At 49.7% G+C, this 128,238-nt stretch overlaps 2 protein-coding genes and 1 long non-coding RNA gene across 9 annotated transcripts in view; 2 read left to right on the forward strand and 1 right to left on the reverse strand.

Moving 5' to 3' along the window:
- Positions 1-23,261, forward strand: part of prex2 (phosphatidylinositol-3,4,5-trisphosphate-dependent Rac exchange factor 2) — a 66,900-nt gene extending 43,639 nt beyond the window's left edge. Inside the window, exons 26-40 of one of the 2 annotated variants that reach the window (XM_072699564.1) lie at positions 1,038-1,217; positions 1,947-2,041; positions 3,374-3,456; positions 4,078-4,168; positions 5,229-5,357; positions 5,670-5,711; positions 6,384-6,592; positions 7,276-7,378; positions 7,612-7,755; positions 8,096-8,210; positions 14,925-14,991; positions 15,092-15,282; positions 17,591-17,693; positions 22,031-22,098; positions 23,082-23,261. In XM_072699564.1, coding sequence (XP_072555665.1) covers positions 1,038-1,217; positions 1,947-2,041; positions 3,374-3,456; positions 4,078-4,168; positions 5,229-5,357; positions 5,670-5,711; positions 6,384-6,592; positions 7,276-7,378; positions 7,612-7,755; positions 8,096-8,210; positions 14,925-14,991; positions 15,092-15,282; positions 17,591-17,693; positions 22,031-22,098; positions 23,082-23,127 — 1,666 coding nt within the window. In that variant the 3' untranslated portion in view covers positions 23,128-23,261. Of the gene's footprint in view, positions 1-1,037; positions 1,218-1,946; positions 2,042-3,373; positions 3,457-4,077; positions 4,169-5,228; positions 5,358-5,669; positions 5,712-6,383; positions 6,593-7,275; positions 7,379-7,611; positions 7,756-8,095; positions 8,211-14,924; positions 14,992-15,091; positions 15,283-17,590; positions 17,694-22,030; positions 22,099-23,081 lie in introns of those variants that run through there. The other variant, XM_072699565.1, reaches the window with a different exon arrangement.
- Positions 23,262-26,571: 3,310 nt separating this feature from the next.
- c15h8orf34 (chromosome 15 C8orf34 homolog) lies at positions 26,572-87,217 on the forward strand. Of its 6 annotated transcripts, none has more exons than XR_011982765.1 (16): positions 26,572-26,938; positions 38,050-38,197; positions 38,418-38,549; positions 39,382-39,510; positions 39,637-39,665; positions 40,792-40,961; positions 48,040-48,206; positions 61,223-61,358; positions 62,400-62,479; positions 62,812-62,885; positions 75,775-75,901; positions 79,795-80,138; positions 82,317-82,413; positions 84,880-84,930; positions 85,885-86,794; positions 86,826-87,217. XR_011982765.1 is itself a non-coding variant. In XM_023794374.2 (15 exons), exons 1-15 carry the CDS (start codon positions 26,870-26,872, stop codon positions 85,890-85,892), a joined length of 1,761 nt encoding a protein of 586 aa, XP_023650142.2. In that variant the 5' UTR covers positions 26,572-26,869; the 3' UTR covers positions 85,893-87,217. The 6 variants fall into 6 exon arrangements, 3 of the variants coding, with proteins under 3 accessions (XP_023650142.2, XP_023650143.2, XP_023650144.2); XR_011982766.1 differs by having other exon boundaries at positions 85,885-86,504; positions 86,549-87,217; XR_011982767.1 differs by having other exon boundaries at positions 85,885-86,151; positions 86,196-87,217.
- Positions 87,218-110,778: 23,561 nt separating this feature from the next.
- LOC140578572 (uncharacterized) lies at positions 110,779-115,701 on the reverse strand. Its single transcript, XR_011982839.1, has 2 exons — positions 115,400-115,701; positions 110,779-111,753 (listed from the first exon to the last, which is right to left on the reverse strand). It is a non-coding gene; the product is annotated as an uncharacterized lncRNA (long non-coding RNA).
- Between the last annotated feature and the right edge of the window lie 12,537 nt (positions 115,702-128,238).

A 128,238-nucleotide genomic window follows, 5' to 3' on the forward strand; every position in this document is an offset into this window, starting at 1 on the left:
CGCTCATGGAGGGGGCAGGAAACGCCGTAATGTAAAGGACGGGGACGCAGAGCAAACTGAAAGAGAGAGGGATTGGGGTTTCACTTAGCGCTAAGCAGGCATGATTCAGTCCATCATGCAACTGTTAGGCCCTTGGCCTGTGATCCTGAGCTTCAACAGATCGTTACGTGGGAGTCGGAAGCACTGACCTGCTCTGCCGGTGTGGCTGTTTAGGGATGTTTTGGGAGTCTGGTCTCAGACACCCACTCACACATAATTGTAACAGCTGCGAAATCCTGCATGTTATTTATACATAATTAAGGTTTTTTTTTTGTTTTTTTTTTAAACGAATACTTGTCATCACACCATAATGAGTATAACCCCCGGTGTTTAGAAAACGGCATGTGCATCATTGTAGAGGAATTTCCCAGGTAAATGCTGTGGTTCTGAGCAGCTGGCTTGCGGTTCTGTTCTTGGGGTCCAGTCCCATTCCGCGGCAGATCTGCTACCGTCCACATGCACCGTCGGCCCCTGGCGGCTGATGTGGGGCCCGTGTGCCGTCTCCATGGCGATGGAATGCCACTGGCATTGTTCGTGCCCTCGAGAGCGGCTCAAAGAGGCCCCTGTGCAGAGGCGCCACAGCCTGAATTTGAGTAGGGGTTGGGGGTCGCGTGAATGGGGGCCGCGGCCTCCTCCCCTCCACCCCCCCACCCCCCCACCCCCACATCACATGTGAACTGCAGATCACGTTGTTTACTTTACAAAAGCCTTGACTTGGGCTGAGGCCAACTCTCTATACACCCCCACTCCAAAACGACACCGCAGTGATGGGAATTGGAGGGGGGCGGTTCAGAGAGACTGTGTTACTGTAGCCACACACCAAAGATCTACTCACACACACATCAGTGTGTACGTTTTCAAAAAAAGTGCGTTTATATCTGCTTGGGTTCTACAAAAAAATGTGTTTAATGGGTGGCCTGTCTGTGCTGGGATCAAGATAACGGAACGTCGACCTAAATGCTTCACATCTGCTTTTTCTTATCAAACCCCGCCTCCAGTCTTCTGTCCTCCATCACACAACCCCCCTCGCCTGACGGGACAGCCCCACCGGGTGACGTTTCCGGGGACAATGAGGGCGAGAAGGGCGAGCGAAACGGCAAGAAGGTGTGCTTCAATGTGGCCGGGGAGGAGCAGGAGGACTCGGGTCACGACACCATCAGCAACAGGGACTCCTACAGGTGACTGCCGGCATTGCAGCCTCCTTCACTGCACCCTTTCATTGACACCGGCGGTTTTCAGCTTTAGTCTATGGCGGGCACAGACCCTGTGTGTCTGCGCAGACAGAATGCAGCCTTGGATTTGATGCCCTTCCTTGGACAGCAGTGCTCCTCAGCTCAGAGGGTGTGCGCAGGCTCTCTGCCACATGCCTGAATGCATTAATACTGTGGTTCAGCCCTCCCTCCGTGCAGCGGGGAGGTCAGCAGCTGGAGGAAGAGCAGATACTGCAGCCAGAAGCGGCTGGTTTTAAACTCGGAAAGAAGCCAGCAACAGATAACATAAGAGAAACTTTCCATTTTTCTCTCTTTGGGATTAGGGCAGTGATTCTTTCCCCATGTTCTGCCCACGCAGTATTTCAATCTGTGATAATTACCGCTGAGATAAAATTACTCCTGCGGTAACTACCCCTAAAATAACTCACTCCTAAGACAGTTACTTCTTGGAGGTTACTCCTATGGTACTTACACCTGAGATGAGGTTACTCCTGTGGTAGGCCTACTTACACCTGAGGTGAGGTCACTCCTGTGGTAGTTACTCCTGAGATGAGGTCACTCCTATGGTAGGCCTACTTACACCTGAGGTGAGGTCACTCCTGTGGTAGTTATTCCTGAGATGAGGTCACCCCTGTGCTACTTACTCCTGTGATGAGGTCCCAAGCTGCTGTCTAACACGTGTCCCCCTCCCCACAGTGACTGTAACAGTAACAGGAACTCCATCGCCTCCTTCACCAGCATCTGCAGCAGCCACTGCAGCTCCTACGTCCACAGCGACGAGATGGACTCAGGTAAAAAAAAAAAAACAACAACACTCATTAAGAGCCAGCTTTTCCTCACCCTAAACATTCACACATGTGACATACCAACCTCGGACAGTAGATGGCGTCATTGTTAAGGAGCTTGATTCACAAAGTAAAACAGCAGACTGAATGCTGCTATACCAGTTCTCATTCAGAGAAGCAGAAAATAATGAGAAGGCACAACAGTAACGGTATGGAAAACTTAGTAAGCTATAGGATAAGCAATTATTGATGGATGGATGGAGGGATGGTGGGATGGATTGATGGATGGATATATGCAGTATAAATGTCTCAGCCTTCCTAAATGACGCAGCTGCAGTCTACCACACTGCATGCTTGCTCTTACTGAGTTCTTATAGCCTATTCCCGGCTATAACCAGTTCCAGGCCTTTTCCCAATCTGGGACTGGTTTCACACATTTCCACCACAAAGAAAAATTATCTGAAAAAAATGGCTCCAGCGGCGCAACACAGAATAGCTGGTCCCAGAATTTGGAACTGTAACGTCAGCGGAAGGGGGGCGTCCAAATCTTCCACATTCCTGGAAAACCCTGATTCATAACCAATATAGTTTATTCTAATATCAGCAGTGCTGGCAGTGAACTTGCCAGCTTATTAGCGGAATAACGTTACGTCTTTTTTTATTCTGTAGAAAATGAAAGATCAATCTGCGGGCCATATGTAATAATAAATGATAAACAAGTCACAAGTCGAATAAATTAAATATTGTGCTGTTCAATTGGCAAAGAGATCATAAGACAGACAGCAAATTTCTATTGTTAGCAGGGCACTTTTATTGCGAGATCCTTAAAAGGACAGCAGTAAAACAGCGAGCAAGAATAAACTCCCTTACACACACAGACGGGTGAAATACAGCCTTTAAGGAGACAAAAGTGGATACAGACAATAGAGACACAGAGTCAGACTCGGCAAACTATGGGACTTATGTCTCCTTAAAGGCTCTTTTTTTTTTGGTTCGGCAGCTTATAAAACCTTATCAAAACGAATCCAAAAAAACAGAATTCATATGAATCTTTACTTCACTCTCGGTTCTGCCTACGTAATGTTTTTATTCAGTGTTTTTTGGAACTGGTGGAAACGCTCCAGGTTTTCAAAAGGCACCAAGCCTTATCCAGCACCAGCACCAGCCCCGGCTCCGTGTTGGTGGAAACACTGTATTAGAGGACTTCAGCACTCTGGCGGTGTCATCGTCGGGGCCATGTGCTGTGTCGGTGCTTCAGCCTGTTAGGCCGCTCCCACTTCCCCGGCCTCAGTAGGCCTGCACACTGTGACTAACTTCCTGCTACTTCTCCCTCATTAGGGGATGAGATGCCTGTCAGCATGTGGATTTCCCACGACAAGCAGAAGAAGCTGCATAGCTTCCTGGAGCATCTCTGCAATCAGGTGGGGACGGGGGGGGGTTAGCTCAGGGCTGCAGGCCGCTCTGTATGGGGGGGTTACGTTATCGCCCCCCTTGTCACTGGCCCTATTCTTAGCCTGACCCATAAATCCCGCTGTTGCTATATGAGTAACACAGTTTGTACACCCTGCTTAAAAAAATAAAGATGAAAGAAAAAAGAGCGTAAACTTCCCTTTTGGTCCCACCCACATTCGGGGTGGGGGTGTATTAATATCCCTGCACGGCCCTATGGGAGATCCTGGGGAGGGACAGCTGCTTCCAGGCAGTGATGGGTCACAGGCCCTGTTCACAGTTACTGTTTCCTGGTTTGTGTTTCACCACGAGCCCGATTCCCGCCTCTGTGCACAGTGGGCGATGAGTGTCTGACTGCACGGGGACCTGGTGGGGGGGCAGGGGTGTCAGAGGGCTCTGCCTGCTTTTTATGGGGGCTAGGGGTCATAGGGTCATGGGATCCTGCACCCACGGTTTCCTGTAGAGCACGCAGATGTTGGGATGGGCTTTATGGCTGTTGTGTTTGGATACGGGCTGGGGAGGGGGGGTGCATGCGGAAGTCCTGCAGCCCTGCTTCTGCTCGTACCTCCTGATCACTCCGTCTTCCTCCGCAGGTCGACTCCATTACCAGCCTGCTGAAGGGTGCCGTCGTCGCTCGAGTGTTTGAACAGACAAAGTGTTTCATGCCAGGACGAGGCCTGCAAGGTAAACCCCTGGGGGCCCCTGTCCTATGTGTGGGGGGCCCTGTCCTGCATTTGGGGTCCTGCCCTGCTTCTGGAACGGTTTGGAGCGAAAACTGTGTTCAAATCGCCCTCAGTGCAAAACAGATGTGTAGGAAAGTTTGTTCTTGGGCTCCTCGTGGACACAGTCGATTCTTGTGCCCTTGACTGAAAGGTTGCTGAAAGGCTCATGTCACACACTCCTTGGTCAGCAGGGGGCACTCTTACAGCAATGCTGTAGTTGGACTCATGCAGCTTTTAATTAATTACAGCACTCTACATGTTCTGAGGCATGAATGAACTGAAGTGTTTTTGTGGTGTTACCACAGGTTGTTGTACAGAGCTACAAGTGAGTGGTATAGTTTGGGTAGTGTGTTACGCATAATGCCATATCTTCCTGTCAGTGTGCTGTAGGGGCAAGCCAGGTGTAGCTAGATTAAGACAGTGGGTGTTTCTCAACATGCGTACTTGACCGTACTTGTGTTCTCGTGTCCCCGTTTTTCGTCGTCTTCCATTGACAAAAGATCAGTTCCAATACTGAGAACACAAGTACAGAGGATGGTAAAAATCACCGAATGTTGGTCTCGCTCCACCCCAAATATCAAGGATACATCGGTTGCGTCCTCGCCGAACGAGACCAATCTCATGAGTCATTGCTCCCCAAGTTCGTTTTTGGAAGGCAAGTTAGCAAGACTGGTTTTGCCAAGATCACAAGTACGGTCATTGCGTTCTTGATATTGAGAAACACTCATTGTAACCCTGCACTGACATCATAACCCTGCTGTGGACCAGGAAAGGCCCAGGAAGGGTGTGACAGACGCCATCTTGTGGCCCATACTGGCACTACACTGACTGTACAGCTGCCTGTATCTTAGAGCTGTGAGAAGAGCCCAAAGGGCAGCGGCGGCGGCGGGGGTATGGGGGGGGCTTCCCCAGGCCAGCATGTGCCATTCCCCTGCCCGACTGGGCTGTGCTGGGTTAGGGCTGAGACTGGGCAGCGTTGGGTAACCGCTCCGTGTGCTTCTCCCCCCTCCGCCACCCGGCAGAGTTCCTCCAGGACGCGGAGCAGAAGGTGAGCGGCTCCCGGAAGCTGCGGCTCCACGTGAAGCAGGACCCCTGGAACCTGCCCAGCAGTGTGAGGGAGCTCACCCAGACCGTCGCCAAGCTGGTCGAAGGTCAGCCTCCCGCCACCTGCTCGCTGGCGCCCTCTGCCTGCGCTTCATCCATTCATGTCATCAGCCCTCGTTGCAGGGAGATGCTGAATTCCTGCCCTGACTCCTGTTGGTGGGGTCTGCTGGATATTATGGGTTCTCTTTTGGCTGTTAAGGGTTCTCTTTTGGCTGTTAAGGGTTCTCTTTTGGCTGTTAAGGGTTCTCTTTTTGAAGACCAGACCATCTTTCTCTGCTCTGCATGCAGAGGAGACACTCTATGCAGCCTTTCTGTGATGAGCTGGTCTCACAGTTCCCTCTGCCTGTCTCCTTTATCAGAGCTGAAGACCCGTCTGCTTCTGGCGCTGCTTCAGTACACGGGTGAGTCATGTGACCCGTTTCTGTGGCTGTGACGACTGACGTTGGATACAGTTACGATCCCAGCATGAGTTTGTGCTGATGTTTCCATGTTGACATATTATCAGATCATTGTGGTGTGTTTGTAATGTACTTTTATTTTCTATGATTTTTAAAGAATAGCTGGTGTTTTGTAAAATAATGTTTGTGCCGGATACCTTCAGGAGGACTGTCTGCTCTAAAGCAAATCTCACTTATCACATTTATTGACACGATGATGCCAAAAGATCCAGTAATATGTGCCTAAGGTGTGAGGCATTTTTCATAGCATGGGCAACGTGTGAATCATGTATGATTTTTAAAATATGTGAGCTGAGAGTTAATATGTGGTCTTTTTAAAGCTTGTCTGCATGTAATGTGCCTTAATTAAAGACTAGGGGTTCCTGCACGCATCTTTATAGTTTGTCGTTATACTGTTTGCCGGCTTCAGTCTCCTGGATGATGCAGATAATGTTTTTTTTTTTACTTGTGTTGGACAGCAAGGTGCATTGTGGGTAAGGGTATCCACCTGTGACTTCTGATTGGTCAGAGTGTATGAATTTGGCAGGGAATGCTGGAATCATTCAGCTGGGCTGGTACTCGGTGCAGACGCCTCATACGCGAGTCAAACACTGTGTCTCCTCCCTTGACCCACAGACTCAGAAATCCAGCTCCGGCGGGACATGGTCTTCTGCCAGAGCCTGGTGGCGGCGGTCTGTGCTTTTTCACAGCACCTGCAGGCTGCACTGAACCAGGCGCAGGGCGAGTCGGACGCCGAGGCTCAGGAGGCCAGCCGCCTCTGGCTGGAGCAGATCTCCAGCGTGGGCCTGCTCTTCCACTTCCAGTCCCTGCTGTCCCCAAACCTGGTGCGCACCCCACCTGGACCACTGTCTGTCTGCTCCTTAGCCACTGCGAGTACAGCAGAGGCTCCTAGGGGGTTCCTGCTCTGGAAGGTTCCATACAGATGTGTTGCTTGACTTGCTTCCTCCCTCCACTGGGAGATCAACGTGGGGGCCATGAACAGGCTTGATTTAAAGGGTACCTGATGTCATACAGCACAGAATCCCCCCCCCCAAACGAGGTGATGAGTGATAGACGTTACGTTTTGGCATTGTTCTGGATTCAGCCGGGTCCGGAACGAGGCAGAATCATTGGGGACTAGCTTCGGATTTAAAACACACTTCCATGCCATTCTAATGCAATAAAATATATTTCTTGGCTGAGAAATGGGGATTTTGAGGGTTGTACATAGGCTGCAGAGCTGTGAGAATGCAGACAGTAAGGCTTTTGGCGATGGCCCACGTTTAACTGCCTATATATTGCTGTTTTACATACAGAATATAAACATATTTTGTCCATGATAAGGATTAATCTGAGTGAATGTTTTGACTGAATATTGCCACGTTGATCTGGGCTCCTTTCACTGGCCTGATGCAGATCATTCCATCGGTTATCTTCTCTCTGCATGAGTGTTTGGAATGAGTGTGAAGCGGCCGGACGGGTGGCCCCGGATCTGCCTGCTGAGCCTGACCCAAGCCTATGATTCCAGACAGATGAGCAGGCCATGTTGGAAGACACGCAGGTGGCCCTCGCAGACCTGGAGAAAGTGACCTTCTGCTTCCGGCAGTTTGAAGGCGACCCGCAGGTGGCCAGTATGTATGGAACCCGATGGCGTTTCTCCTCCTCCCTGCGCTCTCTGAGTTAGGCCTTTATTCCTCCACCCAGCCACCCTTCCCCAGTGCATATCTCATGCTTGGGGTGGTGCTGAGATTTAACTGAGGTTTTACAGAGTGTAAGCCTCCCCTTAGGAACCCATAGAGTGTAGAAACACCCGTCTTCATTATTTAGTCTTTGTTATTTACGCCTCCTCTGCTTTACCCCACAGACATGCCCATCTCCTACCAGGTGGAAGGAACCAGACAAGCCATCAAGGTCTGCTTCTACCTGGAGAGCTTCTACTTTGAGGAGCTGCCGCTCAGACTGAGGAATGGGGCCGGGTTCAAGATCCACCCGGTACTCTTCACGCAGGGTGAGCACTACAGTACTACATAAACATACTGTATATGCACACAAACAAAAAGCTCTTGACTTCCGTAAATCAAGGCTTACGCAAAAATGATCACAGACATAGAACTTAGGGAAAGGTCTTTAAGTAAATGTACACTTTATCTATTCATTTATGAATTATGTGTTCTTTAGTACCTATTACCAGATTTTGGCTTTTGTGCCCTGAATTAAACGGGCGGTTAAATACGGCTCATGTTAAATCTGGCTTCCCTGAGGGTTTGTGGATCACATCTCTGCTCACCTGTAGTGTTGGTTCTAGTTCCTGTGTTCAGTTCTGATGGAAACGCTCCCCTTGCCTGCAGCTCTGGAGAGTATGGAGGGTTACTACTACAGGGACAGTGTCTCCGTGGAGGAGTTCCAAGCCCAGATCAACGCGGCCTCCCTGGAGAAGGTCAAGCAGTACTGCAAGAGGCTGAGGTAGGTCTTGCAGATGCCACCCGAATCGTTGTGCCGGACCTCCCTGCCTCTGCATGCCCAGATGGGAGCTGGAACCTGTTGATGGCCTGGATGGCTATTTGTTGCGTCAGTGGGGGGTTTCTCAGATTCCTTTTGAGGAATCGCATCTGGATGCATGACCAGGCAGAACCTCATTTGCTTTCAGTACATCTCCACCTTTGGCCTTCCAGTGCTGTTGCTCATTCACGCTCATGCTCGGCTGGCTGTTCTCGTTTTGGGGCTTTCAGAAGCCCAGCTGAACACTCTGCTTAACACTCATTCACTGAACATCTGCCATTACCTGTGTTGGATCTCCTGTGATTCATGTCTGATCAGGAACTAGGGAAACTACCTCGATTAAGTTGCAGTGGTAGAATGAATATGCAAAGGTTAGTGCTGAAGGTTCGGTCTGGAGGCATCAGAGCCATCAGTTAGGAACCTCTGAGTTAGAGCAGGGGACTGAAATTGGTGTCATAACCATTAACAACCATTAACAACTACCTTGAATGATCTAACAGGCCTCCAGGTTCCTAACATTTGTGGCCAGCAGCTCTGAATGGGAAACTTGTATGAAGATGTCCTTGAGGAGTGTAGCTCAGAGAAGCGCCCGGTGCTCAGGGTCCTCAGAGATGATCTTCATGGAGGCTGCTTCAGTAGGGATGCTTTGTAAGCAAACTGTAAATATATCAGGGTCCCTTTTTAAGGCATGCTGTCCATACCAGAGAAGGTGAGGCTGTTTTCACTCGTCCTTTGTAGCGGTTTATGTAAGGGAAACATCTGCCTCCATGCTCAGGGCCCAGGCATCTGCTCTCTATGTGCCAGCTGACCGAAGCTGGCAGGAAGTGATGTCGTGCAAAGTGATTTGTGTTCCTCCTTGGTCCGGGACTATCTGGCGAATGCGATTTCACCTCCGGGTTCCTTTTTGTCGCACGTGCTGCTAGCAGCGATGTTCTGGTCGACTGCTCCGTTGCCAGGTGATGTGAGGGACATCAACAGTGCAGGCTTTCACTACCCGTGTCTTCAGGACCACTGGTCACTGGGGAGAGGAAGCCTTTGAAAATACCTTGAGGGCAATTAAGATGCCAGGGAGCACCGGTTTGTGAACTCTCCGGAAAAAGGGCTCTGTATTTTCACATTCACTGCGACTTCCATTTGTCTGTCTCCCACTCTCTCTCCCACTAATCACCGTTTTTATTCAGCACTGCGGGTCGATCTTCCTGTGTCTTTGTTCTGACGGCTTAGTATGGGATGGTACCAAATGGGTGTCAGTACAGGCACAGGGTACTGGTGCCAGTGGCCTGTAGCAGAGACAGCTCGGCCTTCGTGGTTTTGATGGGAGAAGGTCGCTCTTGGAGAAATCCCATCACTGTCTCTGTGCTCTGGAACCTTAAATGCACATTAGCTGCTAGCGTTTAGCGTTGCGGCGCATCCATTAAGAGCTATGAGGCGATCTCTGTGTCCTGCTGGGAGGCGTCATGCGTGTGGTGATGTCATCGCGTGGCTCGTGTGCTCGGGAAGGCTGTCAGTGTTCGCCGCAGCTCGGGGGTGACATCACGCTGCCTGGCTGCCGGCCCTCCTCCGCCCGCCCTGTTAAACTTGGATTCCGGCCACTTGGCTTCTCTGGACCTCCGTGCCAGAGCCGGCAGATGACGGCGAGGCGGGGGGCCTCGGTGACTCCTGAACGGAGCGGGCCGGGAGCGGGCGGCAGGCGGGGGAGAGGAGGCCACGCTTCGGTCAGCCGGACGCCAGCAGCAGGCTGCGGTTTCCAGCTCCGCTGTTTTCCTGTGTTTCTTCCCATGATTTCAGCTCCTCTTGCTGTTCAGATCATGACGCGTGAGGGTTATTTGTGATCTAAGTGCCTCCCGTGGGGGGGCTGACTCTCCTCAGGGGCCTTATTAACGGAATGCTTTGGTGTGAATCAAGTGGCAAGTCCAACATGTCGCATGGTCTTTTAGTTTATTCACTTAAAATGCAATTTAAATGATGATTCAGCAATTACTGTCCAGTGAGGCTGTCCACTGCCCCGCCTACGGGGAGGCTCTTATGGACCAGTTACCAAACATACATGTAGCTATGGGCAAGAGAGACACTCTGAGTAATTAATGATCCCATGCGTGCAATATGACCCCACTGCAGTTAGGACACGACACATTGTTCCAGTGGATGGCGCTGTTGTCTCCAAAACTGGAGGTTCAAATCCCACCTCTGTGTGCGTGCGGAGTTTGCATGTCCCCCCCCGTATCATACGGGTTTCCTCTGGGTACCCAGGTCCCTCCTGCAGTCCAATGTCACGCAGTCTCTAAATTGCCCATAGACTGTGTGTGTGTGTGTGTGTGTGTGTGTGTGTGTGTGCGAGCAGGTATATCTATCCTTACGGGGACACAATGTCCCCATAATGTGATAAATATCCGTTTTTTTCCCTTATGGGGGCCGGTTTCCTGGTCCCCATAAGGGAAAACTCTATTTTATAAAAATCGGTGACTGCTATGAAACTCTTGTATCTTGCTTGGTTACTTATGGTTATGGTTTAGGGCTGGGTGGGGGTTAACCTCCTGAGACCCCACCCATTCATTTATGTCCATTGTAGTGGACATTTTGTTTTTGCATCTATCTTTTCACTGATGTAAGGAAACATATTTATTCTTGTTGTACACTAAAGAGGACATGCTGTGAAATTTAAAAAAAAAAAAAATTTGAAAAAATCTTGTAAGATGTTTTATTTCCTCCAAAGACAAATAACCTAAAATTTAAGGACACTTTTTGACTTGGGTCTCAGGAGGTTAAGGTTGTCATAGTTAGCGTTAGCATTTTTCCCATAGAAGTGAATGAGTGGGCCCCATAAAGATAGGTATGTGCGTGTGTGTTTGTGTGTGTACTGTATGTGTGTGTGTGTGTGTGTATGTGTGTCCTATGATGGACAGCTTGTATCAGCCATGTCCCTTCTATTGCCTGGGATAGGCTACTTTGGTCCATCTTAGTGGTTAGAAATTGTTATATGGAGACTGTTAAGAGTTCCTCTTGTGGGGGGGGGGGGGTAACATTAGGGTTAGAGATCCTCTTGTGGGGGGTCTGATTTGCCTGATTTCTGAGCTTCTGTGTACTCTGTATAGTTACTGTCCAGTACATGTGTGCAGAAAGGAAGTCTGGGGTCTGTAGTGTCCATGAACACCTCCTCCCAGCTGCATGCTCTTAGGCTGCGACCCCCCCGGCCCACCCTCTCTGTTATCTGCCCATGTGTTCTCGCGGGGTTCCCATGCGGGGTATGCAGATGGCCAGGAGTCACATAGACCTGGAGGCTGGGCGGGAGTCTCAGCGATGGGAAAGTGCAGGAGAAGGGCTCTTACAGCTCTTATTGAGCACTTCCCCGTAACCCCCCCCCCCCCCCCCTCAGAGTGAGAGCTCAGAGGGGAACAGCCCCCTCTCCAGGGGTCGTGGGTAAAATCATTCCAGACGTGCTGGCCTGTCTGATATTCTCTCATCTGCATAATGAACGCATCTGTGCTTTACAGTGTTTTCTGTATAGTATTTGTGGGTACAGTAGATATTTAATCTTGTTGCCGGATATATTTATAGTGCCAGTGTTTCACTATATGAGAATAGCTACAGGTTCCGCCTATTGTGCATTAAGGATGTAGGCGACATCACACATACACACACACACACACACACACACACACACAATGTGAGAATGAAGCTTGGGGGGGTTGGCGTCCCTAGGGTTTTTCAGGGGGCCAGTGGATATGTGATTTTTCTGCTGAGCATGGAATTCGAACCGACAACCTTCTGTATGAATGAGTGTAGGAGCTGATGTTGGGCTTAATGACAGCTGCAGTTCAGTTAGAGTACTCTGGACCTGATCCCGGAAGCACAGAGGATGAGAGAGATTAAGCCAGTTACCACCACTTTTTCACCTCGCCCGTGGGAAGAAGCCTCACTATGTGTTTGCGAAGCATTTAGACTTTTGCTTGCCTGAGATGGGGTCAAAATCCCACCTGTTCGTGATGATCTTCATTACAATGAATCCATGACAGCATCGTGAAAAAGCGTCTTCAGAAATAAATGCCCCCTCGTTATTTAAATTGTACTTAATGAATTCACTGTGGCCTTGCAGGTGTGTTTAAGCCAAGCCAGCTGCTTCAATTGCTTATTGGCTTGTTACCCAGTAACGCAGCTCCAAGTTACCTGGGCTGGGTTAACTCCTCTCCTCCGGCAGAAGCTTCTAGCACCTCGGCCTGAAACCTTTGGGTCATAAGTCCAATGCAGAAGAGCAAACGTGTAAAACACTTCTTTTGACAGCAGTACATTAAAGTTAAAGAGTGCATTATTAAAGTTAAGTGTGTGAGCTGTCTGCTGCCAGCGTTTGGCAGAAATTCACCGGGCAGATTCAGCCGAGCGGCAGGACGCTCCAGTGGAAGCTAAACACTTTGCTGTCTGCCGCATCTCGTGGAAGATAAGGCTGCTTTGAAACCAATTACACGGAGTGTTACCCCCGCCAAAAGCCGTTACCTCCCTCATCGCAATCTGGGGGGCGAGCGGGTAGCGTGGTGCCAGGAATTGAATTATCAGCAGCTGGTTGTGGAGTTGACGTGAACTTTTTTTTTTTTGGGGGGGGGGGGGGGCTGCATGTGTATGTGATGATGACATCAGTGCGTCACCGTGCTGTCTGACCGTGAGCAGGCCGGCTGCGGGTGCAGAAATCTGCACTGTGAACATTTTTTTTCGTGTTTATTTTATTGCCGGTGAACCCCCCCCCCCCATAGGACTTCATCTGGGGCCTACAGATGTATTTATCGTGGTTTTTAAGCCGCTTATCTATTTTATGGCCTTTTTTACAGCTCTAGTTATCAAAGTTTTGTGCCCCAGTGATGGCTGTGTACACACAGAACCACTGGGGAGGGGTTTGGGGGGGGGCGATGATAGCAGACCCCCAGCCCGGTCTGATTGCAGTTTATGCCCCACCACAGCACTAACGCTGCCCCCGCTGCCTGTCCCCCCTCCTCTCAGGTGAGGACTTATTCAGACTCCCAAACCTTTGACTGCAGTTAATGGCTTCCACTGGTGCTCTGGACAGAGGCGCTATGGTGGGGGTGAGACCTTCTCCAGATGGTGACATCGGGACAGGAGGAAGGAATAAAGGAAGACTTTATTTAGGGGGGTGAGAGAGCCGGATTTAACCACGGGGGCTAGATGAATAATGAAACGCTGACATTTCAGCAAAATCAGAGGACAAGAAAACAGAGAGAGGAGGAGGAAGCATCCCAGCTGGGGGCTGGGCTGCCAGTAATGTCAGGCGTGTGTGCAGAATGCACCGAGAGTCACTGAACATCATGCATGTGCCAAGACCCTGGACGTTATCAGGAAAGGAAAGCAGAGCTCTTCAAATTTGGCCCTCAATTCAAAATCCAGGCCATATTTTCGGTTCTCCCAGGTAGTTAGTTTAATAATTACTGATTCTGATTGGCCAGAGGCTTCAGACCTGGCTCACAGATACAGGAAGGCTGGAAAATCATCAGTGCTCGGACCTTGAGGACCGTGATTTGAATATCCCTGATGTGCAGAGTCACTGAACATCATCATGCATTTCTAGAGCCACTGAACATAATCAAGTGTGTACAGAGTCCCTGCACAGCAGGTCCAGCATGTTCTGGTCATGTTCTGGGTCAGTGGGTATGGCCTGGGTCATGCCACCTGTAGCAGAAGCTGTCTGTCAGCCTCCGGCATCAGCAGCATGGACACTCGCTTACCTCCGTTACCCATTTGGTCCTGAGCACATGCTCCCCAGGCAGCTGCTGCCTGCTGTCTTTCCTTATTGCCTCCCTCATTCTCATAGCCTCATGAAAGCAGGATGAGGCTTCCATCCACGTGAGCAGGAAGGAGCTCTGCTGTCTCAAGGCTGCTGCTGTGGGTGGAGCCTGTGATGTTTTTTCAATTGCAGTGCTGGTATGGGCGGAGCCTGTGATTTATTGTTTATGCCGCTGTTGTGGGCGGAGCCTTGGTGTTTTTATCATTTGTGGCGCATGTGGGGGTGGAGGCTGTGATTTTTGTTTGCGGTGCTGGTATGGGTAGAGCCTAAGACGTCTTTTACTTGCAGTGTTGTGGTGGGTGGAGCCTGTAATGTTTTTTTGTTTGTGGTGCTGGTGTGGGTGGAGCCTTTGATGTTTTTGTGGGTGGAGTCTGTGATGTTTTTGTTTGCAGTGCTGGTATGGGTGGAGCCTGTGGTGTTTTTTTTTTTTTTTTGCAGTGCCGATGTGGGTGGAGCCTGTAATGTTTTTGTTTGCAGTGCTGATGTGGGTGGAGCCTGTGATGTTTTTGTTTGCAGTGCCGATGTGGGTGGAGCCTGTAATGTTTTTGTTTGCAGTGCCGATGTGGGTGGAGCCTGTGGTGTTTTTTTTTTTTTTTGCAGTGCCGATGTGGGTGGAGCCTGTAATGTTTTTGTTTGCAGTGCTGATGTGGGTGGAGCCTGTGATGTTTTTGTTTGCAGTGCCGATGTGGGTGGAGCCTGTAATGTTTTTGTTTGCAGTGCCGATGTGGGTGGAGCCTGTAATGTTTTTGTTTGCAGTGCTGATGTGGGTGGAGCCTGTGATGTTTTTGTTTGCAGTGCCGATGTGGGTGGAGCCTGTGATGCTTTTGTTTGCAGTGCTGGTGTGGCAGGAACTGGGCCTGAGAAGGGCACTAACTGAGTTTTCTTACCCACAGGGCCTTCTACCTGGACAAGTCCAACCTGCTCCCCAGCTCAGCACCAAAAGCGGCCTTAGTAGACAAGGTAAATGAACCCCCAGATGGGCTGTTGTAGGTGCGCCCTGTAGCGAGGGGTAGCCTGTGGCCCCCGGCCCCCCAGCTGACATGTGCCTGCCCCCCCGCAGCTGATGCGCCCCCTGAACGCCCTGGAGGAGCTCTATCGGCTGATGGAGAGCTTTGTGAGCTCACGGCGGACAGCGGCCTGCCAGTTCACAGCCTGCGGTGCATCTGGGGTGGGGCTGCTCACGGTGGCGTCCGAGCTGTGCGACCGCCTGGGGGCCTGCCACATCGTCATGTGCAACAGCGGGGTGCACCGGTGAGCCCACCACCCCTCTCTCCCACCTCCTGGGGACATCTTTCCTTCTCTGTGACTTCTACTGAAGCATAGTTTAAACAAATGAGTGAGTCTTAAATAGGAATATCCATTAAAGCCCCCTTACTTATTAATGCAGTGACTATTAATACACTTTGTGCTGGAGCAGCTCTCCGCAAAATGGTGATCATACCAGCATCTCCTTTCTCGCTGGAGAGATGATTATATCTGCTTTTAGAGTGTAGTTATTAGTCACTTATCCTGATCTAATTAGAGATCATGAGATATCATTTTTTTCATCCCAGTGTGAAATGTAATTAATTACAGCAGTTTGGTCAGAATAAAAAGCCGCATATCCGTGACATTCTGAGCGGTTTCTAATGGAATCCCACCAGCGGCTCTGAACACCAGCCCTGAAACGCTGCTCATACCCAAAACCCGAACAGCAGCACCGTCTCTCTGCTCATGGCTGCTCTCAGCCAACGGGCAGCGGCAGATTCTGACACCTGGAAATGATTTATGTGATTGCTGCAGTTCTCCCAAATCCCTCAAAGGTATCCGGGCTCCTTTTCACCAATTATTCTCAGGAAATACTCCTGCTGTTTCTCAGTTGAACTTTCCGTCCCTGAAACCTTTCTGCACTCACCTCCTCACATAGATCCTGTGATCTTAGGGGACGAACAGAGTATTACATATATAATGCTTCAAAATGACTGGAGAGACAATTCAGAAGCAGATCTCAGGAGACAGCAGCGCTGACTTTAAACCCGGGCTGTGCGGAAGTTTAAAAACACGGTAAAATCGGAATGGCTTGGACTCCGTTGTTATAATTCTGTTGTGACCCTCTGATGTTGGGGATCTTCCACCTGAACACCACCCTCCTGTAGAAAGCTGTCCAGCTCGAACCCAGCACCGCCTCCCAGATCCCTGATCCATAGTCTCTGCTTTTATCGGCATATTATCTGGGTAGCCCCTTGTTCACACCCCGCAATGTTGGGGATCTGATCCTGCTCCTCATTCTGAAAGGATGAAGCTACCCGACCAGAGCCGTGAGTTCCATCTTGATTTATCCCGGCTGGTCCCATTTGCCCATTTCCATCACCCCCCATCACCGCGAACTGCCGGATAATGATCAGCTCAGCAAGCAGCAGCTACCACTAATTCAAAGGGGCTTTGATTTGAGGAGCTTCTGTGGGAATTAGGGGAGGTGTTGGGGGGGCAGGGTGACCACAGGAGCAGCTGGGAAGGTTCAGGAAGGGGCTGCCTAGCTCATTATCAATGAGCAGTGTTTCCCAACCCGGTCCGTGGGGACAGACAGACGGTCCACGTCTTTGCTCCTTTCCCGTTCCCAGTAGGAGCAAAAACGTGGACTTTCTGTGGGTCACTGAGGACTGGATTAGGCAACACGGAGCATGTGCAGTGAGGGTGTGGCAGGATTACAAGTTCATACCTCACTTCTGCGTGTGCGCTCACGGTCCGTGCACAGGATGATATAAATTTCATCATGGGAGGTTTGCACTGGACGGTGTGCATGCAGCCCAGATTTTCATGTCTGGCGGACACCGTGAACGCTGGTGCACATCGACTGCGGAAGTGTGAGGAAATGAACTAGGTGTTTCCAGTAGGTGGCAGCACTAGTTTCACAGATCGGAGGTCAACAAAGAAAGAGCAGAAGAAGAATAGTTGTTGTAGGAGGTGCTGAGGTACCCGCATATCTGATTTTTCACATCATCCAGACATTAATTAACAAAAAATCGGTATGCCATTTTACTTTAATACCACCTCAGCCTAGTATCAACTTTGAAATTGTTTACTTATTTCACTACATGGCTTGTATTTGTGCTTGTTGCAATGCATCTGCCGTCTGCTGGTCTGGTGGATTATCACTGCTGTATGTGGGCGTTGACCACATCCCTGGACAGTATGTGCACACGGTTACGCACGTGTGACCATGCGTGGACCCTGACAGCACATGGAAAAGTCAAGAATGAGTTAAGGCTTTACAGTCCTTTAACTACTGACTGCTTGCTAATAAAGTAGAAGGACAAAAAGGATAAAAAAGGGGGGGTGGGCCGGTGTGTGGCTCAGCGGGTTAGGACTGCCGGGGACCGGAAGGTCGTTGGTTCAACTCCCATGGTCAGAGGAATGATGTCACCGTTGGGCCTCTGAGCGAGGCTCTTTACCCCAAGTTGCTCCAGGGACTGACTGACCCGGCTTACTCAAAAAATGTACGTCACTTGTTCTTGCGTGTGAAGCTTCTCTCCCCTGCTGCTGTATGTCTGACAGCCCTGCCCTCTGTCCTCTCCTCTAGCTGCACCCTCAGTGTCACTCTGGAACAGGCCATTCTACTCGCCCGGAACTACGGTTTGCCTCCGCGCTGCATCATGCAGGCCACGGACGTCATGAGGAAGCAGGTGCGGCCCGTGCGTCTTCTCACGCCGTCATCTGTGGTCTTCTGAGGAACCTCAGTGCCAGTTCTTCTTGCTTGTGTGATGAGTGAAGGTCTTAGCTCAGCTTGCTGTGGAATCTGCTGCAAGCTGTGAGATCTGCACCATCACTATTATTAAAATGCAAACTAAGTACCCCCCCCCTTCAGTGTTGACATCTTCATTGTGAGCATTCGGCCAGAGACCGATCATCTCAGCCGGCTGCTTGGCTTCTCCCCTCGGTGCGGATTTGATGCATTGTTGCACGCTGCTGATGGTCCGATGAGGTCGCCCTTGGTCCTTATTGTTCTTGTTGGGTTGTTCTGGAGCTACATTGACTGTTCTGTCAGCGGGAGGGAGTGAAAATTTACCGTTCTGCTTCAGTATGTACAAAGCACACGCAAATAGGTGTTGGGGATGCAGCTGTGGGCAGGGCTGGTGGTCAGGCAGGACTGAGGGTGAGATTAGTCACCTTGTGAGGTCCCCTGCGTGGGACGGTGGTGTCACGCTGGGGCGGTGACCCACAGCTGCCCGCCTCTCCCTGTTTGTGTATTTATTTATTTATGGGTGTTCTTTGCACCCCAGCATATCCACCCCAGGAGGCTGCTTGCCTTGCTCACCGTCGCCAGTAGAGGTGCAACCGTGACACAATGTCATTTATTACCATTAACACAAGAGGGCAATATAGGCGTAATCTCAGGTTTGCTTTGAGATTTTATTTTTGGATTTTGCACTGCAGCATAAGGCCAAAACGGTTTGAAAACAGCTTTCTTGTAAATGTACATGAGCCCTGAATTATTGATCAAAGCGAACGGTGGGCAGACTGTATCGTTACACCCCTAGTGGGCAGAAGTCTTTACCCGGCCCGGAATCTGGCGTTTTGAGGTTTTTGTTTGTTTTTTTTTTATTGGAAGATGGTTGAGCTCCCAGGTAAAATGTGTGGCAGCCAAATGGCAGGAATAAGGTGACAAAAAAGAGTCTGGTGCCGCCCCACATCACGTCACATCACCCCACCTCCCCATGCATCACCTTACCTCTCCTCACATCACCCCGCTTCCTCACACATCACCCCGCTTCCCCACACATCACCCCGCTTCCCCGCACATCACCCTGCTTCCTCACACATCACCCCGCTTCCTCACACATCACCCCGCTTCCCCACACATCACCCCGCTTCCTCACACATCACCCCGCTTCCCCACACATCACCCCGCTTCCTCACACATCACCCCGCTTCCTCACACATCACCCCGCTTCCTCGCACATCACCCCGCTTCCCCACACATCACCCCGCTTCCTCACACATCACCCCGCTTCCCCGCACATCACCCCGCTTCCTCACACATCACCCCGCTTCCTCACACATCACCCCGCTTCCTCACACATCACCCCGCTTCCTCACACATCACCCCGCTTCCTCGCACATCACCCCGCTTCCCCACACATCACCCCACTTCCCCACACATCACCCAACCTCCCAACACATCACCTCGCCTCCCCACGCATCACGCCTCTCCGTGCCTCACCCCGCCTCTTTATCGTCCCCCTGCGTCAGGCTGGCTCACCCAGCGTACCGCTGTATCACCCCACGCCCCCACATGTGACCATGCATCACCCCAGCCATGTGCTGCCCCCTTTCATATTGACTTGGAAGAGATTTTCGTTTTGACTGGTAGCATTTGAAGGAGCTGCAGCCAGAAGCAGGAACAGGAACCTTTGCTTTGTAAGTTAATTCAAACACAAAGGTGGATCACTGTTGTTATGAAGCGTTGAGAGAGGGTGCGCCACAGAGCACGGATATCAGCCCAGCCTCTCTGTATGCCAAGGCTTTAGGGAAGATGCTGATGCATCATTATTATTTATATAAATATGTTTGGAGTAAATTTACTGAATGTTGTTTTTCTGAAAATGAGCTGCAGACTGCTGAGCCCCAGGGCGTAGTGGAGGAGGGCGGTGCTTCACGCGTTTGCGTGACTAAATCCAATCACTGGAATGAATGGAAATCAGACCCAGTTCCTGATTTTTTTCTTTTATTTGATTTCTGTCAGCAAGATGTTTTGGGGGATGGAGGTGTGATGGAAGAGTGACTTTATCTGTTAATTTGCCAGATGGAGAGTGGAGGGTGCCATGCCTGAGCGTTTTAAGCTGCCTTTCGTGTTTTCTCTCCGTCTCTGGGAGTGCAGGCCTCTCAAAAACACCACCGCTTTGATGGTGCTTCTTGTGAGGTAATGGAGAACGGCTCTCGGTGACGCAGACGGGAAACAGGGCTGGAATGCAAAGTGTTTGGCTGATGTGGGGGCCTGTTAAACATGCCCAGATCCTGCACCCAGCCCTGACTCACACGATTGGCTGCTGCCTTCCCAGCTGAGTGCTGGCCCAGCCGGATTGGCCATTTCGATAAAGTGATGACTTTGGGCGGGGTCAGGGCCCGATGTCACCTGGAGAGTGTCCGACAGACTCCGCCCACCTCGCATCCGGCACTTCCTGCAGTAAGTAAGGCGAAGATGCACCAAATGGTGAAACCTGGTTTTCTGGGGGATTCTGGTGCTACCAGCAGGAGGCGCTGTGGAGGTGTACCGACTCACCTAGAGGAGCGAGTGCACGTGTTGGTGCAGCTCACTGTGTGACCCCTTTGTTGCCCTAATGTGTGTGCGGTTCCCCTTCCTGTCACAGGCCATCCCAAAGGCTGTGACCTCCAGCCATTCCTACTAAAAAACTTGTGTTGTTCCCATGGTGGGAGGGGCAGTGCTTAACATAGTGAGGCTGCTTTTATTCTTCTCTGGAACCTCCTGTCTGTCTGGATCTCGCCCTGGCCCAGTCCGACCTGGCTGTCAGTCTGGATCAGTACCACCATAGATGTCCTACACCAGCTGACGTTTGGAGTAGAGATTATGTTTGTCATGCGTCTGGAAAATGGGTGAGATTTATACTTTCATCTGTAATGGCTGCGGCATGTTTTTGCAGGTACCTGTCACGGTACAGGACAGTGTGCCTGTCATAGATATCTGTGTGTGTCATGCCTGTGTGCGTGTGCCTGTCATAGATATCTGTGTGTGTCATGCCTGTCATAGATATCTGTGTGTGTCATGCCTGTCATAGATATCTGTGTGTGTCATGCCTGTCATAGATATCTGTATGTGTCATGCCTGTCTGCGTGTGCCTGTCATAGATATCTGTGTGTGTCACGCCTGTCTGCGTGTGCTTGTCATAGATATCTGTGTGTGTCATGCCTGTCTGCGTGTGCCTGTGATAGATATCTGTGTGTGTCATGCCTGTCATAGATATCTGTGTGTGTCATGCCTGTGTGCGTGTGCCTGTCATAGATATCTGTGTGTGTCATGCCTGTGTGCGTGTGCCTGTCATAGATATCTGTGTGTGTCATGCCTGTCATAGATATCTGTGTGTGTCATGCCTGTGTGCGTGTGCCTGTCATAGACATCTGTGTGTGTCATGCCTGTGTGCGTGTGCCTGTGATAGATATCTGTGTGTGTCATGCCTGTCATAGACATCTGTGTGTGTCATGCCTGTGTGCGTGTGCCTGTCATAGACATCTGTGTGTGTCATGCCTGTGTGCGTGTGCCTGTCATAGACATCTGTGTGTGTCATGCCTGTGTGCGTGTGCCTGTCATAGACATCTGTGTGTGTCATGCCTGTGTGCGTGTGCCTGTCATAGACATCTGTGTGTGTCACGCCTGTGTGCGTGTGCCTGTCATAGATATCTGTGTGTGTCTGTCACACTTGATCATGTGTACCTGTCACGCCTGTCTGTGTGTGTCTGTCAGCATTTTGTTCTGATAAAAGGCAGCCTGACTGTTTGAAGAAAAATAAAAGCCCAGAGCTGCTGAAATTATTCGCTGGAGGTGATTTATCATATGAGGAACTTGCAGCTCGTCTCTGCGACGTAAAATATGTGCCAGTTTCCCCAGTCAGCATTAACAGTGAGCAGACCGGTTCCTCCGTGACGGCAGACAAGGCCAGCCTCGTCAGTCAGGGTCCTGTGAAATATGGTGACGTGTCTGAAATGCTGAGTTAGACTGCAGGGATGTTTGCGAGGAGCTCAGAATGGCAATGCATCTCCCAACGGCATCGCAGCGTTAATGATGCCCGTGTGACGCAGCGCACACGCAGCCCGGGGACGGCAAGCACCACTGCTGTTATTTTCTGAGCACCTTTGAGGTATAATGACCTGTCCTGTCTTAGAGCCAGGAATATGCTGTCCTGACAGCTTGTGACGGCACAGCGTTCCTGCTCAGGACCGGCAGCTGCGTACAGAAAATATGTTTATGTGCATCAGTGACATTCTAAACCCTTTACCTTTTTACCAGGGAGCGAGAGTCCAGAACTCAGCCAAGAATCTGGGGGTGCGGGACCGGACCCCATCATCGGTGCCCAGGTGACGTGAAGCTCACGACTCCATCTTTACTGCTTTTTAATGAGATATTAAACCCTGATCGTTGTGCAGCGTGCCTGAGCCTTTAGTGGGACTGATGGCCTCAGGATAGAGCAGCCCCTCAGCAGTACCCCCTCCCCGTTCACTGTATTCCTTTGCCGCCTCCTCTTGCCTGTCTCATTACACTTTCAACCCTGAAATGAAATGATGCTTCATTTGCATTTGCACAAGTGTCAATGTCCAATGCCCCCCTGTTGAGGTTGGATTCAATCCGACGACCATCCAATACCAGTAGAGAGGCCTAGACCCCCTCCCCCCGCTCTGAGCAACACATGCCCCTCTTTAGGGTACTTCATATTTTCTGAGGTGTCGGACAATATGGGCCTGACCTGTTTGACCCGAAGGGAGGGAAAGAAATACTCTCTTCATTCGACCCGTCACCGTCACTAAAAGCGGAGATTGACTGCAAGCCGCCTCTGGCTGATAGCCTTATTGAGAACCACTTAGCAAAACTGGCAAACACAATTAGGTCAAGCGGATCGTTATTTAAGGTTCAATAGCAAGACAGATCATTTAATTAAGCTTCTCAGCGATAACTGGAGTGACCTAAACACAGAACCTGCAAGAGGGTTTCTGACCTCTGGCAGAGATGCAGTGTAGCGGAAAATGAGGGGTTTTAAAATACCGTTAATGTTTGATGTTCTAGCGTGACCCCATATGACGCAAGGAGAAGAAAGTTAACTTTTGTGTATGAGGGAAATGTACAAAATGTGTAAAATGGCACAATGACTGCGACCTTGTGTTTGGCTGACACACTCGAGCAGGCCCAATCAGATCAGCTCTCCATTAAGGGCACAGTGAGCTGGGACTGTTTGGACCACTGGCCAGTCCAGTTAGGGGATCAGCAGCTCTGATTACGGGACTTACTGCCCAGCTCTGCTCTCGAGGGGGGGGCTCTGACATCTCTGTGCATCTCTCCTTCCCAGGCTGTACAAGCTGTGCCAGCCCCCACCCCCGGACGGCGAGCCATGAGGTTGCAGGACCAGACGGCAGCAGCGACGGCCCAGGCAGCAGTCGGGCCGGCACCGGGCCTGGGCCGCGGGCCTCGGCGTCACATTGGCTCTCTGGGTTCCCCCCCTTTTACATACTACCTGCGTGTAACTCTGTAGTGCTTTTATTTTGTGTGTGTGTTCCTCTGCGTTCCACTTACATTACAACTCATTTTTATTTTCAGTAACTTGGTATTAAAAAACTAATCTAAAGAAGGACCTGGAGAAATCTCTGCATGGTTTTAACAATCAGCTCATTCCGGAGTGAGTTTATGAAGGGATTTGCTGTAAATAACTGCTCTGGATGAGAAATGACACCTTTTTTTGCGCACTGAAATATGTACATTTCCTGTAACAGTACTCAGCAGCACTTTGGCGTCCTGTTTCATGTGCTTTCAGTTTATGTGATAATGGGGATTGTACTGGTGCCCCCTACTGGTAAACAGATGGAAGCTTGTGGTTGTCTCATAGTTAGATTAATGCAGTGCAGTGCAGTGTTTCTCAGCCCACTCCTCGGGGACACCAAGACAGTGCATGTTTTTGCTCCCAGCTCCCGGTTTTGCTATTAGAGGAGCAAAAATATGGACTGTCTGGTAGGGAGGTGGGAGAGAGCAAAATGGGGACCATCGGGGATCCCAGAGGACCGGGTTGGGAAACACTGGATTAGTGTTTTTTTTGTCTGCAGGACGTTTTTCCTGCCTTTTATAACATCAGACTGGACAGGAAGACAATCTTTTAACTGACATGATCTGCTAGGCGGTAACAGTAACAGGGCACTACAGACAAATGATGTAGTCAATGCTCAGCACTGCCATGTGCCACAGAGTCCCGTCCCCAATACTCTCATGTCACAAAACACAACCAGCCCACCCTGCTCTTTGTGAGAGTCACCCGGTGTGCTAAGATCTTCACATACAAAACGAGACAGACTATATACCTACATGCATATATATAATATATAGACATATATAGTAGTATATATAAATAATGTATATACGCAGTATATACATACAGTACTCAGGATGAAATGTTTATTTTCATTAAAAAAAATACTTGCTAATCAGTTGTATCCATTTCCTTATAGATTATTGTATTACTATGCAAATATAAAAAGCTACGTTAACTGCCCTGGTTAAATCTTCAGTACTGTTAGGCAGTCATAATGTTTCAAATGTATACAAATTTAAATGTCTTATTGTAAATCTAAGGTTCTCTTCAGTGTAGCCTCTCTTACTTTAACCTGGAAAAACTTTAAAGCAAGGAAATGTAAAGAAGACTGTAAAGAGGACTGATACGTGAAGATGAGAGTAATTTATTTACTTTGGTAAATTGACCTGAAGCTCCTCCTTGCTGTCATTAAACAAATGCTTGACTGAACTTAAGCATTACCCACTAATCTATAATGTTACTGTAGTTATTAATTTCTATTAAACATTTGAAAAGGGCACTGATCCTAGTTTCCTTCTTCCGTGTGCCAAACAATTGGGTCTTTCGCTCTATGTTTCATTTGCGATCTATCAATGGTATCACATGGGCTTTCCTGTGAAGTAATTCAGGACTTCGGCACCTTAAAGAGAATGCAGTGACCTTGCATGCAGTCTGTATATTTGTCCAGGCAATAAATCTATTTTGGTCTGGATCAGATAGTTCATTGATTACCAGCAGATGTCTTTATCTGAGTCCTAGATCGATGCCCACGACCACAATGCTCACTGCTGGACCTGAAGAGGGTGCTGTTCTCCCCACATGCGCTGCGTTCTGATTAACCTCTCGACCTGGTGTCGGTGATGGTCACTCAGGGGTGCTGCTTGGCTTTATGGGTTGGGATGCTGTCCCTGTACTCGGATGGTCACCAGTTCCAATCTCAGTGCCCTTGACACATAATTTGCCATGGGATAGACTGACCCTGCTTTCTCCAAAAAAAGTTTTCTGCTTCAGATAAAAGCTAAATAAACATGTCTGTTGAATGCTGACGTGGCCTCTGAGAAATAAAGGCCTCACCGTGGTTTTTGATGGTAGGTAACTCTGGTCCATGATGACTGACAGTGGAGGATTTATACTGTGAATATAATATATAGGAGGAACTGAGGCATTCAGGACAGTCTGTCAGAGAGAATCATGACTGCAAAGTGGCATTAGTGTTGGTGGTGGATCAGAAGACCCTCTTTAAAAACGGCATAGGAACAGCATTAATGCAGCTGGGGCATCCTATGGTAACGTTAGCTTCAGCCTTCTGATTGTGTGTGGAATTTTAACCACTACACCCCCTGCTGGCCTTCATTTCCACTTCTCATATAAACACCTCTTGTTATATTTAATGTCTCCTTATTGCCAATTTCCACACCAGCATCACACCCACGTAACTGACCCCCACCTGTACCTAGAAATGTGCTGCTTTTTGGCCCCCCAAAAAAGAAAAAAAAAGCCCCGCCCCACCTCACTGCATTCCAATGTGGCTGAGCCTTGGATCAGTCTTTTGGGGTTGTCGACCATTTAAGCAGTGGATGCTGTACGGTGTTGTACCATTTGATGCCTTTTCAGAGGAGAGTAGATTGGCTCTCTAAGGTCACTGGATGATATACGCCACCTAGTGCGAAGGACTGGAACGTTACATCCGGAACCTGACATTTATATGTGCTTATTTAATTAATAGTAATATATCCGGTCAGTATATCGTGTTAACGTCCATAAATCTTGTTTATCAAAGCTGCAGTAATGAGTGAGGTCTAACCGCTGTTACATTTATGTCTGGCGCAGTGTAAAATCCCGACTTCGATGTACGGCTGCCAGAACCACCCAGAAACAATGCAGACAGAACAGTTTGTCTCAGAGATTATCCCGATCAGCAAAAGGGAGAATGGGATTTATATATTTTAAATATAGGCCTATAGCATGGTAAAAGTTTCGGTCGATGGCAGTATTACATCTCTGTTTGGACACTATTCCCGACATTAATTTGCAGTGTATAACCTCCAGTATAAAGACGGAATATTCAGCCCTCTGTAGACAAACACAAAATGTTAGTAAGTTCCCCCTTTACAAACTGACATTCTCCGTTAATAATGCGGGTTTTTGTAGTTTTCTTTGTAAAATTACCCTACGGTTAATGGTGGTACGTGACCCACTCACATATCAGGTTCACGTATCTTTGAAAATGTATTTAAAAATTATGAATATTACATTCGAAGACTTAAATTTAAGATACTGTCGTTAGCAGTATAAATATGGTTTACATGTGGCCGATATCCGTTTTCAGTAGGCTACAGGCGATGAAAAATTACCTTCAGTGACTCAAAATAATTAAATTCCGCGATTAATTTATAATTAAATAACCTAATAAGATTTAAAGAGCAAACTACGATAATGAAGAGGTGAGTAAATTAATGCTCGTGTTAAAGTTTTACAAATGGGGAGGGTCCCGGACTGGAGATAATTAGGGGCCAAAGCGGAGCCAATCAGGGACGCGTCCGTCAGTCCGCCCGCAGGTACCGAGTCGAAGAGCCGGAGCCGGAGCCGATCGCGCTGACAGTTCGGTTACCGCCGCCGGCTTCACAGGCGCTGCGCTCCTGCTCCGCTCGGCTTCTCACCGGGGCTTTCCGGTACAGGCACGCCGGGTTAGATTGCCTCTGTTCTCTTTTTTCCTGCTCTAAGCAGAAATGCACCCGTGATTTTTAGGGGGGATTTGCAGCGTTCTCACATTTTAAGCGCCTGCAGCGTTTATCCTCATGGCGTCTCAGCACCAGTCGCGGATTCAGTTTTACCTGGAGAAAAACCGGATCGGACCGCTGTTTGAGGTGAGACCGAGGGATGGGGGCGTTTTTCAAGGTTTGCGGGGCGTTTCGGGGGCTCTAGAGGATGTGCCGTTGGGTGCTGGGGAGGGGGAACACGCCTAGTGTTCACGGAAAGGGATCTGTCTCTTTGGGGATGATATGCTCGATTTGTGGAAATGAACTTTAGCGGGGCATCGAGCACCTGACCGGCAGTAGTTGCACCGGTAGGCTATGTGGTGATTGCCACGCTTTCGTCGCACCTTTAAGCGCCTTTGGCTTTACGTTGTACTGCTAATCCGCCGGTACCGACGCACGGCAGAACCTCTGCCCATGTGCGCACACCTGTTCGGGGGGGAAAGGCATGAAAAGTGCGGTGGTCCGCTGCCGAGTGCATTAAGACGCGGGGGATCTGCGCTTAACTGTGAATTTTACAGAATAACTGTAAAGTATATCATGCCGTATAAAACTATCATCGCACTGTATAATACTATTACTGCACTGTATCACACTTAGCCAGCGGTTATGCCGGCACTGCTGTTACTAAAGTGCCCGTCCTCGCCCACCGGCTCTGTGCAGCTGAAGGTACGAGCGTCTGCAGTCGGTTGGAAGGACGTTTTGGTAAAGAGTCGGTTTTGCTGACCGCAAAGCCACCAACCCAGTGCTAACATAGTAACTTTAGGGGTTGACAGTCTTTTATACAAATCTGCAATTTTTGCAGGGAACGGATATAAATTCAGTAATTTGGGAGTACCTTGCTCAAGGAGTCCTTATTGCACTGTACTCTAGAGCTGGATTTTGAGAGAGAGGCTGCGGTCTTTCCATTTCATACAGCCGTGATTCCGGGTGTCCATCTGCTCAGATCTGCAGTTCTGACTGTCGTCGTTTTCCACGTCCTGCTGTCACACTTAAGGCTGGCTGTTATGACCGGACCGGGACCGATGTTGCATCTGTTACTGAGCGCAGGGCCGGCTTAAAGAGGAGCTGAAGTTCCACCCTAGGCAATGGGCCGTGATACTCTGGCATGTGCTGTCCGTACTGGGGGAGTACAACTGGCTGAGATCCCTGCAGTTCCCTGCTCTGGGTGTGAGGGACCACAGGGCTCTGTATCTCTGACCGTTCGGCTGAGCCGTGTCTTCGCTGCTGCCATGTTTAGGGATTGGTGGGGGAGCCACATTTTAAAAGATGTCATTTGTAAGTGCAGGATTTCCCAGACGCAGGTGGCCCTGCCATTTGCTGTCCCGGGACAGACTGGGAAATGGCCGCTGTCCTGCTACACACTCCTGTTCCTGTCTTCACCGCCTTGCCGTCGGCTCTGTTGTAATCTGGGTCCCCGGTGCGGGGGGGGGGGGGGGTCAGAGGCTGACACCTCGTAACCTTGTACAGTGCAGAGCAGGCATGCGCACATGTGTCAGGAAGTGAATGGGATGGCGTGTGGCTGTGCCAGGGATCAGAAGGTTGCTGGTTTGAATCCTGGGGTCGGCAGAGTGATGTCACCATTGGGCCCCTGAGCACGGCCCTTATCCCCCAATTGCACCAGGGACTGGCTGTCCCTACTTTCTCAAAAATGTACGTCGCCTCAGGTAAAGGTGTCCGTATTAAAGGGAGATCCAAAGTCACATGTGAGCATTTTCCTTTAACCCTGACTGCAGTGTGAAGCTTTTAACAGGCCAGATGTGGCAGAATGAGGTCGCCCCCATAGCACAGGCTTGTGGCGGAGACGGGCGGCTGCCTGGTCACATGACCTGTCCCGGCGGAGTCGGCGTTCCTCAGAGAGCTGCTGCTGTGTCTGAGCATGTGGTTAATGCATCTCCCTGGCAAGCACATGCCCTCTGGATGGACTCTTGGTCCTCCAGTGCTCTGGATGTGCGGGCTGCTGAGCATTCGCTGAACGGGGTCTCCTCCCTAACTATTCAGGGGCCGGCGTGTCCTCGCTCTTTGTGGATCTGGGTCCAAAGCACGAGTGGCTTTTAATCCCAGCTGTTGCTGAGCACGCCTATCTGTATTGAAACCAGCCATCATCAGCTGGCTGTTACCTGTCCTCTGTGGGCTGACATGATTTCAGCCAGTGATAAGGACGACCATACCTCTCTTCTCCTTGCCTCTCTGCCCCTCGTCCCCAGCTCGCCTGTGACGCTGGCCTCTGCACTCTTTGAGGGTCCCACACTCCAATTTAGTGAGATGTTTTTCCACCAGAGACCAGTGGTAGGCAATCTTATTCAGAAAGGGCCTTTGTACATGCAAGTTCTTGCTGCAGCTCTCTAGTTAGACTACAAATTAGAGGACTGACTGTCTGAAGAGTCCTCACACCTGAACCTAAAGGTTATCCCAAAAACCTGCATCCACACTGGCCCTCTGCGGGTAAGGTTGGTCACCCCTGATGTAGACCCATGAACATCATGGCTGGCACATTTTTGCAAAAAATAAAACAAATATGCATAATGGTTTTAGCCAATTCAGTTTATTTTTATCTAGCACTTTTCACAACTCCAAGTTGTGGCTCCAAGGCGCTTGACATGCGTGTAGCAGCCCATTATTGCATCATTTATACAGTATGGCAAATAAAACGGGGAAAATGGAGGGAAAGAATATCAGAAGAGGAACCAAAAACTCCTGAGTAAGGCGAATGAATAATGAGGCTTAGAAAATGTTTGTAAGTCCAGTTTCTGTGTGTTTTACCCTGCGTGCTACAGCAGTAAATGTGTTTCAGAATGGTGTGCAGTTTCCTGGGAATTCAGTCATTAATTATATTCTTGCAGCAATTAAACCTGGAAGCCGTGGAATTCCTTCAATGAGATAGAAGGAAATCGTGTGAATTCACTGGCTCTTGGCTGTGCCGAGCTGGTGTCGGACATCGTTTGAAAACGGGGCAGTCGGGTGGGGTGTCTGTATTGGGGTGTCTGCATTCCTTGAGAGGAGTCAGGTGCCAAGGGTTTTCCTGGTTATATACAACAGAAGCTGACTTGCAGGACCATCAAGTACAGGGTGTTTGAGGGACCTTGAGGAACGCACCAGCAGACACTGAAAAAGCCACTTAGACCATCAGTGATTGAAAACAGTGAAACTGCAGGCTGGTCTGTCGACGCTCTTTCTACACAAGTGACTTCCCTGACACCAGCCTATCCGTCAGCGAGCGGAACGGACCCTGACCTGGATTTCTGTGGAAGACGCTGGAATTAGCCCGTGTTGCTGTGAGGGATTGCAGTGCGGATGTCTTAAAGCCTCTTCCATCCAGCTTTTGTCATTGTCAGTCTGCATTGTGCTAAAATCCATCCCCTTATAAATTGGGGTTGTGGAGCAGCCCGCGCCGTGTAGGAGGTCCGCCGTGCGTCGTGGCAGAGCGGCCCGCGCCGTGAGGGAGGTCGCCGTGCGTCGCGGCGGAGCGGCCCGTGCCGTGTGGGAGGTCGCCGTGCGTCGTGGCCCGTGCCGTGTGGGAGGTTGCCGTGCGTCGCGGCCCGTGCCGTGTGGGAGGTCGCCGTGCGTCGCGGCGGAGCGGCCCGTGCCGTGAGGGAGGTCGCCGTGCGTCGCGGCCCGTGCCGTGTGGGAGGTCGCCGTGCGTCGCGGCCCGTGCCGTGTGGGAGGTCGCCGTGCGTCGCAGCGGAGCGGCCCGTGCCGTGTGGGAGGCCGTCGTGCGTCGCGGCGGAGCGGCCCGCGCCGCGTGGGAGGTCGCCGTGCGTCGTGGCAGAGCGCCCCGCGCTGCCTGAGCCCGGCTCTTCAGATGGAGACGCAAAGCTGTGGGATTATTCGGGATCTAGGGCAACCTGGCGCTCCAGGTTCGAGTCCCATAAGTCAGCAAATGTCTGACTGAGGGTTGTGCTGATGCTGTAATTATGAAGCGTTGTTGTCGCTGCTGTGCTCACATGCATCTCCTCTCTAGCATAATCCCTGATCTTGCAGTGTGAGATCTGTGGAGCTGAAAGTCTGGTTATCATGGGAATGCGTGGATGGAGGAGGTACGTCGCCCTTCCGGCTCAAATAAAAACATCTGTCCCTTAGCCAGACATGTCAGTGTCCTGCATGCCTTTGGAAATCTTTCAGTGTGTGTGTGTGTGTGTGTGTGTGTGTGTGTGTGTGTAAATCCAATCTAGGTGCGTAGGGCCCTTTCGCTGTGAAAACGTTCCCCATGGACTTGGTACCATAGCTTGTTCACTTGCGGTCCATGAAGGTCTGCGCTCACCTCTTAACACGCCGCTGCTGTGTTCTGATGATGTCATGCATTTACTTTTGGTTTAAGCTCTCATCTGCCCCTGGTACAGTCAAGGTGTGCTTATTCCTACCCAGGCAGCACAGGGCTGGAGGCTGGGGTGCAGCTCAGCCGGGATCAAGGTAACACACCATTATTTAAGGGTGTCATCCTGTGAAATATATATGAGCTTTAAATATTTATGTCAAGCTTCGATGAGACAAAGCAGAAGTGGGGGTTTGGGATTGAGGTGGGGGGGGGGGGAAGGTGGCTGTAATGGCAGGCCGGAGCCCCCGCTGCTGACCTCATGACTTCGTGACCTGACCTTGTGACCCACTTTGGCCAGGAAGACAATCCAGGGCTTTTCCCTCGTCTCTCGCCTGGCTGAGGATGGCGCCGTCCTGCTTAGCGATACATATGGTTTAGAAATGTCCTCCGTCCTGCATTTTAAGCGAAACGCTGCGTTTTTCCTATGTGAACAAGCTTCCTCAAACTCGAAGGGGGAAGAAAAACTAAGCAGTAGATGCGCGAGTCCCAGTTTGGAAGAAACCAATTGAATGTGTGTAATTGCATTTTTTTATTTTTCCAGCGGACCTCTGGTGAGAAGCAGCGAGACGTTTTTTCTGTGAAATGAAACCGATGGGATTATTCTGTCAGAATTGGCCACAATTCTGGATCTTTGAACTGGAATTACACCCTCCCTTGGGGGATTAGATTTTGTAGGTAAATGTGAAATATTGTCTATTTCATTTTTTTAAGGCAATCTATTTTTTTCTTTCTGTAGTTTCTCCATCACTGAGTGTAAATTGTAAATTTCGGTGTGGTTTGGCTCGTCCCCCAAGCCACCCTCTGCCCTCTCCCCTCTTGGTCTGATTTGAGGGATACTGCCAGTAGACCGGGTGACTGCAGGGCCTCAGTGGTGTCGCCCCCTGCAGGCCGCTTCACTTCCCTGCACCATGGCTCAGCCTTCAGCTGCTGGTATGTTTGTCCTGTTAGCTTATCAACTTGACTGGCTCTCTCCCTTCCATACCCACTGGAAAGTTTGGGGAAGGGGACCTTCCAGATCGGAGCCTGCAGCGGTAATGAGTTGCACTGGGGATGGAAAACGACACACACGTGCGAAAAGCTGTGGGGCTAAATATAGATGTGACACACACACACACACACACACACACACACACACTATAGAGCCAGTGGAGTGGCCTGTTTCTGTGAGATGTACAGTGTTTGTTAGATGTCCCTCATTTGTGCCCAATCCATGTAAATAGCAGGAGCCAGAGAGGGAAGCAGGAACAGAGACTCGTGAAAACAAGATCTCAGTAACAAACTGTCACCTTTAAACGCTCCCGTTCCTTCCAGATGCTTAAATACCCGGCTTCCGGAACAAAAGCTGGTCGTCCGCGAGCTCAGCGCCGTGGTGATCCTAGTGGAGGGTCCTCACCCGCCACCGGACGTAGCTGGGGGGGTTTAGTACCAACCGTCCGCCTCCCGACACCGAGAGCTGGGCCTTTGCGGAGCCCCAGCCAGCAGCCGACAGAGGCAGCGCACGTCACGGGTCCGTGCGGAAATAATTCATCCGAGCGCGAATAATTTCAACCGTGTGACATGAGTCATGCCAAAATGTCACAGCAGAAATAAATTGTTTAATCTAATGAAAGTTGAGTAAGAAGGGAGGGGAATAATCAGCAATTAATCCTAAGTATGCGAGACTGACCGCAGTGCGTGTTTCCAATGCTTGATGGTCTTTTGGTAGCTATACAGCACGGTGTTTGGCCGTTACACTCTACAGCCTACAGCGAGTCAACTTGGGGGGGGGGGGTGCAACTGGACCAGACCGACCTACTTGGGCACCTTCATTCACTCAATCATTCATTCATTCTCTGTGCGACCCGCTGTGCAATGGTATTTATCCCTGGGTTGTTACTCTGGAGTTGCGTGGTGCTCACAGTGAGCTCAGTAAAGCCTCCTGCCCTTGGGGGTGTGTGTCCCGCTCCGGCTGTCAGCTTCAGCCAGGATCTCGCCTGTAACTGCCCTGAGTCCGACACAGACGGGCGGCTCCCAGATTTATGCAGTAAAGATCTGCGCGAGCGTTATCGCCAAGCTCCACAGCGCGCCAAGATAGCACCAAGCTGTAAATCTGCACGAGTGCCCTGCCCTAGTGAACTCGGGCCCATGAGCCAGAACGTGGCTGTAAATCCCCCGGGGAGACCCTGTCGGGGCGAGTTCCCACACCCTGCTGTGATTTACCTGCTGCCTGAGCTGGGTTCAGTCCGCTGCCTTGGCCTTCGTCAGGGAAGCCACTTCTACTGGGGGGGGGGGGGGGACATGGTTAACATCCAGGGAAGGAAGCGGAGACAGAGCTGCCGTGTAAATTCAGGGCAGGGAACCTAAATCACATGATGTCCCTTTCTAAAGGGGGGGGTTAACTGACCTCCCCGGTGTCTCAGATAATGTGGTCAGCTCGGCCCCCAAAATCTTCCGAGGGGGCGGTTGGCCAGCCTTCAGTCACACCGCTATATGACCAACATACCTCACACTTGCAGCTTGTCTTCATTTGGGAGGGGCTGGCTTTTACATTCTGAAGTTCACTGGCCCACAGGTTCTGTTTCTGACTTGCTGCTCTTATCCAGGGTCTTGGAGAATTTAGATGTTCAGTTGTCAACAGTGGGATTTGAATCCATAACATACTGTATCAAGCTTATCTGCAATAGGATCACCCTCCTTTTATCCTCCCACTGCCAGGACTGAAATGACTGAAACACCACCCCCCCCAAATCCTCTTCATCCGGGGGGCACAGTCTTGGAGAAGCTACAGGTTATATGGTCCAAGCCATCGCTGGCTCCTTGTTAGCAGAGCGACAGACCTGTCACATTGTCTCCTTTGTTGACACATGCTGGTCCCCTTTTCCTGCTTTTCTTGAAGTTCATGTGAAGCTGGTCCTGAATGCTGCTCTAATTGTGGACCAACACCTTCAGCTCTTCCCATCAGACAGCCCAAGGGAGGAGTTGTCAGGATACAAAATGGCCACCATTAAATTTGTACGTGCTGTAACACAAGTCAATGGCTCATGTTTGTATTGATCTGTTGAATTAATGTCAGTCTTGGGAAGAAATCAGAAGTCGTGTGCCAAGATCCAGTGCCTGGGGCAAGGACTCCACCCACACCTGACTGGCAAATCGGAACTGGCATTGTGTACTTAATTTGGATGCTCTGTGGAGGAATCCCTCTCTCTTCTGGCCCTGGAGGGGACAGCTTGTTCCATTAAGGGCAGCACAGTTTCCTCCGATTTCCGCGGTTGGAAGCTGAAATCCCTTCTCGACTCACTGTGCGAGTTTCCCAAAGTGCAGAGGGATGCAGTTGGGCTAATTGGAGTCTTTAAACTCGTCATACTGTGAGTGTGTGCGTGTATGTGCCCTGTGATGGGCTGGCACCATTATTCAGGGTGTCCCCTGTCCAGTGTAAACTGCAAGATGCATGTCCTGGGTGACAGACAGGGTTCTGTGGGGGGTATTCTGTTCAAAAATGTCTTATGAAGCTGTTCCGCCCCTGATCTGTCAGATTAGGGGAAACTAAACACAACATAGAGCCGCCTTCTGACCAAATCAGAGGTCAGTTAATTACCTGTTAGCACTAAAAAAAAGCTTAACACCGTGTTTAACGCACTTTGACTAAAACATTTTACTGGACAATCTGCATCACAGAACATGCTCAGTATGCCTACTGTGTCAAATGCAGGCACCCATAGGCTGGGCTGGGCTGTCAGTCAGGGCTGTCTCCTGCCCCTTCAGGGCTCCGTAACCAATGACAGGAGCTCATCTGATATGAAGGGCTGCTACAGGTGAGTTCTGGACCAAACCCAAACCACCAAAGGCAAAAATGAAGACCGTCAAGGAGAGTCAAGCCTGCTATGGCTCACGGTTCTGAGGAGGGGGGGGGGTCCCATCACACCTCATGGCCTGGACCTCAGCCAGGATGCTATCGGGTCTCTCAGTGGGCAGGAAATGGGACGGGCTTATTCTGCAGCTATTGAGCACAAGTTGTAATGTAGATTTCATTCCCTTTTCAGAAGTAGTTTTCTCATGAGGTCACTCGGCGAGTGTGTCCGAGGTGAATCTGAATGGTTTGGGGTTGGGTTAGGCATTGGCTGGTTTCTAGGTCTGTGTCTTTGTGGGTCTGTAGGTGTCTAATTTGTGTTTTTAGGATGTAGGGTTAGTGGTCTGTAACTCCTATATCTCTTTAGCTCTCTAGGTGTCATGCAGTAGTCCATGTCTGATCGGAGGGTGTGGGATAAAGTTCACGTGGCATGTTGGCTTGTCAGACAGCCTGACGTCATTCCCGACACCAGGGCGGCGACTGCGCTCTCACAGTGGCCTTATGAGGGCCGCTGGAGTCTCCCTGCCACCTGGGTCACCCCCGCGACTCTGACCCAGGATGAGCACACAAAAAGCTGATGCCTTCGATGCCCTTGGCTGTATCTACCAGCCACCAAGCTGTGCTTCTTCAGGATGTCCTTGAGAGCTGTTGAGGTCACTGGCGTCCTCCCCGATGGCTCATTTTGGCAGCTCCGGGTGCGAAAGATCTTCCTCTGCCCTGGTGGCTGCAGGACGACGTCCTGTCACACCACAGCTCAACCCTGAGCTCCATCCCAGTCTACCCTGGCGTGTACTGGGTACAGGCGTGTACTGGGTATCCAGTTTGGTTTGTCTGTGTACCATGAGAGTTATGCAACCTGGTTTTTGCAACCTCTCTGTTCGTGTGCCTTGTTTGTTATCCAGTGTAATATTCTATTACCCCCACAGACAGTAGTGTAGCGTAAGACTTATTGCCCCTGCACATCATGGTTATTTATGTGTTTAGTTAATGCATTTTATTTTCTTTCATAGAGAAAAAACCTTTGTTTAAATGCGTGCAAATCTTTCAGGTGAATAAATGTGCGGCCGACATTATCACTCATGTTTTCAGAAATTCAGCTGTGTATGTATTTAGGGTTCTGTAATAGGGTGGGGGTGGAGTCTGCTGTAGTGAGGCTGGCCAGGCTAATGCTGCCTGAGGAGGGGGGGGGGGAGCGTCAGAAGCCATGAGGTCTCCTTTTGTGAGTCTCTGGGGTCTCCGGTGGCCCCTGATCCTCACAGGAGGGCTGCACAGGGCTGAGAAGTGGCTGTATCCACAGTAAGCGGCTGTAGCCACAGTAAGCGGCTGTAGCCACAGTAAGCGGCTGTATCCACAGTAAGCGGCTGTAGCCACAGTAAGCGGCTGTAGCCACAGTAAGCGGCTGTATCCACAGTAAGCGGCTGTAGCCACAGTAAGCGGCTGTATCCACAGTAAGCTCCCTTTGTCTTTATGCTGAGATCTCTCAGTCCTCTTGTCTTGCTGACTTCGGTAGCTGTTATCTGTGTTGACAGGCTGAGTTGTAGTATGAGTGTTTGGTTGATCAGGGCCGGTCACAGCCCATGTGCAAGCATCCCTTCCCACGGCAAACTCAGCTGCCCGGTTTCAGTTTGTCTCGGACGGTGCGTGCTTGAGGGGGGGGGGGGATGCCAGAACTAGCTACATCAGCAGTGGCCTGTAGGGTTCACCTGCTTGGTTATGGGAGCCTGAACCTCCCTCCACGCTTGTCTTTGACCAGGCAGGTTTAGGCTCAGCCCTGAGTGTGTGATGATGTCATCACAGAGAGAAAGTGAGGGGATTACCCAGAGTGCTCTACCCCACAGACCACGCCTTCCAGCGAGGTCAGACACCCACCGATATGTCATTCTGGTTGGATCCCATTCACCGTGGCAACAGTTTAAAAAACAAAAGGAGCACTGAGCATTTTACAGTGCCTTCTGTATTGGTGCACTGGAGGATGGACGGAAATTCAGGTTCGAGTTTTTCGAAAGCCGCGCTTTGTGGCTTTGGCTGTAAGGAGTGGTGAAGTCTGTTAAGGATGCCAGCCTGTATGGAGAGTGTTGTTTCATCGCACAATCTGTAGCATGTTTCGTGCTGAAACAGCGGATCCTTCTGTATTCACAAAGCCAGTTAAGGTTCCTGTTCTCTGGCTGGTACTTGACTATTTTTCTCTGAAACCTGTACTCACTGATGGATTACTTTACCCTGGTACCATTTGATGGATTGTTATTTAATGAATGGCGATGCACGGTAATGGAGTTTTGCAGTAATGTGTTTTTTTTTTTTTCTTTTCGTTTTTTTTAAAGTGATATCATGAACTTCCACAGTGAGAGGCTCTTAAATCTGTCATGTTTCCTTTCTGGACAATAACTAACCCTTCATGCTTCTCTTATCAGGTTCCAGGTCCATCCTGTGCTCCTTTCATTGTTAGCTAGCTGGAAGTTTGGCTTTCTGAAATTTCAGGCAGCTGGTAACAGCAGTTAAGAGGCCGCATGCATAACCTGAAATTCCAGGCAGCCCTGGAATCCTTAAAGCCTTGATGTTCCTGGATAGCTGTTTAAATGGATGAACCATGCCGTCTGTTGTACCGAGGCCTTGGTCACTCCTTGTCACTACTAAACAATCTGAATGTTCTTCATGTTTGGGTAAACCTTAACCAAGCCCAGCAGCAGGCAAGGTGACCAAATAACCAGAGACTCAGCAGTCCTGGCCAAGTCTAGCTGTTGAACCCTTGAGGAAGGTACCTGCTTCAGTCAAAAATCCAGCTGGATGAGCTGTAATTAAATCCTTCTGGATGAACACACCCCCTGAAAGGATGAAGGAAGTAAACTGAAGAAATGACGGTGTTTAAATTTAGAGCATCTAACAGTGTTTTCTTTTGGACTCAGGGGTGATATGTATAGCTGTAATTACTCAGTAGAGCGTGTGTTGACTTTGCGGTGCGGTGGAGCGCTACGGTATCATTAGTCCGCCATGTTCCCCCGCCTCCCGGGTCATACAGAGTACCCCCCCCCCTCCCCCGACCTGCTCGCCCTCCTGATTGCTCTCTCTCTTTTGCCCTAATAGGAAATGATGACCAAGCTCATAGCAGAGATGCCAGATCATCCTATTCCATTTCTCGTCAGTCACCTGCAGACCAAACACAGCTGTTCAGGGAAGCTCTACAGAACGCTCTCTGGCTCGGCGGCTCTCTGGGCCGAGCCGGGCTCAGCAGGTGGGTCCCAGTGATCCAGCCAGTTCTGGTTCGTTCCAATTGCCCCCAACTTGCGGGTTCACCTGCCTTTTGTGAAGTCATCATGGCAGAGGTGGTCCAGTGAAGCATGACCACAGACCAGACTTTGCTTGAACTTGGTTCTGTCCCGTCTGCCACCTTCATGGTTAAGCGTCGGGACAAAGGCCGGTAAATCCACCATTAAAGCTGTTGGTTTTCGCAGAATCCAAGGGCATCAGACGAGACTTCAGGAGCAACGAGAAGCCATGGCAGATACACCCAAAGAAACCCAAGAAGTCCAAGAGCGACCTCGCTGTGTCGAACATCTCGCCGCCCTCACCTGACTCCAAATCCTGTAAGTTCAAAAGGCCAGGGGCCCAGGCCGCTCTGTCGAGTTTGCACGAGCGTTATGAGAGTCATAACTATTCAAGTTGCACCAAGAATTGCATTATGGGAAATGTACACCAAATCTTGTTGTTGACGTGCAAGAATGTTTTATGAGTCCATTATAGGTCAGTCTGAGTGGATGTCTGGGGGATGGTCTTGGCTAGACGTCGTATGTCATGTTTGTTTAGCTCATCATGTTTAGGAACAGGGGCCCAGCCTGTCAGCCCCCTTTTCTGAACGCGGCATGCTAGCAGGACCCTGAACGCGGCATGCTAGCAGGACCCTGAACGCGGCATGCTAGCAGGACCCTGAACGCGGCATGCTAGCAGGACCCTGAACGCGGCATGCTAGCAGGACCCATGCTAGCAGAGCTCCTTCATGCATCTCCACCAGTTTTCTCCTAAGCACCCAGAGTTCGGCCTTCATTTTGCTGTTTCTGTCATGGTGCCAAAACGGGTCGAGGCCGATGGGGGGGCAGCTAAGGGCTCATTCCTCATGCCTTCACAGCTTTGAAAGTAGAACACAGCCTCACTTCCCGGTACCCAGCGACCGTCGTGATCAGAGTGACATTCATGACATTCATGACAGCTGGCTTTAGCGTATGTTTCTGGGAAAGCTGGGTGGACATTCCTGTGGTCCTTATCTCCTGCAGAAAGCGTGCGATGCCTGCCTTTGCAGTCGATGTTCAGTGAGGCGTGATGGAATCAGGCATCTCCCCCTCGACCCATTTAAAACCTTTAATTACAAACCAGTAGAAAATGTCTAGGGCCCCCCTGTTCTGATCTGTCATCTCTTTCCAGTGCCTCGCTCCATCGAGCACCCGAGCTGTGACTGGGGGGGCTGTCCAGAGAGCCGCGACTTTGACGAGCTCAACCACATCTTGCAGGAGAGCCGCAAGCTGGGCAAAGCCCTGGAGAACCTGTCTCGTAGTAAGGCCCCCGAACACTGGAACTGCTCAGGATTCGAACCCACAACCCTGGAGGTGTGTGGTCAGCTCTGCTGCCTGTCCGAGAGCAGTTTTCCGTGCTGCAACGCACCTCTGTTTTATTTTGCAGGTATTGCAGTTTCAGTTGAGGTGGATCAGGTAACGTCTGGCGTCCTTGTGATATCTCGGGGTGGGGGGCATTTGCTGGGTTGAGCCTGTTGAGGGCCTCCCTCTGTGCCTCTCCTCTGAGCTGGGGGGGGGGGGTGAGCTGGTGTAGCTGTGGCAGAACCTCCTCACCAGGAAAGAAATTCACAGAAGAGCTTCTCTGAAAGAGTGAATGCTTTAAGAAACAGTGGACAGCAACACACTCGTCAACCTTTATCTTTTCACCTGGGATCAGGGAAGTGTACCTTATCAAGCAATCTATTATGTTGAACATTTTCAAATATTTTTTTGTCACTAATATAATACTGTACTTGCTTAGGTAAAAAAAAAACTGTTCAAATCGGTTTGAGCTGGAGAGAGGGCTCCCCTCGGGGTGTCTGTCTGTGTTACGCCCTGAGTTACAGACAGTCAGTCTCTCTGTCTCCCGGTGGGTGCTGGGCTCTCAGTGAATCACATCCACTACATAAAAGCCCCATCCTTTCCCCCGTTTCTCCCCTGACCAAGGGCTCTGCTCAGCGGACGGGGCTCACTGTCAGACCTCCAGTAAGAAGGACCCCTGTTCCCATGGTGACGGCGATGGGACGTACATTGTGCTTGCGTTCGCTAAATGAGTCTGACAGACAGAGCTCAGCATTTTTACTTCCTTGGTTAAGGCCCCGGGCGTCCGCACCCTGGACTGGCACTGTGCCCCACCACATGCCGGGGTTCGGCTTTTGCGTTCTACCAAGTCAGGAATCGCGTGAATTTAACCATCAAGACAAGTTAAAGTTTTAATTCCATTTGGGCACTGATAAGATGCCCATCTGGGTGAACCGTCTAAATGACTAAGAGGCGCAGACTGTAGCCTGAATAGAATGGAGACACTTCTTTCTTTCCACATTTAGGATGTACAGATAATTTGTGCTGTTAAAACAGAGTAGCACAAACACCCGGCTCTGTGGGACCGCCCCCCTCTGTGGGACCGCCCCCTCTGTGGGACCGCCCCCTCTGTGGGACCGCCCCCTCTGTAGGACCTCCTTAGAATGACCGCCCTCTCCAATAGAATGCCTCCCCCGCCTTCCTCATATGCTGTGCCCCCCATTAGAGGGTGACCCCGCTGACCCATCCCACCACCCCCCAGCAGGACTCCGGAACATTCAGCGGCTGTCTGGTGCGGCCGCGGGTGGTGGGGCAGTGGGCGGGCCGTGAGGATGAGGACGCCGACCCCCTGGCTGCAGAGATGCTGCAGCCTCCGGTCCCTCGCACCAAGACGGAGGGCTGGCAGGGCGAGGACAGCGGCCCAGTGGGAAGGTGGGCGTGACCGCGACCGCGTCTGCATCTGCATGAGTGCATCGGCGTCTGCACAAGTATGACCACATCTGTGCGAGTGTGTGCAGACTGTCAGTGTGTAATCTGTAGAGTGTGATCTAAAGAGAATTACTGCCGGAATTAATTGGACTGCGGATAACGAAGGGGTTCTTTCTGCTAGGGTGATTCTGATTAAACTGGGATTCTGTGGGTGGATGTTGGTGCACGTTTTCACCGTTGTCTTGGAATAAGGTCTTTTCTGGCTCTGTCTGCTGCCTTTCTTGCAATATCAGAGATGAACAGGGAGAGAGACACTCAGCTTTTGTCAGTCCGTGGGAGCAGATGATATGGGGAGGGAGAAAAGCAGAACAGAAGAGGTACAGTAACGCCACCCTCAGTCAGCTGCAGTTCTTTGGGGATTAACAAGGAGCGAAGCTGCGTTTTAGGCCAGTTCTCCATCTGCGTGTGAAGCACTCAGCCATGAACAAGCCAGAACCGCGGACATTTATGGAAGTGGAAGATGGAAAGTACAGAGATTTTGGGAAATTAGTGAGGCACAGTTCTTCAGTTTGGGAAGGATCAAAATGGGTGAGGGCTCGAAGCATGTCCATCTCTCTGGGTTAGTGCCCGTCATCAGAAGGTTGTGTGTTCAAATCCTGTATTGGGCAGAATGATCATATTACCATTGGGTCCTTGATCAAGGCTCTTAAACCCCAAAAACTGCTTCAGTGGGCTGTGTGTGTGGGGCGGGTTAGGACACTGCCTGTGAGCTGTCGCGGGTTCAAATCCCAGGGTGAACATTGTGATGTCATCATTGGCTCCCTGAACAAGGCCCTTTAACCCCCAGTTACTCCAGGGACTGACTGACCCCACTTTCTCAAAAATAATGCCCATCACTTTGGATGAAACGTCTGCTACATACATAAAATGTAACGTAATGGACGTCAGCTGACCCTGCGCTCTGACCCTGAGCTTCACTGTCACCTCAGCCAGTGTCTCATAGGAGAGTAAGATGGAATATGTAAGTAATGTAGAAACCTTTTGTGCCTATAGTCATGCAAATGCACGTCATTAAAAACATTGTTTCGGGTGGTACCCCTTTTTCATACTAGGGGTTTTCCCTGAAGTTTGTAGAGCTGCCGCTGTTTGCATTAGCTAAATAAGTGGATTTTTATTTATTTTTTTTTTAAAAGTGAGATGGTCCAAATTTTGCTTGGGAGATCTGCTATTGCTGAATAATTAAACCTTATTTTTTATGTCTGATACTTTGATGATTTCTGTCACAAAAATAGGCATGCTAAATAATTCAGATAAAATCCATTTTTAATCTCTGTTACTCTGCTTAATGGGGGATAAAAATCTGGGATTTAGAGTTCAGGATCACATGCATAAGCCGCGGTCCTCAGTGCTGATGAAGATACCATGACGGCATGGAACCATCATCAATTAACAATAAGATACAATGAGTCCTCAGAAAGATGGGTGTGTCTAACCCACAGATGCACATATGCTTGTTACACACCTGGGGCTGCATTCGGATGGAGAGACAAAAAGATCTGTGTGTGACAAACACGACTCCATAGCAACCTCTGCATATATACTGGTGTTTCCAAGGCGATGTTAAGTTGAAGATTCCATGTTTGGGGTCACAGATCAGCCATGGAGAGAATGGATGATCAAGGTGCTTCAGATATACTATATGGACAGAAGTATTGGGACACACCTCTTAATCATTGAACTCGGGGGTTTCATTCAGACCCATTGCCACAGGTGTATAAAATCAAGCACCTGGCCATGCAGTCAGGTTTACAAATGTTTGTGACAGAATGTGTCATTATGAAGAGCTCAGGGAATTCAAGCGGGGTACTGCCACAGGATGCCACCTTTGCCATAAATCAGTCTGTGAATTTTCTCCCCTGCCAGATATTCCACGGTCAACTGTAAGTGGTATTACTGCAAAGTGGAAGCATTTAGGAACCATAGAAACTCAGCCACAGAGTGTCAGAGCATGTAAAGTAGCAGAGTGGGGTCATCGAGTGCTGAGGCGCATAGCATGTAAAAGTCGCCAACACTCTGACTCAAAAGCTGCAGAGTTCCAAACTTCCCCTGACATTAACCCCACCACAAAAACTGTGTGCTGGGGGCTTCATGGAATGGGTTACCAAGGCCGAACAGCTGCATGCAAGCCTCGCATCACCAAGTACAATGCTAGACGTCAGATGGATTGGTGTAAATCACACTGCCACTGGACTCTGTAGCAGGGAAAATGTGTTCTGTGGAGTGATGACTCGCGCTTCTCTGTCTGGCAGTGTGATGGACGAGTCTGCGTTTGGCGGATGCTGGGGGAACGTTACCTGTCTGACTGCATCATGCCAACTGTAAAGTTTGGTGGAGGAGGGATAATGGTTGTTTTTCAGGGTTTGGTCTATGTCCCTTAGTTCCAGTGCAGGGAACTCTTAATGCTTCAGCATACCAAGACATTTTAGATGATTCTATGCTTCTACCTTTGTGGGAACAGTTTGGGGAAGGCCCTTTTCTGTTCCAGCATTCATGTGCCCCAGTGCACAAAGCAAGGTCCATAAAGACATGGTTGGGTGAGTTTGGTGTAGAAGAACTTGTTTGGCCCACAGAGCACTGACCTCCATCCCATTGAACACCTTTAACCATCACATCCAACATCAGTACCTGACCTCACAAATGCTCTTCTGGATGAGTGGGCAAAAATTCCCACAGATACACTCCGAAATCTTGAGGAAAGCCTTCCCAGAAGAGTGGCAGCTGTTATAGCTGCAAAGGGGGGACCAACTCCATAGTGACACCTAAGAATTTAGAACGGGTTGTCATAAAAGTTCCTGTAGGTGTAATGGCAAGGTGTCCCAGTACTTTTGTCTATATTGTGCATGAGATGGTGAATCGCAACCAGGCCTTTTTGTATCATTGAGCTCTGTGTGGGTTATAGGGAGGCAGTACAGTCACAGGGCTGTTACCACCAGAGCCCCCAGACAGCATGTGGCTGCTGATCTGCAGGAGAACATTTCCGAGGGCCTCTGTGTTCCACACGCCGCCCTTGATGTCCACGATGTGGTTCAGTGGACCTGAAATAAGTAACGTGAGGGCCCCAGGGCTGCGGGTTCAAGGCCAGCGGGTCTGAAGTAGTGTCCCGTTTTAGCGTATTGATGTACCTATTAGGTGCCGGAGGTCTCAGCACCGGGGTTCCCCATGGGCTGTGAAGCACCAGCTTTCTGCTTCAGTGTCCTTCAGTCCCACGTTTCTGCCTAGTGTGACACTGAATATCTTCATCGTGGCCCTGTGGGGGTTCCCCGCCCTGTGGGGGTTCCCCGCCCTGTTGGTCCGTTCAGTTGCTGGCCCATGTTATCTGGAGTACCTCTCCTGGCTGCATAAGTGAGAACTCGAAGACATGTGCCGTCAGCCATTTGGGGACCTGGCCGGCTATCGACGTCCACCCTGGAATGGCGCCGTCAACCAAATATCTGTCTGTCACCTGTGTAATAGCGTGTTGGGTCTAAAAATGCGAAAAGCGCTTTCCAGGATGTTTAAAACATGAGCAATGCTGCAGAATAACGATGTGAGTACAGTTTGTTTGTTTTGGTAGCAAAGGCAGGACTGAGCATCTGGCGAATATGTATCTGCTGATTTATTGTCACAAGCACTTAAGTAGGTTTTATGAGAGATAATAATCATGGGAAATGTGGGGACGTAGAACCACTCAAAACCCAGACGTTAGATGAAAGTTTAAAATGCATGGTTTTGTGTGCATTATTACTGAAATGGGAGGCACAAACAGGCTTGTGAGCTGGCCGATTAAATCTGGGTTATTAGCATAAAACTCATGGGACCCCCTGACCATATTTAAAGGAAAAAAACTCAGCATGCAGGGGGTGTATGGGGAAGGTTTGTGGGGTAATTTATGGGTAATGAGCTTGTGCTGAGTGTGTTTTATTTCCAGGCACCCGAACATCCTCCTCAGCACTTAAAGGCGAGCTTTCTGGCGCCGTAGCCATCTGTACATGAGCTGCGGGGCTCAGGTGCACACCTTGACTTTCCCACAGACCACGCAGACTTTCTGCTGACTCGTTATGTGCTGAGTTGCTGAGCTGGCTGGCAGGCCTCCTCTTCGTTAGCGAGGACCCCTGGCTACTCGGCTGCGGCAGGGGGCTCGGGAGAACCTCGTGGTTTCACCTCCGGGCCTCTTCCTTCTCCGCTGAGAGCTCAGGCTGCTGCTCTAATGAGCTCCTCTCCAGCCTGATACAGAGGTGCTTCTACATCAGTCTAAATCGAGTGGATGTTCTGCTTCCTCCTACCATCCTACCTGGGACAGCTTGTCCATGTCCTTCTTGCGGGTTCTCAAGGGTCACCTGGAGAGCAAGGCTGGGGTGGGGGTAGGTGGATTTGAATATGCCTTTCTCTGATGGCTGTCTTCGAGATGTGTGAGCTACACTGAATGCCTCCTACCATAAAAGGTCAGATAGAGTTAAGAGCCATCTGTGTTTCAACCATTATTCATGTGCAGTGAGAATAAGCTGCGCGCTTTAAAGACCTCCAGCATTAATGTGCGCCCAGTGTGTGCTAGACCCCTGCCAGTCCGCATACTGCATGTGCACGTTCTGCATTTACTTTGGTGGGCTTAAAAACCAGAGCCTGCCAGGGATATTGGAGAAGGCAGAGGTCTTCGGTCATTGTGTCCTCGAGGAGATATTCTGGGCATTTTGCTGAGGTCACAAGTGATGTTATAAGTGTGCCTTGCATAAACATTCCTGGGTTAACCAAAGCAGCTCTTGATATAGTATGAAATTTCAAGTCTCATAATGTTTTTCCTGTGACAGTTTTATGCCTGTGGCCAAAGCATAAGAAATAGAGATCTGTCTCCCTGGTGGGTACAGAGGAAAACGGAGCTTTCAGGAAGGTACATTTATTTGTTTTGTCTGCGTTTTAACCATGTATCATTTGGATATTTACTTATTTGCAGCTCTGCTTCTGTACTACCCAACAGCCACTGGGCTTTACTCTGCCAGCATCTGCTAATGACACTGTTATATTGGCAAGGCTATTGTCTTGCTGTAGGGTGCAGAGACGTAATGTTGAGCATAAGGATCTGGTTGAAAGGAGCGAAACGTCTTCCTTTATTATGCTGTGGTGTTGTTACAGCATGATGTGAGGGTTCATCCTGCTTTAGGGTTTAGGGTATAGTCTTGTGCAACTTATTTTAAAATAAAATTTGTGATCTTTATATTCTGTTGCGGTTTCAGCATTTTATAGTGATTCTTTTTATATATTATCTGTTTTGTCGAGAATCTCAAATGATGGATTTTCTTTCCGTTGTTAGTCCGCGTTCCATAATGACTGATCCTGCTGGGGGCTTGGAGCCTCCCCCCGGAAGTCTGTCTCAAGGGCCTGAAGACACTGCTACTCTTAGGGTTTTTATCTGCATTCTCCAGGCCTGAATGCTTTTGTTAGGCTAGGAGTGCTTCATGCACTGATGGCTGTTTAGCTTTGGGTTAGTGGTCCTGCCAGTGCAGTCAGAGCTCCTGGTTTGGGGGCTACATCCCTGCCCCCCACCTGCTCTGTTTGCGCTCTTACCTGTCAGTGTCTCTCTCTCCTTCCCCATCCCCTCATCCTGATCCCTTAGTGTCAGTCTCACCTTCTGGGTCCTCATTTCACATCACTTAAATGCTGGCTCTGTCAGCACTTAGGAATTGGGCTTAGACTTTGCTGAAAGTTACTTTTAGCAGCTTTATACAATGCTCTTAGGTCCTACTTTTTGCTAAGATTTTTTTTAACTGTTAAGTCCAAGTGTACGCCCATTCTTAAGACCATTCTTAGGAAGTTTTATGCATACCGGCTCAGATCAGTCACTGGAGCGTGCGAATGCTGGTGCGACAGCCACCTGATAGTTCTGTAGTGAACCCCCATTAATTCCCTGTTTCTTGACCAGTGTTTATGGGGGAGGGAGTGTCGTGGGGCAGGCAGAACTGTTTGTTAGACAGGGCGGCTGGTTCCTGACTTACCACAGTCTGAAGCACTAGTCTATCATCAGATTGGAGGAAGGCGCAGCTCTTAATTTAACTCTGTTTGTGGTGTAATATCAGCTCAAATGTCCTCGCCGTGTGTAGGTTCTGGAGCTCCGTGACGGAGCATGTTCAGGGATCTGCAGCATGTACTGTTCTTCTCACTATTATCTTGGTACTTGAATTTCTCTCCATGTCTAAGTACTGAATAAACGGGATTTAGCTGTTGACGGTTCTGCCATCCGGCCTGCCGGGCGCGCCGACACTCTCCCAGGGTGTTTGTATAAACAGGCAGAGCGTCTCCACGCTCTTGTGCAAACAGACCGGAAATCTGCCCTCTCCCTGAGCCGACGTGCAGTGCCAGGAGAGGGCGGCTCGCTGAACCACCAGCGGGCTCCGGCATGCCGCCAGAACACCGTGGTGAGCCGCACGGTAGATGGCACAGCATGAAGCTTGATCATAAGCAAAAAGTCGACGTACAGCTCAGGATATTGCGCTACTCCACTCTTGGTCTTTATGATTTATGCTTCCTGTCTCATGGACCGCATTGCCTGAGGGCCCTTTTGTGAGTGGGTGACAGTGCTATGTGATGAGTACTCGCCGGAGATGTCGCATTCTATTTCGTGCCTGTGCAGCGTACACGGTTCATGGAGTGTCTGGCTGTGACCGATTGATGGCGGAAGTGAGGGGCTGCTGACGGTAAACAAACCACCCCTTTCTTCTGATGGGGAGACCTGAGGTGCAAGCCGGTGCTCTGACTGTAATTAGAGTTGCTGAGCTCAGCCTCAAGTTACCATGTCGAGGGCTTAGAATCTCCAAGATGGCAAGAGGAAGGGCATCGGGCCCGTGGAGAGGCTCTGAGAAGGCTACACACCACCTCCGAGTCATCGGGCATCAGGCGACTGCCCCCTTGGATCAGAATGTGCCCCGTTTGACCCCATTTAGCATATTCAGGCTAACTGGCCTACCCCATAAATCTACCTCCCCACCCTCCCCTGCAGCCCTCCGCAGTCCCCGTCCCACATGGCTAACCCTCTTCTTCCTGTTACCTGCAGCCTGAAGGTGGAGCCCAAGAGCAAAGGCCTGAAACAGCAGCAGCAACATCACAAGAAGCTGCTGGCTGCCATGTTGTCCCAGGACTCCTTCGAATCGGCCCCAGACTCCCCTGCCTACATTGCAGAGGACGACATCGAAGACGAGGACGAAGCCATGGAGTTACTTGGTAAAAACTGTGGTGTGACACTTGAATCTGAGCGTGGTCCTATGGAATCTGCTCCAGATTTTTAGCTGCTTGGCATCTCCACTGGTTAGCCAAGGGTGGCATGGTCAGGAACTGAGGCATGTCACACCGCTGCTGACATGTGACAGCGAGCACTGGGTCAGCGGTCATCGGTGCATGAGCCTTGACTGCTTTCTCTCTAGCTTTGGGCAGCGTTTGTGGACCATCTATGGTGATGTTGGCTGGGAGGTCTGAGAAAAGATGCCAGATTTGAGATGCCAGAATTTGGGGCCAAATCTCTATGAAACCCTTGACTCCAGATGTTAATATGAGGTGTGCAGGATCTTAGAGAGAAATTGCTTATTACTTCAAAGGAACCCCTTTTGTATGTTATATAGTACATGGAAAGTGCTCTGCACAGTAGTGGAAATGTCACATGGTCAGATGAGTCATCATTCAGCCCATTCCCAAGAGGCTGGGGCCTGCATGTGTGGCCAATGGCAGAAGCCTACAGCCTTGAGTACTGCATTCCCACCGTGAAGATTCTGGCAGCTCTGCTCTGGTGTCAGGTGACTTTTCCTGGCACGGTTTAGGTCCACTCAACCCCTTAGGCAGAATCATCCTCTCGATAGCTTCGGGCTCATTGTGAGTCATCGCATTCATCCTGTGGTAAAGCATTTCTGTCCTGATGGGAGTGCGATTTTTCAGTATGGCAGGGCCAACACTAGAGGGCGTGATGGGAGTGTGATCTTGCAGGATGCCGGGGCCAACACTAGAGGGCGTGATGGGAGTGCGATCTTTCAGGATGGCAGGGCCAACACTAGAGGGCGTGATGGGAGTGTGATCTTGCAGGATGCCGGGGCCAACACTAGAGGGCGTGATGGGAGTGCGATCTTTCAGGATGGCCTGGCCAACACTAGAGGGCATGATGGGAGTGCGATCTTTCAGTATGGCCTGGCCAACACTAGAGGGCGTGATGGGAGTGCGATCTTTCAGTATGGCCTGGCCAACACTAGAGGGCATGAGTGCTCACTTAATGGCTTGATGAGCATGAAAACTAAGCAAACCACATGGCTGACTTCATATTTCAACCCAGCTAAACTCTGATGGGTCTGGAAGGACACAGATGGCCTTTTCCATCATTATCATCAGCAGTGTTTGCTGTGCAGATTCTCTCCAGCCGTGATTGGGACACCTGGAGGATCCAAATTGAGGTGTCTGGCTGCTATTTTACAGGCGTGTGCTGACAGAAACCCCTCATATATTATATAGAGCCCTGTTATGCTAGTGTTCTATTTACTTTGGCTGTTAGTAACTGTAGTGTAAAAACTGCAGTACACAGTCTCTCCAGCCATTAAATAATGTAGCCAGAGTCATTCCTTCCATCTCTCTGTTCCTGCTTCATCTTCAAGGGCTCTTTAGAAGCATGGATGTAAGCTTTTTAATGTTGCCATCAGCATTCAGGAATGTAGGTGGAAGGCAGAGACGCAGTACCCAATGCCCCCTGGGAGCTGAGCGTCACAGATCATGGGCTCCCTTGGGGTCGCCTGTGCGTTTACGGAACACCGCATCGCCATACGTCGCGTTTTTCCGGGGATGGGTTTCGCGTGCCAGTTCCCGGCAACCTCCCCGGAGCTGCATCCGGCGAGAAGCACGCCAGCACATCCCGGCCGTCCAGCTGGCAGGGACTCGGGCCCTCAGAAGCTGCAGCCTGGCGCCCCGGCCCAGCGCCCACGAGTGACTGGCATGATTGAGCTGGTGCCGGTGTAACAGCTTCGTAGATCAGGTCAGACGTGGATCTTTATGCTCCTGATGAATAACAGCGTATCTTGGGGCTGATGTGCTATACTGGATGTACTGCAGCTGTGCGCTCATGGATTCCCTCTCCTCTATGATGTCGGTGAATAACTACCCCCCCCCCTCCCCCCCCAAACATACAGAAATCTATTTGAGTGGGATTTTCACTGCACTGTGAATTCAGAAGCCACCCCGCCTTGGCTTCGGATCTAATGGCCTATGAACCCACCTCCTAGTAGATACCACCGTGACTCTGATTGCAGCCAGTCCTGGGGGGTGGAGGGGGTGGATGTCATAAATGTGATCTCACTCCACGGGCTTGGCTGGGTTAAGGAAGCCTTTCCCCTCAGAAGCTCTCCCTGCTTTTCTGACTTCCTTGAGGAAGCAGTCACCTTGGGACCGTTGTGGAGTCTGATCGTGTGTCTATACAGATTTACTGATACAGTAAGTGGTGACTGCTCTGGCATTAGTGTGGCCCAGTGCTGGGGGGCGGCACCCCCTAGAGTGAGGATGAGCGTCAGAGTGCCGCCCTGCCTACCCTAGCATGTGCAGCATTACACTTTACTGCATATTTTAAGATGGTGCGCAATTTGTACCACTTCATTTTGTTTTATTAATACACCAGGTTCGTTTCTATGGGAAAAATTCAACAACTTTTAGTTCTTGAATAACGAGCGATAATTTGGAACGAATTAGCTCATGAAGTTGAGAACTACAGGTATGTTGCAGGATATAAGCATATTCACAGCAGTGGAGCCTAACAGAGTTGTGTCCCTCTATTTCTTGGGTTAGGGTGCCATCTAGAGGTGTGGATGACTTCAGCTGTTTTTTTTCCTCTGGAAATGAGAAGCAGGTTAGAAGAGGGACTAGAGAAGCTGCTTCTGTCTACATTTCATCTTCCACTTCAGCACGGAAGGAAGTCCAAGTTCATTCTGTTAAAGCAGAATAGCAATCAAAGTCAAGAGCTGGACAGGATGGGATCGAGTGTGTGGAGAGTCCTTCAGTAGGATTTTTCTGCTAGAGGATTGCTGTCATGGACTGAGTCATGATTCCCCTTGGCCAGTGATGGAGTCAGACCTCAGGGTGGCTTGGTCTCTGTTGAAGCGTTGCCAGGGATAGAGCAGGAACCTCCACCGTGCTGTGACTTGGTGTGCTCAGGATTGTTCCAGAAAAACACCGGCATCCAGGTTTGGCATGCCACTTGCCCATCACTGCACTGCACTAATCCCTGTGTGTTTGAGATGGACCGGCGTGCCTCTGTGCATGCTGGGATTAAACAGTCAGAAATGACACCATGAGAAAAAGCTTCCTTAACTTAAGCAAACGTGTTGCTGTCCTTTGGGAAGCCTCTCCCCCTTGTTCTCTCATGATTGGCCGTGTTTACAGAGTGATGATTTCTGATAGTCTGCTTGATCCCCAGGCAGTAGCTTGCTTGGCAAGGTGGTAAGAACGGACCAATCAGGAGTCGATCCACTACCCTCACTGCTAGATCTCTATAACATTTTTGGACCTCTTTGGGAGGGGACAGGGGTCATGACCTCTTGTGAGTAACATGTGCAACGTCATAATTTAAACATAAAAATCATCTTCGTGAAGTAGCCATATGTATTTTGAATAACTGTATGCCATACAATTGTGGAAAAGTCTGATCTTGCATACCTCTGGACTGAGCTATCAAACTTAATATTACACATGGGTTTCCACACTTTGTCCCTTTTTTGAAAAACAAATGCATTTTATCTTATCTCCACTAGGGGCTCCAGTTTCCAGTGGGTTTTCTGTTACATTTACAAGTAAGTCCTATAATCTCAGCCTGAGTTTGACATCATGATAATTCACCCAAAATGAGGCCTTCAGCTTCCCTGTTCCTGTGTATTTGTCCTCGTATAGCCAGACGGTAACAGGCTGCCGCTGCTCTCAGTGCAGGGTTTAGGAAGCGGCAGAACTCAAGTCTGACTTCCCCGGTTTTGTCACCAGACTGTCCTGTCATTTGATCAGCTGATAAACAGTTGCACATGCTAAGCTGACATTAGGCTGCAGTCTGCAGACTTTGCAGATGCTCAGAAGCTCTGTCCAGCTTCAGACTTCCTCAGCGGTGAAGGTGAATTAACTGGGATTTATGTTAACCTTTCTCTGCTCAAATACTCCTGCCATTATATATATCAGGTAATAAACCACTAAATAAACAAGTGTCTCTATTGCAGGTTCACATTATACTTCCTGTCACTTTCAATTTGCTCATTTGCGCCACGTTTTAATGAGAGATTTTCCCCGGATATTTCCCTCTGCGGTCAAACGGGGCCACGCGGGCAGTGGCAAAAACAAGTTAATCAGAAGTTCAGCATGTTCCCGAGTTTCAGAGCGAGCCGGTGAGTCAGAGGAGCCGTCCTCAGGATTAGCCAAGAAGTGAGTGAGCGGCCAGCCTGTTCCTATAAGGCCGAGCATGCCCAGCCGGGACTGAGAGCAGGTTAACTTTCAGTCAGGTCTGTCTTTTAAGAGCAGTAAAAATCTATAAAAGGCTTGTGTGTATCCTGCTGAGAAAAGGCATGGAGCCTTAGCGTATGGAGCATTAGCGTATGGAGCATTAGCGTATGGAGCATTAGCGTATGGAGCATTAGCGTGTGGAGCATTAGCGTATGGAGCATTAGCGTATGTACAAACAAACGGGCCGCATATAGCCGGTGGTGGTTAATGGGCGGCGGTGCCGGATCTACCATGTCACTCTACCCTGGAGAGGCTGGAGAACAAGCCTAGGATCACTGCTTCCATCTGGGAGGTTCCCCCTCCATCTCTTTGGAGGATTCCCTGAGACTGCATATTTCATCGCCCCCCCCCATACTGTTGAAATATCTGTCCATGTGCAAGACAGATCATATGGGAACTATTAGCACCCCCACCCCATGGTGATTGAGGCCCCCCCGTGTTGCCTGGGCGCAAATCTGGCTGGATTTGATCTGGAATAGGTCAGCACCTTGAACCAGGCTGTGGCATCTGGGTGGTGCCCAGGCAGTGGGTGGTGCCAGAGAGCTTGGGGGGGGTAGCGGTGGCTTCCTTGCTCTGAATGGGACTCGGTGCTCAGCCTGATGTTTTTTGCCCCGTGGGGGCTGCCAGAGTTGACGGTCAACTGTACCCGCCTTCTGATGCCAACCCACCCCAAGGAGTAGGGAGACAGCAGTTTCCATGGTAACGGCCTAAACAAACAATCCAGTGTCACCGGGGTGAACACAGAGTATTGTCTCCCGAGGAGACAATGATGGGCCGTCCACCGGCGGGAAGAGTCTCTGAAGGAGGAGCTGTGGTTTCTGAGGGGGGAGGCCAGCCTCTGATCTTCACGCCCGCCTTTAATGTGGGGAATTATGGCGCCGCTGGGCCACAGCCCAGGCTGACGGGCCTCATGATGCATGATGTCATACATTAAGTCCTTTAGTTTGATGTCCGGCGTCAGCCGACTGCAGCATTAAACCTCAGCTGCAGAGCCCATGGTTGCAGTGAAGCTGGGCGTGTTCATGGCGGTTCTGCTAAAATGAACGCGACCACCAGTAAGCAGTCATTTATCAAACTGTATTGCACAGTTTAGGGTTTTGTGCCTTGCAGCATGGTGACTGATCTACAGCACTGTCCTGAGCACCTGTTAGCACAGGACTGCGAGTCACTTGACATCATGGAAGGAAGCGACTGCATGCATCACCAGCAGATGGCAGCAAAACCTAGCAGGTGTCACTGTCCCCACCAACCATTGTTGTTATTTTTGTCTGGTTTGGCTAATGAAATTGTTTACCCAACTGAAATGTCCTTTGCTTTGAATAAAATGTTCAACAAGCTAAATATAAAAGTCAGCCTGTGTAAAGAGCTCTACTCACAGCACAGAAAATGGCTTTTTGTCTCCTAATTGCTGTTTTAAAAAGCATTTCAGAGCATGCAGTGATGTTCTAAAAAAAAGTGCAGAGTTAGAGTTTATTTTACTTTTGGGGTGATGAAGTGACCTCATACTTGCAGGATTTGGGTTCAAATCCCGCCTGCACTCTGTAGTTGGGATGTTCCCCTCTCCTCCAGGTACTCAGCTTTTCCTCCCACAGTCCCAAAACATGCCCTTAAATCACCTTCCATCTTTAAATCGCCCATCCGGTGGGTATGTGTGCCCCTGCCATGGGCTGGTGTCTCCTCCCTGATTATTCTGGATTATGAACTAAACCGAAGTGCTTACAAGGTGTTTGCACAAAGCATCATATTACTGCATCCAATACTGTATAGTTCAGCCAGAACAAGGCCGATGGTTTCACATAACACTTTAATGTCAGTTTACTAGAATAACATTTTGTTGTATATTTGTAAGATGTGAGAAGATTGTGATCATAAATGTGTCTTGAAAACTGGGAGATTTGGAGGCTGACTTGCATATGTTAGGAGAGGAAGTAAATATATTTAAGAATGGATCTATAATGAAACAATGATTCTTTTTATTAGAAAACCAAACAAACGTGATTCAGCCAATGCATGTCAAAGGCTTGCCAGTGATGACATACCACTGGGTTGGAACTCCCAATGAGACACAAATGAAAGCAAGGTGGGGAGCGGGCGTCTCCGTGTCCCTCCCAGATCCCCCACCCCCCCACCAGTGACTCGAGGCTGAGATATCCCCTCCTCATCGGGGAGGAAACGTGAGCCGTCCATTAAAATGACGATCCAGATGTGCTGTCACATTTCTCCAATGACCTTTACGTTTGTCTGGTTGAGTGGAAACTAGAGAATTCAGCCAGTCTTTGTATTTTTCTTCTCTTTTCTTTTTTCCTTCTTTCTTGGTTTATCCTGCTTTTTTCTTTTAAAGTTGCATGAGATCACCCCATTGAATCAAGACTGCCTGCTATCTTTCCAAAGTAAATTCCCTGACATGCATGGATTTTGTTTCCTAAATGAGCATAATCAGTAGTTGCAGGAATCTGCTCTGTATAAACACATCCTGGGATTTTTCTGCACGGCAGCAGAGAGGTACTTTGTCAGTGACATTTTTCTGAATGAGGACCCCAGCTTGCCTGGTCCACTGGTCTGTGTAAGCAGTCTGAAGGTGGAATTCCTCACTTATAGGCTTTTGTCGGGATAACATCTTGGAGAGATTCACTCTGGCTCGGAAGTAGCAGGGACCTGCCCTGTTTATCGACGGGGGCCTATCTGGTTACACTGGAAGCGAATGCGGTGGCTTCATGGTGTCTGACGCGGGGGATGTGCACGCAGACGGGCGTGTGGGGATGTAGGCGCTGTTATGTCTACACGCCAGCCGCTGTGGGTGACTGTTCGACCACGGCTGGCCAGACTGTGCGTGACGCCACAGTGCTCACTCTTTCCTCGCCGTGTTAACGCTGCAGACGGAAAGGTGACCGTGCCCATGTAAACGGTGTGATTCTCTTTTTAACAGGATGCAGGAGCGGAAGTCGGGCCTACTGCCATTCAGCAGCCTGTGTTTGGAGGCTGCTGTTCACATTTTCCGTGTGCATGTGGCTGTCGGTTCGTCCGGGCCTTCGGTAGGGTTTAGACGGCACAATATTCCAGTGCTTTCTATCTGCCACACCTTCTAGGTCATGCTGCCTGGTGTATCGTTGGTGTGATGGTGGTATGCAGTTTTGGGCTGGTTTGTGCCACTATGTTTGTAATCAGAAGGTCGCCAGTTCAAATCCCAGGGTTTGGGTTGAGCAGCACCCTTAACCCCAATATCCTCCAGGGACTGAATGATCCTGCTTTGAACGAGATGCTTTGGAGAAAAGCATCTGCTGAATAAATGAAACGCAATGCTAATGCTGCCTCTATCTGGCCTTCAAGTTCAATCAAAAGGTGGATTTGAACTGCTAGCGCTTGTGTGGCTGAAGTTCAGCCCATGGTCAGGCAGGCGGGGGTTGTGTAAGGTCACAAAGCTCATTGCTGCTCGTTGGCGGTTGCAGTCGGAGCGGAGTGTGAAATCCCTCCCGGGAAGTGAAATGAATGGGGATGCCTTTATAGGCTCATTCACTCTCTCCTTTGGCAGCAGAATCATGTTTGCGCTCCGCTCTGATAACACCGGCCAGTGTTTTCTCAAAGCTGTTCCAGGCAAACGGGGAGTTTTGGGATGGGGAGTCTGATTTTAGGCCCGCAGGGGTTTACGCCTTGGTGCCTGTGAGCTCTGTAACATCTTGCTTTGATAAGGCCTTCGGTTCTGCGTATTGGTTTTGTCTGTGGTGTGAAGGTGAATTTAAATGCTGGTGTCTGCTGGCCTCCTTCTGGTCTTGAGGTTCGGCAATGTGGTAAAGCTCCTGTAGGGGCGCCATCTCCCTCAGGGGTGTGGCAGGACAGGCTGTAAATCCCAGTCCTCGGCCCCCGCAGCTGCCCCCGTGCCCTGACACGCAGCTGGGCCTCCAGGAGACATGAACCCAAGCCTTTTCCACAAGCTCCTGTCTGGGGCCCTGGCAGCCGTGATGGATGAGGAGCGTTTAAAATCTAGCCTGCTGGTGCCATTCGTTTTATACTGTCACCCCCACCTGGTGACGGCCCCCTCCCCAATAGAACTTTGGTAGTGTTTACCACCTCTCAAACCACACACTTGTGCGAGGCCCCCTGTTGGCCAGGAACTGTCACTACACCAGTGGCGGAAAACCCAGAAGTCGGGCCCGAGAAACATCTAACTGGCCCCTGTCCGTATGCAGAGATAATTAACTGTGGGCCAAAAAGACAATCCCTTCGCTTTCTCATATGTGAAAGTTTGAGGGAAAGTGTATTTCGCTTAATCCGTGTAATTAGTCACACCCCCTCGGATTTCAAGGTGTGATTAATGTTTCTTGTGAGTCAGGTCAGTGGTGGGGGGGGACGGGACGTTATCCTTCAAAAGCTGGTGTTGAGTAGCGGAATCATCAGCCAAGTGTAATTGTGCCGGGATGATAGCAGGTTTTTTTAATTTCGTTTTGTTGCAGCAAAATGTTTAAACTGTCTTTCACAGACAATTTAACCTCCTGAAGAAAGACAGACGGATTGAGATTAAATGTTTCTCTAAGTCCAAGGATGAAAAATAAACATGCCATGATGTGTTGGAAGAGTCCCGGTGAGGGGGGGGGGCAAGGGGCTGTGGGGGTGTTTATTTTCCACCCCGTAGTCCTGAGTGACAGTAAAACAAAACAAAGTCACGAAGAACAGTGTATCTGGTCCCTTCCCGTGTGGACAACTGTCGTCTGCGTGTGCACCACCTGTCCCCATGACAACAACCACTTACTGCACAGGAACCAACAGTCGCAGAGTCGTGACCAATAGTTTTGTCCTTCTTTGACATGAAAATCAACTTAGTCCCAAAAACCCCATTTCCACTGCATTTCAGCCCTGCCACAAAAGGACCTGCTGACATCATTTCAGTGATTCTCACCGTTAACACAGGTGATTGTGTTGATGAGGACAAGGCAGGAGATCACTCTGTCATGCTGATTCAGTTAGAATAGCAGACTGGATGCTTTAGAAGGAGAAAATCATTGTTCTTCCTCTGTTAACCATGGTTACCTGCAAGAAAACACATGCAGGCATCACTGCTTTGCACAAAAGGGGCTTCACAGGTAAGCATATTGCTGTTAGTAAGATTGCACCAAAATCAACCATTTACCGGATCATCAAGAACTTCAAGGAGAGAGGTTCAATTGTTGTGAAGAAGGCTTCGGGGCTCCCAAGAAAGTCCAGCAAGCGCCAGGAACGTCTCCTAAGGTTGATGAAGCTGCAGGAAGGTGAAGACTTTTGAAGGATGACCTGGTGTCAAGAAGGGCAGCAAAGAAGCCACTTCTCTCCAAGAAAAACATCAGGGACAGACTGATATTCTGCAAAAGGTACAGGGATTGGACTGCTGAGGACTGGGGTAAAGTCATTTTCTCTGATGGTTCCCCTTTTCTATTGGTTGGATCATCTGGAAAAAAGATTGTCTGGGGAAGAAAAGGTGAGCACTATCATCAGTCCGAGAGCAACTTCTCCCAATCATCCAAGAATAGTTTGGTGTCAAACAATGCCTTTTCCAGCATGATGGATGACCATGCCGTAAGGTAAAAGTTATATGTAAGTGGCTCGGGGAACAAAACATCAACATTTTGGGTCCATGGCCAGGAAACTCCCCAGACCTTAATCCCATTGAGAACTTGTGGTCAATCCTCAAGAGGCAGATGGACAAACAAAAACCTGCAAACTCTGACGAACTCCAAGGTTGATTATGCAAGAATGGGCTGGAATCAGTCAAGATTTGGCCCAGAAGTTGATTGACAGCATGCAAATTGCAGAGTTCTTGAAAAAAGACATAAACTTAATGTAATTGTCAATAAAAGCCTTTGATACTTATGAAATGCTTGTAATTATACTTCAGTCTGACCTGTCCGCCGGTACGCCAGACATTCCCCTCCTCGCCGGCCCGTCCGCCGGTACGCCAGACATTCCCCTCCTCGCCGGCCCGTCCGCCGGTACGCCAGACATTCCCCTCCTCGCCGGCCCGTCCGCCGGTACGCCAGACATTCCCCTCCTCGCCGGCCCGTCGGCCGGTACGCCAGACATTCCCCTCCTCGCCGGCCCGTCCCCCGGTACGCCAGACATTCCCCTCCTCGCCGGCCCGTCCGCCGGTACGCCAGACATTCCCCTCCTCGCCGGCCCGTCCGCCGGTACGCCAGACATTCCCCTCCACGCCGGCCCGTCCGCCGGTACGCCAGACATTCCCCTCCTCGCCGGCCCGTCCGCCGGTACGCCAGACATTCCCCTCCTCGCCGGCCCGTCCCCCGGTACGCCAGACATTCCCCTCCTCGCCGGCCCGTCCGCCGGTACGCCAGACTGTCCTCACCTCCCTGCTCTATCCACTGCTACGGTGGGCTTTCCCTTGTTCCTCCTGGACTTGGAGTGGCACGTCTCGACTCAGTCAGCTCATTCAGATATGAGACATGGCCTTTTCCCCCAGAGTACTCAGTTCAGATTTTAACGTCTCTCCAGGAAGCTTAATGCCTTAGTGGGGAAGTTACAGCAGAGCGAAAGCACTGATTTATACAGTGAGGCTGCATTCAGGTAGGTCAGGCATACAGCTCTCATACACCAAGTTACCTTTAACCCAGATCTCCACAGATAGCTTCTCACTTCCTCATTATTGTTTTTGATGATGTGGTTTCTGGCATCTGTGGAAAGCAGAGAAAAGTACTAATAGCATTTAAATGTTATGGACAGAGCCATGCTGCAAATAAAAGAATGGTTGGCCTCAGTGTTGCTCTGTGGGGGGGGGGGGGCAGGTTTCTGAACTGTGTAGCAGTTACAGCGCCCCCTCTCTTCCCCCAAGGAAACTGCAGACACTCACCTCTGGGAGCGGACTTGGATAAGGTCAACCTTCTGTTCTGCTTTGTGCAATTCCCTGCTTTCTGTTTTGCTTGTCCACCTGCCTTTTCTCCTTGACTTCCCATCCAGTTTTAGTTTCCCGTTTCCTTCGGTAGGAATAGCCTGTATCAGTCCTCCAGCTTTCATCTGCACTCTTTTGTTTGCATTAAAAACATGTTTAATATTTAGCATATTAAAATATTTATATCAAATGGTTATATACACATCTATTGATGTAGATTTAAAGTGTAGTTTTACAGTTGAATTAACATGGAATGACATCTCAGGACCCGAACAGTGACATCTCAGGGGCCGAACAGTGACATCTCAGGGGCCGAACAGTGACATCTCAGGACCCGAACAGTGACATCTCAGAACCCGAACAGTGACATCTCAGGACCCGAACAGTGGGCTGAACAGTGACATCTCAGGGGCCGAACAGTGACATCTCAGGGGCCGAACAGTGACATCACTGCCAGCTCTGGGATTTGAACTCACAAACTTCTGATTACAGGCACCGCCTCCGAACCCACTGAGCCCCACCCAGCCCTCCCCGATGAAGAATGTGTCAGAATTCATGCCCCGTGAATTCTCCACTTTAAAGAAGCGCGTGATGAAATGTTCTAATAAAATCCAGAACGGTGCCGGGAAAGGGAGCTACCCCTGCGTGTGGGACATTGCTGTCCCTGATCCAAGAGAGCAGCTGTCCGGGAAGCCACCCAGCGCACCCCGTCTGATCCGGCGTCCAGCTCCCCCCGGGCAGATACGCGCCCCCTCCCTGCACCTGCGTGCCTCCGTTGTGGGCGTTTTGCGTCAATGGTGCCAATTACGTCATGGGGCTGTGAGTCACATGTGCGTGACACTTTTAAAACGTGCTGACCAAATTTGGGGTTTCTCTGTTTACGTCCCGTTTCTAACCCGCCGACAATTGGCCATATTTCCTGCGGCTGTAAGATTTGCACTTTCTTCAGAGTCTGTTTATCTCACCCTGAATCTGTACCATAATCCAGGACAAATGGATTGAGTCAGCCTGTTGTGAATGCCAAGCCCAGTCCACTCAGATGCGAAAATGGATTTTTCAGCCTCGTATGCCAGAGTTCGTCAGCCCGGAGGGCTTTCCTCTTTCAACCTATGACGCTTTCAACCTAGTGTGGAAATCTAACCTGGTTGGATTTTGATGACCGTGGACCCGCTTACCTTGTGCAAGAATTTCATGGACTAAGAGGTGGGCTGGTGATGCGTTTGACAGCTCAGCCAATTGATTGGCACGCCAGAATTGGTTCAGCCATTTTTTCAAATTTTTTTTCGAGATGTGATCAGAATATGTGAACATCAGGGGTCATTAAAAAAAGGCGTGGCTTAGAAATATATTTAATTTTTGATGATTTACCAGCCCTTGTCCCAAGCCCCCAGCAGCCCCAGGGGAGTACTGCCCGGAGACTGGCACTGTGCCATGGGCCAGGGGGGAGGGGAACCTCTGGCCCACGTAACGGAGGCGGGATTCGAACCCATTGGTGGTGTGAGGTGACAGTGCTGCCCTCTGCTGTCAGTGTGTTTGGTGGTAATGGAGCAGTTTGTACTAAGTGTAAAAACAGAAACGGCAGGTGTGTTGTAGTGAGATGTTTATAAGCTGAACAGGAAGGTCCTTAGTGAGAGGCCGCCTCTACACTCTACAGTTTGGCACGCCCACCTTCACAGGGTACTGTCTGGCTTTGCCATCCCATAAGGCTTTGCACTGGCACTCCCATGCTGTTCTGGCACTGGCCCGTGATGAACAAGCCTTAAATAACACACTCTGGCAGATCCCGGGGAGAGGTGTGGGGGTCTGGTGTGAGCCCCCCCCCCATTCCCTGTGACCTACTGGCTGTTTCTCTCTCTCTCCCATCTCATAGAGGACTTGGACGACCTGCGCATGGAGGGGGTCACCGGCCTGGCGCCATCTGGTGGCAGGTTCAGTCAGGGCCGCGGCTCCTCCGGCTCAGAGCCCCAGGCAAAAGTGACCCTCAACATCTGTTCCAGGTGTGCGAGGTAAAGGCCTCCCTCCGTGTCTGCCTCTGCTCTGTGGGGGGTGGGCAGTGTCGGCGAGCTGGTCCTAGGACTCAAATGGAGCCTTCGCAGGAGGAGGTGGGCAGCTTTACGATGGAATCTGAGTTACTGGGGTGGGGGCAGCTTGAGGACGCTCGGGCCCGTCTGCGCTGTGCGGTTCAGATAAAACTCCCTCCTGAGAACATTCCAGAATGGCCTGCTTTCCCCAGCAGGCAAGCAGTGATAGGTTCACGTTATCTCCCCTTTTGTTTCCTGTCCTCCTGCGGGGGGGTGAAATGCGATGCCAGGGCCTGATAAGTGTTATCGCCGGGGTCGGATGGCTGATGTGTTCCCCCCGGGGCAGATGCTTGTGTCCGTGGCTCTACGTGCCGTCGGCATCCCTGCCACTCTGGCCTTGGGGACATTTTGGTCGTATCTGGACCTTCTCACACTCCAGGATGTCTTGAATCCCTGAGCCTCAGCCTGGGAGAGGTTCTCCCCCCATCACCCCCCCACACCACAGTCTGTGCTTGACCAGGAGGGCTGCACCGCATGTCACATGGCCTCCCCCCCCACATGGTTCCCAGCGGGCTGCAGCTGGCATTTTCCCTGCCCCCCCCTCACCCCATCTACCCCGGATCCTCATGCACTCCGGGATCCCCACTTCCGTTCACAGTGGCGGCCCCAAAACACGGCCATCCCGACGACCTCCCCCAGTAAAGTTCAGGTCTGTGGCCATTGGGCTGCTTTTGCTGGTTCCCATGGGGGGGTGTGGGGGGGGCCAGAGGTGAGAACTGCTTGGAGAGGTGGGGGGACTCGGCTGACGGACGATTGCCCCCCATGGATGACCAGCCCCCCCCCCCCCCATGGCTTACACTCTATTCTTTACAGCCCTGTGAAAACAGCCTGGAATACAAGGCGACCTGGTGTGCTCCATCACCCCCATTCACAGCGCCGCCCTCCTGGTCGGGTGCATCTGCCCACCGCACATCACCCTAACCACCGAGGCGAGCTTCCTTTGACGGGGTCATTTCTGTGCTCCAGGCTTCAGGGAGACAGCCTGATCGCGAGGGACGGAGACGGGACCGGCGGCCTTCGCGTGCGCTTCGTCTCTCCAGCGTCCTGTGAGTGAAGCGCGGCCACATCACCCCATGTAGTGCCTCTTTCCAGAACCTTCCTGTTGGTATTCCCACACTGCTCAATTTTTACACACCTGCTTGATGGGATCATGTAATATTAGCCCAACTTGGAAGAAACAGAAACGAATGCTTGAGAAATGGCGTGATGGATGCTAACGGGAGTTTTTATCTCGGGTTTTTATTCTCTCTGAGCGACCTTGGCACTGTGGCTCAGGGCAGCTGTAACTGAGACCCGAGGTCCCGGGGGTGTGTTTGGGTCGGCGCAGGGAGAGTGGGTACGTGAGCGACAGGTTGGCTGAGTCTGTCCTCTGGAGCAGGTCCATCGCCTGGGGTCGGGATCCTCACGGAGGCTGAGGCGGAACCCGAGAGCGCCCCCCATGTGTCGGGCCCGGTAAGTCAGCCGCAGGAATCCCTGCTCACCCTCCTGGCTCATTACAGCAGCCCTGCGTCTGGCCGCTGATGCCCGTCATCAGACAGTGATCCCTCTGATCACGGAGGCTGGCTTCATGCATGGTGTACATGGTATCATTTATGAAGCAGAACGTTTTTGGCTGTAAAGGGCGAATGCTGCAGGATGTATGTCATATTTTTTTTTATCTTTATAGAGTTGAGACTCAGGGCAGCAGCATTAATGACATGCGGTGGCTCTGCGATGTTTAAAGAACTGCTGATCTCTGAAGGTGTCAGAAAAGCGACTTCAAACAAGGCCGACTAGGGCACAGACACACACACACACACACATAGACACACACACACAGATGCACACATGGGCACGCAGAGACGTGCATTCATACAGATACACACACACACACAGGCATGCCATAGGCGTGCAAACCCACACACAGACACACGCACACACACTTGTGGACACCCGTGCCACATTTTAATTATCACGCTGCAGTGCTGGTAAAGTCATTAAAGGCAGTTTTACAGCGTTTCTGCCCACTACAGACGCACGCGTGCACACCACATGGAGCCCGGCTTGCAGACGCCTGGCAGTGGCCCCCATGGGCCTCCCCCCGCCCTCCCGAGGGCGTGCCCGCCAGCACTCCTCCCCCCCCCAGCCCGGCCTTTGCCAAACTCGGGTATAAACAATAACATTTGCCCGCGTCTGGCCCACAAGCACCGTCTCACTCCCTGGAATCTGGTTTCAAACCCGCCTTTCCTGACACGGAGCCTGTAGCACAAACCCCATCAGTCCTGAATAACAGACGCATATGTCCCCCCTCCCCCATGTGAGATAACGCCGCCGTGCGTGAGCCCTGAGCCACTGCGACGGTCACATGCTCGTTCCTCACGTGTGGTTTGCGAGGCGCCACCAGCCTGTCTTTGAAAAGTGTTACTTTCAACAGGCTGTTAGGAGTCTGTTCCTGAAAAAGCAAATGGCAGCAAAACAAAATGTGAGCCTTTTAGGAACTGAGTCACTTCTTGGGACAAACGGTTCATCTGAAGTCACTGTGGGTGTTTGATTTGTGAGGTTCCCAGTGCTGATCCTGGACTGAGCGGAGATGCACACATTCACCATGTTTTTACTAGGGCGATGGGGTGATCAGCCCACCATGGGAGGTGTAGGTGGCTAGGCCACTGTGGGGGGTGCAGGCGGCCAGCCATTTATTGGGGTGTCGGCGGACAGCTTGCCATGGGGAGGGTATAGATGACCAGACCCCTGTGGGGGGGCTGTATATGGCCAGGCCTCCATGGAGGGTGTAGGTGATCAGCCTGCTGTGGGGGGTGTAGGCAGTCAGTCAAATGGAGGGAGGGGTGTAGGCGGTCAGCTGTTTGTTGCAGTGTAAAGAGCCAGTTCAGGTCAGGTGTAGCCAATGGGAGTTTTAGGCAGTCAGCCCCTGTGGAGGTGTAGGCGGTGGGAGGTGTAGGCTGTCGGCCTGTTGTAGAGGTGTAGGCAGTGGGAGGTGTTGTCAGTCAGCCCCATGTAGAGGTGTAGGCGGTGGGAGGTGTTGTCAGTCAGCCCCATGTAGAGGTGTAGGCGGTGGGAGGTGTAGGCTGTCAGCTTGCTGTAGAGGTGTAGGCGGTGGGAGGTGTTGTCAGTCAGCCCCATGTAGAGGTGTAGGCGGTGGGAGGTGTAGGCTGTCAGCTTGCTGTAGAGGTGTAGGCAGTGGGAGGTATAGGCAGTCATCCCCCTGTAGATGTGTAGGCGGTGGAAGGTGTAGGCAGTCAGGCCCATGTGGAGGTGTAGGCAGTCAGCCCCATGTAGAGGTGTAGGCGGTGGGAGGTGTTGGCTGTCAGCTTGCTGTAGAGGTGTAGGCTGTGGGAGGTGTAGGCAGTCATCCCCCTGTAGATGTGTAGGCGGTGGAAGGTGTAGGTAGTCAGGCCCATGTGGAGGTGTAGGCGGTGGGAGGTGTAGGCAGTCAGCCCCATGTAGAGGTGTAGGCTGTGAGAGGTATAGGTAGTCAGCACCATGTAGAGGTGTAGGCGGTGGAAGGTGTAGGTAGTCAGCACCATGTAGAGGTGTAGGCTGTGAGAGGTGTAGGTAGTCAGCACCATGTAGAGGTGTAGGCGGTGGAAGGTGTAGGTAGGCAGCACCATGTAGAGGTGTAGGCTGTGAGAGATGTAGGTAGTCAGCACCATGTAGAGGTGTAGGCGGTGGAAGGTGTAGGTAGTCAGCACCATGTAGAGGTGTAGGCGGTGAGAGGTGTAGGTAGTCAGCACCATGTAGAGGTGTAGGCTGTGAGAGGTGTAGGTAGTCAGCACCATGTAGAGGTGTAGGCGGTGGAAGGTGTAGGTAGTCAGCACCATGTAGAGGTGTAGGCTGTGAGAGGTGTAGGTAGTCAGCACCATGTAGAGGTGTAGGCGGTGGAAGGTGTAGGTAGTCAGCACCATGTAGAGGTGTAGGCTGTGAGAGATGTAGGTAGTCAGCACCATGTAGAGGTGTAGGCGGTGGAAGGTGTAGGTAGTCAGCACCATGTAGAGGTGTAGGCTGTGAGAGATGTAGGTAGTCAGCACCATGTAGAGGTGTAGGCGGTGGAAGGTGTAGGTAGTCAGCACCATGTAGAGGTGTAGGCTGTGAGAGGTGTAGGTAGTCAGCACCATGTAGAGGTGTAGGCTGTGAGAGGTGTAGGTAGTCAGCACCATGTAGAGGTGTAGGCTGTGAGAGGTGTAGGTAGTCAGCACCATGTAGAGGTGTAGGCTGTGAGAGGTGTAGGTAGTCAGCACCATGTAGAGGTGTAGGCGGTGGAAGGTGTAGGTAGTCAGCACCATGTAGAGGTGTAGGCTGTGAGAGGTGTAGGTAGTCAGCACCATGTAGAGGTGTAGGCTGTGAGAGGTGTAGGTAGTCAGCACCATGTAGAGGTGTAGGCGGTGGAAGGTGTAGGTATTCAGCACCATGTAGAGGTGTAGGCTGTGAGAGGTGTAGGTAGTCAGCACCATGTAGAGGTGTAGGCGGTGAGAGGTGTAGGTAGTCAGCACCATGTAGAGGTGTAGGCTGTGAGAGGTGTAGGTAGTCAGCACCATGTAGAGGTGTAGGCTGTGAGAGGTGTAGGTAGTCAGCACCATGTAGAGGTGTAGGCGGTGAGAGGTGTAGGTAGTCAGCACCATGTAGAGGTGTAGGCTGTGAGAGGTGTTGGTAGTCAGCACCATGTAGAGGTGTAGGCTGTGAGAGGTGTTGGTAGTCAGCACCATGTAGAGGTGTGCCATCTCAAATGTTGCATTGAATATAATAAGACTTAAATTTCATTTGTTAAACTTTGGAATAAATACAAATTAAACTAAACATCCGTCTAAATTAGTATGTCTTGTTTATCTGAATTGAAAGAGGAAAAACCGCAGGTCTGCCTTTTGGCCAGTAAAATAGATGAGGATGCACATTGATTTTTATAGCCAAATGATTTTGGCAACAATTGCGGATGCTAATGCTAATGAGAAATATTGTTAAAAGGAAAGAAAAGTGAAATGCAGATGAAATGTTTGACCTAAATAACAGGTGATGGTAGAAAATATTTTACGTGTTTAAGTAATTAATGGTGCATTAAGACCAATTTGTTTGTATGCTGTTATTGTGGTCTTTATTAGCTCCGGTACCTCAGAGTTTACAAATTGAGCACTGAGTGTACGTGATCAGCCCAGTGTGTATGTGGTCAGCCCAGTGTGTGGGTGTATGTGGTCAGGCAGGAGTGGGTGTAGGTGGTCAGCTGAGTGTGTGGGTGTATGTGGTCAGGCTGGAGTGGATGTAGGTGATCAACCCAATGTGGGAGTGTATATGCTCAGGCAAGAGTGGCTGTAGATGGTCAGCCCAGAGTTGGGGTGTAGGTGGTCAGGCTGCTGTCGGGATGTAGGTGGTCAGGCTGCTGTAGTGGTGTAGGTGGTCAGGCTGCTGTCGGGGTGTAGGTGGTCAGCCCGCTGTCGGGGTGTAGGTGGTCAGCCCAGTGTGGGGGTGTAGGTGGTCAGGCTGCTGTAGTGGTGTAGGTGGTCAGGCTGCTGTAGTGGTGTAGGTGGTCAGGCTGCTGTAGTGGTGTAGGTGGTCAGCCCAGTGTGGGGGTGTAGGTGGTCAGCCCAGTGTGGGTGTAGGAGGTTCACTGCCCTCAAAGTGCCTACATTATAATGCCCTCTGTCCTGTCTATCTGGATTCTTCTTGATAATATGTATGGTACCACGGGGTGAGGGCCAGGCCCAGAGACACAGGACCCAATGGCAGTCACAGCATTCGGCCGTCTGTGCCTCACGGGGGCATTTAGAGAGCTACAGTGAACTGTGCAGCTATGACTGGAGCATGAAGTACCAGGAGCAGGGTGTAGGGTATACGGTATATATACTGTATGTATATATAAACAGTCGCCTGCATTTCTCTTGCCTCATTGGGGTTGCAGTCCACATTGAACATGGGCTTCACGTTAGCCAGTCCTGCCTCGCTGGCGCCCCCTCCTTGTGTCTCTGTGGATGAACCGTTTTGGTAAGCAGCTCTGGAGGCCTGCAGCCAGGCAACTGAGGCCGGTAATGGTTATCATTAGCAGAACACACCCCCTTTCGTGCCACTTGCTTGAGGTGAAAATTGCCTCGTAAAGTCTGTGGATATAAAAAGCATTTTGAAAAAAACAACCCACAGAACGGCCCTATTAGTGATAAATGACGACTAGTGAGGCCAGCAAAATGTTTAAAGGAGCTGACTGAGGCCCAGGGCTCCCGAGGTCTCCTCCCCATGGAAGTGGCTGCTGGGATGGACTCTGCTCTCAGCTTTCCTGCTAATGGAACCCGAGTCGCTGTGTCTATGCTGCTAGTGCAGCTTTGAGTTTGAGCAGAGCAGAGCGGACATTGTAAGGATATTAAAGTCAGAGCCTCGTTCATGTCCGGACATGAAAGACTGGTGATGTTCTGACGTAAAGATCGGTGATGGGTTCAGCTGTAGTGGCACGGAGTGAGATAGACCCAGACTTAAGTGGGCTCACGATGAATTTAGCAGGAAGGGATTAGGAAATCATTTGGCAGAAAGACAAATGTTACAGTCAACATAAAATGTTAATTACGATGTATTTTACTGTTTAATATCTAACTCTTAAAAAAACACAATTTAATATTTCGATAAAGAGTGAACAAGGTAGGGGGGAGCTGGGGATCCAGCCCCTAAACAGAGGCATCCAGGGACACTGTGTCTCTGGACAGAAGGACCTGGGGACGTGGCCCCCCTGGACGGAGGGCCCTGGGGACGTGCCCCCCCCTGGACGGAGGGCCCTGGGGACTCTGTCCCTCTGGACGGAGGGATCTGGGGACGCCTCCTGGGCAGGGAGGTCGGCAGATGTTTTTCTGGTCTGCATGGAGACCACACATGAAGCAGAGAGCTTTTTCTGAATTTTACATGCATGATGTTATACTTTCAAACACTGAAGTACAACAGTAAAGACCGCACTGTCAGGCTGAATCTTCTGGAACGTTCTTAGGCAGAGGTTTGAGCGGGATGTTACTGGCCATCAGGGGCCCCAGTCCCCGCGTCCCCTGTCATTATTCTCACGTTTATTGAGTCCTTTGGCTTGCACCACTGCTAGCCTCTCTAGTGTTTCCAGACCTCACATTTAGGCTGTTTCCTTTAATGTGGCTTCTTCTCCTCCTGCTTAATTCATTGTCTTACTACAGGCAGACAAATGAGCCAACCCCGCATTACACAAGTCAGTTTGAGCCTGGCTGAGCGTCCATCTTTTTTTGGTGCCAGCTTGAGCCGCTGCGCATGAACTGGCCTCTTAACTAGAGTATTGCAAGTTCTCCACAACATGAATTTGAACAAGACATCATTCTTTGACTTTGGTTAGAGAAGCGCATATTTAAGTCATACTAGTTGCATGTAAACAGGGAACATCTGTTAAGTCTTGCAGACAAGCAAATAGCTCACCTCTAATGGTGCTTGAGGAACAATATGGACCAAGAATGGTGGCATTGTTGTGGTTTAGTTGACTTCCCTAAATATCGTCACCCCACTTTTCTGTAGACAAAAAAGCTGCGTGTTGCATTTGATTTCTCATTAGGGAGTACTTGCTACCCCTCATCTCATTCTGTTTAGGCAGCTGGTTTTGTCATTTGTGAACCATTTTTAACCCTGTTTTTAACCATAGCAATGGCATCACTGTCATATTAACTAAAGAAAACCAGCTGTTCCCCAAGTAGCCAAAACGTCTACTGTCCCAGCATGCCGTACTACCTACCAAAGAACTGTCTCAGTTTGGCCGCCGGACGGGCTTTCGCTTCCTACAGAGCCAACAGGCAAATCTGCAGCTCCTCTCTAGCTTGACTTGCCGGCCCCCCGGGGGGGGCTGCATAGGATCAATGCATGCTTAGGACCCAAACGCACGCATGTACAGCCCCATGTCTAAACTATGTGCAAACGAATCTTTAAAGTTTTTAAACGTAACTTTAAAAATCTTTCATCTCCTTGGAGAGCCCTGAACCACGCAAGAAGTCTTACTCCAGATTCTTCTCGTGTGTGATTCCCCGATGGTGGAAGGGGTTGTCACACCAAACCCGGTCAACAGCTTCCGTTTCCACCTTGAAGAGACGCCACAGGACCCACGTCTTCCTGGAAGTTCTGCACTAGCCTCATGCTTCACTAATGCTCTTAATATGGCAGTTTCTGGTCATTAAATAGTTCTTTCATCAGGTTCTTGCTCTGTTAGATGATGATGTATAGCTCGTGTTCCTGTGCTGTTTACACTTGTACTGTACCTGGGCATTCATTGGAAACTCTTACTCGCACATAGATTAGCTGACTCCTCAACAGCCATATGTGTGCAATGTGCTATTTGCCTGACTTGTACATCGCTTTGGACAAAAGCATCTGCTAAATAAACATAAATGTAAATAAATATAAACAAACCAGCAGTCAACAAGGATCTCAAAACCTATTACCAAAAATGGAAGTCGATGTCATCATTGGTTCTGGCTGAAGTTTTATGTGAAGTGGTGAAAAATCAGCTTCTTTGTGGAGACAAGCAAGCAATAGTATCCCTCCAGAAACATCTCCCTCTCCCCCCGTTCCCACCTTCAGCCGTCAGCATCCTGCAGTACCCTTCCAGAACCATCTCCCTCTCCTCTGTATCCGCCTTCAGCATCCCGAGTGCCCTTCCAGAACCATCTTCCTCTCCCCAGTTCTTTCCTTCAGCATCCTGCAGTACCTTTCTGGAACCATCTCCCTCTCCCTTGTAATCGGCTCCTGATGCACCTTGGTGTGTGGCATGACACCCCCCCCACTCAAACGCTAACCCACATCGTGTTGTACCAGTGATGAGGGTGTGGCTACTGACACAACAAGAAAAGGTTTGTCAGAATCGGTAAGTAAACACCCATCACCCACCCAGTGACCCTCCCCCCTCCTAAAAAACAGCTCTTATATGATGCTGGAGTATTAAGTTCTTGCTTTGTTTGGAAGGTTTGTAGCTCCTGCTCCAATACTGCAAACACGTGTACCTGGGCATTCACTGGAATCTGCGCGGTGGGCCCTTGAGCAATGCCCTTAACCTCATCTACTACTGGGGCGCTGGACACTGGCCGACCATGTGTTCAGGCACAAAAACTTGGTCTCGCCTCCATATATACCTTTGTGGCTTTCTCTCTCATGAAGAAGTTGGTATGTGCAAAAACTACAGTACCTACTTCTCCCAAGTGGACAAATAAAATACTGCATTGTATTCTAAAGAGAGAGAGAGTATGTGTGTGTGTTCTTGTGTGTGTATACGTGTGTGTATGTGTGTGTGTGTGCGTGTGTGTGAGCGGATTTACCTATCCTTATGGGGACATAATGTCCCCATAACATGATAAATATCAGTTTTTTTCCCTTATGGGGACCGGTTTCCTGGTCCCCATAAGGGAAAACTCTATTTTATAAAAATCGGTGACTGCTATGAAAAAACTAAAAATGCAAAAACTCTTGTATTTTGTTTGGTTACTTATGGTTATAGTTAGGGCAGGGTGGGGGTTAAGGTTGTCATAGTTAGCGTTAGCATTTTTCCCATTGAAATGAATGAGCGGTCCCCATAAGGATATGTTTACCCTACACGTGCGTGCGTGTGTGTGTGTGTGTGTGTGTGTGTGACTCCGCTACAATGGACCGGCCTCATGTCCTCCCTGTCCTGCTGCTTCCTGGGCTCACTGTAACCCTGTAGTGGATGAGCAGTTAATGGACGGATGGATCATTTTGTTTTGTGCTAGGATCTGTGTGCCTGGTCGTAAAACAAACCAACTGCAGACGTTCCTGTTGTGAGTAAACGCTCTGCGATGTGAGGCGTGCTTTAGCCGACCCACCACTTTTTTGTTACTGTGACATATGAGGAGCCAAACATTTTTAACAGGCACTAAAATGATCACGTTATACAACCACTAGATACACACAGACTCTGTTTCTAATATACATCCCCTCGTTTGAAACCACATGAAGGGCCAAGCTGGTGTTCTCGATGGCTTCGGGATCGACAGGCTCAGCCCAATGGCTCACCTCATAAGACCTCCGTCATTAACGGCCACCCTGCGTGACCAAGAGTCCACTCTCACCAGGAAGCCCAGAGCCATGTTTTAAATTTGGATTTTCTTCTGTTACCAGGAAAATGTAAACACGAAATATAAGATTTAGAAAAGATTCTCTGGAGGAACGACACTGCTGATTGTCAAAATGGGACCGCCTCTGCAGAGCGAGTGATCCAGGTGCAACTTGGACTGTAAATAAAGAGCCAAAAAGGGGGATTTTGAACAGTGTGAGGTAGAGGCATGACAGAATGTTATATTTGGGGGCCTATGCATATTTACCACAAACAAGAAAATGTATAGATGTACATGAACTATTTATCATTCATATATATTGCATAGCAGATTCTAGCACTTTTGCACTATTTTGTGCTTTCAGATTAGGTGTCCAACTGCATTTCGTTGTCAAAGTACTTGAACTTTGTGCAGTGGTAATAAAGTTGAATCTTAAAAAGTGTGTTGAACGGTAATGCATTGCTTCTGGAGCAAATATGTCCAGCTCTACAGAACACCCCTAACAAAAAGGTCGGACCAGAAGATAGGAGGAAAGAAACGGCTTTGCTGCGCACAGGGACAGTGTGACTGCAGCTATTGGGGCCAAAACCACATCTTCGCCCTCAGTCTTTGACATGCACGTGGCATGTATACTAGGCCATGCTCTATTACACAGTGTTGTAACAGAGCAGTTGGGAGATACTGATGTGCTGTGTGAAACTCAAAATGGACGAATCTGACCCAGATCATTAAACTGCTACACACACCTTTTTAGGAACAGCATACTAATACTTTGCTATCAAAGCCTCAATTCTTCATGGCATAAATTCCACAAGACGTCAGGCATCATTCCTATGACATTCTGGTCCATGCTGACATGGCTGCATTAGGTCATTTCTGCAGATTTGTCAGCTGCCAATACTGCCAATCTCCCAGTCAACCACGTCCCAAAGGTGTTCTATGGGATTCAGATCCGGTGCCTGGGAAGACCTGGGGAGGACTCTGAACTGATTGTCATGCTCGTGAAACCAGTTGGAGACTACCTTTGCTTTGTGACATGGTGCATAATCATACCAGATCTCGCTGTTAAAAGGTGGGTAAATTGGGGATCTGCATGGTCAGACTGTGGTGCGCAAGCGATAAATAATTGGGCCCTAAGTGTGTCAAGAAAGCAATCGCATTACTATCATCAGCCTGGACTGTTGACACAAGGCAGTTTGGTCCATGGATTCATGCTGTTGACGCCAATATCTGCCCCTACTATGTGCCCTTCAGCAGAAATTGAGATTCCAAAGCAGTCCAGCCATTCTCCTCTGACCTCTCCCCATCAACAGGGCATTTCCATCCGCAGAACTTTCGCTCACTGGATGTTTTTCATTTTTCATTGGGTAAACTCTGGAGCCTGTCGTGAGAAAATCCCAGGAGATCAGCAGATACATGAATACACAAACCAGCCTGTCTGGCACCAACATGCCACGGTCAAAATCATCAAGATCATTCAGATATTTCCATTCTGGTGTTTGATGTGAACAGCAGCTGTAGCTCCTAACCTGTATCACTCGACGAAAGTAGCTTGTCTGCACTATGTGCCCTGATCACAGTGTGAGTCTTGTCGATTCCCCCATTACATCAAGGAAACTGGGCATTGCTGTAAATTTAGTTTTTACGTTTGCCTGCTCGTAACATAGGGAAACATGATGTAGCGCCTTACCAGATTTGTTATGCCATCCATCACGGAAGGCAAGAAGGAGCTCTAGGTTTGGTGGGATATCCGCGATCGCTCCCTGATGCCCACTCTAGTCCGAACCAAAGTTTGTACAGGCATCACACAGGTTCAAGGGGAGGGTCTCTAATGCTAGACCCACGTCAGCACATAATCATAAAAGAATGGCTCTTTATTGATCCCAGGGGGACATTCTTAAAGTACGCAGACACATGCATTTAATGCACAACAGACCAAATGCAGAAACATTACACATGCAAACAGTAAACAAGTAACAAAAGGAGAAATAACCCTGGTGCTTCCTGAAATCTCATTCCGATCTAATCATTCCATTTACATATTCACTAGCCAGAACACCGTAATGCTGAATCTCATTCTCATGACTGTAGGCTGGTTATATATGTAGGTCCATACATGCGAATGTCTTGCCCAATTCACACTTATTCCAGTTAGTAACAATTACAGATGTTTTGAAATCATGGGAAAAGGTGATAAGATGTAGACCTAGAAGTAGGTAATTAAATTCTCCAAGGCAAATGTATAGCCTATGACTTACGCAGATAAGTGGAAAATCAATAAATCCCCCTTCACAGTTTTAGATTTACTGTTTGTCACATCAAAGTACAACCTGGTGATATGAATTGTTGGCACGCAAGCGGTCAGAGCTCCCTGCTTTACAATGGGCGTCGTCTTTTCCTGGTTTGTCCAAAATAATGTGTATGTCTGCCCCTGCCTTTCCGTAAATATATGCATGTTTCCTGTCAAGTTTTGTTTGATAGATCCCAGATTTTGTGTGGAAAGTAAATGAGGCCCCAGATCGCCAGCGTCAGCTCTTAGTGGCTTTCCTGCAACACTGTGGGGCTTCATGCGAATGTGCCTGTGAAAGCTTTAATTAAGTCAGGCCTCTCTTGTAAATAACATTATTAGGAATATAAATAGAATTTTCTTGGTGAGCCAGAATGAATGGCAGAATGCATGCAGCTATGGTGTTTAACACTCCATCTCCCAGGCATCTCTGAAAACTGCAAAGCATATTACCTACCCACAATGCAACAGTCAGTGGGTGGGGCATGCCAGCAGCCATAACATGCACTGTTTCACCCACTGAGGGTTGTAATTACTGGATGGCTGTGGCCAGACCACCGCAACATGGTTGTCAGAGTAAATGATCAGGAATATTAACTCCAGAATAGCTGCCCTTGAATTCATACCATGTCCCCTTAGGCCAGGAGCATTGCTTTGTTGATCACAATGATACATGATCCAGATGTTTTCAGTCCATTTCATATTAGAGCCATTTTTTACAGACCGATGTTATTGCTGAAGTTGATCGAAGACAAAGCCTTTTCTGTGAACTGAAGCTACATGAGTGTCCTCCCCGGCTCGCTACGTCAGGGCGTCCTTCCCGTCTCGCTACGGCAGGGCGTCCTCCCCGTCTCGCTACGTCAGGGCGTCCTCCCCGGCTCGCTACGTCAGGGCGTCCTCCCCGGCTCGCTACGGCAGGGCGTCCTCCCCGACTCGCTACGTCAGGGCGTCCTCCCCGACTCGCTACGGCAGGAAGTCCTCCCCGACTCGCTACGTCAGGGCGTCCTCCCCGACTCGCTACGGCAGGAAGTCCTCCCCGACTCGCTACGTCAGGGCGTCCTCCCCGGCTCGCTACGGCAGGGCGTCCTCCCCGACTCGCTACGTCAGGGCGTCCTCCCCGACTCGCTACGGCAGGAAGTCCTCCCCGACTCGCTACGTCAGGGCGTCCTCCCCGGCTCGCTACGGCAGGGCGTCCTCCCCGGCTCGCTACGGCAGGGCGTCCTCCCCGGCTCGCTACGTCAGGGCGTCCTCCCCGGCTCGCTACGGCAGGGCGTCCTCCCCGGCTCGCTACGTCAGGGCGTCCTCCCCGGCTCGCTACGTCAGGGCGTCCTCCCCGTCTCGCTACGTGAGGGTGCCCTGAAATCCGAGGGCCTGATTTCACCTGCTTCCAGTAGGGGGCGTTGCTTTCAGACTCAGGCCTGATTTCACCTGCTTCCAGTAGGGGGCGTTGCTTTCAGACTCAGGCCTGATGCTTCAGCATGCCTCCAGTTAACTGCGTGCAAAGCAACAGCACGCAATTTTAACTTGACCTTTGGAGGCACATTTAGTTTATGTCATCAAATATTAGCTTGTGTTATTTCTGGCAGACTCTAGGTCCTTATAAAATAACTCTTGTTCCATATTAAAATAGCCTTTGTTGTGTCCTATTGCGCATTATTTTAAACTGAATCCAAGCCGGTGAATTTATCATGCGTGATGTACGTTTGAAGCGGGCTTGCTGTCACATCCCAATCCTGCCACGGTTATGTTCCTCACAGCCACAAATTTATTGATAGTTATTCTAAAATTTCTTTACCCACCGCCGTCTGTGACGCACTGATGTTCACGAACAAAGTTAATCCTCTGATTACCGGATGCTCTTTCATCGTAACTTACTGCGGCTCACTAATGTTTTTCTAATGCTCGTTAGGCTGCCGGTTGCTTCTCATTATAACAGATACAGCTCGGAGGGAGAGTCAGAAAAAATAAATGTGCAATTTACGGGGTCTTTTCTTCAAACGTAACTCATTTTTCTTCCCATCTGAACCAGCGTCTGCCAGTCTGGGACTCGGATCTGAAGTCTGTCAAAGGCAGGAGCTCGCTGACTCAGAAAGGACTCCAATTAAAGGACTCGCTCTTTGCAAAGGAACTGCAGAGTATGGAGAAACATCTCTCTGGTAAGCCCCTCCCCCCCAACAGAGACAGATACTACAAATAAAAAGTGACATTATCCCTGTGCTTTTATCCAGAGTGACATAACTTTCCACTGTAATGGAGCCTGATATTTTTATTGGAGCAGTTCAGATGATGTATTTGTCCCCCAGGCATAAGAGCTTTACACTGTGATACCTGCTGCTTTGTGGGATGTTTGTAGGATGAAGCAGTTTCTGAGTGAATATTTGGCTTTATAAACATGTCCAAAGATATCAGGTCAGAGCTACTGGATAGATTTTGTACTAATTAATCAAATAAAAAGAGAAATTAATTTAACTCTGGACACATCTGAGGGGATCACCCCTCTCCTCCCTTGTGTCTCTCCTGGGCTTCTGAGCACCCCTCTCCTCCCTTGTGTCTCCCCTGGGCTTCTGAGCACCCCTGTCCTCCCTTGTGTCTCCCCTGGGATTCTGAGCACCCCTGTCCTCCCTTGTGTCTCCCCTGGGCTTCTGAGCACCCCTGTCCTCCCTTGTGTCTCCCCTGGGATTCTGAGCACCCCTGTCCTCCCTTGGGTCTCCCCTGGGATTCTGAGCACCCCTGTCCTCCCTTGTGTCTCCCCTGGGATTCTGAGCACCCCTGTCCTCCCTTGGGTCTCCCCTGGGATTCTGAGCACCCCTGTCCTGTTTCTCTCCCTGTCCTTCTACCCTCTGCAGGAGATGTGGTGGGTCTAGCCTCAGAGGTGTCCATAATGAGGGTCCTGCAGTGAGCTATAAATACTTAGCAGCATGAAAGTGTCACAGTGGATCCAAAGGCAGTGCTGCCACCAAATTGAAGCCATGTGTCCCCCCATGGGGCTGTCTCGCCATGTGTCACTGCCACGTGCCATGTCCCGTGCACCTCAGCGCTCCAGGTTCTACATGGGTCACTTGGTCCCCCACACGCTCCGTGACCCAACTGGACTTCGGCGGGCTAGCTGTTTGAGGATAGCCCCAGATACCCTTCCGGAAAGACCGCGGGCCATTCGATGGCTCTGATTGGTGGATATTTTACACAAGGTTGCATTGAAATGGAGTGATGCCCAGAAGGCGGAGAATTAGGGTCTTCAACAAGCTAATTTCCTGCCTTCATGCCTTTATTAGCTGCTAATGGCTTCCATCTTGAAGGCCTGGCCTTTGGCATTTATCTCCTTTGTGTTTTATCCCCATTATGTGGTCAACTAAATCTTTTACTGCTAATATTGGGTGTATTTGCATTACTTCATACTATGCAAATTATGGGTAACCAAGATGACCGAGAGCCCATCAAACTGTCATGATTTGGAGTTTCCCAACATGCATTGCTTCATGTACGAAATATTTCGAGCAATAATTTTAACGATGTAATTACTTGAAAAATGAACGATATGACAGCAGTAAATATGGCGTTTTCCCGTTACTGGCACTTTCACTGACATCAGGCTTCGGTTTTTGGATAAAATTCATTCCTTCTGACAAATGAAATGATGGCAGTTTTCCACTAAAGTCTCTATTATGAGTCATATTTGAGCCAGTGCTCCACAGGAAATGATGGTGCATGTTAATCTTTCATTCATCCTCTGTTATCCAAGCACAGAGCAGTGTTAATATCTCACTGACATATCAGCAAGGGCCCACAGGGCTCTTGGGTTAATTACAAATGAATACATTTCGTGTCCCATATTACTGCCCGTTCTCCATTCAGTCCCAGGCGAGTCCGGCTTCTTCATCCGTACTGTCAGCCTTTGACCCCATGCGGCTCTGTTGTTCTGCCTTGATAATGCTGGTGTTCTTGCTACGATGACCCCTGTTGGTCTGGACTGGTAGTGCTCTGTGTGTCTAGATGTGAATGATAGAACATATAACAGTGATACTTTATGTATCCCCATGGAAAAATAGTCTTTTTGCTTATTGCATCTTGCTCTCCAAGAGACACACAAACACTTACACAGTTGAGAGCAAAGTTCAGGGTGATAATGCAGGGTCAGCCAGCATGCGTGGGGTTAAGGGCCTTGCTCAGGGGTCTAGTGGTGGAATTGGTCTGCCGGTAACCCCCCCCCCCTCCCCCTCCCCCAAGGCAATAGTCAGACTGTATTGCCTGTTTAATTTCCATTAGTAGTATAAAAACATGCTCAGAACATAAGAAACTCCCATGATGCCCAGATTTGCTGTCTGGATGCGAAATGGGTCCTTATTGACGTACTTCTCAATATCCAGGTCCTCATGCCACCTTCTACACTAAAGGCACCACAGATTTTTCAGTCCCGCTCCCGCAAGATTCTGTCTCGCTCCTGCCCGCTCCCGCAAAAAATATATATTATTTTCTCCCGCTCCCGCCCGCAAAATCCCGCAGGTAAACATATAAGTAGTTTTATTTTTACCGCTTCTTCTCGCTACTCTGTTATTTGTTTCACTTGCTTCCCTTTTGAGTATATATAAAAAAGAAACGGAAAATAAACAAATATGTTTAGTTTTATTTAACTTTAATTAAATGGAATGATGAACATGGACATGAACGAGGAGCTTTTCAGAACATGCCATCCCATCCAAGCACCAGGCTGATTCCTTCTTGGGGTGTCCGCTTACGTCCCCCGGCACTCAGAGCGCGGCAATTGTAGTTTCTGTAGACGATTCGCCTGTAAATTGTTATTATTTTAATTTAGTTGTTCTTGTTGCTTTTGTGCAGTAGATAAATGAGTAGGCCTAATTGTTTTTAATAAATTAATTTTAAGATAATTACATTTTGCGGGAGTCCCGCGATTAATTCTATTCTCCCGCAACCCGCACATACATGAGGACTTTACCGCCTGCACCCGCATTCACCCATCAAATCTTGTCCCGCGCAGCACTCGGTGCGTTGGGTCCCGTGGGAGTGCAGGTCTCCACCACAGAGTCACTCCGGGTTTTTCTTACCATCCAACAGTGATCTAGCTGCTTCTCTGCCATCTAAAATGAGCAGCTCACAGACCTGAGCCGGAGGACAATAAAAAAAATCCCTGAAATGCACATCAGGTTGGCAAAGTGAAAAACACTGTGACAGTTAATAAATGGCCACTTTCTCATATCTCTGCTTCTCATAACTTCGCTGTTACGAGAATCTCGTCGAAAACTTCAAATCCTGTAGGTTATTCCAGATCCAAACTTCTATCAAAGCAGTATGACGCGTGTGTGTGCGTCTCCGTATGGTCCATATGTTCTGCTGAGATGTGTTCAGCGTTCTCCTTGAATGTGTCTCACAATAAAGCAGAGTGCGGTGACTGTGGTGACATTATCAGGTGACACTGGCAGGTATAGGGGTCACATAGCGGTATCTGTGGCATTGTGGGTGACAGGAGTGCAGGCGGGAAATCGATAACCTGCTTTGGGGGCTTAATGATGCTGAACAGTCAACATGAGCGAAGGCAGGAGACGGTACTCAAAATATTCCTGTGTCAGAAGCCAGGAACCAGATCCCAGAACAAGCCAGAGATTCCTCTGAGGGCTTTGGAAACATGTTTTTCATCACTATGCCAGATATAAAGCAAACTTGTTTTGGGACAAACTCTACAAAATGGCATGGTCAAAGTTAGGGAGAAGTATGTAAATTCAGCATTTATTAAACATGTAGAAACTTACAGCAATTCCCATCTGTCTTCATAGTAGTGAATGACAGTGTTTTAAACAGAAGTGACATGGAATCCCAGCTGTTCAGTCCCTCTGCAGTGTCCCTCCCTAACATTTGACAGCCCTGCTTTTCCTAAAAAAAAGTAATGAGGTCATTGTGATAATCACGATATTATTCGCCCCAAAGGAAAGCAGGGAGCACAGCGGCTTCACACAGAGGAGCACTGTGGGGCCGTGCGCATTTCCCAGTGAACAAGCCAGGGGACGCTAAGCAGCGTATATCTGTTTTTGCCCTGCAGTGGCTGAGAAGGATCTGGCTAAGCTGTCTGCAGGGCGGCTACTGAGAGCCCCCGGCGAGCCGCACGAAGCCATCCTGCTCCCCCACAACGCCGGGCCCCGGTCCCCGCTGCTCGGGGCCACACCCTCACCTCTGACGGCCGGCGATCCACATTCAGGCGGGGGTGCCAGGGCCCAGACCCCTAGCTGCCTCCCTACACCCAGCAGCCTGGTGCCATGGGCCAGCCTCAGCGGCAGGGAAGAGGCCCTGGTGGGCCATGCTGGGAGGCCCCAGCTCACGCCGCCGGGCCCCAGCACCACAGACGCCCTGGGGAAGTCGGCAGCTCAGAGTGGGAGCCTGTCGGAGGTGAGGGGGTCGGGGCTGTTCTCCATCCTGCCAGGCAGTCTTCCCCTCCATGTGACACACCAACACCAACACCAGTAGAACAGAGCAGCCCAAATAGTGTATGGGAGGAAGAGTTTCCATATGGCGCTGGGATCTGAGATGTCTCAGCGGAGTCACAGCGGGGTCACTGCCCCAGGAGGCAGTCTGCATTCACCGTAGATACCGGCAGGTGGACCCCCCCCCACCACCGGTTGGGATGTTAGGGGTCACAGAGGCCTCCTGGTAGTAGATGGAGAGCCACCTATCATCTGCGTACATGCTGGAGTAGGAGAAGGAGGTTTCCCAGCTTAAGTGAAATCACAGAAGAATGTTCCAGAAGAAGTGGGTGGTGGCACTGGGTGGTGCGGCTTGTTGACATGACGTGGAAAAACTGTGTCTGGGATCAGGCAGCGTTTCAGTGAGTGTTTTTCTCCGACTGGCTGTCGTGGCCCGGTGTGTGATCCTTCACGACCCCCTACTCATCCTCGGCGAAAATCACGTGGCTTCTCCACGCACTTTTCAGCAGCGGCTTCGGCCGACGCCTGCACGGATTATCAAGCGCGTCGGCACCGCGGATCGCACGTAATAGAAGCCAGCTGCGCTTGCGGCCGTGGGAATGGGCGGGGCACATGCACCAGACGCCGACGTCCCGGTTCCCGGTTCTGCGTAGTCCGTCTGCACGTGGTACGTGAGCCCCTGCGCCGCTCTCCCCGGCCTGTAATCTATCCTCGGCTGCTGCGTAAGCTGCATGCTGAATCCCCCGGCCAGGAAATGCGAGGATCTGCATCACCCTCTATCTCTGAAAGCTAAGAGCACATTAAAATGCTCCCAGCAGAGTGGCGTACCGTTTATTTATTACGCTTTGGCTCACGGTTGCACTCTGAGGTGTTCTTCATTTTTAAGAAAATAAAAACATTTCTGGAAGAAACATGGCCGCCGTGTGAATAGGGCCATGCTCCGCGTCTCCGGTTCCTCGCTGATGGACGGCTGAGTGTGGTGAACTCACCGGGAATTCCAGGCCACTTCATCTCCCTTCTTTTCCAAGAACGTCCGAGAGGAGGATCGGGCTTCGCGGCGTAGCTGGGAGGGGGGGTGACTGCCTCACCTGGCAGCAGCCCCATAAGCCGCTATCTAGTAAACCTTAAAGTGCTGATCAGAATGCCGTGAAAATGAGCTTAGCGCGAGCGAGCATGAGGCGTGAACATTCTGGAGTTTAGCACCGAATGCCAGACGACCTGCTGGATCCTGTCTTGGTGGCGTCTGGTGGCAATGCCAACCTCAGATGGTCCTGCTGCTCTTTGTTTCATCAAATTGGCGACAGAGCATTTCACTTTAATTCCCATCTTAAATGAAGCGAGTTTACTTGGTGGAATATAAAGGACTCTTTTCTTAAAGAGTTCCACCATAAGGGTTATGGTTACGGTTATGGTTACGGTTATGGTTATGGTTACGGTTATGGTTAGGGTTAGAGTTTGGTTTGATTAAGGCGTTCACGTTACCCAGTTCAGAATGTGACCGCTAGCTCCATTTCCAGATCATGATGCAATGGCTTCTGATGTCAACTCATTCTAAGGAAACCACGCTCTCTTCCTCCTATGTGAGAATACACGCTCTCTTCCTCCTATGTGAGAATACTCGCTATCTTCCTCCTATGTGAGAATACACGCTCTCTTCTTCCTATGTGAGAATACACACTCTCTTCCTCCTATGTGAGAATACACGCTATCTTCCTCCTATGTGAGAATACACGCTCTCTTCTTCCTATGTGAGAATACACACTCTCTTCCTCCTATGTGAGAATACACGCTATCTTCCTCCTATGTGAGAATACACGCTCTCTTCTTCCTATGTGAGAATACACACTCTCTTCCTCCTATGTGAGAATACACGCTATCTTCCTCCTATGTGAGAATACACACTCTCTTCCTCCTATGTGAGAATACACGCTATCTTCCTCCTATGTGAGAATACACGCTCTCTTCTTCCTATGTGAGAATACACACTCTCTTCCTCCTATGTGAGAATACACGCTATCTTCCTCCTATGTGAGAATACACGCTCTCTTCTTCCTATGTGAGAATACACGCTCTCTTCTTCCTATGTGAGAATACACGCTATCTTCTTCCTATGTGAGAATACACATATGCTCTTCTTCCACAGGAGGAGATATGCCACCAGCTGCAGGCCGTCCGACAGCCCTGGTTGGTTCCCAGTGATGCGGAGAGTGACCATGTGGAGTCACTGCCAAAGGACAGCCGTGAGTGTACCTCACTGTGCAAGCTCTGTGATTCTTCAGATACACTCCTTACAAGCTCCTCACATGTTCCTCATAGACTCCTCACAGGCTCCTCAGAGACACTCCAGTTGTGATTATTGGGGGGGGGTTACAACCCCCTTATAATTTACACCCACCCTCAGCTCTAACGTGACCTCTTCAGGCACTGCTCCCTGCGTCCATCGCCTAAGGTCTCTCTCACTGAGTAATGGGTACCTCCCTCCTTACCAAGACAGTGCTCAGTCGCTCTGTCCTCTCCTGCTTTGCAGATGAGGTGTGTGTGTCTCAGCTGAGGAGAGAGAGCCGGAGCAGACGGCCTGGTGCTCAGACCCTCACTGGCTGCTCTTGTTTTAAAGGAGAGTTATAAAGTTTCACAGCCCCAGGCCACTTTCAGACAGAGTCAGATGTGTGTTTGGCTGTATTGTAAGAGTCAGGCAGATAAGTATCTTCCAGTTCCCTTCTGTCTCTCTCATACCTCTGTATTTACTTACTTTAGATTATTACAATTTTGCATTGATATAGGCAAAATACCTTAAAGCCTTACCACTTAAACCAGTCAAGAAAAAGTCCGTCCTGTTACAGTGATGGCAGTGACGTAATGAACAAATACATTTTCTGATGTTAATAAATCCCCAGGGGATTGGTGTCCTGCCCGGGTGGCTTTCAGTTTGACTTTGAATGTGACGGTGACAGTGCAGTGCTTTGTGTCGCCTGATGAACCCTCTGGGTTTGTGGTTCTCTTACGACGTCCAGCTTTGCTTTAGCAGTCCTGTGCCGTGGCCACAGCACACATGTTGGCTGGCATCCAGCCTTCCGTGTTCAGCTCTGATCTGAAGCTGCACCGACAGCGTATGAGTTTCAGTCCCCTCCCAAAGGAGCCACCCCAGGGCTCATTTCTAAGGTGACATTTTGGAGTCAGTTTTACAGTAACTGCTGTCTCACTTGTGAGCTGGACATCGTATTGGGTCAGTACCAGAACTGCACCCTGACACGATCTGTCTAGCATCTGTAAATCCCATACTGGTAGCAGGTTTGTGGATGATTCTCTGACAGGCACAAGCCGATTAGTCTAAAAGCATTTCAGGTGATCCTGTAGTTCAGCGTCGTTCCTTTAGTACTGTTTACATGCTCATGGTTTTGGCTCCTTTTCCAGAAACAGCCTGTAATCTGTCTGACTTGGTAAATAAGGGATTAACTGCTAAGGCAGAGAAACCTGTAGAACAGAACCCTTCCTTCTGAGACATGTCTTCCTGTCCCAAGGAGCACCGCACACACAAACACTGGAATTAAACTAGGAGTCGTTTTCCGTGACAGGTGGCCGTGGAGGCTCGCACACATGCAGGGTTGATGGATGTGGCCCTACCTTTAGCGGTGGGCCCCCAGAGACCCCCGAAGAGGCCCCCGCCTCAGGTCGGGGCTCTATGTGTTCGGGGTGCGAGTCACGTTCTGTATGTAATTAGGCGAAGGCTTCACCAGCCACAAGACATGAGTGGAGGTTGAGTCCATCCCATGACTCGATGCTGACTCCATTCGTGTATGGCGTCTGGGGGGGGGGGCTGGTGCTGTTGACACCCCCTGTGTGCCCAGGCTTGTCTGTGATCCAGAGCCAAACCTGCTGCCCACATACATATATAAATATATATAAGTTGTGTATCTGTCTTGGGGGGGGGGGGTGATTTAATTGACAGCTAAACTCCATATAAGATGAGAGATGACCCCCCCACCTTTTCCATTATGCATTCATACAGGAATCCTCCAAAATGTCTATCCCAGCTCCTTCAGGTCTCCCCATGTCCCTGCCATGCCCCCTCCCCGTTTGCTGTTCATCACTTAAATGGGGCTATACAGACAGTCCGTGTCAGGAACACCGCAGTCCACCATCTCAACATCAACATCTGCAGATGTTTCCTGTAAATACGTCTCACATTTGATTCGAGTAAAAAGCCAGAGTCTGGAGACGGTCTGTGGACCTGCGGCTGAGACGGCCGTCGAGGTGATGCTCAGATTCTCATCCCAGAAGGAAGACAATCCTTCATCAGCAGCGGACACGCTACATATTACATATTAATCTTTCTGAAATATAGCAGTAAAATACGGATGAAAACCATAAAGTCACTCTCAGTCTATAAAGATCTTTCAAGCACAGTGTTTTCATCACCCTGATTATTTCATTTTCTCAGGTTTACTCTGTATATTTCATTTTCTGTTGTATCGAGTGGGGATCAGCTCTGGAAAGCATGATTTACACTCAGGCGCTCACATCTGTTTAAAATGTGCCGTTCTCACTGGGACACTTTAATCCCTGTTTAAAGAGCGAGAGTCCAAGCCAGCGGCGCGAGTCCCCACCGGAGCGATTTCGGGTTCCCCTGAAATGTGCCCAACGTGCCGCGGTGTCTTTCTGCTGATTGACTTGAGCTGTGTTTGTTTCTCCCCCACCCCTGTGTGCAGGCACCGCGAGTGTAGCTCCCAGTGCTCCCAGTAAAAGATCTCTGCTGTCAGGTGGGTGTCTGCTTTGCACGGCTCTGCTGAGGGTACGACGAGGGCTTTGTGCGGGCAGGAGACGGGGGCGAATGCCCTGCTTATTCCTCGCAGCCTTGCTTTTCGTCCTGAGCTCTGAACGGGATCGGCTTTTTGGCCTATGCTGACCTCGGTTCAGTTACACTTATTGTCACCGATAATTTTCCCTCTCAAAATGAAGAGCTCTCAGCGGTTTGCTTTGTGGGGATGTCGGAACGTGGCTGTGGTTCCGTGATGCATGAATGACTTCTTAACGTCTATGGTGATATAAACATTTGCATTTTGCCTAAACTATTTCTTAAATCTGTTTATATGCATGGTGTCCTCCCAGGCTTTCCAGTTCCCCCGCTTTCCTTTCTACACATCGATACCTCTATTCCCTCCGTTCTCATCCTGCTTCGTCCATCTCCACAGTTCTGTATCACTCATTGCTGTTCCCTGCCTCTTACTCTCTCGCGCTGTTCTGCATTATTAAATATGTCTAATAAGTGCTGGCCTGGCCTGATTCAGACCTGGGTGCTGGAGCCTCCCGTGGGTCTGAGTGCCCGTTATTTCTGCTCAACAGAGCCGGTCGTAACAGAGCTCTGTGGAAAGTGTGATGCTTCTGGAGTCGCCATGACAACTGGCTTACAAGCTCCAGGATGAACTCAGGGAAAAATCTGTGCGGTCGCTCTGTCTGCGGTCTGCGCTTGTCACGGACGGGGAGAGTGCGCCCGGGAGGCCTACAGTTACCCGGCGAGAGTGAAGCCTTCAAATCAGAGCTGGCTTCACGGCGGCAGGCCCTGGAGCCGCTGCAAACCGCTGCTGTGATGCTTCATTACAGGCCCACTGAGGCCTGATTACACGGAGCGGCCGCTCAGAGTGTGACGCGTGACATCTGTGCAGACCCACGTTCCCTCTCTGCTTGGTTAAATGTGTTTGTCCTCATCTCCACAGGCCTGTAACCCTGAGGACCTGAAGCAGGGATGTGGCTCCATCCTTATGCAACTCACCGAATGGCTTCAAGACTGTGTGATGGGGAAAATGGCATTAAGGGGTGATTAATGTATGGCACGTGACATTGGTGGAGCAGATTTGTTTCTTAAAAGCCATGTTCAACAGCAGAGTGTGGGATGCAGAGGTTTTGGTTCTGATGTGTTTCCTATGAGAAGCTCCTGAGGTCTCCAGCAGTGTCAGAGATGGTTCCTGTTTGAAGCTCCTGAGGTCTCCAGCAGGGTCTGAGATGGTTCCTGTGAGAAGCTCCTGAGGTCTCCAGCAGGGTCTGAGATGGATTCCTTTGAGAAGCTCCTGAGGTTTCCAGCAGGGTCTGAGATGGTTCCTGTGAGAAGCTCCTGAGGTCTCCAGCAGGGTCTGAGATGGTTCCTGTGAGAAGCTCCTGAGGTCTCCAGTAGAGTCTGACATGGTTCCTTTGAGAAGCTCCTGAGGTTTCCAGCAGGGTTTGAGATGGTTCCTGTGAGAAGCTCCTGAGGTCTCCAGCAGGGTCTGAGATGGTTCCTGTTTGAAGCTCCTGAGGTCTCCAGCAGGGTCTGAGATGGTTCCTGTGAGAAGCTCCTGAGGTCTCCAGCAGGGACTGCCGTGGTTCTTGTGAGAAGCTCCTGAGGTCTCCAGCAGGGACTGCCGTGGTTCTTGTGAGAACCTCCTGAGGTCTCCAGCAGGGACTGCCGTGGTTCTTGTGAGCTTGTGTTCAGCATATCCCTCACATATGTGCTCTGGCTCCCACAGTTTTGTAGCAGCTAAACTTAATGTATTTTAAGTATTATTATTATTATTATTATTATTATTGTTATTAATAAAAATATTATTAATGGGGTGGCAGTGCTGCCTCCCTCTGCACAGTCGGGGGTTTGTTCCCCCCCCCACCACCGCTTGATGTGGAGTTTGCATGTTCTCCCTTACATTTGCATGGTTCTCCTCTGGGACCTCAAGTTCCTCCCACAGTGCTAACTGGCATCTTGGTTAACTGGCTAGCTGGTGACTACAGGCATATGCCCAGCGCTGGCCTGGAGTTCCGCCTCCTCCCCATGCCCCGTGCATTGTGGGATAGCCTCGCAGCCATGTCCATGACCCTCTGTTGTATGAGCAGTTATGGAACGTGAATGGATAGCTGTTAATATTTATCGTCATAATATTACTTACTATGCAAACTGGAAAATCCATGTCTAGACTTTACATGTATTTAATGAACATTTAAATTTTACTTCCTGCTTTAATTTTCTAATTTTCTCCCACCCAGTAATACCCTTGGCTGGGTACTGTGACTTGGGTTTTTTTTTTTTTTTGGGGGGGGGGTGCTGTTTCTTCTAGAGCAACACAGCAACACTTTAAAAATATAACCTTAAAAAACCTGCATCCATCTAACACCACCCCTCACCGAAAGTATTTTATATCAAAGTATCAAAATCAACACGGCAAATCAAGTTTAGCCAAAGTATGCTTTATGCTATATATCAAAGTTAGTGGCTGGTGCTTTTCTTGCATGTCCTTCCTTTGGTTTTATATTGTAAAATATGAATATGGTCTGACAGCATTAATGCAGAGCATATGGAAGGGACCCGTGATATAACTGTAAAACCAGTCGATTCTCATTGCGTAAGTACAGAAAACTGCGTATTTAATATATCAAATCTAAAATTACACATTCTTTGTTATCTAATTAACAAATATAACTATTTATTCCATGAAGCTCCATATTCCTATATTCCCTTGATCCGAAATATTGTATGACCTGTAAATTCGGAATCCCAAGGGCTTATATTCAGAAGAATGTGGTATTTTTGGCGGTGGGCGTGGCTGTCTGGCCAGCTGCCGCTTCGCTTCGCACCCGGGCAGTGTCGCGGCCATGCAGCCGCCTGGGGTCTCCTCGGATACCCGCTCCCATCCTGCGGGCGTGAACCGCCATCACCCTGTACAAACACTCCGGGCTCAGAGCTCATTTCCGCTCACAAGCGAAAGGATATTAAACCAACTCTGCAAAATTGCTTTAAGAAAATGAAAATGTCCTGAATTACACTGCGGCCAGAGGATTTAGCGCTCGCGGAGTCGTGGCTTTAATAAACGCGTTTCTGTGCCGACGTGTGAGAAGGGGGGGGCTGGGCATTTCAAGCTGACAGAAACGTGAGGGCTCAGTCATCACGTGCCTCGGAGTCCGGGGGGGAGACTGGCGGCCAGTAATAAACGGCTCAGCCGTCTTTCTGTGCATGAAAACAGAAAAGCTATTTAGCACATGGGAAATGAGAGCAGCTCCCCGCGCAGAGACCTCCCCTCTCTCCGAGTGCTGCGGGTAGCAGCTTAGCCACCCCACCTTGTCTGTGACTCCGCGGGAAATCAGGAACGGACACGGCCTGAACCCACGGCCCTCTGGGACGGCGGGGGGGAAGCCAGGGTGTACCCAAAGTATTTTCATACTAATCCAAATTTAAAAGAGTTTGTGTGTGTTTCCAGTTGTACACAAATCTGTGTGTTTTGAGTTCAGTCTTTTATCGTAATTTTTTCAAATTCATGTTTATAAACGTAGATATCTGATAATACCTATAACTAATTCCAGATACAGCTCTATATTAAAGGCTTATACTTATAAAAACATTGCTACTTTAATGTTTTTAAAACAAATTTGTTTAAGATGTAATAAAGTATTTCATTTCACTGACTGATGTGTACAATTATCACTGACAATAAATGTAGTATTTTATTTCTGTGTACATACTAAGGAGAGGAAATAAACAAATCCATGATAATCGGCTTTGGAGAAACTTTCGAGAACAGTGTCGTCTTTGTTCCAACATGCAGGTCGGGAGACGCGAATGTAATCAATCTGAATGTTCTTCCCGCGATTCTATCTTAGCACATTGATTAAATCTCCTTCGGCCTTTTCCTGTTTTCAAACGCATCGATAGGCTGGTAGCGTGTGAACTGAGCCGATTAATTTCTTACACTTTTATGTATCATAGGGGATGACGATCTGACAGATGGGCTCGATAGGTGAGTGGGGATGAGGGGTTGACTTTCCCCAAACTGCGCGCCCTGGTCTGATAGCATCTGATCGCCATCTCTGCCTCTCTCGCCAACATGTCCCAAGACAGACCCCGTCTGAAAGTTCGAACTGCATGTGAGTGAATCAAGCTCTGCGGATGCCCAACTAGACATTGCCCTGCTGTGCTAAGCGCTGGGTTCATTTTTTAACATTTTATTTATGTAGCAGTTGCTTTTATCCAAAGCGACGTACATTTTTATTAAAATGCAGGGTCTGCCAGTCCCTGGAGCAATCATGGATTAGTGACCTTGCTCAGGAGCCCAACAGTGACATCACTCTGCCCACCTGGGGATTTGAACCAGTGACCATCCATTCACAGACATCCCCTCGATGGGCATTTGTTAAGTGCATTTATGAGAGACAGATGTTGTGTACGAGAACACGGATGACATGATGTGGTACTCAGATGTGCTGGAACTGTCCAGTTCCACAGTGTCTTTATTTCATTTGCTTATTTGAGAGTCCCATCCAGCCTGCTGTTGTTCATATGCGTTCATTCTAACCCTCTTTGTTACCAGCAGAATTGCATTTTTAGAATTAGGTGTTAGGTTAAATGCGCAGTCTTTGACATCACATAACAAATTAAATACCACCCAGTGGATTGGGGGATGTTCGCTTGGCTGCTAAATTACAATTATCAATTAAAAGTGTAAATGTCTTAGGATGGCAGTAAAGGGTCATTGTGTGAGTAAATATCCACTCTTTCACCTTAAATGGGAAAGTTTGCCCTCAGACGTCCCGTTCTGAGAGTACAAGCACAGCCGATTAATCACCCTTATTTAATCCTGTCATCATGCACACTCCAAACCATCTGGCCAGTGAGGCCTGTTCACTGGTTGGGGTCCACGCCATCCTCCCAGGCCACCCCCGTGCCTCTCGAATTCTCACACAGCAGGAAATGCGTATGTCTCTTCCCAGGACATTGTCTGCAAAGTTTTTGTTTCTCAAATATCTACATGGTATTAATCGGGAAGGAATCCTTCTGGGTTGCGTTCATTGTTTTAATCATGTAGCAAATCTCATGTTAATATCGTTTCCTAATGGTGATAAATGGGGCTGCCGATTTCTGTTTTTAATTAGAGGCAGTGGTGAGAATCAGTGGCGAAAGCTACGCTCCACACTGGGACTTTCTGAAGGGCTTTCTCTGGTGTTTAGGCCGTAGAACATTCTGGAGGCTCTGTACAAGGTGTGCGGCCGCAAAACATGTAGCATATCATAGAGGGAGGGCAGCAGATGTTGGAGTTTCAGTTCCCAGCAGCAGATGTGGAGGAAGAGGGCCTCCATACATGTCCCATCTCCCGTCCTGGGGAACCGTTCCCATCCGAATGGGTTTATAGCCGATGGGCAGCGTTGCGCTGAAGGTGCCGGCCGTTCCCGTGCAGTCGGGCCGTCCTCTGCTTTCACTGCCGCCTGTGTTTGTAATTTCGGGGGTGATTGTTGGGTTTGCCGGCAGGTCACTGGCCGTGTTGTGGTTTGAGGTCCAGACGATGAAAGCTCCTCCCTGGAGTTAGGGTTGAGGTCTGCGTGTCCGCGCCGTGGCCACAGAGCTGGGCGGCCGCCCGCTTCGTTCCGGTGCTCTCCGAGCCGGAGAACCCTGTCAATATTAGTTTTAAGGAAAAGATCTAAGGCGCTTCTGGCCACATAACTGACTGATGAAAATGTGTTATTTTATCCTTTTTTTAGCTGGAGAATTTCAAACACAATATTATGGCATGATATGGCTGGGAATGCAGGGATATTTATACCTGTTGTAAAATGTTAGCGACAGATCACAATAGATCACGGTACAGGAACCTGTCCTAATATTTAACATTAAACATACTCTGCTAGTTCGCCCAGGAGACATTGCCCAGTCCCTAGTCCTGTTCCTGTGACCCCTACAGCCTCAAATGCATATGAATCATTCCCAAAATGCTGTGCGCTTATCCGCATTTCTATATATGAAGTTTCAGTGGTCTAATAGCATCGACATGCACGTTTTCACGCAGCTGTCATATATTACATATGTCGCCCCATACATGTGTTCGACGTTTTAGCCAGAATGAGGACTGTTGGGCTCTGCATGTTTGTCTTTGAAGCAGCTCGTGATTCAAAGGAGAGAAATGAAAACAGTAACTGCCGCAAGATCCAGAGTCTTCCTGGGCCTGGTGTTTGGGGCAGCATGTTTATTTTTAAATCCGGGTTTATATCTGAGTAAATATTTTATCCCGATTTAAATTTATCTCACAGCTGCCATGCACAAGCGCTGCATGCAAAACATGTTATTCTAGAGATCTGAATTGGCTTGTTGAGAAAGTCCCTGCAGGAAATGGAGAACTATGAAGGAAGTGGACTGGCGAATCCTTGATGATGAGCCGCCGTTGTGGTACCTGAAATCATTGGCAGATATTCTTAATCCCATAGACACGCCTTTGTGTCTCACATTATAGACCCCGAGATAATGCAAAGGATAACAGGGATACAACGCACATTTACCAGAAAATACACAGAATTACAGACATAGGAAACCGAACAGAAATGCAGCAGCAAACAAGACACAGAGTGGCAATAACTCTGACTACAAGCTTTCCCCTTTTGGCTGTAGCTCCTTCTTTTAAAACCCATCCCTTAAAGGGGAATTCACCTTAAATGCAGCCATAACAGGTGAGAGCGCCACCTGGCTGATGGAGGGTGTATGGCACTTCTCTGAGTTGCCTGATTTGTGAAGCTGATCATGGCGTGCACTCTCTTTCACCTGCGGAGGTTGTTTCCTGTGAGCTGATACAGGAAAGGACTGTTTTGGTAAGCATTTATCTCTGTTTCCTTTATGATGGCATGGATACAAACTATAAACACAAACAACCCTAATCTGGCCTCTGTCTTCAGGTATGTCATTACATAATCCACCTCGGTCCTCCCATCGGTCAATCTCACTGCTGTATCACCATGGCCGTGATGTACACGTACCCGAAGCAGCGATAGCAAGGAACGTTTATTTTGCAGTGATACAGATGTTTCTGCAGGTGTGCCTGCATGTTTATTCCATCTGTCGCAAATCTTGTTGCGCCACGTTGCCTGTGGCTGTGATTCGCCATGACTCGTAAACACAGGCTGACCCTCTGACCTCCTGGGGAACGGAAGAAAATCAGAATAATCCTCGGAGATCCGTCAGCGTGTAGCTCAGACTCCATGCCGACCTCAGGACAGGTCACCCCAGGTACAGTGAAAGATCAAGCAACATGAAGATGGGCCAGTGTGCGTGTACCTCTGTAGCCAAGAAAATCCGCTAATTACAGCGACATTCATTTGCTCAAATGTGGATGATGTTTCACATATGAAATCAGATTGGGGAAAAAAAAAAGTGCCCAGGGAAATGTGTAATATGACACATCAGCCAGCTGGATGTGTGTGTCCCAGCATAAATACAGTATATTACACATCCAAGTGTGTGATGTAAGTGGGAGCAGAGCCAGAACCCATGTCAGCTGGGAGGAAGCAGTACGCCTCCATCACCCCCGAGGTCAACAGGGACGCTCAACACTCGCAGATTCAGTCCGGACCCTAAACACCTGTGACGTTAACCCCCCTCCCCATGCTGAACACCTGTGATGTTTTTCTGGACATCGTGGGCAGAGGGGTCAGCTGTTCAGAGGGAACCAGGGTGGAAATGGGTGTGGACAAGAACCTCTCCCATCGCTGGGCTCCAGTGCTGCCAAAGGTCTGATCTCAGTTCTCCGTAGAGCTGATGTGAAGCTGAATTTGGCCTTTTCAGCACCCAGGCAGTGACGGAGCAGCTGGGGGGGGGGGGGGGGGGGGGGGGGGGGGTGATAAATGAAGGCGTCTGATGCGTGTTTGTAAGTGATCACTGTTCACTAGGTGGGGGTGACCTGGAGGCCGTCATCCATTACACAGACCCTCTGAAGCCTAAAAGTGAGTCATAGAGTGTTTTTGCTTTGGCTCTCCTCGCGCTTTCTGCCTCTCTGGCGTCGCACTTTTTATTTCCTTTTCAACTGGAACCGACTGGATGTGAAAAACAGCTGCTTCGACTGTCCTCTGCATCCCGACCAAGAAGAGCGCAGTCTGTGTCGACCGTCTCGCCTCCGAATTGTTGCGATCGGCACGTTTGCGCACAGATCAAGTCCCTCGAAGGGGGGTTGCTACAGTCTGATGGAGAAAAGGCCCATTCATAGGAGTCAGAACCATCACAAAGCGCTTCTGTAGTGGCCCTGGACCTGATGCAAGGCAGCACCCCAGTCAAAGAGCCAATTAGTCGAGGGATGAGAGAGTTAACGAGCTGTTCTCAGCTGCAGCTCATAACCTCCGATGGAGACCTAAGCAGACCGAGCCAGTGAGTTGTAGGCTCTGGGAAGACAGTATGACTGATATATGATGGGAGGCCAGACCGACGGCCATGGGGGGGCTGCCTGGAGCGAGTTCACAGGGGACATGGGGGGGGGGGGGCAGGGAAGGAATGCAGATCCCAGCCTGGGCTTCCAGAAGCATCCGGGCATGTGGAGGAGTGTCAGTTATCAGGTACCATCTCAGCGCAAGCACAAGCTGCGACAGGACGGGCAGGGGGGCACTTCCTGCGCCGCGCTCCTGCAGGCCCGGGCGCCGTCTGTTTGGAAACGCAGGCTGAGCGCATCAAAAACAACGCCGTGTTTATTTACATAGCTGCATTATTCCAGTATCATCTGCATTTCGTATCAAACACGCTATTTCCTTAAGATAGCAATAAACTATTTCAAATAAGTGAGCTTGAAATGTTGGGCTCAGATTTCCACGAACAGCCGTGCCTCTGGAAAGGCCTTCAGAGACATGGGTGCAGGAGAAACAGGCCTCTGTGTTTTTGCCTAAAAATCGAGGTACGGTACAGATTACGCCGCGACTGCAGGATCCATTGAGGCCCATCCTCCATCCTCCTCATGTCCCTTAATGATACTGCTCCTTCTTCAGATGTATGATGCTAATTGATTTGCTATAGCACTACAGTTTGTTATTCAAGATCGTGCCACCCCAAAAGCAGCTACATCCGAGATGGCACATGTCCTCCCTGCTGCCAAATCCCATGGCCTGGATCGGTCTTCTCCGCTTCCTCTGTTTTTGTGCGTGGTAGCAACAGACAAAAACATTTGCCCATTCCTGGAGGAGGCCAGTCCATTGCAACATGGTAATATCCCACGGTACTTCCATTCGCCACATCAGAGCATACCATTAAAATATTAATTGAGTTATTCGGAACTGGCGAGCGAAATAGCCAGTAAAAGTGGATATTAGTCAGAGCGTTTGAGTAATTCACGGCGTCACTTGAGATCTCTGGCCGCCATAGCCTACGCATGTTTCTGGTTAGGTTTCCGGCGCGTTCAGATAGACAATATGTGTGGGGTTGGTGACACAGGACAGAGGGGGGGTCACCACATGGCGCATCCACGTGTCTGGGGGGGGGGGCGTGGCTGGCAGGGGATCAACGTTCCACAGGCCGCCGCTTTCTCCATGGAACCTCGGCGCACAAAACCTTTAGTGCTGGAAGCAGATTTATGAACGTATGGCTGTCTGAGGTTGAAGGACCATTAAAGAGCAGTCAAAACATCGGGGGACGGGGGGGAGGGGGGGGGACGGGTGATACTATTTCATGCGAGGGCTGTTTGCGTGTGTGCCAGGGGAGGGGAGGGGAATGATGAAGTGTGGCATAGCCGAGGGCGGCGCATAGCCTCTGCCAGGAGCCTCTCAGGCTGCCGTGCCCTGCGGTGGGGCCGGCTGATCTGCACCGGCTGCTCCTTTGTCCGGTGCGGCCCCACCTGGGCTTCTGCCTGGAGACATGGGAAGAGAAGCACAATGAGAAGCAAATTCTGGCTGGAAAGATCAGCTGCCGTGTGGATGTCAGAACTCATCATTAATGACTTTAAATTCATACTTTCAACATTATGACTAGGGAGAGCAGCTAATCCATGTCACACTTTGAGCTAACATAGGGTTTGCAAACTGCCATTTAACATTAAAAGGTCCCGGATTTCACTTAAACACCGAGTTCTTGCTGCGTGCAGATTGGTCAGTCTCCTGTAATCATGCATGTGTCATTAATGTTAATGTGAAACAGCTGGATGAGTCTTTCAATCAAGGAAACTAACCAGTCGAACCGCAGAAAGAACTGAACTAATTAGTCGAGCGCAGGAGCCTTTCGGTTTAAAGTAGTAGCTCAAAGTGTCCCTGACATGGATTATCTGGTCACCACAGTAATGACATCTCTCCGGTTTTAATAACACTGATTGTGCATAAAGATTCCCTCATCCCTACGCCAGTATGATGTTTGTGCTCCCTGCGTCTGTGGAGTGTAAATCTCATTCTGAAGTGACCCTTTTCAAACGCTATTGAGCAGAGACCCGGAAACCCGCTTATTTAGATGAATTTCCATTGTGGGTAAGAAAAGATCAGCCCTGTAATTAGCGTGTAATTAGCAGCTGGGACAGGGATCCCTCCATCCATCCATCCCTCCATCCATCCATCCATCCATCATCTAACTGCTTATTCCAGTCGCTGGACTCGTACAGTGACGTTATGTGAGTCGTGTTTCCAGTGCCACCCGTTTCTGTTTCGCTGGTGAAAACTTGATAAAGTGCTTGGGGACAGAGCTTGGTCCTGTCCTCGCTGGTGACAATGACAGCCTGTGGCTAGGGGTCGATGTCGGCCCCCCAACCGCCACCTCACGCGTGTTAACCGATGTCAAAAACTAAACACGTTATGCTTAATTTCTACTCCAAAAGGTTAACCCTCCCTTTCGTAAATTCAGTGCAGTGCCCATCGTGTTCTTCCTTAATGGAGGTTTGAAAGGCGTTTTGAGGCGTCTGTCAGTGTTCTTAGACTGGGGCAGTTTTCTCCTAAAGAAAAGGCTGACACTCTATCTGCCATGTGTAACATTATGAAGCGATCGGTACTGACCGTTGTAATACCCGAAGGCATTGTGTGACCTTTGACCTCAAGGTCGAGAAGCCATCCTGAAACTGGTCCCTGCTTGACTGACGGCAATGGGTGGGTGTCTGGGTCTGGAAATGGCTCGGGGTGACTTTTGAAGCGCTGCGGAGGTCTGCCAATACCTCAGTGTGAGAGTATGACTGTGAATCCTCCGTCGAGATGCGGCGGGGTGGGGGGTGGGGGGTAAAGGCACTCCAGAAAGGCGTTGTGATGCAACAGCTGTTACGTCCTCACATCTCACTGTGAAAAGAGCCGGTTTGTGCACCGTGTGGACATAGCATCTATCCCGCCTGCTAATTTAACCAGCATCGATGTCTCTGAGGAGACTGACCTGGACCACAGTCATACAGATCTGCTGTCCAAAGCCCTTGGGGCTGTTAAAACAGGACCAGGGGGTGTGCAAAGAAAGGCAACAAAGTAAATGTTTGTCCAGTACTTCCAGAGCGGAGGCTGGACTTTCCCACCGCCGAGCCTGCGGTGAGCCGAGGGAGGGAGTCAACATTTTGAAAGGCCGCGTTGATGTTGAGGCGCAGGAGCCTGCAGGAGAAACATACTGTGGGCTTGTTTGTTTACTCGCCCCCGCTCAGTGTACATAAACAGTGTGCTATTGCTTACCATTTTGCTAAGGCTACCTTCTGTTATTTACTGTAAAGCATGTTCTGCATTCCTCAAGCTTTATTTTATTGGTTCTTTAATAAAATATATACTTGTACTGAACACATTACTGATCACAAGTACAAACTACAAGTAGAGCAAGTAATTATAAGTACAGTATAATTACAAGTACAATGAAAACAATGACAGCGTTGCTGAATGTAATGTCTGTTCTCTGTGTAAGATGACATCACCTGAAAATGCAGAAGTTTAATTTTAAACTATGGAGCATGACCCTGACCAGGATCAGGGGATGGATGGATGGATGGATGGATAGGTGGATGGATGGATATTTTACTACTCCGGATATCTATTGTTCAACTCATTTCATACAGTGAACAGTTGTGTGTGTTTTTGCTCTACTTCAGGTTATTAGTGTGTTCTGCGTCTCTGACATCCACATATTGCCCTTAGCTCTGTTTCTCATACACTTTGAAATCATATTCCTCTCACACAGACTTATTTGTTCTAAGATGCCCTTGCTCTGTGTTTCTTGTAAATAAGTAAGTAAGTAAAGTTTATTTATATAGCACCTTTCACAGACAAAAAGTCACAAAGCGCTTCACATACAATATAATATACGATTTGACATAGTAATAGGTTATTCCTGTTGTATTCTGTAGTTTTGTGCATATCGTACAGTGAAGTGTTTCTGCTGAGGGTCTTGTAATACTGTCCCGTACTTCCTCTTTGGCATGAAGCACAGCTGATCCCGGCGCGTTCGCACATAATGCTGATACCATGTCTGAGTTCTGATCCCTGCATGTGCCGGTGTCAGCCCGGCTGTGTACTGCTCTAGGAGTCGACTTTGGTATGGCTCTGTGCCTTGGGGTGGGTCAGTTTACCACCCCAGTGCGTCACACTCATAACTCACTCCTGGGGGGCGGAGGGAGTACGGGCAATTCCTTAGAATCCTCCACAGACCCGGGGGCCGTAAGTCAGACAGGTCCTCGGATCTACCGTGTGTGATAATAAATGTCGGGCTCTCCAGCGTTCATGTGGAGACGGGGTCCGCAGCCGCCCCGGAAGCAAGCCCATGGGCCCCAGCAGTTGCTAGGCTCTGAATGCGGCTTGTTTGCCCGTGTCTGAGATGGAGCAGGGGCAGCGAAAGGGGGTCCCCCATCCACTGCCGTCTGTGTTTGGATAGACATGGCAACCCCTGGCCAAATGGGGAGGAATCTACCCACTTTTAGTGTTTATAAGATCAGGGGACTGGGTGTGAATAGACCATAAGGGCCTTGGATGACTTTAAACTCAGCTTTTGTCCTGTACAAACAGACTGTGGGCTGGGGGGGGGAGTGTTTTACTTTTACTTTATTTACTACAGTTTGGAGGCTTTTACAGCAGTTACCGGGAACTCTCCTTTAGAGTCATTTAGGCTCAAATCACTGATGTCTTTTTCAGCTTTTTGGGGTGTAAGGTTCATGGAGCCTCTCAGGGCTGGTTCCTCTTTAGTGGCTCCAACACGGGGCCTCTTTCTGGGACTGGAACCAATAAGCCTTTGAAGCTTTGTTCTCAGATCCGTGTTTGTACCCTCCCCCCCCAGTGGGCAGTGAATGATGAGTGGTAGATAATGCAGGTGGAACTGGCCCCCAGACCCCACAAGACGGGGGGGGGGGGGGGTTGATGGATCTGCATGGGATTAGCAAACAACCCAGAAGGACAACTCCAAAAGCCTGAGCTATGTGTTATACAGAGGAAGAAACCCAACCAGTCAAATGGCAAAGCAGATGCTAGGAGAGCATATGCCACTGATCCTGTGGCTTGAGGTGACATTACAGTAGCTGCTTATCTGGGTCCCTTATCTAATAGCGCTTTTCCACTGCGACCAGGAACTGAACCTTACTTAGGCTGTACTATAAATTAGCATGGTCCTGCTCACTAGCAGGGCCGAAAGCGTGGCCAAACTGAGCCGGAGGTGTCAGCACCATTTGATTGGTCAAAATACATCAGGACAAGAAAGACCCAGTGATCTGTGTTGATATGCATGGATTATGTCAAGGGAAAAGAGACATATTCTATATATTATTTTTCATTAGTACACATTGTGATATATTTTTGCATTCCTGATAATCCTACTTAAAAAAAGTACTATGGAAATGCTGAACGGAGTGGATTTGTAATGCAAATTTTTGTAAGATAATGCTAATTTTGCTACCTTTTGATGCTATCATAACATAGCAATTGTCACAGATGTGCTAGCGGGAATTAGCACATAGGAAATGATATACACCATATGAACAGTAAATAAGCATCTCTTAGGATTTTCATCACTATCACTCTCCAAACTCAGCAACGCCTAAACGTTTTAAGTTAGCTGGAACCATACCGTAACTAGTCTCTCTTCGCGTACGATTCGGTTCCTGTATGCTAATGGTGACATTAGCTGCTTTATCCAAGGTGACTTAAACAGCAAGCAGCCGGAGTTCTATCTTTGGCTTTACACCAGGAACTTGTAAGAACTTGAACCTGGTCCCTCCTGCTGATGTCTTTAACCTCTGCTCACGACTTGCTGTCTCTGGGAGCCTAAGAGGACAGATCTGCCCCACCTCCAGGGTAAAGGCAGAAGAACCTCACAGCATAGACCGGCCCTTTAAATGCCATGACCCAAGGGTCCTCCGTGAGGTCGGGGGGGTCAGGTGAGTCGGCACTTACGGGGGAACAGTTGTTGTCTGATGACAGGTGCTCAAGGGGGTGACTGGGGCAGGGCGGGGGCGCAGGGGCATGGGAAGGGGGGGAGAGGAGCCTTCACTCAGCACCTGAACGAAAATGAGCAGTAGTGAACATGTGGGTGATCACGTAGAATCAGGGTGTGTTGGCCCACACCATGTTCTGTTAGAGCGCAACGCACTAAACACTGCGGGAGAGTAGTAAAGAGGCAAAGCTAATACAGCTAACATTAGTAGCTCACAACAGTGCTAACATTGCCATCGCTAACGCAGCTAATATAGCTAAGAAGCTTTTAGTGATAGCGTCAGTATTTGGTGATTTATGCAGATGGCAGGTAGCAGACATCTTCACCTCCAGACTGGGCCAGAGCGTATGCACACACCTACGGGGGACATAAAACTAGGGTAACAACTCATCCGGATTTGATCCGGACGGACCGGTTTTCCAGCCTTTTAGCCCCTCTTGTCCTCCTTTTTCCCTCCCTCCTAACCCGTCATTAACTAGCGCCACTCTCTCCCACCCCCTATCGGACAAAAACAAAAATGTGAGGCACATGTACCCGCATACTACGGAACCTGAGAATGGCCTTGCTTGCAGTTTTTTTTTTATGCCATTCTCTCAATAACAAGATAATTATCACGATAGATGTATATGATATGTCCCCCCACCCAAACCCACTGGACAATTTTTCATGGGTGTCCTCCTTTTTATAGGCATGCCAGTGGTCACCCTACATCAGATCTCTTCAAATCTAGTCTTCGATTCCAAATCCAGGCCTTGTTTTCAGTTCTCCCAGGTAGTTAGTTTAATAATTACTGATTCTGATTGGCCAAAGGCTTCACACCTGGCTCACAAGTAAAGGAAGGCTGGAAAATCAGCAGGGTTCAGACCTTGAGGACCGTGATTTGAGTAGCCCTGCCTTACGTGAATCAGAGCTGTTACACCCCCAAAGAGTCAGTGTGTCACTTTCCCCTGATGCTGCACAGAGCTGTTTTCTGAAGATGATTTACAAATGTTTGGTTAGAAAGAAGATGCCAAATGTAGGACTGAAGCTTTCAGGTGGGATGGTGGAGTAGCCAAGTGGACCGCACCAAGACATCCCAACCAGATGGGCCGGGGATGGGAATGTTGGAAAAGGCTAGGGAGGGTCTGGCCTGTAAAGTACGATAAGCAAATGTCAGAGTGACAGAACTAAGGAAGGAAATGCGTCTAGACAGCGCTATTCCAGGACAGGTGCTCATTGGAGTTGGTGGATTGGCGTGGGTGTTTGTTTATGGTGGCTTGTCAGGGACAGGAAGAGGAGAGATGAGGAGGAGGCTGGAGGAACAGAGCCAGGCCGTGCTCGATCTGTACGCTGGGACAGCCCACCCCCGTGTCCGTGGCTCTCGGTGGAGAAACCAGGATACAACGCAAAGGTGGCATTTAGAGCCAGACGTCCGGCCTAAAAGCAAACGATGAAGTAAAGGCCTTTTTCACAGTAGAGCCTGTTCACCAGCCCTCCACTAACGAACCAGACTGCAGACTGCAAGCCCCTTCAACCTCACAGGCTGTTTCTGCAGGTGGAGCAAGCTCAGTTAATAAAAGAGCGTTTGATACGCGCTCCCTAATCGGGCCTGCAGACACCGTAAACCTTGATGGGCATAATTGGCTTTTTTTATGACATAATTGGTTGTAGAACCGTGTTGGGCCAGTTTAAACCAGCTGTGTGTTTCAGTTGTTATTTTGATGGTTATGGATTCAGGGTTTTATGGTCACTAAAAAGTTTTACTGTTTTTGCAGTCATGTGGAGACGAAGCTGATCTATAAATAGGCATGAGTGTGGGGGTCATGAGCTTTTCATATCACGGCTGATACGTCTAGGTCGTGTCTCGTTATTTAACAGCATTGGGAAATTTTGGGGGCAGTGAAAAGCTGCAGTGTTTTCCTGGTCACATGTTGCACGCGACGGGGTCGTCGCTATGGCGATCCCACCGGTCTTGCTGGTCCTTTCTGCCACTCATGCTCTTTCTCGAGGCTTTAGGATTGTCCCCTGCACGGTTCGTCTTCGTCACTGACTTTTGTGGGGTCCTGCTGTATTGTTAGGGGTCGCCATGCTCATCTGGTTGGAGGGATCTTTGATAACACCCAATCTTCAACATCATCAGTCTGTCTGTGAAATATCCATAATTTTAGCCACGGGACAGCCTGACAAAGGAAGCAGCTTATTTGCCATGTGATTAAACCCAGCTTACCTGTGTTAGTCCTGCGTTCGATTATCTCTCTCCGAGTCAGAACTCCGATGAAAACGTCAAGAAAAACGTAATTTCCCGTCGGAAACACGCCTCTTTTATGACGTTGATGTCGGACAGAATTTTGCTGTCCTAGTTTCCCCTGTGACGTCATTTCAACATGGCAGCTTACACAGTCAACAGTAATTCTGTTTCGTAAATATTTAATTTAATATTTAATCTCACTCCAAATCTGCTAAAATATAAAGCAACAACACACAACAGCGTGTTCATAGACGCAGCCATGTTTGTTCCGAGATGTGGTAACGGGAGATTGTCGGACATGACGTCACTCACCTCGGAATTTCCAAGTTCCGAGAGATAATCGAACACACCATAACAGGTCTCGGGCTTGTACTGATACCCGCACAAACCTCCCCCACACTCACACACACTCTGCCCCATTTGACAAACACCTGACAGCTGTTAATCTCACCCCAACTGGCTGCAGGTGGAATCTGGCCTTTTTCCACAGGCTACCAGCATGACCTCCTGGTTGCTGTTTCAAAGGACCTTCAGCTGCAGTGATACAGCATCCAGTAGCAATCATCCCAGTCATCAGGTCACAGCAGGCCCAGGGATCATCCCAGTCATCAGGTCACAGCAGGCCCAGGGATCATCCCTGTCATCAGCTCACAGCTGGCCCAGGGATCATCCCTGTCATCAGCTCACAGCAGGCCCAGGGATCATCCCTGTCATCAGCTCACAGCTGGCCCAGGGATCATCCCTGTCATCAGCTCACAGCAGACCTAGGGATCTTCCCAGTCATCAGCTCACAGCTGGCCCAGGGATCATCCCAGTCATCAGCTCACAGCTGGCCCAGGGATCTTCCCAGTCATCAGCTCACAGCAGACCTAGGGATCTTCCCAGTCATCAGCTCACAGCAGGCCCAGGGATCATCCCAGTCATCAGCTCACAGCTGGCCCAGGACTGAATGAAGGCAGCTGGTCTGTTTGGACCTTTTACCGTGACCTTCATGGGCCTGTGTGAAACAGGCAGGCGCCTGCACATGTGTAACAGGTATGGCAGGTCTTGAATGTGAGGCTTGTTCTCTGTTAACCTCTATTTGAGCCCTGGGACGGCTTCGCTTCCTCAAGCAGCTGGTCAGAGGCCGCTGGGGCCCCTCTCTGAAAGTCATCTTTGGTTCTCTGTATGGTTCCCCTGGGAGAGTCCATGCGGCGTGAAAGACCAGGTCTCAACGGACTCCTCTGTGTGCCAGTGGCTCTATTTCCGCCCAGAGACACAAATGAAAAGCGATATTTAAGTAAACCATGTGAGTGCTGTTTGTTTGGCTGAGGTAAGGCTCATTTGTTGTTTCTTCTGTAATGTGGTTCCCTCTTCCCCACAAGGCCCCTTTCGGTGGCTGTACTGAACATAAGGAGCAGAAGCAGCCTGTGTTCCTCCTTGAGACGAGGTAAATGAACGTGCTGAACCAGCGTGACGGGAGAATAACCTTCATCTTCACCGCCTAATCCAGGAGGCAGTGGATGGACACCACGGTGCGTGTTCCTGAAACGAGGCAGATGGTGGAACGTTCCCCTCAGAGCACCTTCTCTGCCAACACAGCAGGCTGAAAAAGCTCCTCACCTCTCAGGGGACAGGTGGAGGAGATCCGTAGCTTCCATATGTCTTATCACCAGCTGACTTTTTCCATATGCACCTCCGCTTAAGAGCCACATTCATGAACCTGTTGGGGGTCCAATCTCTGGATGTCTCAATCCCTGTTTCCCTGACAGGTTTACTGCCCCCTCACCACCACCCCCCCCAACAAATGATGGTTTTGAGATGAGCAGGAGTAGGTTTCCTGAAGCGCTTGTCTTAAAGCTACTTAACGTGCATGATGTTTGGCTGAGGGACGGCAGGGTTTTTGGCCATCTGAGAAGAGTTTGGGTCAGAGCTGAATATGAACAGCGTGACTTGGTTTCACGGACGAACATGAATGAGTCGACACAGTGTCATTTAAGATCCTGCAGCTACGTCCGGCATCGAAGGCACAGAAACAGGATGCGCTGAGGTTGCAGTCATGTGAGGACCCCGAGTCCTTGGAAGACCCCAGCATACCCTCAGCTAGAAGGGGCTACAGGTCGGGCACATATGGATATCTGCGGGCTCAAGCCATGCATTTGCATAGGGCCCATGAGGTTTAGGCCCCCTGTTGGCTACAAACAGTCACTACACTAATGTTAAATAGATGCATTGCTTATTTGGAGATTCTGAAGAAGCTAGCTAGGTACAATTTTCTGACTCTACCTGCTAGCTATTTATAGCTATTTGTTTGTTTTTTGAAGTTTTTTGGGTGATAAAGAGTCTTTTTGAGTAGGACCCCAGAAACAACAAACTGGCCCCTGGGCATTGACCCCTGACTGTATTCAGCACCTGTCAGTGCACGGTCCCCAAACACGCCCAGTTGTTTTCTGGTTTTTGACAGAAATATGCTGGAAATGTAAGCGGTGTATGATGCAACCTGCATGGCCCCTGGTTGCGGGTGCTGGAGACGCCGCGTGCGTGGCAGATAAGGCCTGCATGCCAGCGTGTTTGCATTGAGAAGCACTCCTGCATGCTGCTCCTTAAGGGACCTCGCTGATCAGGGCTCACTTCCCTAACAGGCTATCAAACCCTTGGGCTTTGGGGAGGGGGCTGGTTAGTTTCCAAAAATAAAGTATATATTTTCGTGCCACGCCTTTTTTTTAACGACCCCTGACTTTTGCATGTTCTGATTGCATCTGAAAAATGGAAACAGTTAAACTTGTTAAATCTGGCCTGTTGATCGACTCCTCTGGTCATCTGCGATTTGTGCCGTGATGGTCTGTTTAAGGGGGCCTAAATCGCTGAACCATGTGATTGCTGACATTCTCTTATCAGGAAACATGCCAATTCGCTTTGCCCGATGGGCCTTGTTAATCACCCTGCTGTTAGTGGACAGCGCTGAAGGTAGGCCGTTTCATCAAGGCCCCATCCTGCTTTGTGATGCTGACACATGCGTGCTCAGGTGATGTTCAGGGCCCTGGGAGAAGCTCATTATCACACCTACAATTGGCTGAGCACAGAGCAACAGTCTGGCTGTAATATGTTTGTAAAGTGAAGAATGTGGTGGGTTAAGAAGCTCATCTGGATGCCATGTTTGGCTGCTACCACATGGATAAACCAAACACAACACAAACACATTTTCCCTCCCATTTGCTGTCTTTCCCACATATTCAAAGTTGCTGCCTGCTATTAACTCCTCCTGGATGGTTTGGTATGCTGTCCCCCACTAATCAAACCCTATTTGCTCCTTTCTGAGGGCAGGGTATGCTGTCCCCCACTAATCAAACCCTATTGGCTCCTTTCTGAGGGCAGGGTATGCTGTCCCCCACTAATCAAACCCTATTGGCTCCTTTCTGAGGGCAGGGTATGCTGTCCCCCACTAATCAAACCCTATTGGCTCCTTTCTGAGGGCAGGGTATGTTGTCCCCCGCTAATCAAATCCTATTGGCTCCTTCTGCCCCTGCCTTCTGACCTCCACATCCAGCCAAAATGGCCCCATCCATTGGTGATTCAATTCTTGTGCTGAGTGGCATTTGCATGGCTGCATGCATCTGGTTGGACTAATAGATGCATTGAAGGATGCATTGAGCATGGTTTCCTTTACAGAGCTTTAGCATGTGCAGAGGGCCCATCGGGGGTTAACAGCGCCCCCTGGATGGTGATGTGTCAGCCCCAAGACCTGCCGGGGTCCATGTGAGGTCAAGGCCCCCAAACCACTGTTTATTTATCAGGAGGAGGGTGAAGTTCCCACCTTCTGAAAGGCTGGCATCTGCCGTCATAATTGGTGGACAAGGCCGACCAAAATAAAGCTCTGTCTTGCCAGGTTTAAACCTCAAACAGCAGCTGTCAGCACCTTTCACCAATGCAATGTGACTGGTGAATTCGGGTTCAGAAGTTTCCCTGTCACTCGACGTAGAAACATAAATAAATGATATCGATAAATAAATCAGTGCAAATGAAGCCAAACATTTATAAAGATCTTCCCACAGTAGCCTGTCTCATACGTGCCCAAGCTTTTCCCACAGTCTTTACAGAAAGAGTCAGGCTATCTCCACAGAAGGTGACTAACTAAACAAATGACTCGCTGCATTAGGACCCTGCAGCCAAAATATCACCAGTTTAGTGTCTCCAGTAAGGCTGTTTTCTCAGGCTTTGCACTGCATCAGATCTTGCTGGCGAGGATTTTGCCTTTTCGGCTTTTAGAGCACCAAGTTCTGACAGAAACATGAGGATCAGAACCTGAATGGGGCCCATTTTTGATATAATCAGCAAGATTTCTGAAATTAAACACACTGAGAGACAGAAGGTCATTATGGAGTCTTTTGCAAACCTTCATAATCTGTAAATTTTGCTCTCTATCCAGAACAGAAAGGAGTTTGTCCAAGGGAAACTGGAGGATAAGGGGTCTGTCCACAGCAATAACGAGCCCCTGAACGGCGTCGTCGATCCTCCCTGACAGCATGATGCATTGGGTCTCTTCTGGGGTAAACGTGAGCTGCGACTTACCAGCTGTTTCTATCACCAGCTTCCCAGGACTCGCTCTCTTTTTTTATATCTTTCCCAAGTTTTTGATGCATTTATTTCACTCATGCTCATCACCATAGAGCTTTAAACACACCCCGAATGTGTAACTTACCTGTTTATCTGAAGGAGCTCCCTTCCACAGTCCAGGAAGCAATTTTTCTAAATCAACACATTGATTACTTTGTCTGTAGCAGATTTTTTATGTGGAAACGCTTGAGGGTTCAGCAAACGTAGAATAAATGCAGTCTGCTTATCTGACTCCCTATAGCAGTGTTTCCCAATCCAGTCCTTGGGGACCCACAGACAGTCCATGTTTTTGCTCCCCCCACAGACTGATAGTTCAGGTCCAGAAAGTAAAAATCCAGACCAGGATTTTGTTTCAACCAGCCAGTTGAGCATAAGAAGTCACAATCACAGAGTACTCAGCTGGTTATCTGAAACAAAATATTGGTCTGGATTTTTACTTACTCACCTGAACCATTCAACTCTGGCTCCTACTGGGAGGTTTGGTTGAGTGTTCTGTGTGAGAGAGGCTGAGCAGCAATGTCTGTCTGGGGATTCCGGCACAAAAACGGTCCGTTGACAGCAAATTCATTCAGGAGGTGAACAGGCGTGTGGAGAAGAGGAGGTGGCGAGAGATCTCACACCCCCCATCACTGGTGCTCAGGAGCTTCAAACTACTTAGAAAAGGGAAATTGAAGCAGGCAGGGTGGGCTGCTTTAATATCAACATCACCCACCACCGACCTGGCCTACACTGTTCCTGAGGTGGCCATAACCTTACCAAATAGGGCAGGGGTGCCCAATCTTATCCGCAAAGGGCCGCTGTGTGTGCGGGTTTTCGCTGCAGCTCCCTAATTATATTACTAATTAGAGGACTGATTGGCTGAGGAGTCCTCACACCTGGGTTTGAACAGCTGATCTACAGGTTACCCCAAAAACCTGCATACACACCGGCCCTCTGTGGATACGACTGGCCACCACTGCAATAGCGGATGCAAATAGGAAATCTAGGTGAGAAGGGGGCCAGCCTGGTAAATGTTATTGTATGATACACCCCCCCCCCCCCCCATTGTCCTCCTGTCATCAGGGATGGGCTTGTGGTTCATGTTCATTCCATTTTCAAGATGTTAAGAGCCCATTAATCACAGGATGGTTGGGATCTAATCATACAGACTGATTCACTGCATCGTAAAAACATTAGAAGGCACTTTATGTGTCTAGACCTTAGAGCTGGGTTCTGTGTGTTTAAGTCTTTTAGATCTTATATGGCTGCCATACGTCGCTGTATAATTTTTGCTATATACAGACGAGCGACAGCCTTCTGCCAGTTACTCAATTTCCAATAAATGGCAGTCAAGGCCCACTAATTGTAGACGTGAGTTGCCTTTCTCCCCATGTACATGAGAGCCCCGCTGACGACAGCTAGAGCGCCGAGGGGCCCCCGCTGGCTCCAGAGGGCCGGCACGCAACATCTGTGTGGGGGCCAGGCCTTCGCACTGCAGGAGCGTAACGGCCGGGATCAGCGATTAGGCGGAACCACAAAGCCACGGGCAGGGGCAGCTGAGGCTGGGAACCAGGATAAAGCTGGAGGCTTGGGGCGGGGCCTCAGGGGCCCCCCATAAGACAGCATGGGGCCCCTGTGCAGTCCAGCTGGGCCCCAGGCAGGAGATGAGGGTGGAGCAGTTTGGTGGACCTTTAAAAGGGCGTTTATGACAAAAGGCACTCCGATAACGGCCTTTGTGTGGAAATGAGTAAAAAGGGAGCCCCCCCCACATATTTCTAGGGAGGGTGGTGGGGGGGGGGGGTGTTCACAGTAATACATTACAGGAGACAGGGAGGTTTCTCTCCCCACATGAATATAAATACAGAGGGAAACACTCACAAGCGGTTTGAGGTCTGGAGATGGAGACGGAGCAGTCTGCAGGCTCCATCCAGGTCTACTCATCACTATGCGAGGGACTGTCATCACACGCCGTGTCCAAACATCGTCACGGGGGCAAGCCAGGGGAGTCACATGAGGAGGCGGAGAGCTGGCTTGAGTCTGTGCCTGAGTCTGTGCATGAGTCTGTACATGAATCTGTGCATGGGCCTTTGTGTGAGTCTGTCCATGAGTCTGTACATGAATCTGTGCATGGGCCTTTGTGTGAGTCTGTGCCTGAGTCTGTGCATGAGTCTGTACATGAATCTGTGCATGGGCCTTTGTGTGAGTCTGTGCATGAGTCTGTGCATGAGTCTGTACATGGGCCTTTGTGTGAGTCTGTGCATGAGTCTGTGCATGAGTCTGTACATGAATCTGTGCATGGGCCTTTGTGTGAGTCTGTGCATGAGTCTGTGCATGAGTCTGTACATGAATCTGTGCATGGACCTTTGTGTGAGTCTGTGCGAGTCTGTACATGAATCTGTGCATGGGCCTTTGTGTGAGTCTGTGCATGAGTCTGTACATGAATCTGTGCATGGGCCTTTGTGTGAGTCTGTGCGAGTCTGTACATGAATCTGTGCATGGGCCTTTGTGTGAGTCTGTGCATGAGTCTGTACATGAATCTGTGCATGGGCCTTTGTGTGAGTCTGTGCGAGTCTGTTCCTGAGCCAGAGTTCCCATCAGCATGAGTCTGTGTCAGTCTATGACTATCTGCATGAGCCAGTTTATGCTGACACGTGATAATAGCTTCTGACTTTTCTGGGTAGGAGGAGGGACACGTAGACCTGATGATGCTCGGATCTGAGTCCGAATGCCAAGGTTCCGAACGACATCAAGGTGTCATCATGCAGCGTCCGCTGTCAGTCACGTCACACAGAGAGAAAAGTGCCACCGCGTTTCAGAAGGTAGTGCTGGATAAACAAACACGATGACAGACACACAACAGCACAAAAGGCCACATTACTGCCTGCTGTCTTACTTTACTGTTCAAATATTTATGTACTGCATGGCTTCCTGTTTACCGCGCACCAGCTTAGAGCCATTCCTGCAAAAAGAGAAATGAAACCGGCTGTTTACAAACAAAACCACTGCACAGCACTGCACTTCCGCTGCCTGCACCACGTGTTCTGAAGAATGCAGAGGAGACGGGGAGGTGACCGCAGCTCTCCTGCATGCTTGCTCCCTGGTGGGATACTGGTTCTCCTGGTCTCATCCCCTCAGTTAACATGCATCTGCATTTGCATACAGTAGATAAATTCCGTTTTGTTTCCCGTCAATGACCCCAAATCAAACGGTTAGCACACAAAATGCTAACAGCAGCCTTTAGCCAAAATCTCAAATCACGGTTAATTTGTTTGGCCACAATATGGCCCATTTTTCAATTCAAAATAACATGACTGTGACACAGTTATAAAGTTTTTGGATCCAGCTTACGGCCTCTTGGTGTGATAGGAATGATCCAAATTCATCTGGGTTGTGTGGGCCGTACTGAATTACTATAATTCGTTTCTCGACAGCATTTTGAACCTCCAGCCCAGGAGCGGTGAAGTCTGAGCGCTATCCCACAATCCCTCTGTTTGTATCCAAAACGACATTGTCATAGATCACTGGTGCAAACTGTACGCTTTTCCCTGGAACTGATATCAAGTTTCTCGACCAAAAGGCAACCAAATCATGTGTTGATCTGAGGGCTGATCATTTTTTATTATGATAGGATGCCACCAAAGGCCCCTCTAGGATCTGTCCTTTTCGTCACCAGACTCAAGGCCTCCCGGCTGAGGTTTTGAACGCCGTGGAACGTCAGAACCGGAGTGTGATTTGTGGATCTGTCATTCTGCATCCTCTTCACAGGAGCGATGCTTCAGAGAGATGCATCTCTGAAACCCAACCATAGTTATTCATGCCAAATGTGTGAAAGACTCTGGAATGGTTTGACTGGTCTGAACGGTTTGGACATGCTGTGTGCAGATGAGTGTGATTAAGCCAAGTCCTGGTGGGTGCCGTTACCCCCAAGGAGAACTGTGATTGGGCTTCTTATTAAAATTCTCTACTTTGCTGTATAACCTGTGCTGGCCCAGTTAGGTTTCCAGCCCTATCATACCGTGACCCTAATTTTGCATCACTATGTGGCACATGCCTTACTATAAGTCACAGTTGATAGCTGTGATCACATGGTGATGTCACATGGTAAACATCACAGCTGTGTGCTGCTGGAATCACACAGCCCCCATGTGACCACGTGCTCTGAGTGTGTTGTCCGCGCCTGATTAACGACGCTAGCCAGACCCTCGTCGTGGCTTGGCCTGCCGCCCTGCGGATTCTAGTGACAGCGCTCCCCCCTGCATGTGTCAGGACAAAGCAGGGCTAGGCGAGACACCAGGGTCTCCTCGCGCTAACATCAGAAGCCAGCGTAACCGCGGCGCTAACGTTGTGGCGCGGGTCATGTGACAGATCAGGCTGCTATTATTTATGGGCGAGCAAGGCTGCATTTTTAGAAGCCCTCTGATAAAGCCCCTGGGGGCCAGAACCCCCCCCCACCACCACCACATGCTCATCGTCTGATTCCCCACATCAGTGAGCTACCATTTATAACGTAACATAACACAGATAGCAGCTCCAGACTGGCCTGTTTCCACACGGAAACTGCTGCCTGAAGTGATATCCAGTGAGCTGTCACTGACACTAACTAATTTCATCATTTCTTCGGCACCATCACCGTAAAATAAACAGTGAAATATTATTGTTAATAATAATAATAATAATAATAATTCCATTCTAATGCTACCCGTATTAATGAAAAAACACACTTTTATTTTTTTGCTTGGGGTCACACAAAAGTCACAAATGTACGAATAAACATTACGAATAAACATTAGACATCATTCATCACAGCCAATTACGCTTCTGTCTCTTGGTATCTGTGACACCTTTATCTGAACACTCTGAAGTGAGTAAAAGCCGCCAGACAGGATCCAATGGGACCTTAATTACCACCCCAACCCTCACACCCTTTGGTTTTATTAAATGTACTGTCTGTCAAATATTATTTTAACAGGCAAATTTTCTGCATTAATTGGCTTCAGCTTCAGATACTGCAGATGGGAACAAGCTTTGAAAATCTTGTCATAATGTCCTTGTCATTGCTTTTCTCTAAATGGGACATCTTGTAAATGTTGTCATCATTTGAATAATAAGTGGGAAAAAATGACCCCCCCCCCCCAACACACACCAAGCCCTCAATGTCCCAGGACGACACAGCCCATCTGCGAATCAGTGTTGCTGTGATCCTTTAAGCCATTTTCATTGAATCTCAAGTCATTTCACATTTTCCTGTAATTCCGACATACAAAATTGTTAGCCGGCGCGCAACAGATCTGGGCAAGTTTAATTATAGATTGTCTTAGATTATCGTCAGTCATCCTGTGGAATAAACATATTATAACCTTCCGAAACATTTTTTCCACCATGCGGAAAATTAAAAACCAAGCTTGTTCTTTGTCGAGGAATGCGCGTCGTCTTAGAAACATCTAGATAAGCAGCTTCTGGAAGGTGGGGGGGTAAGAATGTGCTTCTGCTCAGAATGCACCTCAGACCTCCTCGCCTCCGGGGGCTCCATTCACAGCGCCTGGCCTCTAGCAGCTTGCTGGCCCTCCGCTCCATCATCCCCACCAAGGCGACTCCTTAAGCTTCCACTCACGCCGAAAACAGCGTCCCGGAGCAGCCCGGTGACCCCTCCGCTGGCTCGGGGACAGACTCCGCCTCTTTCTGCGTGGAGATGAAAGGGAATGAAAGTAAACGAACTGTCCCACTCTCCTGAAAGAAACACAAAGATAACTGTCAGCCGGGGCTGTATAAACAGACGGGGGGGAGGGAAAACAGCGTGATGGACGGTCCAGCACGGACGGGTCAGCAGTGAGGTGCCCCATTCAGCCAAAGCTACTCCTCAGCTCCCCTAAGAGCCAGAACGCTTTTTTCCACATGGAGCAACATAGGCAGAAACTGCCAATGGGGGTTGAAGATGAAGAAGCTGGATCAGCTGACCTAGGGGGTAGGGGGAGGGGGGGGGGGGCTGGAAAGTCACAGAGTCTCCCTCCTGAAAACCACCGGCTTCAGGTTGCAAAGTCGGCCACTGTGGTAATTTGGGGGCCTCTCTGAGGTCATGTCCGGCAGGTCCCTGCGACCCAAGCTGAAGAAGATGTGTTTATTGGGGGGGGGGGCGGGGTATATAAGACAAAATGGGAGCCTGAGACCACAGCCCACAGCCTCGGTTTGTGATTTGCATTTTTCTATTCGGTTACTTTTTATTAGGAGCATTAGATATCACAGGGACCCTTCGAAACTCAGCATAAAGCTTTTTAAACTCTGGCTTTATTTATTATTCTGTGGCACTGATCCTTTAACAGTAGGAATGATGTTCCAGGCATCTGCTAATAATACACCCATGGGGGGTGTTACACGGGGCTCACTGGGGGTGCCAAGTCTATCAGTTCATGCGAGGCCCAGGCTTGATGGCCATAGAATCCTGTTCTTAGGTGGGGGGGGGGGGGGGTGCTTAGATTGTACCGCGAGTCATGTAACTTGCCAGAGCTGGGGGGGGAATTTATAGCACAGCCTTGGGTTTAAATGGCAGCTGGATAAGTCCCTGCTTGGCTGTGGGGGTGTCAGTTACACGCGAGAGGCTTCCAGCTCACTTACACGCTGACACTCGGTGTAACTCATTCATGATCTACTCCGCAGCATCTACACGAAGTTTCACTCTTTTAGCTGCAAAATCAGTCAACTTGGTTCTGTTGTAGTGTTTCGCCAAAGCCTCTGTCACCAGGAAAATCCGTGTGACAGCAAGAGAGCAGACGAGAGTGGAGGATGCCTGGAATCAGGCACACCAGTGATGTATGAGCCTCTCTCCGCTGCCACCGCGGTCCTGCTGAAATACTCCTGTTTTCTCTGGCTCTGCCTGTCAGACTCCTGCCGATGTCCATGCACAGGCAGCTCCACTCTAAGCATTCTCAATCAACAGCCAGTGAGTCCTACACAACGAAGATCTGATGGAGCATTCATTTTTTTAAAAAAAGTTACGTGTAACCATCCTACATTTGATTTAAGATCATTTCTGAAAAGTGCGTAAGTGTGATTCGGAGAAAATGTACATACGCACAAAAAAACATGCGTACCCCACTCTCCCAAATGTGCACTCTATAAATCGTAAGTTATCATGAAATCATTTAAAACTCCACCTATGCCCCCTAAGTAATATCATTAGCATATAAATGAGGTTGAGTCAAAGCTCAAATCCTCTATTTGTTAACAGCGAAAAGATGAATGTTAGCGAGGCTGAAATTGAGGTCCTTGCCAGTGTCACAAATGCTTGCAGAGATGCTGTTTGTGAGCCTTCCCAGTGGTATTATTACTAGGGATCAGAGGTGGAAAGTTCAGGTCCAGAAAGTACAAATCCAGACCAAGGTTTTGTTTCAACCAACCAGCTGAGTGCTCTTGGACTGTGACTCTTTGAGCTCAGCTAGTTGGCTGAAACAAAACCTTGGTCTGGATTTGCACTTTCGGGACTTGAACTTTACACCTCTGCTAGGGATGTCATGCTACCAGAAATTTAGCAGTCGATACCAGTACCAGTGAAATTCCGAGTTTCTCAATACCACGATAAAACCAAAATAAATCTTACGTACATACAACCCTTTCTCCTAGCTTTCAAGTACATAAAAAAACAATACTGTGCTTAATTAAAAGACAAGCACTTCACTTCTTATGGCACAGCATTACAATTGCAGTTCTCGAACGAAGCGTGATAAAATATGGAAATAATAAATAGAACTAATAATAAAATGAAACAACTATTAATATTATAAAAACATACACCACGTGCACGAGCACGGAATTACTTTCTAAAAGTAGGCTATCAATTAAGTTAGAAATGGAAAGCAGAAGAAAAACGAATAATTAAACACAGATAAGGAATTTGTTTCCATATTTGTTTACAGCTTACAAGATCGATCGTGGGAAAATGAAAAGCGACAAAGGGATCATGTCACCAATTTCAACGAACTTAAGAGCCTCAGAGTGGGTAGAACGCTTGCAGGCGTATATGCTGATCCTGTCAGGTCTGGAAGAATTGCAACCTGCAGTGTAGTGTAGGAAAACGGGCTCCATCATGTTTCCAGAATTTTGGCATGGACTTGATACCGAAGCATCGGTTTTCGTGACATCCATACTCTGTAAAATCGGGACCATCTTTCCACACAGCTCAAACAATACCTGCCTATCAGTCATTCGTCATCGCTGCGCAAAGCCGTCTGCCTGATCTCTAATCTATTCTTCTTGTATGGTGGCCAATATCTTCGAAGAGTGCCAATTCTGCCACTATTCGCCACAGCAGTTCGGGACTATGGATTGACCAAAATGGTTTACAAGTGTGGAACTATAATATGTATGTTAACTTTCCATCAAAGAGGTGTCAATTACGGTAATGGAGTTTGGAAAATTTAAATAATGTATATATTTGTACCGTTTTCTGCCATTCGCCTAGCCAATGTGTTTTAATTTATTGATAACTTTATGCAAACAACTTTTGTGCAAACCATCACATGTAACTTCAACAGTGTGTTCAATCTGGCAATAAAACAACAGCATCTATTATTATTATTATTATTATTATTATGCAGAATCAATTAAGCAGCTCATGATATGGGACATGCTGGGACTGAGATTTCTGATTAATTGCAGTACCCTAACATCGCCACAAGGAAACGGTCGTACGCCAAGTTTGAACCTGACATGCAGATAAGTAGTTTTCCATGTCAAAAATTCATTTTAAAAATCTGAAATTTGGTGTGGATTTGACCATGCGCACACTCGAAGACCAAAACTGTGCATTTATTAACAAGGCCCTAGGTCCCAGCTCTCCCTGAAGCCCGCTAAGCGTGATACCCACGGGCCAGCTGCCTCCGGCTGAATTTAGCACAGGTCTTTACTCATTTGTTCTGAGAAATTCTGCCGCATAGCATGAAGGCTGCGGTTCAGAGGCACTCAGGAGATCAGGGTCACTGCTCTCAGGCCATAAAAGATCTGCCGCAACTGTCCTTCATCTGAGACACCGCAGGTGAGCAGGCCACAAGGTCCAAATTACTGGGAGTGACAGATGGACGTAGGCAGAGTGTGTGTGGGACTCCCATAAAGTCTTCCCTTGTTGCATTTGTTGCACAGTCATGTAAAATGGGCAAAAAATACAAAGTACTGGACTTTGCCCAAGAATTAGCATTCATCCAACAGAGAGCACAATAATAAACCTGGCGGATTGATAAAGAAGCGAAGACACTTATATTAATTAACATATTTCCCTTTTGTTGAATGATTTCAATTACTTTAATGAAGCAATTTTCGGCATAATGAAGCTCTTTACCTTTGGCGCAGGGATGAAGGTGGAGTCCTTCAGGGGCTCCTTTCGGGGACAGAGCTGCCCTTTGAAGCTGCCTCTTGTTATTTTTCTGGTTGACAGATCAGAGCTATTGGGGGAAATCAAAAGCGAAGCGTTTGAGGAACACCGGGAGCACAGGGTCCCGCTGAGGCCCTTTCAGCGCAGGCTGACCAGCACAGGCAGCGTGAGACTCCTTCTCCCAAGCACCTGGGCTTCCGTGGTCTCAGTCTGTCGCTCTGCATCCAATGTCCCATCAGAAGTCCTCAAACATGATCACTCATACTAGACCAGTGATCGCCAGCTCGTTGACTAGTACCCCACAGGCAGCCAATGAGTAACTTGCGTAACACATATTAGAAAACACGTTAATTTTTCAGTTGCCACCCCACCCCCACCAGTATACATATTTGACCACCCCTATCCCCTCCCCCTGGTCCACAACCTAGCTCTCCACATAATTTTTTGTAGATCTCACTGTAAATAACATCGACCCCTGGACCAGGCCATGACTGAACAAGGACAAATAGATGAAAGAGATGGATGAACAGATGATTGATCCAAAATTCCTGACATAACGCAGCTTCAAAGAAATTTTAGTGCATTTTAAATTAATATGAGTTGGTGCTTTTTTTTCGACAGGAGTTAAAATACAGTAAAATGTTCAGTGTAATAGATTTAGTTGTATTTTTCTCCCTCACCAATAACATTAAATGTCACAGTTATTGTGTCAAAGATTTTGATTTCAAAGGTGGTTCTCCACTGCCGAGACCTGACTGGTTGGATTTGGAGGACCTTCTACATGCTGGTACATCTACTTCTCCCATTAGGTGGCTTTTGTTGGTCTCCGCTGAGAGACAAGCCACGGACCATTTAGCCACGCAGCCGTCGGTCACGGTATGAGCAGCATCTGAGTTTGGCTCTGGTTCCACGCCCACTTTGCCACTGTCCGCTGAATGAAAGTCAGTCTTTCCGTAGGTGTGATGTCTGCTGTTCCCTGAGCATGAAAAAAGGATTATTGATTATTGATTCTTACTGAGTACCTTGCTCTGGGCAAAACACCTCAGGCACACAAGAAAACAAGTGGTTGAGACCAAGGACAGCCCAACACAGCTAACAGGATTGTGGGGAAACATCCAGAGATGCTTGTTACAGGACAGGAATCTTCTGGGTTGGCCAATTTTCCATATGATGAAGCGGCTGCAATTCCAGTTCACGAATTTTAGTTTTAAGGTACCCGATTGGCTGGTGAAGTCTATCTAAGGCATTCACTGTCCAATCAGGTAGTGCTTCTCTCATGAATATCAATGAGTTTTCCCGAACTACCCTGTAAAACGAAAATTTGCTTCCAGCTTGGTAAGTGAGGAGAACTGGCCTTTGGCATCCAGGAGCAGAGGGCCACCCAGAGACAGTGTTAAAGCACGCTGATGTTCCTGGCAAAAGGGGGGGGGGGGCACCCTGGAGGGAATGCCAGTCCATCAAAGGACACACACACTTACACTATATGGGCAATTTAGAGACACCAGTTAGCATGGCTGCATGTTGAAACCCGCAGGACGTGGGGAGGACATGCAAACTCCACATGCACACAGAGAGAGATGAGATTCAAACCCCAAGCCGGAAGGCGTGAGGAAAGAGCCCTACCTACCCCCTGAGCTAGCATGCCACCCAAGAGTAACAACATCACACGAAAAATGTGGGAGGTAGATAATTTTGTTCTTAAAGAGATATTATGACAGTGACACGGCCAGTCTGTTTGGAAGCAGCACACTCCTCCTGAAACGGGGACTTTTCTACCACTCTTAAAGATCGGGCTTTTAATTTCAATTTCTGTTCAAAGCAGGCGCCTGTGATATTTTTCATCTCGGCCCAAAAATATAAAGAGCAACACGGGATCCATATTACCATACATCTGTCCCTCATAGAAGGGATGAAAAAATTAACAACAGATTGAACGTGTCAGAGTCGCAGAGTGAATACCACACGCACCGTCAGTACCCCCCCTTCCCTGGGGGGCAGTGTGGGCGAGTCTGCTCTCATTACGCCCTCATGGCTCCAAGCCTTGTCTCCAGCAGTGATTTACGCTTGACGTCATCGGAGCTCAAAGCCGCCTGGGCCATGCAGCGCCGTCCCACGATTCATAGCAGTGTGACCATAGAGGCCTCATTCTTCTGAGGCCCAACTCAAGCGGCGCGGGACAGACGGGATCTTGATTTTCTCTGGTATCTCCTCCTGCCTATGTGACGACCGCATAGACATGGGTGCTCCTAAGCCCTGCCCCCCCCCCCCCCCCCCCTCGGGACAGGATACTCAGTGTGGGGCAGCTCTGCGACCTGACATCTGCTCTGCGAGCAGATCTTGCTGAGCGCGGACATTGATGGATTGCAGAGGCATGGATGGCGAGCCTCCGGTGAGCGACGGGACGCGGCTCTTGGCTGCTCTCAGCTCTAGTCGTAAATCCATAGTACTCTTCGCCCTCGTGAAGGGAGGCCCACACACTCCGCTCGTTACGGTAACCGCCGCTCTGACACTCGAGCCGTTTCTCGGGGACTCGGCGACGCCATACACCTGCCCCTCAGCGTCGTCCTTCAGGTTATTCTCACACAGAATTAGGACTCTGTCAACCTGAGATCTGATTACCTTCCCCCAGACAAAGAGGGGCCGGAACAAACTTGTGAGTAATGACTGGTATGTGTTGATTCCTCTGTTGCCTTAGCTGATGGGGGGAGAGAGGAATTCTCCGGGGTTGCCTCCCCCCCCCCCACCCCTTCACCGTGTTTTCAAAGATAAGGATCCCCTCCCCATTGTGCTTCTCAAAGTCAACTTTTCTTCATGTCATCAGTGTTTACAGAGCAGTAACTCAGTCTCTCCCCTGTTCAGCTGGGGTTGAAGTGGCCAGGTTGAATGACGTGAATTAGCGTTGATTGATTTACATGATGTCAACGGCGGGATCGCTGTGATCTGGCCTCTGGGGCTTCTGGCTGCTACAAGCTTAAAGCTGCGCCCGTTTACGCCGCTGGATGATGACACTGATGTGGGAAGGAGCGCATTGCGTCGGATGAAACCGCACCAGGAGAACCATAAATCACTGAGGACGGGGACTCGTCAGCCGAACGTGTCTGCAGGTTCCTGGAGCAGCCAATTGACAAGCTCGGAGGAGGATAGGAAGCCAGAAGGTGACACTCCATTGTTGACGAGCCTCTTTGTTCCTCATTTGTTCTGGCATGTGGCATGCAGAGATCCTCCCCAGATATCTGCTGGGTGTGGGGAGGGGGGCGGGGTCTGTGTCGGGCCTAATGGATCCTCAGCGACAGGGTTGAGCGCCAAACCGGAGATGTTTTCTCCTTGAGTGCAGACCACGCCACCCCTCCAGTGTGGGCGGTAAGAAAGGGATTCTGCAGGTCGAGTCTGTTTCTGATAGTCCCCTGAGGCGCCTGTTGGGGACACCCTCGACACCGATGTTGCAGACCTTTGGCCAACACACCGTGTGACTTTGGATGTTGGGTTTTCGGGCCCCCTGGCTATCGTGAAGCCCTCATGCAGTGACACTTGCTAGCCTAGCCTCTGCTAATCCTTGTTAGAGGTAACGTTCATGACTTTTTCTATGGCAAGCCCACAGTGACACTTGCTAGCGTAGCCGCTGCTAATCTTTGTTAGTGGTAACATTGATGACTTTTCTTTAGCAAGTCCTCCATGACACTTGCTAGCCTAGACTCTGCTAATCCTGGTTAGCAGTAACGCTCATGACTTTTTCTACCGCAAGCCCTCAGTGACGTCTGCTAGCCGAGCCTCCGCTAATCCTCATTAGCGGTAACGTTCATGCCCATTAGCCGTCCTGTCTTGGGTGTTGTCAACACGCTTCCCATTCACAGGCCTTCCGACACGCTGGCAGTCAGGGTGGGCAGAATCCGGGGAAAGCGTTTGTTAAAAAAAAAAAAAGAGACTCATACATTTTAATACGGGCCGCAGTGTCAGGCAAGAGGAACCAAACACAAAACTGCAGGCCGGCTGTTTGCTTTGGAGACTCGCCCTGCAGTTTGAAGAGCAGAAACCCTCTCACTGGATGTTTGAATACGGAGGAAAGGGGGAGTTTTGCTGTCACTCGGGGATATACACGACCCCTGGGCTGTCTAATGTATATGGACGTGACTTCCTGCGGAGGTGACGACCGCGGCCGACTGTGCATAACGACGGATCCCACATTGTCATTGTCATTGAGGTAGAGAAACGGAAAAAAATCACTTGTACTTGATTTAGTAATATGATTTAAATCATTTTTTCGGCAGACACTTTTATCCAAAACAACATTCACTTATTGAGAATGCAGGATGCGATAATCACCAGGGCAACAGGGGCTATAGGTCTCGCTCGATGGCCCAGTAGTGACATCACTCTGGGATGCTGGGACTTGAACTAGCGACTTTCCGTTCGCAGGCACAGCGCACTAACCCACATACCTCCCCCATATTCAGAATCAAATGCTAATAGTCTAATGAAATGTGCTAATGGTGCTCATCTCTAAAATCCCCTGGAAAATGTAACATTCGCAGCTAATCATGGCGCTTTATTAATGAATTATTTCCTGGTATTTAGCATTTCTTACAGGGTCCTCCTGAAGCAGCTGTGTCATGGGTTTCTGGCATGGAAACGCTCATTAAGCAACTCGCGTTTCATCGGGAATTCATCTGGGCTCTCATGCAGGTTAATCTGCGGGATTCGGGTTTCAGCGCCTTGTTTCAGGCTTGTCCTTATCTTAACCCGTGAAATTAACACAGAGTCCCTTCAAGGCCCCTGGTGAATCCTCCGGGATGGGTCAGGTGTGCGCTACACCTGTGCAGTTACTGACGTCGGTACGATTTAACTGAATGATGCATTCAGGCACAACCGTGTTGCAGTGTTTCTGTGTTAGGGGGCGAAAATGTAAGAAGCACAAAGTGTCTTTAGTGGAGTCAGTTTTGAGATATGTGAGTGCAGAGGGTGCTTGCAAAGGAGGGGGGCATCAATTGGGCTCCTGGGGGAGGAAGGGGCATCAGGTGGACACCTGCCCGCAATAACAGATTAATTCGTACAGGAGGCAAAGGTTTTGCAGAAAAGCAAACGGCATCCTGCTGGCCCAGCGGATTTGGGTCCATTAAAGATGTGAAGAATGTTCCAGGAGTCCGTGACTTATTAAAACATGGGAGCGGACGCAGCCCGTCTGCCAGGTGTATCGGGCTTCCCGGGGAAGGATGCCTCTGCTCTCGCACGCTGACAGGAAATGAAGTCTGCGGAGAGACAGGCCGCCCCGCTTAGGAGACCGAGGGGCTGAGGAGCAGCGAGATCCAGCTTAGACCGTGTGACCCCACATGCCAGACCATGCCCCAGGCCCCCGCACGCTGCTGGGGGGTCCTCCTGAGAATTTCCCTGAAGTTATCCGGCTAAGCAAGAAATCCTGCTTTGTGATACAGGCCCCTGATTTGACAAACCTTTACCAATGTTTTAGGCACCTCTACTAAAATATGTCCCACTTTAGCCGATCTCATCCCATTTTGCTTTTAACATTCAAACTGGAATTTCCACATCCAATTAGTTTTTTTATTATTTCACGGGGTGGTGGAATATGGTTTGCTCTAGCCAGATTAGCCAGTATTCTGTACATAAAAACACTGTAGCAACACGTCCACAGGCAGAGGTTGGACAGTATTGTGTGTGCGACCAGTTTAATGACATACAAATAAGACACAAGTGCTAAAAAACATTATGTAACCACAGCTTTCACTTCGGTTGATGAAGGGTGCAGCCACCTTGAATTCTGAGGTCGGGGCTGTGGAGGTTCTTCTGACTTTCTGAGTCAGAACTCTGACTTCAGAGAGCGTTCCAATTGAAATTTCTGACTAGGAACTCGGAAATTCTGACTTCCGAGTTCGAATGGCGCACACCAAGAGCCTGTGGAGGAAGAAAGCCCTCCATTTGCAGAGCTCTCCTTCTCATGCTCCTCGCTGTGCTCCTGAGGCGGTGATCCAGCCCCCACCTCCCGCGCCTCCTGGCACCCGCGAGGGCATTCCGAAATTCCCCCGTCGGTGCAGTCTTCCCAAAAACACAGTCCGTGCAGAGGGCCGGCGTTCTCTGCTCTTCCCGAGTGGAGAGATCGGGTTGACACTCGCCGATGAGCCCATGTGGAACCGGCACCGACATCAAACACCGGGCCGGTAAATGCTCTCGGCGTGCTCCGTGGTGAGAAGCACGTCCAGGCTCGTGGGCCGGGGGGGTGGGGTGGCCTCCCTGATATACCTATTCAGACCGAAAGCCCCCCCCCCCCTTCTTCTGTGTCCCTCTGGGAACAGCGGCCGCTAATTAGCAGACTTGGGGAACGGGACAAAGGCGGGGGCCACAGCACTTAGGTGATGCTGGGGGGGGGGGGGGGTGGCCTCTCCTCTTTCATGCATATGCAAGCACATCCGGACAGGGCGGGGGGAAGCACTGACAAAGGAAAGGGGGGTGCAGCCTGCGGGACACTCACAAAGCAGGGCGGGGGCCCACGTTCACTGAGATGTGGTGTCTGTTTGCCTTTCAGTCACATCGCCCACCCCCCCTCCTGCCAAGGAATGCCTGCGGGGGGAGGCCATCCCCTAATTGGATTACTAGCTCTTCTGTCACACCGGGCTCTTGCTAAGGACGGTGGGGGGGGGGGGGCTCCAATGGATGAAGAAGCCACCCAAGCTAACACTTATAACATAACATACATAACATATGCACCATATATAACATAACATACATTACAAAGAGAGGGCGTCATGGTGGTGCAGTGGTCAGCACTGTCCCCTTTCACCTCTGGGACTCGGGTTTGAGTCTCCGTCATGGTTCCATGTGTGTGGAGTTTGCATGTTCTCCCTGTGCCGTCGTAGGGTTTCCTCCGGCTACTCAGGCTTCCCCCCACAGTCCAAAAACACGCTGAGGCTAATTGGGGTGCGAGTGACTGGTGCATCAGGTTGCCCTGTGATGGGTTGGCGCCCCATCCTGGGTTGTTCTCAGATTTGTGCCCATAGGCTCTGGACCCCCGGCAACCCTGAATAGGACAAGTGGGTACAGAAAATGTATAATAACATACAACATAACATCCTGCCCTGTCATTTTCAGGAGAACCCGCCCCCGCAAACCTGAAGGCAGACACAGGGTGCGTGTAAACGTGTAATATGACTGGGTTCAAACAGCGTGCTGGTATCTCCGTGTCCGTAATTCGGAGAACAGCTATCTTGCTTAAGCAAGCTCCTCGCTTCCTGCCTGGTTACTGTTACCGTGGTAACCTGCCACTGTAGAGGAGGGTGGTCTCCCAAATCCCACCACATGCCTCTCAGACTGTCCTGCTGCCTCTCGTGTTATCATGTTACGGGACTGTAGGCCTTGGGCCCCCAGTGAAACATTCAGCAGCTCAGGCACGATCCGGAATGATCCAGAACAGGATCACCTCCACCAATCTGTAAACAGGCAGCTGGTGGGTGATGAATCCCGTGACTGTGGGTATGTACCCCTCCAAACCCACTGGAGGACCATCCCACCTGCACTCGGCACAGGACAGACAGGAAGAGACGGCCTCCACGAATCGACAAATTGCTGGGAGGGTAAAGACTGGCCCCATAGAGTGGTGACGCGGGTTGGGCTCACGTGGGATAAAGTCAGCACAGGCAGGGGGGTGAATTTGCTGAGCGCGGCTGTCCGGTAGGTGCCCCGCCGGGTCCCCGGGGCAGAAATATCACTGGAATCTGCACCTGTTATAAATTGTGCCCTGTGTAACGTTCCAGCCTACGGAGAAATGCCTCACACATTCCTCACAGGAAACCAGTCCGCATCAGCGGAAGGGTCCATCAGGCTTGCACTGACCTGGCAAAATGGCGATTTGTGGTGATTCCTCTTGCCAGGCAGACCCTCTGCTCTCCACACTTACCATGTGACCAAATTATACTGAGCCACTTGGGGCATGGTGACATTTTGATCACATATTTCCATGCTCGCACGGCCGCAGAGAACTATATTTACGCGGTAGTTACCAGGAACAGCACTGCACCCTAGGCCAGTGAGCAGACTGGTGATGCCCGCACATTAACCCTGAAGAGATCAGCCTGCCCTACGCCAGCAGATACTGACCTTTAAGAAGAAACTTTCTGTTAGATGTTTATTTATTAAACATGGGATTTGGCCCAGGAAGTCATTATGTCACATCCCAGAAGTGTCATTATTGTCGGGCCCTGGGGGGGAGGGGGGCACTTCCAGGCGCCGTGGCTGCTGTTTGGGGGGTGGGGGACACAGCAGATGTGTCAGCTCCTCATCACCTTCACCGGTAAGTTTCAGGGTCACTGAACGGACAGCCCCCCCCCCACCCCATCACAGATCTCTCAGTCACTGCGTGCTTTCTGGGATTATATTTAATCACCCCCCTCCTCCCGATACATACACACCCCTCATCACCTGCAGATTTTTGCCCTTCTGACCCCTCCCCACCTCAGTTTAGTGGAATATGTGGACTGATGTCAGTTCCTGAGTTGGGGGGGGGGGGGCTGATCCCATTAAGTGCTCACCAAGATGGCAGGTATCCTGGTGGGTGCAGGGCACAGGGAGGGTGCAGGGCACAGGGAGGGGGCAGCTGTGGTGCGAGTGTGAATGTGACCAGCCTGCTCAAACCTGCAGCCCCAGTGCTCCTGTGAGGGCCTACAGCGCCCTCTGCAGGGCTGGCGAGAACAGCCTCCCCTTGGAAAGCAGGACCATAGCCATCCCCGCGCTGCCATTCCTCCCTAAGGCAGCCAGGTGTTCTTTACTGTCCCCACCTGCAAACTAACAATGATGACCAGTCACTGGTGCCCACAAATATCCTTCTGGCTCTGCCCCACCCACATTGTCCCCCAGGTCCTGTCCCCAAAGCTCTGTCCCCTGGCTCTGTCCTGCCAGCTATCCTGCTCTGCTCTGTCGACTGTCTTGATAGCTCTGTCCCAGTGACTCTGTCCCAGTGACTCTGACCCAGTGACTCTGACCCAGTGACTCTGTCCCAGTGACTGTCCCTTCTATTTCCCCGACTCCGTCTCCCCAGCTGTCCCTCTGTCTGGCTCCGCCCCTCCTGTACGGTCAGCGAGCAGCACCATAATGAAGACATTGATATGTTTGGCCCGTGAAAGCGGGAGGGCTGGGGTTAAGGCAGGGGGCCCACTGCTTCCTTCGACCCCCCTCCCCCCCACCCCCTACAGGGTGCTGGGGGGGGGCAAAGTGAGTGACCAACACAAGGTTCTTCCAGCATCTCCTGTGGGGATGAAAGACAGCTAAACTGTTGTGACGGCTGAAGGGAACACGGGCTGCTGGTTTTGCCTGGGTAGCCGTGCAGGTCTGGGGATGTGAGGGTGGGAGAGCGGAGATGTGCAGAGTGGGCGTGTGCAGGACTGAGCCTTATTCTGACAAGATGCTCTTTGTGATAATCTGTGTGTGTAGTGCCGGGATAGTGATCCGAGGGTCACCCCATGTGTCACCCCAGACGTCACTCCCAGTGTAATCTCCTGGGTCACCCGGTGGGTCTGTACTCAGACATCAATGTAGGTACCAGCGGTGGGGGGATGTAGGTACGCATTGGATGTGTCCTTCTTGATCTTGTGCAGTCTTCTTCTACCAGGGAAATGGCTTCCTGGTGGGGGGCAGCAGGACACCCTTTTGATTCCTGACGAGGCAGATCCGCTCCTAGAACCCGCGCCGTAGCCGGGCTGAACCTACGATGACGATTTGCCCATTAATCAAGCGCCGGGCTGGGGTGGGGTGGGCAGCTCTCAGTCAGCTCGCGTTTCACCCCAGCATCCAGGCCAGGAACCTGCAGTTCGGGGGCTGAGGGGTCTATCGCTCTATAGTTCCAACCTGGGGGGCACAGACAGCTGCCCCCATCTGTCGGTGGTGGGGTATGAGCCTCCCTGCTGTGGTGAAGGGTGTCTGACCCCCATGCAGGCCTGCCTGCTGCCCCCCCCCCCCCCCCCAGGGTAAACAGAAGCGGCCTGATGACCTCAGTGCCCCCGTGACAGTTGTTGTCACTGCACGTCACTGCATGTCACTGTGTGACAAGCTGGAGGAGCACTTGCTCCAGTCTGGAGGTACATCAGACATGGTGAATCCAGATGCTCCTTAGAGACCCCTAAACTGTGGCCCTTCTGGCAGAAGATTCTCCGATAGGCTCAGGAGGGCTTTTATTAAAATGAATTTAGCTTCGGGCATTGGTGGATGGCCAGGTTTTTACATCTGCTATAAATTCATACGACCAGATTTAAGACACCTTCCTGTAAAACAAGGATTTCTTATTGAAAAGGTACTGCGCCAGTAAACGATGACGAAGACTCTTGGTGGTTTAAAACCTTTGAATGTGGCCTGCTCAGGACCTGTTGCTTACAGCAGAATAAATGCTGTAATATCATATTCACAACATGTTTTTAAAGATCAAACATAGATAAATATGAACAATAGGGCAAGCAAATGAAAGAATTTGAGAAATGGCCTGAAACTAGTCCTGGTTTCACGGCGTGTGGTTACGATTGGCCCTAGTGCGAGAATGTCACTTAAAAGCTGGACGGGGACATTTGGGGCGCCTATAGGGACACATCCCTGCGTGCGAACCCTCGACAAATACCCCCATCATTCTCATCTCTTTTCATCTGCGAGCAATTAGGTTGCGCCAAACAACTTGTGAAATCAAATGTTCCTCTGCAAAGATAAGCTGGTTTGCTGCCGACGCGGACATGGGTGCGAGCAAAGAGGAAAGGCGTAAATAAAACATTCAGCTGTGTGACTCACTTTGAAGGGAGATTTCTCTTGTGAAAGCTAACAGAACACAGATTTTTGGAATACAGGGACCAGAAAAATGTAATGTCTAGGACATGCAGCTTTCAAATCTTTGGACTGGGCTGCTTTGTGAATCAAGGCCATTATTTCCGACAGGTCTTCCAGGAGCTACTCGAAACCGCTGCAGGGGTAACTTGGACGGAGTTGTATGTGATTGTTTGCTAGTTTGCAAGAAACAGGACATGAAAACCAGCAGGAACCCAGCTGAGCAAGTCCCTTCAGGATAACACATCACAGAGCTGTCGGAGCAGCGGACATCAGTGTTCATGCACCCGGTGTCAGTCACTGAACTTTACTCGTCTGTGGTGTGGAGTACCGGTGCACCATGGGATGTTGGGGAGGGGGCAGGAATGCAAGGATGGGTTTCCCCAGGGGGCTGAAATGCTAAATCTAAATATGGAGATGGTAACCCTGCGAGTGTAGGTTACCGGGCCAGCAAACGACAGGGACAAATTCTCACCTGCTTTTTGCATCTGTATGCCACCTTTTGAAGCCGTTTACAGTTTCTAGGCATGAATCCCTTGCAGGATGACCCATCGGCTGACTAGGAAGAGGTGGTCAGTGTCTGAGGGTATATTCACGCTAGGCGATCCGTACTGTGCACGAGCACGTTTGGCCCCCAAAGTCTCGTTCATCTGACTAGCAGGATCACTCCGTACCGTACACTAAATCGAGCCAGGCCTGCTTTAAAGGTGGGCCCAGGCATGGTTCAGTTGGACTCGGGCATGGTGCACATCTATACTGCGATCGCCAACACAGACATAACATCAATGATGTGACTGGCACTCACATGTGCACATGTACACTATACATGCACCAAACCTGGAAAGAATGGACTGTACAGATTGGGTGGCGACAAACATTCACCAAACATTGTTGGAAAGGGATGACTTTGGTCTACAACAGAGGTGCAGAGTTTGCTGGAAATTTAGGCTGACAAGAATATCAAGGAACAAATGGATGCAACAGACAAAAACGCAGAGATATTTTGTAAAGTCAGGGAATCTCTTCAAATACGTGCAGCACGATTAAATGAAAATCACCGTGTTGCATGCTCCATAAATCTATGAGGGCCGTTTGTCATCACGCCCAAAACGACACAAAATAAGGACTTTATTCATGAACTCCATTGTGCTGTGCGATAGCTCTTTTCTTCCTATCAATTCTTCAACACAAAAAAATCACAGAGTGATGACAAAAGCGCAGACCAGCGGAGGAGTAGGGACAATCATACTCGGGCACGGTACAAGGCAACCAGGCCAAGTGTGAGTACACCCAGAGATGACAGTGAAGGCATGAACTGGGCGCCTGACTTGTACTTGGCGAGGCTTGTAAATAAACTTCAGTTTCTCTGTGGTATCGGACGATGGCACCAGGAGTGTCTCAATATAAAGTTTCATGTTCAAATCCATGCAGACCGACAGATTTTTGCCCCAAAAATTTTCTTTGGATTAATAACAAATATATAAGCTAAAAATAAAAAAATGCACAGGGTTTACTGACTTCTGCACGTATCTTCAAAAAGGGAAAATTTAAATCTTGCTGTAGCTTTCACAGAACATGAAAATATTAAACATGGGTCCAGCTGACATGGTGAAGGTCTGGTTTGCCCCCCCCCCCCCCGCCCCCATGGAAAATAAGGGCCTAGGCCAGCATTACTGGGAGATCCTGTACAAAACAGAGGGTGCTCACTTTGGGTTCTTATTTTGTTAGGCCCTGCTGTTACACCCATGAGCATTGCGCATAGCCTAATCTACTCCCGGAAAGTACACGGTCGTGTAAATGGGTCTGGGATACTGTCCACGGATAAAAACAATACGATAAGAAGCAAAGTATAAATGTATTCCAAGAAGAAGAAAGGATGTTCCTCCCAAGAGCCAGAAGAGCAGCCAAATTATGCTACAGGGATCGCTATTTTTCTCCATTTCGATCTGAGCTTTGAAGTGGAGGCTGAGCCAAGGCTCAAAGGGCAGAGTATCTGACCTAGAATG

Source organism: Paramormyrops kingsleyae, chromosome 15, assembly GCF_048594095.1.
Source record: "Paramormyrops kingsleyae isolate MSU_618 chromosome 15, PKINGS_0.4, whole genome shotgun sequence".
In the NCBI taxonomy this organism is placed as follows: Eukaryota; Metazoa; Chordata; class Actinopteri; order Osteoglossiformes; family Mormyridae; genus Paramormyrops; species Paramormyrops kingsleyae.

What these genes read in the sequence shown, in the direction of transcription:
- c15h8orf34 (XM_023794374.2), top strand. Translation starts at nt 26,870, where the DNA reads ATGGCGTCTCAGCACCAGTCGCGGATTCAGTTTTACCTGGAGAAAAAC. An exon ending in CGAAGCCATGGAGTTACTTG is followed by an intron (nt 48,207 to 61,222) that starts GTAAAAACTGTG and finishes CCCATCTCATAG; the next exon opens with AGGACTTGGACGACCTGCGC. An exon ending in TATGGAGAAACATCTCTCTG is followed by an intron (nt 75,902 to 79,794) that starts GTAAGCCCCTCC and finishes TTTGCCCTGCAG; the next exon opens with TGGCTGAGAAGGATCTGGCT.